This window comes from Phocoena sinus, chromosome 4, assembly GCF_008692025.1.
Source record: "Phocoena sinus isolate mPhoSin1 chromosome 4, mPhoSin1.pri, whole genome shotgun sequence".
Classification (NCBI taxonomy): Eukaryota; Metazoa; Chordata; class Mammalia; order Artiodactyla; family Phocoenidae; genus Phocoena; species Phocoena sinus.
The window spans coordinates 44,416,081-44,560,259 of record NC_045766.1 but is presented as its reverse complement, the minus strand read 5'-3'; the positions used below and the strand labels follow the sequence as shown (position 1 = coordinate 44,560,259).

Genomic DNA, 144,179 nt, shown 5'->3' with positions numbered 1-144,179 from the left:
TCACAAAAATCACAAGATTGTCTTTTACTGGTCTCTCCCTTATTAGGTTCCAGTTACATTGACCTACTCTCCTTTTTTTCCAACAAGTAAATCTCTATCTCACTTCAGGGCTTTTGCCCTTGCTGTTCTATTTCCCTGAAGTGCTCCCCACTTCCTTTGGCCAAGTTTTGTTCACCCTTCAAACATTAGCATGAATATTAACTCCCAAGAGCTATGCTTCCTGACATCCCAGTCTAAAGTAGAATGCTGGGGCTTCCCTGGTGGGGCAGTGGTTGGGAATTCGCCTGCCAGTGCAGAGGACATGTGTTCAAGCCCTGGTCTGGGAAGATCCCACATGCCGCGAGCAACTGGGCCAGTGTTCCACAGCTACTGAGCCTGCGTTCTAGAGCCCGCATGCCACAATTACTGAGACCGCAGGTCACACTTACTGAGCTCACACGCCCAGAGGCTCTGCTCTGCAGCAAGAGAAGCCACCACAATGAGACGCTCATGCACCACAAGGAAGACGCAACAAAGCCAAAAATAAATAAATAAAAGAAATAAATAAAGTAGAACGCTGTTTTCCGTTACTCTCACCCACTTTGCTTCTGGGATCTACATGCATACATACATACATACAGAATATAAGATTATATATTATATATATTATATGTATAAGTATATGCTTATTTTATGAATATATTGTTTACTAATGTTTATTCATTCAATTTTATGAACATGAAAGGTTAGAAATTAGGATTTACTGCTGTATTCTCAGAAATGAGCACAGCCCTTGGTATACAGAATATGTGTATTTATTAATTTGCTTTGCTGGTATTCTGTTCTTCCTTTAGTAACCACCTTCCACTGCATTCTTTAAAGGAGCTTAATCTGGTCAATCAGACCTTGACACAACTATCCCTTTTAAGATGATTCAGCATACTTCTGCTTTGATTTCATATATGTAGAGTCTACCACTTTACTATAGAAGATAATTTTGTACTCAACACCCAGATTTAGGAAAACAGCCATACCAGTCATTTGGAAAGTAGATAACTAATGCAGGCTGATTCTATCGTCCTAATTTTAAAGTGGCCTTTTTGAACGTGACTAAAATCTTGAATACATTTTCTTCACTCTAGCCTTTTCGGTGTACACTGGTGTAACTTGCAATGAATAATTACATCTACAATACAAATACTTTAAAATAGCCCAAAGCATGACTAAATCTTTATTGGTAAAATTGCCTAATTCACCACTGGAGTCACAGTGATTTTTTTCCTAATGTAACCCTGCTGATTAACCCAAGATTAAAAGAATCAGGCGGTTCTATATCATTCATTCTAAGGTTCTGTTTCTGAGTAAAGAGAAAATTATATTCAATTTCTTTTCATTGGTAACCATTTTATTCTTAATTCTTTGAAAATTGAGGATCACTTCAGATAATGACATTATTCAATGCACAAGAATATTATTTTCTTTATCTCTTACACTCGTCCCCACACTAGCCAATGATTGGGAATTCATTCAATTAGTGTTAACAATTATATCATCTTTGTGAGCCTAAAGTAAGTTATATAGGAAATATGAGGGAATAAGACAGATTCTCAAGTCTGACTTTTATATGCTATATCAATTGTTATACTTAGATGCTAATATTGACAGAAAAGGGAGGCATATGAGGACAGTTTATTGCAGTAAAAGGCAGAAAGTATTAAAGTGTTGACTGCGTAAATGTGAGCAAGAAAAGATAAATTATAGTTAAGTTGTATGGGAAAATTTAACAGTGATTATTTTATTTAACAATTCCTTAGTATGTCTCTCTTTTCTTGTATTCAGAAAGAACGTATATGATAAATGATACAGAAAACTGCTGATACAAATGAAATGAGTGCCTGCCTAAGGACCAGCACTAGAAAATTCTCTCACTTCAGTTTCTCTTAATAAAAGAAATAATCCCTGCCTTTTTCTCTGGAAACATTATGTTTAAATAGAATTTTTCTTTGTTGTTTCAGCATTCACTAAGCATATTTCTAAATTACACCAAACTATATTTCCATCTTTGTAGCTAAAAGTTAATAAAATTTATTTGTATATTATAATTTGTTATGTAAGTGTCTTAGGTTCACATTTTTGAACAACTGTTAAGGATCACACTCTGTGTTGTTTAGTAGAGTGGTTAAATGCAAAAATATTCTGTAGTTCGGAGTTAAAAATTAGTTTCCTTGGCAGCTCTTTTTTGGTAAAAGAAAGAAAATGTTATTTGACTAAAAGGTCTAGTTTTGGGGTTTAATAATTCAAAATATTAATGTTAACAGAAATGTAAGATATAATTTGATTCACAGTTTTCAATTTATATAAGAAGATATTATTTGTGTGTTATCAATTATTTCCATAGATAGAAGTATAATTTGAGATCACTAATATATAAGGTAATAGTTTTATTTGGGTTTGATAAATGAACTAATAAAGTTAAATTAATAATATTTGAAGGTATTTAGTTAATTTTGGTTATTTAGTGAGTCCATCTTTGTAAGTCTATGTCCTTTGTCTCTGATCTAGGTTTAGAGATTTGAATCATCCCCAGATTTCCTGACTTTGGCTTGGTAACCTGATTCCAGACACAGAGAAGTATGGCCAGGTGAATTGTCAGAAAGTTTATTACTTCAGCTTCCTCTCCCTTCCCATTCCACATACCCCCAACATCAACATTTGTACTTTATCATAAAATCTCCACTACAAGCTCCTTAATTTTAAAAAAGCCCTTTCAGGCTTTGTTTGAAAATGTTCAAGAAGGAGAGCTGACTTCACATCAAAATGCATGACCCACAGTCTTATGTTGGCAACATAATTTAACACAATGAACTTAGAACTCTGTGCTATAGCCTAATTCTAGCACTGCCCTGATGGGGCACACAGAATGATGTCCAACATTCCTGACTCCACCTCTTTCTCCCTTTACCCTAAATTACAATGCTCCCTTCCTCATTTGGTAACCTAAGGCTGAATCCTGATTGCTTTAGTTCTGAGATGTTTGCTCAGTAAAGTCTGTGGGTGCTGCCGGAGACAAGCTTATATTTTCCTCTTCTGTTTCTTCAGTGCCTTGTATGTAGTAGGTGATTAATAATTATGTTAAATAATCCTCACAAAGTATTGGAAAGAAGAAACTTGGAAAATCTTAGTGCAGTTATATCCACATGATAAAACACTTAAAATTTTTTTTTTCTTGTTGAGATAAATGTTTCTGACAACTATAACCTAGTTCTGTGATAAAGGCTTGTAGAAACCACAGGTCCTGGCTCTCCCATGGTTTATATCATGGGAAAACAGGAATACCTGTTTTCATAACCTCTCTTCTCAGGTCATTCATGAGAAGAGCAGACACAGAAAAGCACAATTTTTTACTCAGAGTCTACCACTGTCGAGTCTCTAGGCTACAAGTGTGGAAACAAAGATGAATACTATGACTCTACCTTCAAAGAGCTTATAGTTCTGTATGGTTGATAAAAGATGCTCACAGAGAGCTGCAATACAAGCAAAATTTCAAGAGGTGATAAATTGATTAAACATTACAAAGGAATTGATGGCTTCTGACACTCTATTGTGACAGTCTTGCACCCCTGTGGAGATGTAGAGCTATGATTATGGAGACGTGTAGAGTGCCTCCATTTGCAATAAATTTTCTTTTTTTTAATTCAAAACATGCTTGAAATTTGGTGACAAAAATAGTGGGTTTTATATCTTTTAGATCACTATTTTCTATATATTCAAAAAGAGGAAAAGAGTTACTACATCAATGATGTATTTATGAACATATAAAACTCAAGTTCCTAAGTAATGGCTCAGCCTTCCCTCACAATTATGATTTTTTAACATTTGGATCATTACTGATTTCATCTTAATTGATATGACAATTTCCTTTACACTCAGTAGTAACATTTGGCATTATGGTTTTATCCAGAATGAATAACTCAAATATCTGACATCTTAATTTGGGGGTATCTGTCAGTCTAAACTAGATCTGATCATTGATTTTTCAGCATCAAAATATTTAGAACTTACAGCGACAGAATATAAATAGTCTCTGAAATAATTGAACCATTTTCTGTAAATTCATATCAAAAAGAACAATTTATGTCAGCATGGATAATATATTATAAACTTCTTTTTCTTATAAATATTGACTAAACAATAAAATATATTAACCAGAATGTCTTGTTGAAAGAACATATGTTTCCCGTCATTGAATAGCAAGTAATTTTTTGATCCCCCTTTAATGAAACAAGATAAACTGAAAACTCCTTTTGGCTAGTTTCTGAAAGTTTTGTGGTTCAGTTACTATAACATGTGATGTTTGATCTACAAATGTTTTTATGAATATTGCCAATGATATATTCTGTGACTTTTTTTCACCAAGATTCAAAATAGCACATTACTGAAATTAGATGTAGAAGTGGTTGACAAAAATGACATCAAGGATTCTCAACTAAAATTAGGGGTTATACCTTCCAGACATAAAATAAATAAGTCATGGGGATGTAACATACAGTATAAAATATATAGTCAACAATATTATAATAGCTTTTATGTGACAGATGATTGCCAGACTCATTGTGGTGATTGTTTCTGAATGTATATAAATGTCAAACCATCGTGTTGTACACCTTAAGCCAATATTGTATGTCAACTATATTCAACAAAAAATAAAAACTAAAAGCTACAGGTTATATCAGAATGATCTAGGGAGATCATTGTAACTAACTACTTTCCCATCAACAGTGTTTTGTTTTTATTTTTCACACACACCCTATTCCTTCTCCCTTTTCAAACACTGCTTTAGTCACCACTCTTAGTAACAGGAGCGCATTTGATTACTTAGGTGTGTGGAGGGACAGCCAAATAGTTGAGAAACATTCAACTGTAAAAAGAATTTCCTATTCAGTAAAAGCAAATCATTCTTTTTTGATGCCATGATATTTAAGCAATTTTCATAGGTAATGAAAGTAGACAAAAATTGTTTCTACCTTATTCCAAGAAGTAATTTTATACACAAAACGGCTTTTTGTATTCATCCTTTGTCTTTGCAGATATGTTGGCTGTTAGGGGAGGACATGCACTGAAGCTGTGTTTTAAGAATTACTGTGAGCTTGGTCAATTTTAATTATTAGTGTTGGACATAAACATAGAAGGTTTTGTGTGAGGCCAAAGACCCTGAATTTTCCACTGACACTGACATAAACGGTTCATAGCTCATACTTGGAGAAACATTGCCATGGGAGTTGAGTTCAAGGTCTTCAGAGTCATACAGTTTAATTTTGACCCCTAGGTTTGCCACTTTGCAGTTAGGCCACCTCAGACATTAATGTAGGTGAGTCTCTGTTTACTTACCTGCAAATGAGCGATAATAACGATGTCTATTTCTTAAAGATGCAAGGAGGTGACACATGCAAAACATTTAGATCAGAGGCTGACACTGGGAGAGATCAATTAAGTTCTGCTGTCGCCTTCATCATCATCATCATCATAATCTCACAGACATAGTGTAGCACTCTGTATTAAAGAACTTAGGGGAAGCTTCCTTTATTGCTTACTATTTCTTTTGATAATATAATATTTAAAATGCCATTTTATTTACTTTCATTTTTTTTTGAGTTTTATTTTGGTTGATTGTTTCATTTTCCAAAGACATAAAATCTTTACAGCTATTTTACTAAAGCAATTTGCATTTTTGTAAATGTTTTTTACAATTTTTTTTTCCAAAAATAAAATTGCTAAGCCATTTTAGGTGGGCAAAAAATAAAATATCAAATTATACTTAGCTGGAAAAATCCAAATAATGTCTAGAAAGAGTGAGTAATTTGTTAATTTTCAAGAGTGAATTTATATTTCCTTACTTATGATAAAAGCAAACATTCCAAGACTATGCTAAGTGAAGTAAGTCAGACAAGAAAAAGACAAATACTATATGATCTCACTTTATATGTGGAATCTAAGAAAACAAACTCATAGAAACAGAGAGTAGAATGGTGGTTGAGGATGGGGAAAATGGGAAGATGTTGGTCAAAAGCTACAAACTTCTGATTCTAAAATGAATAAATTACAGGGATTTAAGTTACAGTGTGGCAACTATAGTTAACAATACTGTATTATATACTTAAAAGTTGCTAAGAATATAGATCTTAACTGTTCTCACCATACATATACAAAAATAATAATTATGTGAGATGACAGAATGTGTTAACTAATTTTGTGGTAATCATTTCACAATATATATTTGTATCAAATCATGGTGTACAGCTTAAACTTAATGTTGTATGCCAATTATATCTCACTAAAGCTGGGGGAAAAAAAACAAACATCCCAAGTGTTCTGAGAGTGGTGGAGGCTCTTCTACAGTGAGGACTCACATAGATAGCTCTTTACTCACTCATGATGCCACACATGAGAGGCAACTGATAATATGGAGAAATGTCCCGATCACTTGGCAAAACTGCATCTGTCCAGCAGTTTGGTCTACCAATAAGATTAAAGGTCCCGGGGAAGATTTCTGCCTTCAAGTCAGCAAATGGATGAAGCTGTGTTTAAGATTAATGCTTCAACAAGGGGATATTAATTGAGAAACACTGAAGTAAGTGCTATATTGTTTCTGGGGGCTTATTGCATTAAATGTTCTAGGCTTTTTACCCATATTTTCCACTCTGAGAACATTCACTTGCACAACATGCTCTCATAAGTAACACTCTAAAGGCAGAGGTAGGACACAGACTAACACCCCCTCCCCCGCCATGTGATTTGTGAGAAAGGATGCTTTTTGAACAGTGTTTAACCTTGGATATTCTGATGTTTTCTAAATTGGGTCTTTCCCCACTTCTGTCCCTCCCCCATTCTCTCGAGAATCCTATTCTGTGAAAGTGATCTGAAACTTCCTAAGGTGATGAAAGTGTTACCTATTTCAATTGAGGTATTTCCTTATGTGGGTGTATGCATTGGACAAAATTTACTTAATTATAGACTTAAAATCTATGCATAAGTTAACACAGAAACATAGATTATATGCCTACTTCTAGCTCAATCAAAAGGAACTAAGCCTTAAAGTCTAGAATGTGTGGCAACATTGTCACCTAGTAGCAGCATATTACCATTGCAAGAATGAGATTTACAAGGAAAACTGTAACACATAGTTGAAAACAGTGGAAAATCATGGCTTCTCAATGATACCCCTCTTTTTATTTACAATAGCTCCAAATTTGTTGAGTCTTGAGACAAATGTAGTATTTTAATCTATGAAGGGTATCTAGGATTTGAAGTATCTCTCACCACTCTCAAGATCCCTAAAAAATTGAGAAAAAGACAAGAAAGGCCAAAATGTCAGCCTTCCAAGACTACCTTGGTGGATAGAGCTTAAATAATAGTCAAATGGACTGACCCCCAGTCTGAGCCTGGGAAAGCCCAACCAGCAAACATTCATTTCTTTTCAGTCTTAACACTGGTTTGAAATGGAGATGAAAGAAGAAACAATATCTCCATTGTTGTTTATATCTTTTGGTAGATTAGCTAAGTCAAACAGAAAAATGCATAACAATGGCTTTTACCCAACAACCAGATAACTGGCTACACCTGTGAGAGTAAAAGGAAGGGGTGAAGGAAGAGGAAAGAATTGTTTAGGGAATATTAAAATCAGAAGTGTGAAGGAGGGTCATTTCCTGTTTAACAGAGTCTAAAGACATACGGAAAATATGAGAAATCAGAATATGAATTGTAGGCATTACTGGCCTCAGTCCAGGAACCTGATGTAATGCAGATCACTCTCATTAGATTGTGGTGATTCACAAATTTGTCAAAAGAATTCTTTGTAGACGTAGACAGATTTTTTAATGTTATTACAATACCAAAGCATCAACATGAAAAATAAATAAAATTATAAAGTACATCCATCAGGTAGTGCTTCGTTAAAAGGGTATTTGTCAATCCCTGTATATTATTTCCCAAATCATGTTAAAAGAATACAAGTGACTACTACTGCTGGAATTAGGGGCAAATGCAAGGTCAGGAGACTTCTATAAGTCCGATAGGATTGTTATTACTTAGAAGTAGAAAAGAGTAGAGATAAACATCAGCCACAGGGGAGGACACAGAAGCCTGCTTGTAGGTGCAATATCAAACTAAAGAAAGCTCTGGGCTTCCTGGTGCCTGTCTAAACTCGCCAATGGCTTCCCTATTCACTCAGGGTAAAACCCAGACCCTGTTAAAGGCTTACAAGGTTCTATGTGATAAGAACTCCCATAACCTTTCCATCCTCATCTACAACTACTTACTCCTTTGTTCAGTCCACTCCAGATGCACTTTCCTCTTTGCTATTCCTCAGGCACAACACACAGGACCCTATTTCAGACTCTATCTGTTTATACCTTTACTTCCTTCAAGAGTTTTTAAAATGTCACCTTGTCTCAGTAAAGACTATCTAATAATTAACTCTTCTGGACCCCTTGCCCTGTTTCTTGTTTTCCATGGGACTTATCACCTATCACTGTATAATATGCATGTTTACTATGTTAGAGTTTGATTCCCCTGACTGGAATATAAAGTCTATGAGAGAGTATATTTTTGTCTGTTTTATTCCCCGCTGTATCTGATGAATGAATGAGTAGCCTCACAGAGGATGACTAAAGCAAAGGGTGTTCAGGATTTCCTGATGCTGATATCCTCCTGACACAGGCATCCAACTAATTGAGTAGCAAGTACATCCTCAAGTACAGCCTAGTTGTTAGGTGTTTTCCCAGGACAACACTCCGAAGGCCTTCCTGCTTAGCTGTCTCTCTGATCCTGTCTCTACGGTCCCTGGCTTTATACCTCAAGTCTATACCTCAGTTTCTGGTCCTTTCATGTTGATGAGAGCTTTGGGCTTCGGCTGGACTTCTTACCCTTCCCTCCAAGTCTCTATATTACATCCTTGCTCACCATCCATCTAGGATCACCTCTGTCAACCTGCCCAAAGGAGAGGAAAGAGCTGCCTGCTTCACTTTTACATTATTAAAATATGCAACCTTCAGGGTAGTCATTTGCTACCTACAGTTTGTACATATAGCTATGCCTGCAATTTAAAGTATTCCAGATATAACATGCAGAATATAAGGGGGAGCATATTTTTTTTTCATTTTTCTTCATTTTAATCACATTATTTTCTCTGTTCTTCAGTTAATTTTCCTCTAGTCTTTATTGAGTAATTTTATTTTCTGCTTGCTTTGGGGTGTCTCTTTCTAGACTGCATCCTAGGGACCTATTTCTCATGCCTGGCCTCTTTGCATGTTAAATTTCAGAAGTGAGCGTGGGGTGCAGGCATCTGAAACACAACATCTGCCAACAAGGTACCATGGTGAATACTGAGTGGAGGCTAGGGATAAAGCTGGTATGGGGACAGGAGCCAGGGTTGAAGTGGCTGGTAATGCCGAGAAGTGGAATAAAAGTCCCAGAGCCAAAAAAAAAAAACAAAAAAAAAAAAACGCCAGATATAAACATTTCATAATATTGAGGTTTTAATTCTGGGAAAAAGAAAGATTTTTTTTTTTTAAGTCTTAGTGTCATAATTTGCTAGTGGTGACTTGAGAGAAGGTTTTACTTCTGCTGTTTTCATCTGTGGCTGATAAAACTTGTCTATATTGAATAGAGCTGACAGACTCTAAGGTCCCTCAGCTCTTGTGTCATGATCCCAGCAAACTGAGGTTCATGTTTTTGCGTAGGACTTTCCTGAGTGTGTGGACAGGACTGTGACTTGCTTCTAATCAATAGAATTTGGCAAAAGTAGGTGATGGATGTCACTCCTGTGGTTATGCTACATTAAATAAATCTCCATCTTGCTGGAAGACTTGCTCTAGAGACCCTTTGCAGGCTTTGTCACTATGAAGTACAGTGACATGTTGGGAAAGCTAACACGACTAGGAACTTTAACAGTCTCTAGGAACAACAGCAGCCTCTAGCAGCTGAGAATGACCCCCACCTTCTAGCCAGCCAGAATCTGGGGCACTCAATCTTCCAGCTGCAAAGAAATGAATTCTGCCAAAAGCCTGAGTGAACTTGAGAACAGATTATTTCCCAGTCAAGCCTCCAGATAAGAACACAGCCCCAGGTAACCTTTACTGTAGCTTTGTGGGACTGCTATATATATAAATATATGAGATATATATATATATATATATATATATATATATATATATATATATATAATTTTTTAAGTTCTATTGGAGTGTAGTTGATTTCCAATGTTGTGTTACTTTCTGCTGTACGGCACAGTGGATCAGTTACACATATATATATATATCCACTATTTTTTAGATTCTTTTCCCATACAGGTCATTGCAGAGTATTGAGTAGAGTTCCCTGTGCTATACAGTAGGTCCTTAATAGTTACCTACTTTATATATAGTAGTGTGCATATGTCAATCTCTATCTCCCAGTTTATCCCTCCTCCGCTTTCCCCACTGGTAACTATAAGATTGTTTTCTACATCCGTAACTCTATTTCTGTTTTGTAGATAAGTTCATTTGTACCATGTTTTTAGACTCCACATATAAGTGATATCATACAATATTTGTCCTTCTCTGTGTGACTTATTTCACTCAGTATGACAATCTCTAGATCCATCCAAGTTGCTGCAAATGGCATTATTTTGTTCTTTTTAAATATTCCACTGTATATATGTACCACATCATCTTTATCCAATCCTCTGTCAATGGACATTTAGGTTGCTTCCATGTCCTGGCTATTTAAGTAGTGCTGCAGGGCTTCCCTGGTGGCGCAGTGGTTGAGAGTCCGTCTGCCTATGCAGGGGACACGGGTTTGTGCCCCGGTCTGGGAAGATCCCACATGCCACGGAGCGGCTGGGCCCGTGAGCCATGATCGCTGAGCCTGCGCGTCCGGAGCCTGTGCTCTGCAATGGGAGAGGCCACAACAGTGAGAGGTCCGCGTACCGCCAAAAAAATAAAAAATAAATAAATAGTGCTGCAGTGAACCTTGGGGTGCATGTATCTTTTCAAATTATGGTTTTCTCCGGATATATGCCCAGGAGTGGGATTGCTGGATCATATGGTAGCTCTATTTTTAGAGTCTGCAATATTTAATTATTATACTATTATAAGCAAATACGGCAGCTAAACTGGGCCCAGACTCCTGACCTACAGAAACTTTGAGATAATAACTTTGTGTTATTTTAAGCCTCTAAGTTTGTGGTATTTTCCTATACAACAATAGATAAGTAATAAATACACTGAATTTACAACCCTTGGTAGTTTCCCCATGCAGAAACACAAAGGATGCTGTCAGGTCTACAGCCCCACCCATGATTTTTATCAAATGGAGGTATTTCCCCTACTTTCTCAGCCACATTTTCCTATGCCAGGATTGGGCAACTGCCAGTTCCTAAACTAAGAGATGTTGTGACCTTGGTGATCCTGCTTGAAAATTGAATTGAGCCAATTAGATTTCGTTCATACAGTTAACACTAAGTAGTGCCCTAAATGCCTCACAAATTTGGGGAAAATGATCAAGTTCGAGAGCATAAATGGATGTGTTTACTATAATATTCAACTCTATCAACATATACAGTATTAATATTTTATTAACGTTATAATTTCAAAATTAATGGTACCTAAATGTCAAATGTAGAAGTTTACAATCAATATGAACTTACTACATTTACTCCTACCAAGTTGTGTTGATATTTCGATTTTACGTATATTTTTTTAAAAAAATCTTTGGTGATGTATCCATTTATGTTATATAACACTCTCTAATGAAAGATATTTAAATCAGAACTCTTTCTAATGGGAAGAAATAAAGACAGCATAAAGTCTCTGAATTTGGTGGAATATAAAAATGTGTTAGTAAAAAATGGGTGTTTAAAAATGGTGTTAAGAGCATAGAAAAATAAATTTGCAATTTTATTATAATTATCCTTGGTAGAAATCCAAAATCAAGTTTCCTTAATACAAGTCACATAGTGTATATTATTTATTTAGTGTTTTTAAAATAACAAGTATTGGGTAATACCTGTGATAAGATATGACATGTACCCCTGATAAAAAGGTGAATAAGACACATTACCTTTCATCAAATATTTCATAACTAGAGGAATAAATATTATGTAGCCCAAATAAATTTTATTCATTCCTGATAAAAATTAATGTTGAAATCAGTAGCCACATGCTTCAACTATTAGTTAATGAGAAAACCTTAAAAGAAATTTTTATATTAAATCTTAAAATGTAACATTGGATAGACATTACTTTTTTATTGAAGAAAGAAAAGAAACGTTAACAAATATAATTGTCATAGTGAAATCTATACTTATTCTTATCAGAAAATGGAATTATATCTACTTCAGTTAATAAAATTTTCAAGGATCATCCTAAAATGTTGAAAGGTTTTCTTTCATATTTCCAGTTAGAATTCCAGTTAGAATATTTGTTGTAGAAAATAAATACTGATTCACTTAAACTTGCAAACTATGTCGCAGGAGATTGGCAAGATTGAAATACACACAAGTTGCTCTGGGAATGGGGGAAGGAGCCACCAGAAAATAAGAAGAGCAGGAGATGGTTAAGTTTTGTTTTAGAGAATAAGCATTAGTCGAAAAGCAGAAAAGAGATGGCAGAAATAAAGACTCCTGAATACAAAAGAATAGCATATTAAGGGCTGACATGTACCTTTAATTAAAATATTTTATTGTCAAGTCTATTCAAGAAGTGTCCTTTCAACCCTTGTGATTTGTTGTGCAAATGTTTTAGTAATACTCTTACTCTAATAAACTAAGTTTTTTTCTTTCAAAATAGATCTAGAGCTAAGATCACATATAAGTTTTATAGGCAGTGTAAAATTTCTAGACAAATGTATTATTTAGTATTTACATAACATTTTTAAACTGGCTGTTTAGCTTAAATAGGCATCTTAGTTCAGTTGATAGTGACATCATATACTTATTATATATTTTACAAACATATTTTGTAATGCAATTTCATACCAAATCCCATAAAGAGAGGGTGATGTGTAATGAATACTTGTGAGAGGAAATATGTAAAAACCCAAACAGTTCTCCAAACATTGTTAATAGAACATTGAAGGTGCAGCATCTACAATAGTGTGATGGTTAGTTGTTATGTGTCAACTTGGTTTGGCCATGGGGCCCAGATATTTGGCCAAATATTATTCTAGAGGTTTCTGTGAAAACATTTTTTGGATTAGATTAACATATAAATCATTGGAATTGAGAAAAGCAGATTATCCTTATAATGTGAGTAAGCCTCATTCAATCAGCCGAAGACCTTAGAGGAACAAAGACTGACCTCTAAGCAAGAAGGAATTCTGTCAGCAAACAGCTTTTGAAGTCTGGTTTCAATTCTTCCCTGGGTCTCCAGCTTGCCCGCCTCTCCTGTGGATTTTAGACTTGCATTTCCACAATCATACGAACCCAGTCCTTAAAATAAATTCTCTCTCTCTCTCTCTCCATATATGTGTATATCTCCTAATGGTTCTGTTTCTCTGGAAAACCTTGATAATAACAACACTCTGTAACAATGAATACTTAAACCACGCTGAATAGCAACTTTCCCAGCCACAAAATGAAGGAACTGGATAACATAACTTCAAAATCCTTTGTAGCCAGGATTTCTATGAGCTACAATTTAAGGTCATTTTCTCAGAGGTATAAGAGCTTGAATGAGCTGCATTCTACTTCCATTGTTGATCACTTACAATATAATCTTTAGTAAGTACTAAGAGGAAATAGTTGTAATTATATACAAATTAATAACTATATATACACACTCTGTTTCTAAAGAAATAAGTTTTAAGTCCGTATGATACCAGCACAAATGGTGGAGAGAAAAAATCTAAAAACACAGATTTTTTCCACCCAAATTACCACTTTGTCATTTTTTTCATGAACTGACCAGAACAACTAATACTTTATTATTATAGTTAAGAGATATTGTTTGATTGAAATTATATTTATTTTCAATGGTTAGTCCATCTTTGCAATGTTATTTTGCCTTTAAAAGCTAATGATCTATGTAGAATTCACATGAATATATCATCAAAAGCATTTACATGAAGACACAAAATAATTTATTTTCTTGATCATCCATCCACATTGGCAACTATGTTTTTTAAACAGATGGCACTATGATAAATTATCTAATATGTAGGAATCATGGCATGAATCTGGAAACTTTGCACAGATGCTTATTATAAGATGTTCATGATCACATATTACTTGCACATTCAGAGAATGAGAGAGACTTCTGCTGTAAAGACGTTTTCATGGTGAGGTTGCTTGTAGTAAAATTTAGTGATGCTGCTTTGCTTTAAGGGTGATGTATTTCCTATGAAATCAATTTATTTATTTATATTTACTAAAGGTAAAATATTTCTAAGAAAACTTTGGATGGGAAAGATTGATTTAGAGTTTATTCATTTTAATAAAAGGAGTTGAAAATACTCTGGGCTTAAAGGTATTTACGAATCTAGATTTCCAGATCTAAATATCATTTTAATTTTCAACCAAAGAGCTCTCCAGGCTGTCAGTAGAAAAACTTCATTTTGTTATACAGAGAAAATATTGTTTCAAGTGAAAAATTAAATGCTGATATAAAGATATATGAATTATGATGCTATATCAATTCTCCCTGAAATGCAGGTTATGGAATAGCAGGTAAAATGGACCATTCAGGAAAAAAATCTTTTATTCCAAAGGCACAAAGCTAATTAACTTGAGTTGTAAAGGACTTTAAGATGATATTAATAGGGAGCGAGTGACTTGAAATGTTGAGCGATGGTTCCCAAGGAAGGCAGGTAAATCACTTGACATAATATTAATACAAATAACTGGCAGAAACATGGGTCATAACAATCTCTTTCTTGGTTCTTTAATACTGAAATATGTAAGTCTCTAAGAGTCAGATGTCTGAGTCTCAGCTCCAAACACAAATTCTGAGTTTCACTGATTTATACATGGAGAAAAACACAAGGTCCTAGCATATTCGAGGCCCTAATTCATCTATTTTTACTTTCTGTCCCATGTCTTTCTGGTTTTGTGTGTGCCTCTCTTACACACACCACCATGACCATATAAACACACTTTCTAAAAATTCAAGGAATATGCACATATAGTACTAATTATTTTAACTTCATTTTGGATTGCTTTTTCTAAATTATCCAAAAGAAATTCTCATCTATCCACATATTTATTAGATTGACAGTCATTATTGAACTTTAAATCTATAAACCAATGATGACAAATTACAAGCCCGATTATGTGACACTTGTCTTTCACTTTTTGCCTAGGCACATTTGAGAGTTGCTTAAACAAGGTCTAAATTTGGTTGATGTACAATAAATTTTATGTTTCTATGATAAAAAATTTAAATATCATCAGGGACTTTCATTGAAACAAACTGATAGTATTAAAACTGGAACTTAGAAATTCCACAATATTTTGATTTTTCTTATGTGAACTATAGAAATTGTTATTTTCTGATTAAGAGCAATATAATAATCCCTTACTGAGTCAATAGAAAATGTGGAAGCTATTTTATTTTCTTCCTTGAGTTTATACATCAAGTTATATACACTTTGGTTAAGAAATAAATTTTAAATATAAATAAAAATTTATGAGGGGATGAATTAAGTAGGCATAAAGAGACAGATCCATTTTCCCCTGTATTTTAAAACATTTTTCTCTCTTTACTCTTTAATTTTTCTTATTTTTCTTATGTTGAGGTGTTGTGTTTAATGGCTACAACAAAACAAGGAAACTATCAAGAAATACTCAAGCCAACAGTTTTCAAACTATGGATTAGGGATCCCTTCATTTCTATGAGTCCCTTTAGAGAGATCTGTAAAGTTAAAACTATTTTCATAACACTGAGACCTCATTTGTATTTTTCACACTTGTTATCTCACAAGCGTACAGTGGAGTTTTCCAGAGCCTACATGATATGTGATATCACAACAGATTGAATGTAGAAGAAGATATGAGAATCCAATTGTCTGCTATTAAGAGAGACATTTAAAAGTTTTTTTTCTTGTTGTTAATGCTACTCTTCTGACTAAATTGTTTTGTGATTTCAAAAATCAAGTTATTTTGCTTAAAAATATATTTAAGTTAACGTAGTGGGTTTATTACTATTTAAAATAAATAAATAAATAAATATTTTTAAAATTATCTGTTTTAACTTCTAACACTGTAAATATTAATACATATAACTCATTAAAAAGCTATTTGGGGGGCTTCCCAGGTGGCGCAGTAGTTAAGAATCTACCTGCCAATGCAGGAGACATGGGTTTGAGCCCTTGTCCAGGAAGATCCCACATGCCGTGGAGCAAATAAGCCTGTGTGCCTCAACCACTGAGCCTGCATGCCTAGAGCCTGTGCTCTGCAGCAAGAGAAGCCACCGCAATGAGAAGCCCTTGCACCACAATGAAGAGTAGCCTGCACTCGCCACAAACTGAGAAAGCCTGCGCACAGCAACGAGGATCCAACACAGCCAATAAATAAATACATAAATACATACAATCTATTTAAAAGAAAGCTGTTTGGAATCTTCAGCAACTTTTAAGTGTGTAAAGAAACCAAAGTTTCAAAACTTTAAGATGATCTGAAATAAATTAACCCACAACACCTGAGATTATGGCCAGTTTCCATATAAATGTAAAAACCTAAAGTGACCAGAATGCCCTAGTATATACACCTCCCTCTTCTGTTAACCTATTCAGCTAAAATAAACTAAGATATTTCATATTCAAATCACTGTGCTAAGCATTGTGACTAGAATGATCAATGAGTCCCTGCATCTATCACAGAAGAAGGCAGTGTTCTGAACTAAGTTCTTACAACTGTGAGGGTGGTATCTGCTTGGGAGATTGTATCTGATATGGAGCACTGTTTACCAAATACTGCTTTTTGCATTTTTATACTAATTATTATGCCTTAGCTATTCTTTATCTGCAATTATAGCAATGAATCAAGGTGCCTGTATCCTATGCCTAAGGTCATGGTGCCTTTCTTACACAAGGTCCAAAGTACACCTGGGTTATGCACACTGCCACAAAACTTTTTAAGTTTATATGATGGGAATATAAAAAGAAAAAAAGAAAAATATCCTTACAATATAGGTTTTGAGAGTATTTTAAAGTTAAGTTTTTTGTTTTATTAAAGTTGAGGTTTGTTAAGAGAATAAAATATCCTTGAAGAGCAAAAGTTGAAGGCTCTTATAGCAGAATATAAGCTTATGTCACAACAAGAATTAGATAAATGATAGAGGAAAACATATGACTTGGCCCAAGGAAGATGCAGTTCATCTGGCATGGAATGCAGTTTAGAAGAAGATACTGAAAACTGTAATCAGAGGTGAAATTTATGGAGGTGGTGTATGGAGAAGCAAACACAGCATCACAAGCCTGGCTAGCATGGGTCATACCATCACAGAGCTAAGTGGAATCCAGGCCAATGTCTGAGTCACATTAGTCCCCACATGAGCATGTGCCTCACATTGCTGGTCTGAGTAGTCATGTAGGTTATGTTTCTCATCATTTCTGGTAAGGGCCTTCCTCAACAATTTCCTATGGGTTGCTCATGAATCATCATAAAGAAGGGATTCTCACCAATGTTGCAAGATTTTGCAGAGCTCCAGTCAAAATGACCAATGTGGGTGTTCCAATATTTACATCAAGTCCTCTTGCAAGCCTTTTGAATAACACCAGAGAATTTACAAAATTAGAATGATACATAAGACATAGACCTTAGCTACTAGACTATAGAGGTATAAACCAGACCTGTTACTCGTGGGGATTTATATCCATACCACAAAGTCATTACTAATCTTTAGAAAAATAAAGTAAAATAAAATAAAGAGAAGTCTAGTCATTTGAGCCAAAGGTCACGACCAACACTTTAGGGAAAAAATATCATACCAAGGAAGAAATAGGTTTTTCAAAAAAAAAAAAAAAAGAAATAAAGAAAGAAGGAAGGACATAGAAAATAACCTTTAAGCTTCTTTATTGGGTTTTAAACTTTCAAAATATGGAAACTATTTTCAGGTACAGAATACAAATTTCCATAACAAAATCCCTAAATGTTGTGGCTGAGAGAATATTTGAAGAGCTTGGACTTTGTAGAAAAAGACTGGTATCTATATCCAGACCAGAAGGAAAATGTACAGCTGGTAATGTGAACACTAAATCACTTAGGAGATGTCTTGAGCAGCCAGAAAAGGTGCCTACCATTATTTAGGGGGTGAGGACAACTGCATCTCTTTTGAATTAGATGCAATTGTGACTTAGCTGGAGAGTGGTGCATGACTGCTCAAAGAATGATTTGCCTATGCTGGTGGCAAAGCTACTAGTGGAGGACATGAACATTCTTGGCACCACAGACCTTCTGAATTGAAAACTCTAGGTGTAGCTCTTCAGCAAGCCCTTGTGGTGATTCTGATGCACAGTTATTTTGAGAACCACTGTTCTAGGGTAAGACATAGTGTCCTCTAGTACTCAGATGTTGGAGAGGTGGCAAGTGACAGAAAAATCAAGTTTGAGACTATTTGGCTTTCAAATTCTAGGAAGAAATTGCATCCTTGCCTAAGAATAAGTGTCTTTTTCAGGAATCAATGTTTTACTTAAGTAGGATGAAATTGAGATAATATTTTTGTGGATGAAAACAATGGACTTCTAGTTCTGATAATCTCAGCTATACCCTGGCTTCCATACCCATTGAAATAATGGTATGCATTGTAACAGAGGAAGTCAAATACAGCTTAAATAAAGTATTTATTGATCAATTTTGGGTTTCAAATCAGACAATCTTTTAGTCTAATGGAAGGTAATAGACTTTTAAACATTTTTTTCTACATTTTAGAATCTTTTTTTTTTTTAAATATCAAAAAAAAATTTAGCAGTCTGAGCAGTTTTTTGCCAAAGCCAAGTCTATATCGGGCATAGTATATAAATGATATGAGGACAGTTTATTGTGACTCAGAAAGGAAACAAACGTGTGTGCAGTGACATGAACATAAATATAGAGAATAAAAGACTTGTTAAGATATTGAGGGAGGGCAGACAACAGAAGCAAGAAGAACTAAAATCTTGCAGCCTGTGGAACGAAAACCGTATTCACAGAAAGATAGACAAAACGAAAAGGCAGAGGACTTTGTACCAGATGAAGGAACAAGATAACTCCACAGAGAAATGGTTAAATGAAGCAGAGATAAGCAAACTGTCTGAAAAAGAATTCAGAATGTTGATAGTGAAGATGACACAGGACCACGGAAAAAGAACGGAGGCAAAGCTTGAGAAGATGCAAGAAATGTTTAACAAAGACCTGAAAAATCAAAGAACAAACACCTAGAAGAATTAACGAACACATAAAAAGAGATGAACAGTACAATAACTGAAATGAAAAATACACTAGAAGGAAGCAATAGCGGAATAACTGAGGCAGAAGAACGGATAAGTGCCCTGTAGGACAGAATGGTGGAATTCACTGCTGTAGAACAGAATAAAGAAAAATGAATGAAAAGAAATGAAGACAGCCTAAGAGACCTCTAGGACACTAAACACAACAACATTCGCCATATATGGGTCTCAGAAGGAGAAAAGAGAGGGAAAGGACCTGAAAAAATATTTGAAGAGATTATAGTCGAAAACTTCCCTAACATGGGTAAGGAAATAGCCATCCAAGTCCAGGAAGCACAGAGAGTCTCAGGGAGGATAAACCCAAGGGGAAACAGGCCGAGACACAGAGTAATCAAACTGACAAAAATTAAAGGCAAAGAAAAATTATTAAAAGTAACAAAGGAAAAATTACAAAGAACATACAAAGGAACTCCCATAAGGTTAACAGCTGATTTCTCAGCAGAAATTTTACAAGCCAGAAGGGAGTGTAGGATATATTTAAAGTGATGAAGGGAAGAACCTACAACCAAGATGACTCTACCCGGCAAGGATCTCATGCAGATTCGACAGAGAAATCAAAAGCTTTACAGACAAACAAAAGCTAAGAGAATTCAGCACCACCAAACCAGCTCTACAGTAAATGCTAAAGGAACTTATCTAGGTGGGAAACACAGGAGAAGAAAAGGGACTTACAAAACAATTAAGAAAATGGTAATAGGAACATATATATTGAAAATTACCTTAAACGTGAATGGAATAAATGCTCCAACCAAAGATACAGGCTCACAGAATGATACAAAAACAAGACATATATATATGCTGTCTACAAGATACCCACTTCAGACCTAGGGACACATACAGACTGAAAGTGAGAGGATGGAAAAAGATATTCTATGCAAATAGAAATCAAAAGAAAGCTGGAGCGGCAATACTCATATCAGATAAAATGGACTTTAAAATAAAAAAATGTTACAAGAGATGAGGAAGGACACTACATAATGATCAAGGGATCAATCCAAGAAGAAGATATAACAATTATAAATATATATGCATCCAACATAGGAGCACCTCAATACATAAGGCAACTGCTAACAGCTATAAAAGAGGAAATTGACAGTAACACAATAATAGTGCGGGACTTCAACACCTCACTTACACCAATGGACAGATCATCCAAACAGAAAATTAATAAGGAAATACAAGCTTTAAATGACACAATAGACCATATAGATTTAATTGATATTTATATGAAATTCCATCCAAAAACAGCAGATTACACTTCTCAAATGCACATGGAACATTCTCCAGGATAGATCACATCTTGGATCACAGATCAAGCGTTAGTAAATTTAAGAAAACTGAAATCATATCAATCATCTTTTCTGACCACAAAGCTATGAGATTAGAAATAAATTACATGGAAAGAAATGTAAAAAAACACAAACACATGGAGGCCAAACAATACATTACTAAATAACCAAGAGATCACTGAAGAAATCAAAGAGGAAATAAAAAAATACCTAGAGGCAAATGACAATGAAAACACAACCATCCAAAACTTATGGGATGTAGCAAAAGCAGTTCTAAGAGGGAAGTTTATAGCAATACAATCCTACCTCAAGAAACAAGAAAAATGTCAAATAAACAATCTAACCCTATACCTAAAGGAACTAGAGAAAGAAGAACAAACAAAACCCAAAGTTAGTAGAAGGAAAGAAATCATAAAGATCAGAGCAGAAATAAATGAAATAGAAACAAAGAAAACAATAGCAAAGATTAATAAAACTAAAAGCTGGTTCTTTGAGAAGATAAACAAAATTGATAAACCTTTAGCCAGACTCATCAAGAAAAAGTGGGAGAGGACTCAAATCAATAAAATTAGAAATGAAACAGGAGATGTTACAATGGACATCGCAGAAATACAAAGCATCATAAGAGACTACTACAAGCAGATCTATGCCAATAAAATGGACAACCTGGAAGAAATGGACAAATTCTTAGAAAGGTATAACCTTCCAAGATTGAACCAGGAAGAAATAGAAAATATGAACAGACCAATCACAAGTAATGAAATTGAAACTGTGATTAAAAATGTTCCAACAAACAAAAGCCCAGGACCAGATGGCTTCACAGGTGAATTCTATCAAACATTTAGAGAAGAGCTAACACCCATCCTTCTCAAACTCTTCCAAAAAATTGCAGAGGAAGGAACACTCCCAAGCTCATTCTATGAGGCCACCATCACCTTGATAGCAAAATCAGACACAGATACTACAAAAAAAGAAAATTAAAGATATTGAGTAGGGATCTGATAAGGGACACCTTGGGTGGGGAAAAATAAATAATTGCAAGACAGGGGACAGAGCAACTTGAAAGAAAAGGCCTGGTCTCTGAGGCACTTTATAACTACAGAAGAAGAGAAGTAGCAACTGGACATTCACAGGCAGAAGGAGAGCTGAAGATGGTGCACAGGGACCTACCTGAGAGCTTGCCTGAAGCAGACATGAGCTACAGAAGCTCTTCATCACTCTTAGAGCATGTGGCCATGCTGAGGATCTGTGACCTGCAAAGGACCGAAAGTTAGAATAAAGGAGCAACAGAATCTGGGAACCTGAGGCAGTGGGAGCTGCCAGTCATCATGAGAGAGTACCATCCTGATGGTCTAAAACCAGGCCGAACCAGGTGCTCCTGAGCCTACAACAGTTCAGGAATGACTGTCAGGGAAAAGTTCAGTGAGGACAATGAACACTGAGATGTTTATGGACAATGGCTTCCACTGAGATTAGAAAACTTCACTTTGAACCAAGGCATCAAACTGGAAAGTCATGGTAAGAACTTTTGAAGCAGATGTAGCCCTGATAATATGCTCAAACTTTATACTGACAGAGTAATTAAGTGAAAGGAGCTATTTTCAATCAGAAGATATCAAACTTAATAAACAAATGTAGAGTCCACTGCCATGTTACTACCATCAGCAGGAATATATGCTCCAGAGACAATGAGATCAGCTATAGATAATCAAGTTATATTGTCAGAGTCAAAATATGTAACTAAACACAGAAGGAGTCAGAATCCATGGGATTCTCTTTTTCAAAATTCTTAGATCATCCAAGTAAAGCCCTCAGTACAGCAAGTGAGGCACTTTGGTAACATCTTAGATAAGTAGATCAATTTTGTGTCCAAAGAAATATTATATTGGCACTTAAGTAAATGCAGACTTTATCTGAAACAACAGTTACAGGCAATCCATGCATGTATAAAAGCAGCAATAAACTGCATTTGTTGAAGTAGGATTTTCACTATCATACTAGTATCACTTCAGATAAATTTGAGAGGAAGCTACTGCAGTCAAGAAATTTCCAGGAATATTTTTGAAAAATCAGTATGACTTATTTACCAAAAATAAGCTGAGTAAACTGGCATGTGTGTGTTTCAAATATTGGCATTCATTTCTAAGGCCAAAACAGCTTGTAGCCAAGGACTGAGTGCAAACGGTTCAAGATATGCTACATAAAATGATGCCAAATTAGATAATAAATGCCTTCTATAAAAACAAAATTACTAGGCATGAGTGGCAGCAGGTGTGAGGGTTGTACTGCTGAGATGCTGGAGCTCCTGGAAGAACCCCTGTCCTGAGGAAATGGAAGTTGGAGGCTGAGTTGGTCCCCACATTGTTACACTACTTGTGGGGGAGCAGGGCAGAGACGAGTGGCTGACAGGGTATTGGTGCTCCACCCAGGTGTTGAACCTGAGTCTCTGAGGTGGGAGAGCTGAGTCCAGGACATTGGACTGCCAGAGACCTCCCAACGCCATGTAATATCAAACAGTGAGAGCTCTCCCAGAGATCTCCACCTCAACACAAAGACCCACCTCCACTCAATGGCCAGCAAGCTCCAGTGCTGGATGGCCATGGCAAACAGCTAGCAAGACAGGAACACAAACCAACTCATTAGCAGAGAGGCTGCCTAAAGTCATACCAAATTCACAGACAGTCCAAAATACACCACCGGATGTGGCCCTGCCCACCAGAAAGACAAGATTCAGCCTCATCCACCAGAAAACAGGCACCAGTCCCCTCCACCAGGAAGCCTACACAAGCCACTGACCCAACCTCACCCACTGGGGGCAGACACCAAAAACAATGGAAACTATGAACATGCAGCCTTCAAAAAGAAGACCCCAAACACAATAACTTAAACAAAATGAGAAGATAGAGAAAAATGCATCAGATGAAGGAGCAATGTAGAAACCCACCAGACCAAACAAATGAAGAGGAAATAGGCAGTCTAAGTGAAAACAAATTCAGGGTAATGATAGTAAAGATGATCCAAAATCTGGAAATAGAATGGAGAAAATAGAAGAAAGGTTTAACAAGGACCTAAAAGAACTAAAGAGCAAAAAACAATGATGAACAACACAATAAATGAAATTAAAAATTCTTTTAAAGGAATCAATAACAGAATAACTGAGGCAGAAGAATGGATAAGTGACCTGGAAGATAAAATAGTGGAAAATAACTGCCACAGAGCAGAATAAAGATAAAAGAATGAAAAGAATTGAGGACAGTCTCAGAGACCTCTGGGACAACATTAAACGCACCAACATTGAATTATAGGGGTCCCAGAATAAAAGAGAAAAAGAAAGGGTCTCAGAAAATATTTGCAGACATTGTAGTTGAAAACTTCCTTACATGGGAAAAGATGTACTCAGTCAAGCCCAGGAAATGCAGAGAATCCCATACAGGATAAATCAAGGAGAAACAAAGACACATATTAATCAAATTATCAAAAATTAAATACAAATAAAAATATTAAAAGTGCAAGGGAAAAACAACAAATTATATACAAGGGAATCCCCATAAGGTTAACAGCTCATATTTCCACAGAAGATCTGCAAGCCAGAGGGAGTGGTAGGACATATTTAAAGTGATGAAAGGGAGAAATCTACAACCAAGTTTATTCTACCCAGCAAGTATGTCATTCAGATTACATGGAGAAATTAAAACCTTTACAGAAAAGCAAAAGTTAAGAGAATTCAGCACCACCAAACTACCCCTCTAACAAATGCTAAAGGAACTTCTCTAGGCAAGAAACACAAGAAAAGGAAAAAACCTACAAAAACAAGCCCAGAACTATTAAGAAAATGGTAATAAGAACATACATAATGATAATTACCTTAAATGTAAATGGATTAAATTCTTCAACCAAAGACAGAGACTGGCTGAATGGATATAAAAAAACAAGACCCATATATCTGCTGTCTACAGGAGACGCACTTCAGGACCTAGGGACACATACAGACTAATAGTGATGGAATGGAAAAAGATATTCCATGAAAACGGAAATCAAAAGAAAGCTGGAGTAGCAATTCTCATATCAGACAAAATAGACGTTAAAATAAAGACTGTTAAAGAGACAAAGAAGGCCACTACATAACGATCAAGGGATCAATCCAAGAAGAAGATATAACAATTGTAAATATTTATGCACCCAACATAGGAGAACCTCAATACATAAGGCAAATACTAACAGCCATAAAAGGGGAAATCGACAGTAACACAATAATAGTAGGGGACTTTTAACACCCCACTTTCACCAATGGACACATCATCCAAAATGAAAATAAATAAGGAAACACAAGCTTTAAATGACACATTAGGCAAGACGGACATAATTGATATTTATACGGCATTCCATCCAAAAACAACACAATACACTTTCTTCTCAAGTTCTCATGGAACATTCTCCAGGATAGATCGTATCTTGGGTCACAAATCAAGCCTTGTAAGTTTGAGAAAATTGAAATTGCATCAAGTATTTTTTCTGACCACCACTCTATGAGACCAATCATCAGTTACATGAAAAGAATGTAAAAATACAATGTAAAAATACATGGAGGCTAAGCAATACACTACTAAATTACCAAGAGATCACTGAAGAAATCAAGAGGAAATCAAAAAATACCTAGAAACACATGACAATGAAAACACGATGACCCAAAACCTATGAAATGCAGCAAAAGCAGTCTAAACAGGGAAGCTTATAGCAATACAATCTTACCTCAAGAAACAAGAAAAGTCTCAAATAACAACCTAACCTTACACTTAAAGCAATTAGAGAAAGAACAACAACAACAAAAAAAAAACCCAATGTTAGCAGAAGGAAAGAAATCATAAAGAACAGATCAGGTATAAATGAAAAAGAAATGAAGGAAATGATAGCAATGATCAATAAAATTAAAAGCTGGTTCTTTGAGAAAAAAAACAAAATTGATAAACCATTAGCCAGACTCATCAAGAAAATAGTGAGAAGACTCAGATCAATAGAATTAGAAATGAAAAAGGAGAAGTTACAACTGACACTGCAGAAATACAAAGGATCATGAGAGATTACTACAAGTAGCTCTATGCCAATAAAATGGACAACTGGGAGAAATGGACAACTTCTTAGAAAAGCACAACCTTCCAAGACTGAACCAGGAAGAAAAATAAAATATGAACAGACAAATCACAAGCACTGGAATTTAAACTGTGATTAAAAATCTTCCAAAAAACAAAAGCCCAGGACCAGATGGCTTCACAGGTGAATTCTGTCAAATATTTAGAGAAGAGCTAACACCTGTCCTCAAACTCTTCCAAAATATAGCAGAGGGAGGAACACTGTTAAACCCATTCTATGAGGTCACCATCACTCTGATACTAAAACCAAACAAAGATGTCACAAAAAAGGAAAACTACAGACCAATATCACTGATGAACATAGATGCAAAAATCCTCAACAAAATAATAGCACACAGAACCAAACAGCACATTAAAAGGATCATACACCATGATCAAGTAGGGTTTATCCCAGGAATGCAAGGATTCTTCAATATATGAAAATCAATCAATGTGATAGACCATATTGACAAACTGAAGGATGAAACCCACATGATAATCTCAATAGATGCAGAAAAAATTCAACTCCCACTTATGATAAAAACTCTCCAGAAAGTAGGCACAGAGGGAAACTACCTCAACATAATAAAGGCCATATATGACAAACCACAGCCAACATCATTCTCAATGGTGAAAAACTGAAACCATTTCCTCTAAGATCAGGAATAAGACAAGGTTGCCCACCCTCACCACTATTATTCAGCATAATTTTGGAAGTTTTAGCCATGGCAATCAGAGAAGAAAAAGAAATAAAAGGAATCCAATTGGAAAAGAAGTAAAACTGTCACTGTTTGCCAATGACATGATACCATACATAGAGAATCCTAAAGATGCTATGAGAAAACTACTAGAGCTAATCAATGAATTTGGTAAAGTAGCAGGATACAAAATTAATGCACAGAAATCTCTTGCATTTCTATACACTAATGACAAAAATTATTAAAGAGAAATTAAGGAAACACTCTCACTTACCATTGCAACAAGAAGAATAAAATACTTAGGAATAAATCTGCCTAAGGAGACAAAAGACCTGTATGCAGAAAACTATAAGACACTGATGAAGAAATTAAAGATGATACAAACAGATGGAGAGACTTACCATGTTCTGGACTGGAAGAATACATATTATGAAAATGATTATACTACCCAAAGCAATCTACAGATTCAATACAATCCCTATCAAACTACCATTGACATTTTTCACAGAGCTAGAACAAAAATTTCACAATTTGTATGGAAACACAAAAGACCCCGAATAGTCAAATCAATCTTGAGAAAGAACAACAGAGCTGGAGGAATGAGGCTCCCTGACCTCAGACTATACTACAAAGCTATAGTAATCAAGACACTATGGTACTGGCACAAAAACAGAAATATAGATCAATGGAACAGGATAGAAAGTCCAAGGATAAACCCACACACATATGGTAACACCTTAACTTTGATAAAGGAAGCAAGAATATACAATGGAGAAAAGACAGCCTCTTCAGTAAGTGATGCTGGGAGAACTGGACAGCTACATGTAAACAAATGAAATTAGAACAATTCCTAACACCATACACAAAAATCAACTCCAAATTGATTGAAGACCTAAATGTAAGGCCAGACACTTTAAAACTCTTAGAGGAAAATATAGGCAGAACACTCTATGAGATAAATCACAGCAAGATCCTTTTTTGACCCACCTCCTAGAGAAATGGAAATAAAAACAAAAATTAACATGTGGGACCTAACGAAACTTAAAAGCTTTTGCACAGCAAAGGAAACCATCAACAAGTAGAAAAGACAATCCTCAGAATGGGAGAAAATATTTGCAAACAAAGCAGCTGACAAAGGATTAATCTCAAAAATATACAAGCAGCTCATGCAGCTCAATATCAAATAAACAAACAACCTAATCCAAAAATGGGCAGAAGACCTAAATAGACATTTCTCCAAAGATTTACAGATTGCCAACAAACACATGAAAGGATGCTCAACATCACTAATCATTAGAGAAATGCAAATCAAGATCACAATAATGTATCACTTCCCACCAGTTAGAATGGCCATCATCAAAAAATCTACAAACAATAAATGCTGGAGAGGGTTTGGAGAAAGGGAATCCTCTTGCACTGTTGATGGGAGTGTAAATTAATACAGCCACTATAGAGAACAGTATGGACGTTCCTTTAAAAGTTAAAAATAGAAATATCATATGACCCAGCAATCCCACTACTGGGCATATACCCTGAGAAAACCATAATTCAAAAAGAGATATGTATCACAATGTTTATTGAAGCACTATTTTAATAGCCAGGACATGGAAGCAACCTAGATGTCCATTGACAGGTGAATGGGTAAAGAAGATGTGGCACATATATACAATGGACTATTACTCAGCCATAAAGAGAAAAGAAATTGAGTTATTTGTAGTGAGGTGGATGTACCTAGAGTCTCATACAAAGTGAAGCAAGTCAGAAAGAGAAAAATAAATACCATATGCTAACAAATATATGTGGAATCTAAAAATAAAAATTGTTCTGATGAACCTAGGGCAGGACACAAATAAAGACGCAGACGTAGAGAATGGACTTGAGAACGTGGGAAGGGGGAAGGGTAAGCTGGGATGAAGTGAGAGAGTGGCATGGACTTATATACACTACCAAATGTAAAATAGATAGTGGGAAGCAGCTGCATAGCACAGAGAGATCAGCTTGGTGCTCTGTGACCACCTAGAGGTGTGGGATAGGGATGGTGCAAAGGAGGCACAAGAGGGAGGGGATATGTGGTTATATGTATACATATAGCTGATTCACTTTGTTATACAGCAGAAACTAACATTGTAAAGCAATTATATTCCAGTAAAGATGTTAAAAAATAAAATTAAAAAAATAATTTATTTAAAAAAACAAACAAAAAAAAGTGCTCATAAAAGACATTCTTTGAGGCCAGAGAACTCATGGTGACAGATTGTGAATTCCAGAATTCCTCAGGCAATTCTTCTTTGGCCATTCTCTCTGGCCTGAGTTTAAAATGTTAACTGATTATCACAAAAAGGGGACTAAGGATGCATTAAAAAAAGAGAGTTTGGATTATTTTGGATTTTCAATGGCAGACAACAAAGAGCTTTTATATGTTATATTATCTTTCTAGACAAGTTAAAAGGATGAAGAACTAAAGAACAGACTCCAGCAAAACATGCATAATTATATAATTAAGATTGTAGCCTTATCCTACAAACAAAAGCTTCCAAACAGCACACATTTTTAAAATGCAGCCATAAATCTATTCAAAGGGCTTCTTCATTTAGGCCTGCAAACACAGCATTGTCTTTGTCAATTTGTCTGTAGTCTGTTCTGGTAGGTGACATTGTTCTTGAGCACTAATCAATTGAAGTCTGTGTGCCATCTGGCATTCTGTTGCTAAGCACAGCAGCAACACTGTAAGGTAAAGTGTGAGTGGCAAGAAGCAGGGTTTGTGTTCATCAAGATGTCACAGTCTAGACTATACAGTCAATAAATCCTACGTATGCCAGGCTTATCCTAATGGTGAAGAAATGCCTTGGCAATGCACCGAAGGAAACAAGATGAATAGTAATTATTCCAATAAAACTTCGAAGATCTTGCTTTGTTTATAGAGGGACCTCATAAGAAAGGATACCATTCTTTAGTTGGATGGAATATATATATCATTACCAGCTATGCCATTACATAAAACGATGTACTGAAAACTCTGAATTAATATTTGTCCTTTATTACTTAGATATATGTACAACGTTTCTCATGGACCCAATTTCGTCTGTCAGTAGGGGCCTCTATAATTTGTCTTTAAATTTCTGAGCATAATGGCAGCACTATTAATAATCATGCAGAGAAAACAAGCATATACCAGGAGTGTCCCAGACAAAGGAATTACAGGTCTGCAATTTGAGAAAGCTGAGTCCCATTAAATATTGTAAAATTCAAGTAAAAACTTAAGTTCCTATCAAAATGTTCTCAAAATACTGCTAATGGTTTGCTTTCAAAATATCCTAAATAATTGGCTGTTGTTAACCATGGGTATGGTGAAATTTTACACAAATCTTCCTTGATGCAAGAATAGTAAGGTGTGGATTTCAATTATAATCACTAATGCATATGAACTATAATCATGGTGTACCTATACATCCCAGGAAGTCACTGTATTTCATGACTACCACTAACAGCATAACCCACCTTAGGAATGTGTGTGACTAGTTCAAGAACATCTTCCTGAATTTGATATTTCAGACCTTCTGTTGTATTCCTTAGACGAAAGAGACATGTCTAACTTTCATATAAATTGCTTCATTGGGTGTATTCAGCTGGAATAGAACTGATTCAGAAAATACCATGGGGAAAGATACTGGCAAATCTCTGTAGTAGGTAACCAACTGTAATAGATGAATGGCTTCAAAAAATATCCCCAATGATAAGAAACATTTTTTCTTTTTAAAAAAAAGTGTAGGGACTTCCCTGGTGATGCAGTGGTTAAGAATCTGCCTACCAGTGCAGGGGGCACAGGTTCAATCCCTGGTCCGGGAAGATCCCACATGCCGCGGAGCAACTAAGCCCATGTGCCGCAGCTACTGAGCCTGCACCCTAGAGCTCGCAAACCACAACTACTGAGCCCATGCGCCGCAACTACTGAAGCCTGCACCGCCTAGAGCCTGTGCTCCGCAAGGAGAGAAGCCACAGAAATGAGAAGCCCATGCACTGCAATGAAGAGTAGCCCCCGCTCGCCGCAACTAGAGAAAGCCCGCACGCAGCAACAAAGACCCAACGCAGCCAAATATAAATACATAAAAAAAAAAAGTGTACTTCCTGTGTCTAACAATGAAACTCTTAGAGGAATAGGCACACTGTATTAATAAATAGTACTTGAGAAAAACAATCTAATGTTTTATACATTTTATTTATATATTCAAACAACTACCAAACTTTTATAATCTATTATGTGCCAAGCAATTTGCAAGGTGCTGTCAACACAAAGATATACAAATGATTGTCCATGTTATAAACAAATATAGGAGGGTGACACGAGAAAATTAGCACTTAAAGAACTACAGTAAGGTATTTACTTGAAAAGCACCCCCTCTCTTTTTTCTAGGTCCATTTCCCCTGGCTATTCAGTTGAATTTAACTGAAGTAATCAGAGTATAACATTCACTTAAAAATGACTATTTATTTGAGTGATGAGATCAAAACTAGGAGAAATAGAAATAGGACTAAACATCCATCCTTTTATTTTCACATTTTTGCTTCAAAAGTAATGTATTCTTGGGATATGGCCATCCTTCTTTAAGATTGTTGTGACTGCCCTTAAATGTACTTATGTTTGCTTTTATACTTTGACGTTGATGCTTTTGAAAATCCTCCACTGATAGGCTATGATAACAGACCTAGGGGCATTTCTTACTTCTCTAAGACCAAGTAAGAAAAGCTGGAGCCTGATCACTGTTGGTGATACAATTTTATTGTGCTTTGGGAAACAGAGAATGATTAGCAATAGAAATCAAAATATTTTCTGGTTATTTATATTTATAAACTATACAATAGAGCTATACAATAATATTATAATTTATTACATGCTTTTCCAGACATTATTTCATGTGATTTTCCCCCCAAATTTAACAAAATATGCAAGACAAAAATACATATTCTCTCTTGAAGGCTCCTAATGTCTTTTCTGTGTCCACTTATATGGCTTACATAAGCTTATGCATCCATAATTTTAAGAATTACTGGATAAAAATAATTTAGATTTGTATATCTATTTGTAGAAGAATACTTTGCAAGGTCTACAAATAGGTTGTGCTCTCAAGTCATGTTTCTTGGGATTTGTAGCACTTATCTACTTATGTCATGTTGATCTTTTAAACAGAGCCAGAAATCTGACATCAGAATGATTATACAGAGAACTAAAGTGCCATCTGATGGGTTTAAGGAGGAAATCAAAGGTAGACTCATTACTTGGAGGCAGAAAATTATTTTGATATAAGTTTTCTCCTGGCCAGCAAAACAAACCTCTCCATACTTAGGAATATACTCTGAATAAAATTCCTTTGTATGATAAAATCATTCTGTGAATATGATCACCAAATATGAACAGACTCAAAAACAATATTAAGATACAGATTATACTGACATAGCAAGATTAATTATTAGTTGCCTGATTATATTTAGTAACTGCAGTAATGCACTGGCAATCCAGTGCTTAGCTAATTAGTCAGAATATTTGGCATTACATTCGTAATCCAGTTGCAAAACAGGTGGAATGTCAGCAGTTCAGAGTTTCTGCCTTGTGCTTTTGACACTATTTCTCCCTACTCTCCCTAAAAACAAGATTTGAATTTTGTCATTTGCAACATCATCCTAGAGAAATAAAGTTTCAAAGGAAAAGCAGAAAGAGTTATCTGGAAATATTGCAAAGGGGATAAAGGAAAAGAAAGACATAGAACAGAAGATTGTCAGGAAAAAAAAAAAACTGAGATGAGATTACCTTGGGAATGAAGGCAAGACCATTCTGGGGAAGGTGCCACCTGTTGCTCTTTTTCAACTCTTGTCTCAGAGGTCGTGGATGACTCCAAAATGTGCTCTTAGAATGATCAAAATTGTTTAATAAAAAGCTTATTTTTAACTTAAATATGTTACATGCAAATTAGGAAGGTTTTCAAATTATAGAAATAGAGGAAGAAAGCAAAATGTTACAATTTCCCACCTAACAAATATCGTAGCATAACTATTTTTTTCATATTCTATATATATCTGTCTTTCTTCCTAAGTCCCAGCTAGCATAATGTCTAGTTCTACACACACACACACACACACACACACACACATTTGCTCCAGAACCATTAAAAAACAATGTTAGTCTCTACTACAAATTTGAGGATTCTCAGGAGGGATTTACACCTCACCACAAATATCTACCTCCCTAAAAGTCTTTCCTATGCATGTAACTCCTCCACATTTCTACTCTTTAGGGTGGCTCCCCAACTCACTCCCTTTCCTTTATCTTGTGTCTGCCTCTCATCTTCTTTACCTCATCTCAACCTAAATCTCTTTGCTCCAGCTTCTTCAAACTGCAACTTGTCTTTTTTAATTGTCCTTAAGTTGTTTTGCCATGAAGTGTATATCATTTCAATATTATCAAATGGGGGTTTTTGACACTTCCCAATACTCTGAAACAATTAACACAAGATAAAAATCTCATTAGATCACCTGGAAATGAAGTGCAGAGTGAAAATTTTGACTGTTATTTATTTAAATTTGACTTTCTATTTTGATATATATAAATTACGATGATAGGAACAGTACATTTGCATTACAGAAAACTGGAAAATAGAGATGAAACATTTAGAAATATTCTATACACTCACTATGCAGTAATAACCACCATTAATATTCTAATGCATACCCTTCCAAATCTTTCTCTGTGTGTGCGTGCACACACACACCACAATGGAATCGCGTTTTTCATAGTGTCCTGCTACGTACTCCTTTTAATCATGAGTTTTCACCACAGTTATTCTCATCTAATCTAATAGCCAGAAATTATTCAGATTTCCAAACTGACCCCCAAATATCCTTTCTGATATACAAACTCATTCCTAATCTGCACCATGCACTGAATCTGATGATGTCCCTTACCTCTTGTCCAGTCTTGTATAGAAACTTTCTTCACTGTTTTGTTGAAATGACCAGGCCAGAATGTCCCACTTTCAGGAGTTGTCTGATTACTTTTTTGTGATACAATTTATTTTGTTCATTTATTTTCTCTAGTTCACATAAAGTGTAAGTCAAATCTTAAAATTTGCTGATAAAAAATGTAATTCAATTTTAAAAATTTCAGATGGTATAGGTCCTGTTGTATGCCTAATATTCCATAGACCCCACCATACAAGATACAAATTTGACCCTCGGCTTAAGTTATGAAGTTCTGAATGTAATATGTGTGAATTCTGAGGAATATCAAATATCTAGTTCTCCATCGATCATACACTTAATGATTTTAATACCAGTTGTTCATTCTTGCCCAATCCAATTTCATCACGGTTTGTTAAATTTTCATTTCTAACATATTATTCCTTCTACATATATTTGTTTTCCTTCTTCTCTAAATTAGACTCAGTAACAGGACTGTTAAGTTTTGTAGTCTATTTATCAGACTGCTGACTAAATTCACTTATATCTACAGCAGGTGAATTTCCATAGATCTTAAAGGAGTGGTTAGGGATACAGGAGCATGATGCCTGCAAATAACACTGAAATAACTCAGAAAAAATAATGGTCACATATATGTACATACATATATTATCATATACATTTTCATGAAGAAAGAGAACATGATATTAAAAGCGGCTCAAAATATTAACATGTGGTGAATCTGGGTAAATGAGAGTTCTTTACAGTGTTTTGAAAGTTTTCCACAATTTGAACTTATATCTAAATTAAAATGTTATATTTCAGGAAACTGATAAACACATGAAACACATTGATCACAATAATAGAAAATGAATGAAACATAAAGTCATATTTTATCAAGCAAAATGGAAAAATAGGAAAATATATGATAGTCAACTGTCTTTTGAGCATAAAGGAGACACATTATATTGCCAGTGAGAATACAAATTGATAATATTTTGTGGAAGTAGTTGGTGGTATGTGTCTTAGCTATAAAAGTGTACATAACTTTTGAACAATTCTGATTTAATTATTCCATAAAAAAATCAGAAATGTGTAAAAATATCGACAATTGTTACACCCATTTTTGTATTACTATTTCATGATCAGTTTAAAAGCAATCTACCTTTACAACAAAAGAAGAGTTAGATAAATTATAGTACACCCATAAAAACGATTAATATACAGGCAATGAAATTAAGTTGAAGAAAAGTATTTGATAGCATTAGTTATATGAAAGTAGACTACAAAATATTATATTTGATGCATTTCCAAATTAGCTAAAGTAGAGGGCATAACTGCACATGAGTAAATAGGAGAAAAAAAGATAAACCATAAACATGATACGATAACAGTTTCCTGATGAGCCAGTCCCCAGGACTCTGCCTTTCAGTGTGGCCTGTTATCTTCCCAAATCAATCTCACATAGGAGGCTAGTTTAAATATCCCACTCCAGGATTTTTTAAGAGCACCAAGATTGATTTGGTGCATGCTAATGTAGAATTTTTTTCTGAGAGTAGAACTCCAAGATTAATCAAGTGCTTAAGAGTAAATTTAAGCTTATTCAATAAATTAGATTTTAAACAAAGAAGGGCTCTTCTTCTCTGTCTCTTTTTTCATGTTTAAAAAATGAGTTTCTCCTTCTTTCTTTTCTCAAGCCCTGAGTAGTTTAGTTTCAGAGTTTATTTCCTTACTTTGATTCTTTTGTCTTTGAAATTGGGCTTGGTACCATATTTCCTCAGAAGCTGTAGCTTGTTATTGATTTAATTATCTTCTTAGAATCTAGTGATCTAGACTGTAACCAAATTATTTGGGCTTATAAACCTCTTTCTAGAACTTTTTACACAAAATACCTATATCCTGGTCTAAATTATACAGGGCTACTTCAGACTCCCTGTCATTCACTCTCCCTTAACTCCAAGAGATCTTTGTTTTATCATTTACTGATGCTACTGCCTGCAGGCACCTCCAATATTAGGTGTTACCATACTCTTAAAGAATTCTTTTTGCTTGCAGGGCTGGGCACTTTTAAAATTTGTCAAGAAATCTACCTTTAAATACCTCACCTGCCACATCCAGGTATGAATGTCTAGTCTCTTGGCTCCAGAGACTTGTTCAGATTTATTGCTATTAAGAACATTTTCCCTTTTGCCAGAACTGTTGGAAACCTCTTCTTATTCCACAGTCTGTTGAGAACCTCATAAAATTGCAAAAACAACCAAACAAAAAAATCCACATTCTACTAGTTCAGTTCAGTTATTCCACTTCTGGGAAAATAAATTAAGAAAACAAGCAAAAGTTGCAAAAATGCCAATTGCAAGTGTTTACATTTAAAAAAATAGAAAATACTTTTATTACCTGTATGATTTTTGGTAAGTTACTAAAACACTTTGTGGATACATTTCCTCAACCATAAAAATAGGGATAATAATAATACTTACTTAAAAGATGGGTTTTGAGTTTTAAAAGAGTTAATGTATTCAAAGGCTTAGAACAGTGTTTACAAACAGTAGTGTATGCAAATTATTATTATCATCGTATAAGTAACAAACGATGCAACAAAATATTGTATAATTGCAGGATCTGAGAATAAGACCAACCATATGCCAGCACAGAGAACAGTGCAGTGGAGCTGTGTTGGAGAGAAGAATTTTGACATTTGGATTAAAAAAAATCACATATTAAACAAATGAACTCTCTTCTACATGGGCCACCAGAATGACTACATTTCAAACAGAAACACCATCATGTTACTATCCATTGCATGATTGTCAGTGTACCACCTTCGAAAAAATCTTTTTCTCCTTTTAGAGAGACCATATACTCTGTAACTTTTGTGTTGCTAGGTTGTCATTACATAAACTATATTCTAAATACAATATAAATCATTGTGATTGTGAAATTCGTTGTCTAATAAATACCTCCTAAGCAGAAAATTTTCCCAGAAAAGATAATTTTAAAAAGACCAAAGTGGTTATTATCTTGGAAACAGTTGACATGGAACTACATCAGACAAACCTAGGTTAAAATTCTGATTCCAACCCCTACTAGTGGTAGGATATATATAGCTAAGTTTCTGATCTTTAAAAGCCTTAGTGTCCTCATCTGAAAATGTGATTAATAATATTTATTCATACACTGGAATTCATATTAATTCATATATTTTGTTGGAGTAAAATAAAATAATTTATGTAAACTGTCAGTTATAATGACTGGCACAGAGTAGTGTTAATAACAAATGACAGTTCTTACATTTGCATGTTTGAAATTTTAAACACCATGTTTTAAAAATAAAAATTGGGCTTATCAACAATTACATGCCTACTGGTTAGTCCATAGTAAGGCCCCAAAATGAGAGATTTAAAAGTGAAAGTGATCATTTGAGGGAGATAAAGAATATAACTGCATTGAGAAGTCAGGCATTAAGCAGTTTATAAGTTTTTTTTGTATTTTGTCTTTTCATTTTCCCAAATACCTAAGTCAAAGTAGATAAGGTTGAAAGACAAATACATCCTTTCAGCTGACAATGTGTTTTTCTATAAAGTTTAGTGCTGATTGTTTATTGCATTTTATTTTCCTTGTCTCAACCAGAAAATCTGGGGCTTCTCATTACACTTGACTGCTTGCAGGGTCCCCGATTAGGAAATTACGAACGCTGAGATCTGCATGACTCAAATGAGTGTTGGGGGTGTGGGAGCTGGAAGGATGTACATATCAGAGACATTAATTCATTTATATAACTAGTCTTTTGATTTTCATAGCTTTATCTACAGAGTAATTAGTTTCCTATTTAATCTTTTACAGTACTTTATAGCTCCATGATTGCCACGGATTGAAGGTACAAAGATTTCAATAACAGCATTTCTTTAAAGCAACATGTATATCTTTAAATCAAAACAAGCATAAGAAAAATGTATATTCCTTAAAGGAGAAAAAGAATCTTAAAAGTTCTGGTAGTGTTTAAGAAAACAAACAAAAACAACCTGTGTATTTGCTGTTCAATTTCAGCGTCTGTTAATGAAGCTCTGTGTCTTTTTTTTCTTCATTGTTAGATGAGCGCCTGCAATCGTAAAGCATGACTCCGGTAATACCTCTGTAAATGAATCACTATTGCATTCATACAATTAGCCTCTGAACAGATGTCAGAAAGTAAAGATTGGCTGCCTCTAGATCAAGTTGCCGCTGCCAACTCTCGCGAGCTTTGTCAGTAACAGTTGATTGTAATGTCAGTGCAGTCCAACTTACAGGCTGGAGCAGAAGCTGCTTACCTGCATTTCCCTGAAGTATTATATGATTTCCATTCCTTGCAAACTTTATCATCTTCGTTGCAGTGAGTCGGGTAAGTTGCTCTGAATTTACATCTTCCTGTTAGAGATGCAAGTTACTGTGAAGCTTGTTCTGTGGGAGGAACGTGATCCCTTCACGTGTTTGCTGTGGCCCCTTTGGTGCTCTGTGGGAGACAGTCATTGCAAATGGGACAGATAAAGTAAGGGAGCAGCCACATGCATCAATCTTCCGATTGATTATTCAGAGAACGCAGACTGTGGCCATTTAACTGCTAAGGAAATAATGAATTTATTCAACTTTGTATAAAGGACCGTAGCACTTGTAGAATCACTGTAATATATGTTCCTAATGCACCCTCAAAGGGAAAACACTTTATGCTGTGTTTTACCCTTAAATGCACTGTTTGGTGAATTTTTCCTTAAAAGAGTAACAGAAGTGTTTTTTGACCAGTATTACTCTCTAGTTTTTTCTTTTTCTAAAGTGGTTTGAAATGAATAGTTATTGTCTGGTTCTACAGGGTACTTAACATTTTGCCATCTGAAACTTTAACAATATCAATTGGCAAAGGAAAAGTCTAAGTTTCTTTTTTCTAAAAGGAAAAAGCTATTTCCCAATTTGATTTACAAACTTTTGTCCCATTTGCCCTGTTTGTTCTCCTTCTTTTAATATGTGTGTTTATAGCAAAATATTTTACAATTGCTATTATTTTATTATTATGGAAATAATAAGCAAATATAGACTTTCTGCTCATCCTATGATTTTGTAACTCTACCTTTATTTTGATATCAGTTCTTGTTTAACCAGAGGATTAAGCATTGAGTATAAAATATATGAATGATTAAAAGTAAACTGAAATGTGAGCAAAATTATTTCATTATTTATGATTTCTATTTGTAATTAAAAATTAAAGTTATCTCTTCCAAACTTTTATGAAGATATTGCATGATAATAAACTCAATTAGGAGTTACTGTCACTAGGCTGTGTAATGCTTCCATAATATAAGCTATCTCATATCTATGATAAATATTACATTTCACTTATATAAATAGTTACTTTGTTTAAGGATAAGCATGAGCGAGCTTTTAAAGAGTGACTTTTACTTTAAATGACATGTTTAGAATTCTCTGTGTATTTGAAATAACGTGACCTTTTGGAAGCAAATTAAATTTCTAATTGGATTTGCAAAGTTCTGTTTTATTCTCCTAGACCTGTTGTTGTTGTTCGTTTTTAATGTCCTGCTTCTTTAATTGTAAGAAGATATTTGGGATCTACTCCACATTTCAGTTTTTAGAATATAAGCTAATAATATAATATAATAATAATAATATATAAGCTAATAATGTCTTAGCAAATGATATCTTAGTTATAAATTTAGTTTGTGCTTTGATTTATTTCTTGGTAACAATTAATAATATATACTTAAATTGTATGCTGTCTTCATTTTAATGCTTTCATGCCAAAATCTGCTCATTCTTATCAAAACTAAACTGTTTCAAACATTGGAAAAATTATAATTGGGTAGATGTTAACCTAAGAACAGATTGAACTTTCAAAGAAGACTCAAGATATCTCTCTAATATTAAATGTTCAAATTGTTCACACAATGAAAGTTTGTGGATGTTCTTCCTGATTGAGGACAGTTACAGATCTGTTTCTCATACCTAATATAGTGTCTTCTATGTATACACATCCTTGTAGTGCCTACTGGGTATCTGAAGGATCCCTGAAAGACAGTGGTATAGTCTATTTATAAACAGACTTCCTCAGTTCCCCACTTCACTTAGCCTACAACAAAACAAGCTCTTTAGGTTTGGTATAAAGGCTCAGTTGTTTTAATTGAACTAAATACATTTTGGTGGCACTTGTTCTAGATCATATTTTCTAGATGGCTCTTTCCACACCATTTTAACAGTCTATTTTTATATAGAAATATATATTCTAATGAAACTTTTTAAAAGACAGGAAAATTACATTCAGAGAAACTATTAACAATTTTTGCATGACCATCCTTTAAGAAGTCCTTGACTGGCCAATTATTTTGAAAATTTGGTTGATATCCAATTATGGCAAATATATGGCAAATAAATAGCTCTTTATATCAATAATTTGATTGCACCCATATTATATAGCATAACCTTATATATTTTAGAAATCAGTCAAGGAATTTTGATACTTCAAAATTGAATTAAGAATGCAAAAAGAAGGAAATTATTTTTTACCTTTTTTTAATTAATTTTTTTTTTTTAAGTTTAGAATATTTTCCCAAATTTGTCAGTAGATTTTGATATTCTGGAGCATTTGATAAACTTGGAACACTATAGTATCAATTGTCTTTCAGGTTTTTCTCTCTTCCCACTCCCATCCTTCTCTTTTGCAACTCCAAACAAAACCTCCTTCCTTAATCAAATATTAAAGATTATTACAATAAGTTAATTGATCTAAATTCAGATATTTAGTTGTCCTTGGTATAAAACTTTACCCCGTTCTTTATGATAAACATGTTATGTGTTCTCAGAGTTTAAATTATTTAATGTGCCAGTAGTCAATTTGCACCAGAAAGTATAGGAGGAAATAAATTGAAATTTTATTGAATATTTTAATTATTAGTAAAGACTTAGAGATATAGAGTAATAACATTTCTTAGTCTCCTTTATTTGTCTCTCTTTTGATTGTTTAATCATGTGATAGCATATATTAAAAACATAAACATCTCTTAATGGTAAAACCACAGTGCAACATGTGAGACTAGAGAATAACAGGTTATGAAAAGAACAAAATAATGCTTACTTAAATAAAGTACTGCAGCTAAATATAAAAAAAAAAACTAGCCTATGCTAACAATGAGTATGTGAACATAAGCATATTTTCCTATTAAAACCTATATTTAATAATATGGTTGTATAATACACTACAACAGGTACCATGAAAGTGAATTGGAATTATATTGCCATTCTTGCAATAAACAAAGGCTTACAATGATTTTGTGAATGTTACTAATTACATTATTTACAATTACAAGGTGTAAGTACTTGTATTACTAATATCAAAGTGATGACTCACAGATATCATTGTTGAAAAAACAAGATTATTATTCATATAAATCATATTATATAACATTAAGTTCTACTCAGCACAAAATATAAATAAAAACATGCAAGAAGTAGTAGTATAGGGCTTCCCTGGTGGCACAGTGGTTGAGAGTCCTCCTGCCGATGCAGGGGACACAGGTTCGTGCCCCGGTCCGGGAGGATCACACATGCCGCGGAGCGGCTGGGCCCGTGAGCCATGGCTGCTGAGCCTGCGCGTCTGGAGCCTGTTGCTCCGCAACGGGAGAGGCCACAACAGTGAGAGGCCCGTGTACCACACACACACACACACACAAAAGTAGTAGTATAAATCAAACTAAATGACATGGGGATGATAGTACAACCTTTTAGATGTTATAGCAGCCTTTCATAACACATGCAATGAAAATTATTATATTTATTAATTACATACAAAACCAAAATTTTGGTAGTAATTTTATATTTGCTATGCAATAAAATTAATAAACAATAGAATGAAAGTTTGAAAATTGTCAGAAAGCAAAAATTATTAGGATTTGTTTTATGGTTTAAAAGACAAAATAAGATTTATATAAAACCAAAAAAAAAAATGATTGTCTTTGTTAGACTAGAAGACATTGATTGAGCTAGGCCAAAGGCAGGAATGAGTCCACCAAAGATGCTGCAATTTATCTGTTGAAATGCAGCTTAGAATAAACCAGCTTTGTATCTTAATTCCTTTTCCTTTCTCAAGCAAGATTTTAAAAATGAAAAAAAAATAATCTATCACAGCACTTTGCTTTCTTCCAAATGCTCTCCTCCATTTATTTAGAAGAAATGTCTTAGGAATTATCAGAAGGAAGGAAAAAAAAAAAACACACACAACTGTGGTATGTGGTAGCAGTGTCTCTAAAACTCCTAATTCTCAGAAATATAAAATTTTATTAGTAAGTGTCAACTTTACAGGAAATTTTACATTATTATGACATTTTATTTACTTATTATTTTTAGAAGATAAATTGCATTTTGTTATGATTATAATAAAGCTAAATTTTATAATAGTATATACATAGTGTTAAAATATTGTATACTTCAATAATATATATTTATTGGTATTAGCACAAATTCAGTTGTATCAACATTGAAAGCATAAAAATTGATCTCATGGCTTGATTTCTTTAAACCTTATAACAATCATTATGTATAAAGATGTATGTATATATGTGCATAAACATATGGACATCAGTAGAATTAGATATAAATATATAGATATAGACACAGCCATAAACAGAAGAAGATAGAGGCAGAAATAGAGACAGAGATAGAGGTATAGATGGAGATATATCTATAAATACTAGACACTGAACAAAATAGTATACACAATGGACTAGTTTACTCAGATATTTTGGGGGATCAAAAAATACTTGTTGATCACTAGCTGTCCTATGAGCAGTGGTGAATGAGGCTGATTACAGTGAGGATCGTAGATCTGAGACACTTATTACCATAGATAGTGCCTTAATCTCTGCCTTCCAAGACAATGTAATTTAAAAAGTAGAATAAAAAGACTGTTACAAATTCTCAGTGCTCACAGGATTAGCTTCTTGGACATATAGGTTGGACTTATTACACTATCAAAACATAATAAAAATATTTTGTACATGTATGGACCTTTGCTATTGTTATGTGGATGAGAATCAGTGTTTGTATTTGACAGTTTCAATCAGATTTTCTTTTTTCTTTCAGTTATATAAAGATGTTAGTTCTTTCAAATGATATCTGCATTACATTTTTCTGTCCCTCTTTGCCACTTGGAGTTTCAGAATCTGATGTAATTTTTTTTTTATTTAAAAGAAACTCAAGTATGCATTATGAATTTTTAATGAAAATTTGATTTCCCCAAATGTTCTGTTCATATCATTAATAAGTATTATTTAATAAAATGCCAAATAGTTATGATTTTATAGGTCTCAAAGATTACTTTTTCTTCTCCCACTTTTCCCAGTAATTTCTCAGTTTAATCCTCTTATTTCACTCATCGTGTCCACTATCAAAATACAAGTAAATCTGACCATGCTAACACATTTAACCTCCCTAGTTGCACATGCTTTAATCAATTAACAAATTAACAGGCATGCATTTAATAATCCCTGAGTGTAAAATTTCTTCTAAGTCAGTTTCTTCTCCCACATCTAATGTTATCTCCATTGACAATATAATTCAGGTAGAAAAGCCCTTCATGGTTATTGTTTCAGAGGAATTGGTATATATCCAGTCTTCCCTTTCCAGTTTTTCCCGTAGGCCTTTATAGTGGTAGCAGATTTGTTAGTTTTCACAATTTGTAGGAAAAATGGCAACTACTGTACTTTTTTGTTACTTCACATTCTGTGAATTGCTTGTCCAAATTCTCTTCTGACCACAGGGTACAATTATATAGAGGAAGAAAACACTAGGCAAAAAGGACCACAGAAGGGACCATGCAAACAGAAAAAGGCAGTAATAGAAGTCTGAGGATCCTTAAAGGTTCTTAACCTACTGTCAAGAGCCAGCCAGCCATGATTAGAATTGTACATATTTCAGAGAATATATAAGCTTGTATTTCCTCTTCTAACTATGGTAGAAATTTAATCTATTATATCTATCATTAAGTAGACTACCACTTAATGCCACCTTTGGTGGTGCTGTGTATGGTAAAGAAGTATATATATATATATATATATATATATATATATATATACTAATGCCTTGGACAAATTTCCTCCTTAAAAAACTACATCTTTCTTACAGAGGTCTGAAAATGAATCTTTCCAAATTGAACTAATTTCTCCTTTTCCATTTCACTCATTTATTTCTAAATTGAAAACTGAAATATCTCCAACCATTTTCTATGTTTTTTATGTGTCTTTATAGCAGTAATAGATTTATTAGTTTTCATAATTTATAGGATTGATAAGAACTACTAAATTTTAGTTAATTATCATCAATAAAATATAATACTAGATGCATGAAGCTGTTAAAACTTCCCACTTATCTCTCTTGCAGAAACCAATATGCAGAGCAAGGGTACAATCATATCCATCAGATTTCTCTTGCGGTTTCTTCTGCTCTGGGTTCTCTTTGGGAAGTCACACACTGAAGGAGACGTCATAATTACCACCAAGAATGGAAAAGTCAGAGGGATGAACTTGCCAGTTCTTGGTGGCACAGTAACAGCCTTTCTTGGAATCCCCTATGCACAGCCACCTCTTGGTAGACTTCGATTCAAAAAGCCACAGTCCTTGACCAAGTGGCCCAGTATTTGGAATGCCACAAAATATGCAAATTCTTGCTATCAGAACACAGATCAAAGTTTCCCAGGCTTCCTTGGATCAGAGATGTGGAACCCAAACACTGACCTCAGTGAAGACTGTTTATATCTGAATGTGTGGATTCCAGCACCTAAACCAAAAAATGCTACTGTAATGATATGGATCTATGGTGGTGGTTTTCAGACTGGGACATCATCTTTGCATGTTTATGATGGCAAGTTTCTGGCACGGACTGAAAGAGTTATTGTGGTTTCAATGAACTATAGGGTGGGTGCCCTAGGATTCTTAGCTTTACCGGGAAATCCTGAGGCGCCAGGAAACACGGGCTTATTTGATCAACAGATGGCCCTTCAGTGGGTCCAAAAAAATATAGCAGCCTTTGGTGGAAATCCTAAGAGTGTAACTCTCTTTGGAGAAAGTGCAGGAGCAGCTTCAGTTAGCCTTCATTTACTTTCTCCTAGAAGCCACCCATTGTTTACCAGAGCCATTCTGCAAAGTGGATCCTCTAATTCCCCTTGGGTAGTGACATCTCTTTATGAAGCTAGGAACAGAACATTAACTTTAGCTAAATTTATTGGTTGTTCTAGAGAAAATGAGACTGAGATAATCAAATGTCTTCGAAATAAAGATCCCCAGGAAATTCTTCTGAATGAAGTATTTGTTGTCCCGTATGGTACACTCTTGTCAGTAAACTTTGGTCCAACTGTGGATGGTGATTTTCTCACTGACATGCCAGACACACTACTCCAACTTGGACAGTTCAAAAAAACCCAGATCTTGGTGGGTGTTAACAAAGATGAAGGGACAGCATTTTTAGTATATGGTGCTCCTGGTTTCAGCAAAGATAACAATAGTATTATAACTAGAAAAGAATTTCAAGAAGGTTTAAAAATATTTTTTCCGGGATTGAGTGAATTTGGAAGGGAATCGATCCTTTTCCACTACATGGACTGGTTAGATGATCAGAGAGCTGAAAACTACCGTGAGGCCTTGGATGACGTTGTTGGGGATTATAATATCATATGCCCTGCCTTGGAGTTCACCAAAAAGTTCTCAGATATGGGAAACAATGCCTTTTTCTACTATTTTGAACACCGATCCTCCAAACTCCCTTGGCCAGAATGGATGGGAGTGATGCATGGTTATGAGATTGAATTTGTCTTCGGTTTACCTCTGGAAAGAAGAGTTAATTACACAAAAGCTGAGGAAATTTTGAGTAGATCCATTATGAAACGCTGGGCAAATTTTGCAAAATATGGGTAAGTGCCAATTTTTGTAGTTGTTCTTGTTTGGCTTTGTTTTGTTTTGCTTAACTTTTCTTGGTCTCCAGTGTAGACTTCATTAAAGGTACAGAAACATTTTGATTATTTATTCTCTTCATGCCTTAAGCTGGTTTTGTTTTTTATTATGTACTGCATTTCAGTTCCTTGCATCAGAGTGCTTAAGAGAAATAATCAAAGAACTTTATGAAAAATATTTTCTGATTTCATTTCCAAAGTACTTCAAAGTACTTTAACAATGTTCACCAAAGTTTGTACGGAAATAGATGTTTACCTTGAGAACTAAAATTACTGTGACATGTTATTAAGCCTGAAAGTTTATAGTGTTCACAGGTTTAAGAAAGATTAGAAATATCTCTCTTTTTCTCATGCTCTTAAGCACTAGTACATTGTTACGTGATACACAAAGAAATACATCCCTGCTCAGGAAAATCAAAGGGCAAGATGGTGGTAGTGTTGGCCCTCAGATTATTCAAAATACAGAATTTGCCATTTTATCAACATTTTTTATTCCCTAATATGTTTGTTCAGAGCTTTTAGGTAACCTGTGTTGAGCGAGAGCTACAACAAGCTATACCTTGTTCAGCTAAGCTGTTTACACTTGAGTAGTCATATGGATGACATTACATAATCAGATATGTTACAAAAGAACATATTTTCCCTCGTATTTTATATTGTGATAGTATGTCTTCAAAAATCAGAGGAAAATAATCTCTTTTAATATATATTCTATTTTTTTAATATTTTGTGTGTGTAAAAAATAAATTTTTTTTAACTGTTTGTAACCCCAAATTGAATTTTATACATTGGAATAATTTGTATCAATGAGAATAATAAAAGAATAGAAATTTGGGCATCTCTTTTTTTGAAAAGTGCTTACAGAAACTCATAATCTGATTGATGCATTAATCCAATTTGTCATCCTGTGTTTTACAATTGAAAAGAATGTTGAGAATGATTTTGCTTTCTGGTTTTCTTCTCCATCCTCCATTTGGAATTCATTGTACTCCATGTTACTGTATGTATCTCTCTACAAAGTACTTGTATGATATAATTCATCTCAAAATTTTTGATACTTATTTACTGTGTATAAAACTAAAAACTCTTCCATGTGGCATTAAGAGGCTTCTATAATCTTGTTGCAACCCGTACACCCCAACACCTTGTTGCTTGGTAGATGAGTTATCTCATGAATACCAAAGATTTCAAGCTTAACTACACCTTAGAGCCTTGTTCTTGCTATGTGCCCTGCTTAGAACATTTACCTCTCTCCTTTTTAATGACACAAGTCCTACTATTTTGTTAAAGTTTTGACTGACTACATGTTTCATACAATGTATATTTAATTCCTAGAGTTGTAATTCCTTCAGACCTCTTTTTCACTCTTACAGAAGCCATTGACTGTCACATGTCTAAATCCTATCTTTCATTGTATTCTGAGCCTCCTAAACTAGACTAAGAACTAGCTTCTTGAAAGAGAACCCGTGGTTTTATTGGATACTCATTAAAGTACTGACATTAGTATATGTCACACTTTACAAATATTTGGTTAATGATTCAATGAAAGCAGGTAAAAGCTAGTATGGGTAAAAAAATTTTTTTTTTCAAGATATGTAGGCTATTATATTATCTGTTATTATATTATCTGTAGCTGTGCAATGTCTTACACCTTCTCAATATCAGTCTAAATTTCTGCTTAAGAAGGATCATCTTATTTCTAGAGCTGCATTAGAATTATGTATATTTCATTCTGTTCTCTCCCTCAAGGTTCTATCCATATTAAATCATCTGAATATACTTTTAATTCTTTCTGGCAATTCTAGAGATTATAAATAACTTAAGGGGAATATTAAGGGAATTTAAGGAAAATATCAATATTTCTTCAAATTATTGATGCCTGTAAATTTTTAAAGGACTTCATACTTTGCATGTTTAAATCATCAAGAAATTTATATTTTCTTATTTCACAATTGGGAACACTGAGAACCAGATGTGGTAAAGGTCATATTTATGGTACACAGATAGCAACAGTTCAAAGAAGAGAATATTTGACAATTAATAGAATAATAGATTGTTTAATCCTAATCTCCTTCTATGATTAGCATATTTTAATGGGAAATAAATAAAGGTTGACACATTTTAATTATAATGATAAATTCATATAAACAAGATTATAAACCATAAAAATTAAACTTTTTTAAGAAGTTCAGCCATAACAAGATGTCATTTCAGTCGGTGAGTTTCTTTAGAGCCCATGTTTGCACAGTTGAACAGATAATAGCATGTCATTTGTGTTGAGATTTGACTTGATGGCAAACATAATTTTAATCTCCTGGTGTGCACTATCTGTTTTCAAAGTATACCTATGAATAAATACAGAAATTTAGAATGATTAAATAAACTCCATGGAAACAAAGTTGGTTTAAGCATTAGGTTTGGAAATCCACCCATATTTATTTGACCACAAACATGATGTTTGATGTTCTCATCCCAGAGAGATTCTCCCCCTTAGTTGCCCTCTACTCCCCATACCGGGGACATTTAACAATGTCTGGAGCTGGGATGCTACTAGCAAGGTAGAGGCCAGGGGTGCTGCTAAACATCTTAAAATGCACACGACAGCCCCCCACAACAACAAATTATTCATTCCAAAGGTCAGTAATGCCAAGACTGGGAAACTGCAGGATTTTACTTCCATATAACCCCAAAATGACACATCAAGAAAGTAAAAAAGTAGAACTGAGCATTGTAATAATCATCCAGGAAAATGAGTTTTCCAGTTTGTGGTTCATAAAATGTTTTAATGAATTTTTCTCCTTAAATAGTAAGTTTAGTATATATTGTATTTCTCATTAGGATTAAGTTCAAAATAATTTTGAATTTTTCTTTGTGATATTTTATTTTGCCAATGGGTTGTTTAGTAGTCTATTGTTTAACTTCCAGCTATTTGGGTAATTTCTAGATATCTTGTTGTGGATTTCTAATTGAATTCAGTTCTAGTAAGAGACTATACTCTGTAAGATTTTTCCCTTTGAAATATATTGAGAATTATTTTATGACCCAGCATATGATCCTTATGGGTGATTATTTTATGTGCTCTTGAAAAGAATGTGTGTTCTTCAATTATTTGGTATGGTGTGTCTGTAAATTAATTAGTTCATGCTTGCTCAGGTCTTCTAATAGTCTTACTAATATTTCTTGCCTACTTGTTTTAAATACTGAGAGAAGGGTATTAACATCTTGGACTATAACTATGGTATTATTTATTTCTCCATTTAGTTCTGCTAATTTTCCTTATAATATTTTAAATCTATACTATTAATTCCATGTACTTTTAGGATTATGTATTCCTGATTAATTGACTGTTTTATCATTAGGAAATGTCTCTGTCCTGAAGTTGACTTTGCCTAATATTAAGATAGATACATCAAGTTTCCCATGCTTACATTTGCATAATATATTTTGTTCCATCCTTTTACTCCAACCCACCTATTTAAAAACAAAAAACAAACAAAAAAAAAAACCCTTCCTTACAGTTGGTGTGATTAACCTATTTGATATTTAATGTAATTGTCAATATGTTTTTGTTTAAATCTACCACCTTGCTATTATTTTTTTCTCTTTTTTTTGAATTTTATTTTATTTATTTTTTTATACAGCAGGTTATTATTAGTCATCAATTTTATACTCAGTCTATACATGTCAATCCCAATCGCTTAATTCATCACACCACCATTCCAAACCCCCTTCCGCTTTCCCCCCTTGGTGTCCATACATTTGTTCTCAACATCTGTGTCTCAACTTCTGCCCTGCAAACTGGTTCATCTGTACCAGTTTTCTAGGTTCCACATATATGCGTTAATACACGATATTGGTTTTTCTCTTTCTGACTTACTTCACTCTATATGAGTCTCTAGATCCATCCACGTCTCAACAAATGACCCAATTTTGTTCCTTTTTATGGCCAAGTAATATTCCATTGTATATATGCACCACATCTTCTTTATCCATTCATCTGTTCATGGGCATTTAGGTTGCTTCCATGACATGGCTATTGTAAATAGTGCTGCAATGAATGTTGGGGTGCATCTGTCTTTTTGAATTATGGTTTTCTCTGGGTATATGCCCAGTAGTGGGATTGCTGGATCATATGGTAATTCTATTAGATTTTTAAGGAACCTCCATACTGTTCTTCATAATGGCTGTATCAATTTACATTCCCACCAGCAGTGCAAGAGGGTTCCCTTTTCTCCACACCCTCTCCAGCATCTGTTGTTTGTAGATTTTCTGTTGATGTCCATTCTATCTGGTGTGAGGTGATACCTCATTGTAGTTGTGATTTGCATTTCTCTAATAATTAGTGATGCTGAGAAGCTTTTCATGTGCTTCTTGGCAATCTGTATGTCTTCTTTGGAGAAATGTCTGTTTAGGTCTTCTGCCCATTTTTGGATTGGGTTGTTTGTTTTTTTTTAATATTGAGCTGCATGAGCTGCTTCTGTATTTTGGAGATTAATCCTTTGTCCATGGCTTCATTTGCAAATATTTTGTCCCATTCTGAGGGTTGTCTTTTCATCTTGTTTATGGTTTCCTTTGCTGTGCAAAAGCTTTGAAGTTTCATTAGGTCCCATTTGTTTATTTTGGTTTTTATTTCCATTACTCTAGGAGGTGGATCAAAAAAGACCTTGCTGTGATTTATGTCAAAGAGTGTTCTTCCTATGTTTTCCTCTAAGAGTTTGATAATGTCTGGCCTTACATTTAGGTCTCGAATCCATTTGGAATTTATTTTTGTGTATGGTGTTAGGGAGTGTTCTAATTTCATTCTTTTATATGTAGCTGTCCAGTTTTCCCAGCACCACTTATTGAAAAGACTGTCTTTTTTCCATTGTATATCCTTGCCTCCTTTGTCATAGATTAGTTGACCATAGGTGTGTGGGTTTATCTCTGTGTTTTCTATCTTGTTGTATTCATCTATGTTTCTGTTTTTGTGCCAGTACCATATTGTCTTGATTACTATAGCTTTGTAGTATAGTCTGAAGTCAGGGAGTCTGATTCTTCCAGCTCCATTTTTCTTTCTCAAGACTGCTTTGGCTATTCGGGGTCTTTTGTGTCTCCACACAAATTTTAAGATTTTTTGTTCTAGTTCCATAAAAATTGCCATTGGTAATTTGATAGGGATTGCATTGAATCTGTAGATTGCTTTGGGTAGTATAGTCATTTTCACAATATTGATTCTTCCAATCCAAGAACATGGTATATCTCTCTATCTGTTGGTATCATCTTTAATTTCTTTCATCAGTGTCTTATAATTTTCTGCATACAGGTCTTTTATCTCCCTAGGTAAGCTTATTCCTAGGTATTTTATTCTTTTTGTTGCAATGGTAAATGAGAATGTTTCCTTAATTTCTCTTTCAGATTTTTCATCATTAGTATATAGGAATGCAAGAGATTTCTGTGCATTAATTTTGTATCCTGCAACTTTACCAAATTCATTGATTAGCTCTAGTAGTTTTCTGGTACCACCTTACTATTTTTAATCCATCCTTCTTATTGCTCCTTTTCAGCTTTTTTCTGCATTATTTTAATGTTTTATTTGAGTTTATTTTTAAACAGATGTTTTAGTTTGCCTTTAATTTTTTCCCCAGTATTTGTCTTAATGCTAACAATTGTTTCTGTAACTTATAACTATCTACTTAGAGTTAATACTGAACCACTTAACACTTTGCCATTGACATTTCCCACTTTCTAAACAATTCATGCTTCCTATTTTCCTTTTCGCTCTTACTACTTCACAAATGTAAGAAACTAACAGTATAGTTTCATTTATTGTCCTCCATGTTTTTTTATATTGTTGTCATATGTTTATACAATGTATAATATAAAATCCCTCATAAAATTTTATTTGCCTTAAATGATCAGTTATATTCATATAAATTCATAAAAGAAAAGAAAAAAATATTCTTTTATGTTTACTCATGTATATACCTTTCCAGTGTTCTTTACTCTTTCTTGTGGATTCTAGCTCTCATCTGACATCATTTCCCTTTGTGCTGAAGAACATCCTTTAGGATTTCTCATCGGCAGGTTGGCTACTTACAAATTTCCTCAGCTTTTTTTAATCTGAAAATATCTTTATTTTGCTTCAATTGAATGATACATTTTTTAAGAAGATAGAATTCTGATTTGATCATTTTTTCTTTTATCAGTTTAAAGATGTGTTTCATTTTCTTCTTATCTCTTCAGTTCTGATGTAAAGTGAGCCTTTATTCATATGATTGTCCCCCGTATACAATTAAAAAAAATGTTTCCTTTGGTTGATTTCAAAATTTTCTTTATCTTTGGTTTCAATAGTTTGTTCATGATGTTTCCAAGTGTGATTTTTTGGTTAAGAGTTTTATTTTGTTTTGGCCTGGTGTTTACTAAAATTCTTCATAATGATTTTCAATGTCACATTTGAGAAATTTTGTGTCAGTATTGCATCAAATATTCTTTCTGCCCCATTCTCACTCTTATCTCCTTCAAGAACTCCAAATATACATGCACTAGACTATTGAATTTTGTTCCACAGGTCTCTAAGGTTCTGTTCCCTTTTCTTCAGTTTTGCTTCTGTTTTTCAAATTAGATACATTATTTTTCTATTTTATTTATTTATTTATTTTTAATATATCTTTATTGGAGTATAATTGTTTCACAATACTGTGTTAGTTTCTGTTGTACAACAAAGTGAATCAGCCATATACATACATATATCCCCATATCCCCTCTTTCTTGAGCCTTCCTCCCCTCCTCCCTATCCCATCTCTTTAGGTCATCAAAAAACATCCAACTGATCTCCCTGTGCTATGCAGTAGCTTCCCACTAGCCATCCATTTTGCATTTGGTAGTGTATATATGTCAATGCTACTCTCTCACTTCGTCCCAGCTTCCCCTTCCCCCTACATGTCCTCAAGTCCATTCTCTATGTCTGAGTCTTTATTCCTGCCCTGCCACTAGGTTCATCAGTACCGTCTTTTTATATTCTGTATATATGCGTTAGCATACGGTATTTGCTTTTCTCTTTCTGACTTACTTCACTCTGTATGACCTCACTACAGATAACTCAGTTTCATTTCTTTTCTTCCCTTTTCTTCAGTTTTGCTTCTGTTTTTCAAATTAGGCACATTTTTAAGTTGGTTTCTCTGCAAGCTCAATGACTCTTCTATCTTCTTCAATCTGTGGTTGAACTTACCCAATGATTTTTTTATTTCACTCATTAGTATTCAGATCTATTTTTTCCCAGTAGTTTCATTATTTTTCTGAGTTCCTCCCTGTTTTCTATTTAAAGATATTATTCTTTAAGTTCTTGAACATACTTACAATAGCTGCCTTAAGGTTTTGTTTGCTCATCCAATATCTGTTTCATGGATTCATTTTCTGTTTTCCTATTTCTTTGCATGTCTAGAAATTTTCAAATTTGTACTAGACTTTGTGGATGATATGAGTAGAAATTCTATATTATTTTAGCCTCCTCTGAAGAATGTATGCTTCCATGGAATAATGTTTGTTTTTAATTTTACTAGTTCAATTAAGGGATGTGTATAGACATGAATTTTTCTCAAATGTATATAGGCTTGGTTTTATATTTTGTTAGAGTGAATCCATGAAAGGCCCAAGATATTTTATAGACCCTCACACTTGGCAGGACTTAAACTCCAATGTCTGTTGTCACTGAGAGTATTACAGTTACTTGGTTTAAGTGTCTATTAGGATGGGGATAGACTGAGTCTCTTTACTCCCAAGTTATAACTTTCCACTCAGCTAAACTGAGTATTAATGAGGTATTAATGAGATGAAAACAAAAGTGTTGACAACATTATAATAGTTATTCACTCTCCAGTTTTCCCATCTCTTTTCTGCTCTCAGCCCTGCAGCATCTTCTCTCTGTTTAGCCTCTCATACTCTCATCTTGTACATATTTAGCCCAAGACTCAGCCAAAGATCTGCAGGGAGACCAGTCCCACAGATTCTAGTTTCTTCTGTATCCTAGAACTCTTATTTCTGTCTATTAACCTCAGTGAACCTACTGTACTCTGCTTAGTCTCAAGCTCCCTGCATCTTGGACAATAATTTATCCTTATGTGAGTAACCACAGTAAATGTGGACTTACTTTGAACTTCCCCTTCTCTCAAACATCATAGACTTATGCTGCCTGTTATCCAGTTCCTGAAACTCATTGTCTTTTTGTTTTGGTTTGTTTGTTTTTGGTCTAGTATATAATTGTTTTTGGTAGCAGAGTTAATCCAGTTTCAATCACTCCATCATGGATGAAGATGAAAGCCCAACTTCTCTCCCATTTGTATTTTAAGAGAATCTTAACCTTACATTTCTCATTCAGTTCCATGAAATTCATTTTTTTCAGTAACTTTAAAAGATCTTGTCAATTTCCAAAATATATTAGAAAAAAAACTTTTTAATTTGACTTCTTGCAAAAATAAAGAAAACATTATTCTGTGAAAGCACTAAATGGTATTCAAATTTAGTGTCTTTAGTTGCAGTCTTTGAGAGTCCTCATAAAGTAGAAGCCACAATGCATTTATGCCTTTGCTAGTTGGAATTTCCACCCATATGTACTTTGCTTGTTTCTGCTTTTCCCTCCATCCCATCTCTAAAAATGAATGAAACCCATATCCAAATAGCAGACAGGTCCATATGTACATTATATCCAATATCCTATAATAGAAGTTGTTGAAATATCAATATAACATATATATCCATCAATTATTCATCCAGTCAATAGCTTGATGACCAATAGATTAAATTAACCTTCACTTAATGATGTATTTTCAGCACTACCTCAGTGATACAGGAAATTGGTGAAATAAAACTTGATTTGTCAGATAGAACAGAACAGCTAAAGAAGGAAAATAAGCCAAAATACAATTAGTAGCATAACGACAGATAGAGGATCATTATTCCAGGACAACTCCAGTTGCCTCCTGCTGTTGCAGAGCATCTTTTGTTTGCTATGTCCTCTCTGGGTGCTATTTTCAGAGCTCCTCCAGGGCACAACCTCAAGGAGAGCTATTCACAGTGCAGTTACACAGTCTTCCCCATCATAAGTGATAGCCCTAAAGTGTCCAGTGTTAATCTTTCTGCAGATCCTTTGTATATAATATAACCTTAGACAAGTTACTTAAAATTCCTTACTGTTTTTCCTTATCTGAAAAATGGGACTATAAATATACAACCCTATTGACATATTGAAATAAACCTTATCCTTGACAGGAAACTGCATTCCTCCTTTCCATTAAACAAATTCAGTTTTGCCCCTACCAGGCATAAACTACTTCAATTTATTCTTATCTAAGATTAAACTTGGCTTCCTCCCAAGAATGTACAATTGTTTAACTTCCTGACTCAACATTAATCAAGGTTTCAAACAAATAAACGTAAACTGCAAAATTGAGGCAATTAACTTGCTTCTGTCTTTTTGGTGAGAATTCATTTATTCAGAACTGCTCTGAATTTGTTACTGTTTCCTAATACTTTTTTGCCAGAAATAAATGATATATCACAAGGCACTTTTATTTTGTCCTATTTTGATGTCATGAAACCAAAAAGTTACTTAACAAAGTATTTTTAGTAACTTCACATCAGTATATCTGCTGCTATCCTTGTGTGTTTTATTTATTATTTATTTATTCCCTTACAGTGTGAGGAACAACTTATTAAATAGGAACAAAAATGTATTACTAAACTTTCAGTTCCCTGGTTCACTGATCTGTAAAAAATAAATATGAACATTTCTTGACATTTGTACTGGAAAGTAAGTGACATTAAATGAAATGCTAAGTCATTATTCCTTACTGCACAAGATTACTTTGAATAATTGGGAGAATTTAAAATAGGCCTGCTTCTGTGTAATTAATTATAATTGCAATAATTTGAAATTACAGATTTGCCAGATTTCTAAAATAATGAACTTTATTGCTATATTCTAGATATATATAGGATGGGTGTTTCATATGCATTGCTATAACTTCATTTTACTAGTAGGAGTGAACTTAATAATAATGTATTTTCTAATATTTATAATGTGAAGTTTATTTAGTATTTAGTGTTTAATAGCTATATTTCTATTGTGTTTACTTATATATGACAGAAGAAATAAAGTGATTGAAATAACATTTCAACCCCACTTAATTTTCAAACAAGTATATTTTCCTTGTGTGTTCTTTTCTTTTCATCTCCTGGAATCATTTTATGTTTTTAAAAGGTAATAGAAAAACTGAAGAAAAGTTAAAGAAAATATTAGTGGAGAGCAGGTACCCCTTTATTCTAAATCTCTGTATAGGAACTTAGCATGCATCTGTTCTCTTTTTATAGAGTTTGTATCCCTTCACCAAGAAATTAATTTTCAAATTACACTTGAATTTATTTTTATTATATTTTTCAACTAAAAATAAATATTCTAGGACTTAATTACAACACACCTTTTAATAAGAGATGTCTCAAATATACCAAAAGGGTAGCAGTTAAAGATAGTTTTAAAGTGAACAGTACCATTATACTGACAAGGTATGAAGTATATGGATGCTATTATTAGAATGAAAATTTGCTGAAATGATGACACTATTTAACGTTTTCTGATGAGAAGAGTGTGGTCCATAGAAGAAAAGTGAATTGGAGCTAATAGGGGAAGAACAAAGATTAGCTATGACTCAAGGCGATTAACTTTCATTTCCTTCTATTATCCATTCTCCAGGCTGTCTTCACCATGAATTATTATGAAAGCAGTCATTAAATATGCTTAGGAAATGCATTTGGTTGCAAACTTATAATTTTAACATGTTAACATGCTGATACCTGCCTGGTTAATGTTACAGAGGTAAGGGCAGAGCATAGACTAAAATTAGACATCGTGACATACAGAGACAAATTTAAGTTTGTGAAAGACTGTCATCTGGCCATCTAGTCCAATTATTATCAGGCTTATAATTAGATTTTTTGACAGATAATAGTTCAAGTGGTTTCCAGAGAGAGGAAAAAAGTCCTTACTCTCCGATTCTATAATTATTTGTGGTACATTATCATAATTAACCTAACTGGAACATTTTGATGACTTCACAAAAGGGTTAGGGTTCAAATCCCCTGGGATTTATTTTATTGTTATCATGACCACACTAATGCATCAATGTTCTATCGCTTCAATTTCTTTTTTCCCCCTTAGGAATTAGGTGAGGATTTAGTAAGGAATAAAACAATAAAAGTTGGCTGCAGTGTTCCTGTAAAATACCTTAGTTTAACAAATAGAATATAAATGTAAGTGAAAAAATATACATGTGCATTAGTGTAACTTATATGAAAAAAAGAATTATGTTACAGGACAATTTAAAATGTACATAAGATTATTTGCAAAACTATATTAGAGTGCAGCAATATTTTACCATCAGTGACAGTGGAATGAGGAGAAACCAGATTCCCCAAAAGGCTACTACCTCTATAAAGATAGCTATACTAAAATATATTTGACTAAGTGTTTTGAAATACTCTTCACAGTGAAGTAGGGGAAAACTAATGTTTTGGGGATATAAGAGAGCTCATTCAAACATAGAAAATCATATTTATAGGATCAGTTTACTTGGAAATAGCTTAATGTGATTTGTTCTCTATGTTTGCCCAAAGTTTTTTCTGTATTTGGAAAAATTATAACATCCAGTCTACCTGTAAATCTTAAGTTCAATCTGAAATTAGAATTATCAATTATATTTTAAAAGTCAGCGTCAAATTTTCAGGAATGTACACATAAACGCAATACTTCAAAAGACTTGTCAGATACAAAATAATAACCTCAAAATAACAAAATGCAGTAACCAAAATGTGACTTTAAATATTTTTCTGTTTAAAATACTATATTTTTCTGACTGTTCCATAATCAGACATGATTAAAATGTGGTTGGTTATATTAAGTTCTAATAAATTGTTTTTGCTCCAACCTTCCTTCCCAGTCAATAACACTCAAGATCAGAGCTAAAAAGCATAATTCCACTCTTTTAACTTTTTCTGTATGTTAATATCTCTCCTGGACATCTTCACATTAGCATGATAGGTACTATTAACCTGATGGGATAATCTATTGATTTATTATACATGAAATGTTAATATTCACTTGTCCACAGACCTCTGTTATGTAAAAGCAAGTGAATCTTTATCTTACAAATTAAATTGAATTACTTTTGGTGTATCATTCTCTAAGGATTGATATATAAATAATATTTGTTTTATGACTAGAATTATTAATTACAAAATATATTTTATCTGATAAACCATTATAAACCAAATAATAACCCAATGATATCCCAAGTGTTAGAATTTATGTTTTTCTTAAAAGTCACAATGCCAATCAGGCTCATGCTGGTTTGATAATGTTTCTGGAAATAGGAAAAATTACACATTTTATGAAGCTCATTGTAATTAAAATTCACATCTTTTATAAAGCACTTGCTAATCACAAATTAATAATGTTTCTTTAGATGGGTCATGGAATATGATGATTTGTTTATTCATTCTTCCATTTAGTCACTCAACAAATATATTTGAAAGCCTGTATGCACCAAGTATTACTTAGGTGATGTGAATACAGTAGTAATCAAAATATACCAAGGGAAAGAAAGAAAAAAAAATGAAAAGGAAAATGTTGGAGGGGAAAAAAAAAATCCCAGAGAAAGTTTCTACCTTCAGGGGCCTTACAATTTATAGACGGAAAAAGACAATAAACAAATGTATAATATGTCTTATAGTGATCAGAACTCTGAAAAAATATTAAGCATATTTAGGGACATAGAGCCTGAAGTGAGTGGAATGTGACACTATTTGTAGGGTTGCCATGAAAAGCCTATCACAGAGTTATATTAGAGCAAAATGACAGAGTTAATCATGTGGATATTCAGAGAAAAATATTGTGTCGATATCTTGGGAAAAAGTTTTCTCAGGAGAGAAAGCAGCAAGGACGTGCCCTAAGATTGAAATATTTAGGATTTTGCAGGAACAGCAAAACAGCGAGTGTATGTGAGGGGTAAGTGGTAAAAGGCAAAGTCAGAGAAGCACAGAGGGTCAAGCTATATAAGATTTGGAGCTTAGATACATTTTCTGGAGTCTACTCTGAGTGAAAGAGTAAGCCGTGGAACATTTGGGGCAATCGAGTGGCATAATTTGACTCAAACTTTATAAGCATCTCATCTCTCTGACTGGTAGGTAAATAAGAGTGAATCTGACAAAGGAGCTAGGAGGCTACTATAGCAATCCAGGTGGTGTCTTGAATTAGGTGTAACTGGAAAGGCATGGTCAGGATATACTTTGAAAGAAGATCTGACAGGATTTGCTGATAGATTGGATGTGGGATATGAGAGAGCAAGTGGAGAAGAGGATGCACCAAGCTTTTAGACCTGAGCCACCAGAAGAACAGAGGTGCCAATTTCTGAGATAGGGATGACTATGGTAGGATAATGGTTGAGATTGTGTAATCAAAAGTGCTGATTTAAACATTTTAAATTTAACCTGCCTATTCTGTAGACACTTGGAGCAATAAGATAGCTATTCTAATACTGAAGTCTGAAATTCAAGGGAGAAGTAGAAGCTGGAGATATAAATTTGGTATCTAACAACATGAAAATGGTATTTAAAGTCCTGAGAAAGGACTATATCATTTACTGAGGCAGATGTCTGAGTTCTTCAAGGCTAGAGATTTGGAGAAGGAAGAGTAACCAGCAGAGAGAATAGAATGTTTAGCCAATGAGTTAGAAGGCCAACTAGGAGAACAAAATATCTCCCAAGACCAAATGAAGAAAACATTTCAAGGAGGGAGTGAATATCTGTTTCAATTATAGGATAAGTATAAGGAAAACTATATGAAACTGTATATAAAGGTTCGTGGGTTTGGAACTGTGCAGGTTATTGGTGGCAAAGATACCTGATATTTTGATGGAGTGATAGGGACTAAAACCTTAATGGCAATTCAAAGGAGAATGAGAGGAAAATAATTAGAAATTGCAATTTGAATCATCTTTTTCAAAGAGCTTTACTTTTAAGTGGAACGGGAATTGAAACGGGATATGGGAACAAGAGAGCAGGAGGTTTTTTTGATTGTTTTTGCTTTTTCATGGGAGATGTTGCAACAGGTTTGTGTGCTGATGGGAATGGTATAGTGATTAATGTGACTAATAATAGTTTTGTGTCAGCATCGTAATCATCTACCTAACTTTATTCATTTATTTATTTTCTTTTTAGAAAACAATGAATCTAAATACAATGCAAACCCTTTGGTTAGAAATCAGGCTGTCAGTAACTTGGATTTTGAAGAGCACAAACTAAGGGAATCAAGAGATGGGAAGCAAAGGGAAAATAAAACCACCACCCAAATATTCTGAACATCAAAAAAGGTTGTCATGAAATATTTCTTTGATATTCATTCCACAGAAAAGGTTGTATTTCATCCTTTGGAACCTATGGACTTATAATGTGTCCTAAATTCTGAAAGAATTATTTCTCTATTTTTTAAAATGAGACACAATCAGAAGCAGCAGATTTCTGAGAGCTAGGGCAGGAAGCAAGCAACTTTACAACAAAACTGAGAGGTCACACACTAACAGCCAGACAAGCAGCTGTGGGTGGGGGAGGGACAGTAACCTCTGATGCACAACCTCCTGTTAAGTAGTGACAAAATATTGACCCTGAGTCCACAAAACATGTTATGTAGTGCCTTCCATGTATCCTTTAAAATTCAAGGAAGTATTATGCAATATCTGTTAGGAAAATTAATTTGTTATAATAAAATAAATGCGGTTACAATAAAAATAACTGAGCCCTTAAGGAATATGCCTCACACATGACCTATATATAATAATTTAGGCTTTTGTTGTGGTCTGAATATTCTTAAGAAAGTACCAAGTACCAAGAAAGACCAAGTAGCATTTGGATTAACAATTTTAAGCCTATAGTATTGTTCATATTAATAATAACATCAGTTAGAATGTATTAACTGCTAACATGTGCTCGTTCTCTGCTTAGGACTTCACTTTCATTAGGACAGACAACTTTCTAAGGAAGTATAATCATCATCAACATGTGGTGACAAGGTTACTGAGGGTATTTAAAGAACTTAAGCTGCTCAAAATTCCACATGTATTAGTAAAAACCAGAGCTCCACCTTGAGCCCTGTGTTCTGATGGAAGAACCCAGGTACTTCTTTCCCGTACTTTGTCCCCTCTATATTAGAATTTTTGTATACCAATGGGAAAGGGAAAGAGCAAATAATTGAATCTTTTCTGCCCTTAGTTTCCTTATCTTTAATATGGGAATGCTAATACCTATCTCCTGGCTGTCATGAAAATTTGAGAAACCACATGTAAAATATCTGACATATTTCCAGATACATACTGCAAGTAGAGTTGATGGATAAAGAACAGGATACCTAGTTGATTAGTTACATACTGTTTAGGTCAGCTAAACAGATATATTTTAGTGTATGTCTCATAAGTCTGCATGGGGCATGCTTAAACTAAAAAAATAAATCGATAAATTACTTGTTTAGCTAAAATTCACTATTAATGTGGGGTTCTGTTTTGTTTTGTTTTGTTTGTGCTAAATATGGTAACCCTAACTGGAAGTCAGATGGCCTACAGCAAATGTGAAGTAGCCTCAAAAAACAAAGGTTGGCAAAAGCTGAAAAAGTGTTGGAGGGAAGTTCAGTGAAGGGCCTGAAGCCGAATCCAGCCTCTGTACCCCGACAACAAATTAAATCTTGGAGACAGAGTTTGGATGAAGTAGAAAAGAATAGCTTTATTGCTTTGCCAGGGAAAGGGGGCCACAGTGGGCTAATGCCCTCAAAACCATGTGTCCCAACTTGGAGAGGCAGTAAGAAGTTTTATAGCAGTGGTTCAAAAAGGGCGTGATCAGCTCATGGACATTCTTCTGAATGGTTGGTGGTAAAGTAAGTGGGAGTACGCATCATCAACCTCTTGGTTCCAACTGGTCTGGGGTCTACGTGCTTGTGGGCAACATAGGGCTATCTTCTCCCACCTGGTAGGAGATTCAGTATCTGCAAAACAGCTCAAAGTATATGTATGTTATGTGTATCCCTTGAAGGAGAACCAGGACTTTGCCCCAAGGCTGTACCATTGTTTCTTTTGACTGTTCCTCCATTGTCTCCACATCCCCTCCCTTCCCTAATTAGCAACTGTTTGAACCTGCTCGTTGGAACTCAGGGAAGGTCATAGAGTCTGAATGAAGCCTATTTCCTGTAACCAAGAAATGGGGGACACAGAAAGGCTTTTGTGCCCAAGAGACCCACAGGGTCCTGCTCGGTATCAGGCCCACAGGTTAGTAGGAAGAAGAACAGAATAAAAAACCGGACACTGAAGTGAGAACTCATTCTCACAACTGGATCAGGCCAGCAGAGATTGGAGAATGAGGCTATCAAGGTGAAACCATGCAACAGATTGGGACTTGAATCCATGTGCCAGGACTCGAACCCAGCCAAAACCCAGACTGGGACTTGAACCCACAGTCTTTTAATTACATTCACTCACCTGGTGTCTGGACTTACTGAGGCTCAGGTTCTTTGTGTCTCAGCACAGAAGGTATTCAACGAGAGGCAAAGTGATAGGCAAGAAGTGGATTATTTAGAGAGAAACACACTCCACAGACAGAGTATGGAACATCTCAAAAGGCAAGAGAGGAACCAGGGTATGGGGGTTGTCAGTTTTTATAGGGGTGGTTAATTTCATAGGCTAATGAGTAGGAGGAGTATTCCAGCTATTTTGGGGAAGGGATGGGGATTTCCAGGAGTTAGGCCACTGCCCACTTTTTGACCTTTTGTGGTCAGCCTTGGAGCTGTCATGGTGCCTGTGGGTGTGTCATTTAGCATGCTCAAGGTCTAGTGGAAGTCAGTTGTCTGTCATCTTGGAACTAGTTGGTTCTAACCAGTTTATGTCGTGCCCTTGGGGCTATGTCATTCTTTTAAATGTTGTGCCCTGCCCCATTCCCTCCAGTTTCAAAGGGACTCACTGCATTTCTACTGTCCTCACTGCATTTCTCAAAGTTGGCTCTGGGTTTAGGCAGTACTCAGTCTGCATATTTAGGGTTTCCATTAAGTGTTAAGTGAGCTGAGGAAAGTAAAGATCAACATCATAAGGGCAAAACTTGGTCTAAATATTAGCATTATAATAGAAATAAGGTTTCCTTCTCCCTCAGCCTAAATCTCTAAAGCTCTGAATATGCATTTGAGTTTATTTTATTGTTTATTTTTGGATTTTTGTTTTGTTTTCTTTTCTGCTTAAGAAAAGATAACCTCGGGGAAATGAATGTTTCATAGAATGTGTTCATAAAGACTTTTGAATCATATTAGTGAACCCTGAAATAAAGAATGAGGGAAAAATAACATAAACCAGAAAATATGTTGTTTGTAGATTCTTCAAACTAATTCTATTTATAACACTAGACTGCAATCTCAGATTTCATTTTTAAGTTATTACCCCCAAAATTATTTATAATGTTCTATCTACTTATCAATTTGAGTTATTAGAAAATAAATTACTCAGACCTTGTAATAGAAGGGGGTTTATTACAAAGTAACCATTGTGGAAATTAAAGAAACATAACAACTATAAAAATAATTAAAATTCAAGGATGTACAAGTCCTAATCTTGTCTCCTCCATCAACTTGGGGTTCAGATATTCTATTAGTTACTCGGGCTTCTAATGAACTAAGTGTAAATTAAGATAGGTTTTTTGATCTCTACCTAAATTATAATATAGAGCCACATTGGATGGTTTATATCTTTAATTAATTACATTCTTTTTCTACCATGAGTACAATGGAGATCATTTATATGTAATGAATAAGTAATTTTTAAAGTGAGAAAAATTATTAACTTCTAAATATGAAATTGAACCTCATCTTTACAATTGCCCTTTCTTATGTGGAAACTTTTACAGAAAATTTGCTTAAAACATAAATTTATATTCATTGCTGTCAAACGACAAAAATAAAACAACTTAGTATCGGGTTTGGTGTTCTATTCAAGGGAAAACAGTCTATGGACTGGGGGAATACAGTGTTTCACAAGCAGTGTAGTGCTCTTCCTGAGGGATGTTTGGACAGGAGCGAGTTTCATAGACTTTAGAAACAGTAGGAAGGAGACAGGACAGGACTGGCTGGTGTTGCATGTGTGACCTTATTAAAGATCAAGGATAAGGAAATAAGTATAGAGCCCAGAGTTGACTTGATGTTTGGGGGTTGGCTGACTGGATGTACAGTTGACCCTTGAACAATTCTGGGATTAGGGGCACCCACCCTCCTGTGAAGTTGAAAATCCAGTATAATTTATAGTTGGCCTCCGTATATGTATTCCACGGCCTCAGATTCAAACAACGGAGGATCGTGTAGTACTGTAGTATTTATTATTGAGAAAAATATGCATATAAGTGGACCTGAGCAGTTCAAACCCATGTTGTTCAAGGGTCAACTGTACTACTTTTCTGGTAAAACAGAGCATTTACAGGAGTACAAATGTTTTCAAAGTTTGGGTTTGCTGATATAGCACCTCAGGCAGGAGCAGTTCCATCATAGGCCTAGAAATTATTTCAACATTGTCTTTTAACATTTTTGTCTCCAGTTTTTGGACTAGGGAAAGATTTTGGTGTCAATAAGTGAATTTAAATGGTGGATCAATTAAGGTTTTAACAGAATATGCTCAACCAACTTTTCAACATAGTTAAGGATCAATAACCTTTATCTTGTAAAGTAGTTTTGCTTTATAAAATATTGGTGCATCATATGTAAATTCTCCCATTGTAAACCTGCTCTAGATATAAACATAATCAGATATCCACAAGTGGAAGATAATAAGGTGATGAAAAATCAAAATTGATCTTCAATCTTTAGTGATTTAAGAACTGAAAATTATTCAGTAAAGAAGAAAAACGAGACTAAAAGATGATTATAAGAAAATGAACAAAAATATTTGATAATTTAATATTGAAAATAATATAAAAATTAGTTCAACATCAAAAAGATTCCAGCTACATATTGAAGTATTTTTATTTAATTTTTTGAAGTATTTAAAAAAATTATTGGTAAATAGTCAAAGTGAACTTATTTCTTGTTTAACAACATGACACAGAACATTGATTTATTATAATTCTGCAGTTTGTGTGGTTTAATCCATGGTAGCTTCTCTTTATACCATTTTTTCCCTGGTTAAAAAGTTTGGAACCATAATCCTGACCAAAAAAAAAAAAAAAAAAATGTATGCAGAAGACCGTCATGGAACGAAAGTAAAGATGGTTGAGCAATTAGAGAATTGTGGAAACCCCATGATATTATGAAGGGCATACTAAACATTTTTACTAGCTTGAAATGATAAACAACAGAGAAAGGAGTTAGAAAAAATTGGGAAGAACTAATGCCAATGTACAATGCTTTGGAGCATATCCCTTAATAACTAGAATATACATACTTCCATATTAAAGAAGGTATATTTAGTAAGTTTCCCCCTTCACACCCATACACTATCAGGGTGTATGCCTAGCCACAGTATTACATCTCTTTCTATAGAATATTATTTAAACATTTTTCACCATGGGAAGATACCACATTAAAGATGGCTCAAATAAATATTAATGACATCATTAGTAACTAGCAAAAAATATGAAAAATGTACGTAAAATATTTCATTTTCATTTAACTTCTCTGGCACTCTACAACAGTTAAGTTATAGCTAGAATGCAAGAGTTGAATTTAAAAATTCACAAAATTAGAAATGCCAATTTTAAGCACAGTTTAAAAATCGAACTTTCCATTTATTTGAAACCATAATACTGTAGTTTTATAGTTTTCTTATGTCTAGCATGTGAAACAAATGGTTAGGTTATCATGTCACCAAGAGCATATTTAATGCCTTAAACCTAAACATAGAGTATAAACAGTGATAAATATAATACTTTTGTCTTTTAAGTCTTGTGGTAGATCCACAAAAATATAAAAGACTTATGAGGTACAATTTTTATCCAGTTATGGATTTATATCTAAGAAAACTTTGAACAAGGATACTACAGTATATTTTTATCTCATCAAACTGTTTAACTATTGATAAAATTATGTATTTCAGAGTTAGTACCAAAGTGTTAAGAATGGATAAAGACTAAAAGTATTTACTTATATAATTTTCTGTTTGTTCCTGATAGAATGAGGTGGTCCCTTATCTGTTCTTGAAAGTCTGTACTCACAGAATCTTCAGGATCCAGCCTGCAGATATTTTGAACTCTTGAACTGATCTACAATAGAAAGAATCTCTAGAGAATGATGGATGAGAAGGAGAAAAAAGAAAGGAAAAAAATAGAAAAGAAATTTATCAAGTTTCTAGCTTTGGACTAAGGGTGTTTACATATATTAATGCATTTAATTTAATTTTGACAACAAATTTGCTTAGAAGGTATTATCTCTCCTAGTTAGATGAAGAGATAAGGTGAATAAAATTGGGGAAAATCAAAGGTTAGACATGGTTTGTAATGGGCTTCTGACCCAAGTCTTTCTGACGCCAAAGCCCATTTTTTTCCCACTAGATCACGTAGCCACCTTGCCACTCTAGATTTTACTGTTTACTATTATTTTTTAATCCCTACTATATCCAATACTTACTCACAGAAAATTCTCTGCTTAAGCTGAAACTCTATGCACTAGGAAGGTAACAATGGTTATCCACGTGCCCTACTGTCTTGTTGAGGAAACAAGAAGTCTAAATTATCAGACTAAATTGTCTTTATTTCAAATTTAGAAAATTTTAATGCTTAAAATAGAAATCCAAAAATAGAATTTTTGAAGAGCAAATCAAATTAATTTCTACTGTCAGTTGAGTTTTGTGGTTTTTTGGTAGATGCAGATAATTCATTTATTCCCAGAACATTACCATTGTCTATTCATACAAAACCCCTCTCGTTTAAAATAATTTTATTACTTTTCAATTTATCCTTCATTCTTGAATTTCTCTCCACATTTATATCCCTCTGTCAAGCACATTTGCACACAGGTGGAGCTCCTGTTCATGAATACATAGGTAGGTGTGTGTTCACTTTTATTTGACTCTTGTCCTTTGGCATTAAATGGAAATTTAATTAGAAGAAGAACTAGACCTCCACCTGCATGTGCAGAATCATTCCTAATTTCACCTCTTCTGTGAGGTTTGTAACTGCCTCTTAAATGGAGATCTAAATCCCTCCACTTTAGATTCTTTTGCAGTTTGAGGCTTCCACTTTTGAGCCAGGTTGTTTCATTTCTCAGGTTGTCATATTCTACTAGTTAAAATTTAGCATTGCTGCTGTTTTCATGGCTGATTTAAAAAATTAAAGATTTATTGTGTCTACTTCAGCTATCAATTGTGTACTGCAGCTTCATTTTTATCATCGCTGTGAAATAAACTTGGGTCAATTTAATTTATAGCTCAAGTGAAATGTAAAAAAAAAAAAGGATAATTCATTCAACTGCATGTTTTAATCAGAGTTTTAATGTATTAATCCTGAATCAGATGTTTCTGTTTGTGCAGAAGTTTCCCCTCAGTCTTATGTTCTGATATTGCTACAGTTTGTTCTTTGAGTTGAAAACACCACACCAATTCTTTATTTAATGTTATACTGAAGAACAAAAATATTTAAAAGAGATAACAGCTTACCTCAAGGACTACTAAGGAAACCAATGTCAAAGAACTTGCTATTAATTTCAAATGGAGGAACTTGATTCTCCAGATGGTCATCAAAGCAGAGCTGATGCACATCCTTATTCCTTAATAAGCATCCTTATTCCCAGTGGCATTGTGACTAGTGGTGTTTGTCCCAATATCACAGCCTAGCCTCTGAGTGGAAAGCTGGTAACAAAATAAAACACCCAAGGACAAAATAAGAACAAATGTTATAAAGTGATAAAGCTATGTAAAGTATTCAGTGAATCCCTTAAAATACATTAGTACACAAATGAAGGGAGTGTATGTCCCAGAATCTGCACTCTTCCAGGACACTATGTATAGTGTATATCAAGATATTTTGTGTGGACATAATCTTCCTAGTAGAGACAATATGGAAAACTGTTATAAACATCTTGCCTATGAATTTGAACCTGCTGCTAGAAAAATCACAAATTAAACAGAAAAATATTATCCCTAGCTCATACTGAGTATAACTATAGATAAGAAACCTAATTACTTTTCCCAGTTTTATTGAGAAATAATTGACATCCATCACTGTGTAAGTTTAAGGTATACAGCATTATGGTTTGATTTATATATATTGTGAAATTATTACCACAATAGGTTTAGTTAACATCCATTATCTCATATAGATATAATAAAAAGAAAAGGAAAATTTCTCCTTGTAATTAGAACTCTTAGTACCTATTCTCTTAACAACTTTCCTACATATCATACAGCGGCCATCATGTTGTACATTACATCCTTTGTACTAATATAGTTTGCTCCTTTTGACCACCTTCCTCCAATTCCCCCTCCCCACCCTCCACCTCTGGTAACCACAAATCTGTTCTCTTTTTCTATGAGTTTGGTATGTTTTTGTTTTTGGATTCCACGTATAAGTGAGATTATATACAGTATTTTTCTTTCTCTAACTTATTTCACTGAGCATAATGCCTTAAGGGTCTGTCCATATCATTGCAAATGGTAGTATTTTCTCTTATTTTATGGTTGAATAATATCCCATTGTATATATATACCACAACTTCTTTATCCATCCATCCATTAATGAATATATATTTTTAAAAATTCAGTTAGTGGGCTTCCCTGGTGGCACAATGGTTGAGAGTCCGCCTGCCAATGCAGGGGACACGGGTTCGTGCCCTGGTCCGGGAACATTCCACATGCTGTGGAGCGGCTGGGCCCGTGAGCCATGGCCGCTGCACCTGCGTGTCCGGAGCCTGTGCTCTGCAGCGGGAGAGGCCACAACAGTGAGAGGCCCGCGTACCAAAAAAAAAAAAAAAAAATTCAGTTAGCAAGAATACAGCCTACCTAAAACTTGTTACTTTTGTCGCCAAAATAAATCTCAAATTCTATAATTAGTGTGAAAATAGAGAATGAATTTAAATTACCTAATACAATGTTTATCACATAGTAGGCATGATTAAGAATGGCAATTTTTAATATTATTACTAATAATAAACATTAAAAATCCCCCTAAGAATGAGTAAAACTCTACTGACCTCTATAAAATACTGAAGAAATAGGGGCGTTTTCCAATAAATTATGATAATAACATAATTCTTATCTAGACAGCACCATGTTTCTGAAATTTTGGCAGTGAAGGAAATTTAATTAAGGGCCATGCTTTACTAAACATGCTAAAGTCAACTTTTACTAAATATTACAAGTTAATCATAAAAACCATGTCACTTCTCTTAGGTAACTTGTGTACATTATTATATTATGTACTCTACTTTGGAAGGTACTGTAAATATGAAAATATGCTATCCTCAGATTATAAAAATGCATAGCAATGAGTGAGATTAGTTAGAGGGAAATATACCCAACGCATACTTGTTTTAAGGTATCACTAATAAACTTATGCTAAATATGAGCAATGGATCTAAACAGTTATGCATGTACAATTATATAGACACATATATAATGGCAAGTAACATATTTTAATACATCTTGAATGTCAAAAATTCTTTAAATCTACTCATTCATTCTAAATTGTTATTATATAACAATAAAATAAAAGTACCCTGTATTTAAGCTGTTATGTCACACAGGAAACCTACAAACATTCAAATTTGGCAAAAGTTTGATGTCTTATCATAAAAGTTGAAAAACTCTCATAAAATTTTTAAATAGAAACCACATGTAAATTGGGTTTAGCTTTTTTGTACCTGAACTTCAATATTTTAATTTATATTCACTTAATATTATCCATCCAACCTTCAAAATATTCCACAGAAAATAAAGGATAAACATTTTTACGGAAAATATAGAAAAATGAAAGCTCATAAGAGTTTTGTCTTCTATAAGCTAAGTACTATGTAATATTATGGACACCCATTTATCATAAAAGGAAATAATTTCATAATATCTTGAGAAATACTTATGGATTGTCTATTCTTTAAGTATAAAAGGTAAAAATAGTCTTTGACTTTCTTAGTGATGAAATAATATATATAAAGGAATAAATAACTGTAATATGCCACTCCTTAATTGATGATTTTTTTCCCCTACATTTCACTTTCTTAACTTACCCACGGATAAGAATATATTCAGCATTTTTCTGTAGTATATACCTCTGTTTTGTAGATATAAGTAGCATTTTGGAAGAATATTCATAACAGGCTAAATGCTTTCAAAACCGGCCTTCTTAAGTTGTAGCAGAAATAAAGTAACCACAATATAGTCATAGCCTTTAAAATTAAATATTTATTTATTATGTTTATAGAAGACAAAATTGGCATTTAATTCAAAGATATTTGCTAAAGACAATCTTATCACAGTGGATTAATTATGCAGCATTTTTTCATAAAATATCACTGGAGTATTAGAAATTAAACATACCAAAAATTACTTTAAAAAATAGCAAACTTTGTTCATTGTTTCCTTATAATGTATGTAACTAGTATACAAAGATTAGATATGTATTTGACAAGTTCAAAAAAATTCCTAAAAATCTATTTTTCCTCAGTGTTTATGAATTCATAAATGGTATCTGACATATCTATCATTCCTTTCCCAATAGCTGGTGTCAGAATACTTAATATTTAAAATAAGCAAGACTATACTACTCGGTGGTCAGTTTTTCTTAATGAAATCCAACTCAACAAAACCTTAATCATAAAAATTTCAGTGTGAGGAAAACACTTTTTATTTTTAAGATTCTAATCAAATTTCTCTATTTTGACCTCAATCATTTTTAAAATGAGTATCTCAGTGTCCACTACAGTGTTAACTTGTTATTAAAAACAACTGTACTATTTTAAGTGTATTAAAATAATATTGTGCTCCATGTAGGGAGAATTTCAACTCTATTTTCTTTCCAATAAGGAAAGTTATTGGACAAATAAGCTTCTAAAAAATATTACTTTACTTTGGGGCTTCCCTGGTGGCGCAGTGGTTGAGCGTCCTCCTGCCTATGCAGGGGAAACGGGTTCGTGTCCCGGTCCGGGAAGATCCCACATGCCGCGGAGCGGCTAGGCCTGTGAGCCATGGCCGCTGAGCCTGCGCGTCCGGAGCCTGTGCTCCGCAACGGGAGAGGCCACAACAGTGAGAGGCCCGTGTTCCGCAAAAAAAAAAAAAAAAAAAGTTACTTTACTTTAAAAATGGATTTTATCATGAGAAATTGGAACAAAATTCTTAAAAAAAAAGAATCTTGTATGATGTCAGAAAGGTAGACAAACATTGTAATTCAACTATAATTTACCTTAATCTGTAGGATTTTTGTTCTAAACTTATTTTTTCAAAGAAACAGATGCTGGAAAATTTTAATAAATTAATGTGAGGAACCTAATATAACTTTTGTTTGTTTTTCAGTAATATTTACCTCAAAAAAATATGAAGAAATGAAAATTATGTACTAGTTGACTTACTATCTCCACTCCACCAACCAAAAAAAAAAAAAGTAATAACTTCTTTAGAAAAATATGATAGATCATAGTTTGTCTAAAGTTTTGATAATATCTATACTGAAAAAAAATACTAATCACATTACTACATTTTTCAAACCTCCAAACACCATCAACTGTTCCTTCTGAGATTCAAATCTGACCACAACAGTTTCAATTTCTGAATATTTCCTTAACTCTGACTTTAAGTGATGTATGGCTGATCCTAAAGATTCTATTTCACCTTCAGTCCATTAAACTGATGGCTGTTTTTATTTCACTATTCTTGTACCATAGATTTGTATATATATATATATATATATATATATATATATATATATTTATTTATTTATTTGAGTAGTGGTTACCATTTTGAAAACATTGTTCCTCCCTTCTCCCTCAGAATATTTCAGTTCACGTGAAGCAGATTGTGTCAGACTACATCAGACTATGCTATCCACTCTCCATTTTTGCTATAGTCATCTGCTTAAATCCTGGTGAATCCTATTCATTCAATGAAATGAATTTTATTGAAATTTCATAGAAATTTTTAGCATCTAGCTTACTTTTCTTCTCTTTACCATAAATCATATAAGCACTTTTAATTATTTTAGTGTTCATACTAATAATCTATCCAATGCTTTGACTTCTTTCTCTCAATCTTTATCTCTCTCTCTCCCTCACACACACACACAAACACACACACACACACACACACACACACACACACACACCTTACTAATGAATTCAAGACCTTATCCTCAAGGTCTTTAATGTTGCCCAGTGTTGTGTCCCTCACCAATTCATTTCCCCAACTTTTCTAAATAACATTTATATCTTCTCTCTCTTCAAAGCTTAAAAATTCCTCCTCCAGACACACTTTCTGTTATAAACTTTCATATTACATTGAAAAAAAAAAATCCCAGACTCAATCAGCTCACCAATCAACCTATCAAAATCCACACTTAACTACTTTATCTCCCTCCTTTTACAGTGTATATTTTGTCTCTCATCTCTAACCATGGGTGGGATTATGCAGAGCCCATGCATGACTATGCAAGAACTCAGCTTTTAAATTTATTTTTCTTTTCTCTTTCATCATCATCTTTTCCTCTCTACTGAATCATTCCCATTAGTTTACTAATATATAGTAGTACCTCTAATCTTTAAAAAAGACCATGCATTGTTCAATAGCTACTTCCTCGTGTTCCTATTCTCTTGGACAACAAAACCCTCTAAATGAGTTATGCTACCAATTACTTACTTCTATCCTCTCATTCTATATTTACACTATTTCACTATCCCAGTCACCTCATGTTGATCACTCTCATAACGGTTGGCAGTTACTTCCACATTGCTAAGTCATATAATCATTTCTCAATCTTCTTATTTAACCTGTCATCAATGTTCAACATATTTTTGCATCTTCTCTTCCTTGAAACATCTTCAGTTAGGTCTTGGGAACCGAGAAATCACCAGGTTTTGTCTAACTTTTCCAAAACTGCTATTTTAGCCTCCTTTGGTATTTCCTCTTCTCATCTCTAAATGTTTCAGTGTTCCAAAACTCAGTTCTTGGACATGTTCTATTTTCTCTACATATTTATTCCATAGGGGATCCAACCTAGCTCCACACTTTTAACTACCATCAACATGCTGATGACTTCCAAAGTTATATCTGCAGCCCAGATCTCTCCCTGAAACCCTGGACTTAATGTACACATCCACTTAGATATCAACTATCACAAACATTTATAGCCATAATTGGTATTTAATAATTTCCTCACAGGCTTTCTTTCCCATTTCAGTTAAAAACAACTCCATTCTTCCACTTGCTTATGCTCTAAACTTCAACATCAGTGTTGCTGTCTCCCTTTTTATCATTCCTCACATCCAGTTCATCAGTAAATTCTGTCAACTTGACCTTCAAAAAAGTAACAAATCAGAATTCTCTTCAAGGAGATTGGTTCAAGATGGCAGAGTAGAAGGATGTGCTCTCACTCCCTTTTGCAAGAACACCAGAATCAAAACTAACTGCTGAAAAATCATCGACAGGGAGACACTGGAACACACCAAAAAAGATACCCCACATCCAAAGACAAAGGAGAAGCCATAATGAGATGATAGGAGGGGTGCAATCACAATAAAATCAAATCACATAACTGCTGGTGGGTGACTCACAAACTGGAGAACACTTATACCACAGAAGTCCACCCACTGGGGTGAAGGTTCTGAGCCCCACATCAGGCTTCCCAACCTGGGGTCTGGCAACAGGAGGAGGAATTCCTAGAGAATCAGACTTTGAAGCTGTGGGATGTGATTGCAGGACTGAGGGAAACAAAGACTCCACTCTTGGAGGGCACACACAAAGTAGTGTGCACATCAAGACCCAGGGGAAGGAGAAGTGACCCCATAGGAGACTGAACCAGACCTACCTGCTAGTGTTGGAGGGTCTCCTGCAGAGATGGGAGGTGGCTGTATCTCACCGTGAGGACAAGGACACTGACAGCAGAAATTTTGGAAAGTACTCTTTGGCATGAGCCCTCCCAGAGTCTGCTTTTAGCCCCACTAAAGAGCCTGGGTAGGGCCCAGTGTTGGGTCACCTCAGGCCAAGAAACTAACAGGGAGGGGAACCAGCCGCACCCATCAGCAGACAAGTGCAAAAAAGTTTTACTGAGCTCTGCTCACCAGAGCAACAGCTGGCTCTACCCACCACCAGTCCCTCCCATCAGGAAACTTGCTCAAGCCTCTTAGATAGCCTCATCCACCAGAGACCAGAGGACGGACAGCAAAAGCAAGAATAACTACAATCCTGCAGCATACAAAACAAAAACCATATTCACAGAGAGACAGACAAGACGAAAAGGCAGAAGGCTATATACAAGATGAAGGAACAAGATAAAACCCCAGAAAAACAACCAGAAAAAGTGGAGATAGGCAACCTTCCAGAAAAAGAATTCAGAATAATGATAGTGAAGATGATCCAGGACCTTGGAAAAAGAATGGAGGCATGATCGAGAAGAGGCAAGAAATGTTCAACAAAGACCAAGAAGAATTAAAGAAGAAATAAACAAAATGAACAATACAATAACTGAAAAGAAAAATACATTAGAAGGAATCAATAGCAGAATAACTGAGGCAGAAGAACAGATAGGTGACCTGGAAGACAGAATGGTGGAATTCACTGCTGTGGAACAAAATAAAGAAAAAATAATGAAAAGAAATGAAGACAGCCTAAGAGACCTCTGGGACAACATTAAACGTAACAATATTCGCATTTTAGGGGTCTCAGAAGGAGAAGAGAGAGAGAAAGGACCCAAGAAAATATTTGAAGAGATTATAGTTGAAAACTTCCTTAACATGGGAAAGGAATAGCCACCCAAGTCCAGAAAGTGCAGAGAGTCCCAAGGAGGATAAACCCAAGGAGAAACACACTGAGACACATAGTAATCAGATTGGCAAAAATTAAAGACAAAGAAAAATTACTGAAAGCAGCCAGGGAAAAACGACAAATAACATACAAGGGAACTCCCATAAGGTTAACAGCTGATTTCTCAGCAGAAACTCTACAAGCCAGAAGGGAGTGGCATGACATATTTAAAGTGATGAAAGGGAAGAACCTACAACCAATATTACTCTACCCAGCAAGAATCTCATTCAGATTCGATGGAGAAATCAAAAGCTTTACAGACAAGCAAAAGCTAAGAGAATTCAGCACCACCAAACCAGCTCTACAACAAATACTAAAAGAACTTCTCTAAGTGGTAAACAAAAGAGAAGAAAAGGACCTACAAAAACAAACCCAAAACAATTAAGAAAATGGTAATAGGAACATACATGGCGATAAGTACCTTAAACGTGAATGCATTAAATGCTCCAACCAAAAGAAACAGGCTCGTTGAATGGATGCAAAAACAAGACCCATATATATGCTGTCTACAAGAGACCCACTTCAGACCTAGGGACACATACAGACTGAATGTGAGGGGATGGAAAAAGATATTCCATGCAAATGGAAATCAAAAGAAAGCTGGAGTAGCAATACTCATGTCAGATTAAATAGACTTTAAGATGAAGGATGTTACAAGAGAGGAAGGACACTATATAATGATCAAGGGATCAATCCAAGAAGAAGATATAACAATTATAAATATATATGCACCCAACATAGGAGCACCTCAATAAATAAGGCAACTGCTAACAGCTATAAAAGAGGAAATCAAGAGTAACACAATACTAGTGAGGGACTTTAACACCTCACTTACACCAATGGACAGATCATCCAAACAGAAAATTATTAAGGAAACACAAGCTTTAAATGACACAATAGACCAGGTAGGTTTAATTGATATTTATAGGACATTCCATGCAAAACCAGTAGATTAAACTTTCTTCTCAAGTGCACTCAGAACACTCTCCAGGATAGATCACATCTTGGGTCACAAAACAAGCGTCAGTAAATTTAGGAAAATTGAAATCATATCAAGCATCTTTTCTAACCACAATGCTATGAGATTAGAAATAAATTAAAGGGAAAAAAATGTAAAAAACACAAACACATGGAGGCTAACCAAAACATTACTAAATAACCAAGATATCACTGAAGAAATCAAAGATGAAATAAAAAAATATCTAGAGACAAATGACAATGAAAACACAATGATCCAAAACCTATGTGATGCAGCAAAAGCAGTTCTAAGAGGAAAGCTTATAACAATACAAGCCTACCTCAAGAAACATGAAAACCCTCAAATAAACAATTTAACCTTACACCTAAAGGAACTAGAGAAAGAAGAACAAACAAAACCCAAAGTTAGTAGAAGGGAAGAAATCATAAAGATCAGAACAGAAATAAATGAAATAGAAATCAAGAAAACAATAGCAAAGATCAGTAAATCTAAAAGCTGTTTCTTTGAGATGATAAAATTGATAAACCTTTAGCCAGACTCATCAAGAAAAAGAGGGAGAGGACTCAAAACAATAAAACTACAAATGAAAAAGGGGAAGTTACAACAGACACCGCAGAAATACCAAGCATCCTAAGAGACTACTACAAGCAACTCTATACCTATAAAATGGACAACCTGGAAGAAATGGACAAATTCTTAGAAAGGTATAAACTTCCAAGACTGAACCAGGAAGAAATAGAAAATATGAACAGACCAATCACAAGTAATGAAATTGAAACTGTGATTAAAAATCTTCCAACAAACAAAAGTCCAGGACCAGATGGCTTCACAGGTGATTTCTATCAAACATTTAGAAAAGAGCTAGCACCCATCCTGCTCAAACTCTTCCAATAAATTGCAGAGGAAGGAACACTCCCCAACTCATTCTATGAGACCACCAGCACCCTGATACCAAATCCAGACAAAGATACTATGAAAAAAGAAAATTACAGACCAATATCACTGATGAATATAGATGCAAAAATCTTCAACCAAATACTAGCAAACAGAATCCAACAACACATTAAAAGGATCATACACCATGATCAAGTGGGACTTATCACAGGCATGCAAGGATTCTTCAATATATGCAAATCAATCAATGTGATAGAGCATATTAACAAATTGTAGAAGAAAAACCTTATGATCATCTCAATAGATGTAGAAAAATCTTTTGAAAAAATCCAACACCCTTTTATGATAAAAACTCTCCAGAAAGTGAGCATAGAGGGAACCTACCTCAACATAATAAAGGCCATATATGACAAACTCACAGCAAAAATCATTCTTAATGTTGAAAAACTGAAAGCATTTCCTCTAAGATCAGGAATAAGACAAGGTTGGCCACTCTCACCACTATTATGCAACATAGTTTTGGAAGTCCTAGCCACGGCAATCAGAGAAGTAAAAGTAATAAAAGGAATACAAATTGTAAAAGAATAAGCAAAACTGTCACTGTTTGCAGATGACATGATGCCTATACATAGAGAATCCTAAAGATGTCACCAGAAAACTACTAGAGCTGATCAATGAATTTAGTAAAGTTGCAGGATACAAAATAAATGCACAGAAATCTCTGGCATTCCTATACACTAATGATGAAAAATCTGAAAGAGAAATTAAGGAAACACTCCCATTTATCACTGCAACAAAAAGAATAAAATACTTAAGAATAAATCTACCTAGGGAGACAAAAGACCTGTATGCAAAAACTATAAGACACTGACAAAAGAAATTAAAGATGATACAAACCGATGGAGAGATATACCATGTTCTTGGATTGGAAGAATCAACATTGTGAAAATGACTATATTACCCAAAGCAATCTACATATTCAGTGCAATCCCTATCAAATTACCAATGGCACTTTTTACAGAACTACAACAAAAAATCTTAAAATTTGTATGGAGACACAAAAGACCCCAAATAGCCAAAGCAGACTTGGAAAAAAACGGAGTTGGAGGAATCAGACTCCCTGACTTCATACTATATTACAAAGCTACAGTAATCAAGGCAATATGGTACTGACACAAAAACAGAGATATAGATCAATAGAACAGGATAGAAAGCTCAGAGGTAACCCCATGCACCTTTGGTCAACTAATCTATGACAAAGAAAGCAAGGATATACAATGGAGAAAAGACAGCCTCTTCAATAAGTTGTGCTGGGAAAACTGGACAGCTACATGTAAAAGAATGAAATTAGAACACTCCCTAGCACCATACACAAAAATAAGCTCAAAATGGATTAGAGATCTTAAATGTAAGACAGGACACCATAAAACTCTTAGAGGAAAACATAGGCAGAACACTCTATGACATAAATCACTGCAAGATCCTTTTTGATCCACCTCCTAGAGTAATGGAAATAAAAGCTAAAATAAACAAATGGGACCTAATGAAACTTAAAAGCTTTTGCAAAGGAAAGGAATCTACAAGCAAGACCAAAAGACAACTCTCAGAATGGGAGAAAATATTTGCAAATGAATCAACGGACAAAGGATTAATCTCTAAAATATACAAGCAGCTCATGCAGCTCAATATCAAAAACAAACAACCCAATCTAAAATGGGTAGAAGACCTGAATAGCCATTTCTCCAAAGAAGACATACAAATGGCCAAAAAGCACATGCAAAGCTGCTCAACATCACTAATTATTAGAGAAATGCAAATCAAAACTACCATGAGGTATCACCTCACACCAGTTAGAATGGGCATCATCAGAAAATCTACAAACAACAAATGCTGGAGAGGGTGTGGAGAAAAGGGAACCCTCTTGCACTGTTCATGGGAATGTAAATTGATTTAGCCACTATGGAGAACAGTATGGAGGTTCCTTAAAAAACTAAAAATAGAATTGCCATATGACCCAGCAATTCCACTACTTGGCATATACCCAGAGAAAACCATAATTCAAAAAGACGTATGCACCCCAATGTTCATTGTGGCACTATTTACAATATCCAGGTGATGGAAGCAACCTAAATGCCCATCGACTGATGAATAGATAAAGAAGATGTGGTACATATATACAATAGAATATTACTCAGCCATAAAAAGGAAGGAAATTGGGTTATTTGTAGAGATGTGGATGGATCCAGAGACTGTCATACAGAGTGAAGTAAGTCAGAAAGAGAAAAACCAATATCATATATTAATGCATATATGTGGAATCTAGAAAAATGGTACAGATGAACTGGTTTGTAGGAGAGAAATTGAGACACAGATGTAGAGAACAAATGTATGGACACTGAGGAAGAAAACGGCATGGGGGGTGGTGGTGTGATGAATTGGGAGATTGGGATTGACATGTATACACTGATATGTATAAAATGGATAACTAATAAGAACCTGCTGTATAAAAAAATTAAATTAAAAAAAAGAAATCTCTTCAAGAGTACACTTTGCTTACAATTGTTAATATTCATTATGTGTCTTTTAATCTAAAATAATCATAAATATAGTCTGGGCATTAGGTGATATTAAGAAATCATTGTTTGATTTGTTAAGGATGATGTTATTTTGGATAATTAGGAATATGCCTTATTTGAAGGGAGGAAGATGCATACTGAATTCCTTAGGTGAAGAATGTGATGCCTACACTATAGCATAAAACAAACAAATAAATAAAATAAGTTGGAAAATACCCAGAATTTAACCAGTTTTGGCCACTTCCACTGCGACTTCTTAGGTTCCAAACAACATCATCTCCCACATGTATTTTTGCACTAGCCTCCTGTCTGGTGTCTATTTTCTGTGTTTGTTCAACTTCCATCTGTTCTCAACACAGCAGCCAAAAGGAGCTATTAAGTTTGTCAGGTCATGTCATTTCTTTGTTAAAAAGCCTTCATTTGCTTTCATCTCACTTGGAGTAAAATGAAATCTTTTACAATGATTTATAGGCCCCTTAAACAATCTCTTCTCTGACTTCATCTCCTCTGCCTTAACCGCCTCCATTCCACACCAGCCACACTGGTTTCCCTGCTGTTTCTTGAACTTACTGGCACACTCCTACACTAAGTATAGTCAGAACTTTTGCACTGAGTCTCTTTCACTGGTTTCTTTGCCTCCTTCTCTAGATTAGTACATGAATATATCTTTCATTTTCTTCAGGTCGATCCAAAATCACTTTCTTGGTAAAGACTTTCCTGGTCACCTTATTACATTTTCAGCTTTCTACATGCTAAACATTTTCCTTCTCTGCTTCTTTTGTCCCCTAAGCATGTATTATTTAACTGGTTGATATTATACATCGTCTCTCTCTCGCTCTCACCAAAATATAAGCTCCAGAAGAAAAAGGGGTTTTGTTTATTTTGTTCAGAACTTTATTATCCAGTACCTACAACATTGTTAGGCACATAATAGTCAATGAATAATTACTCAGTAAAGTGAATAGATAAATAATTAAGTGAATTATTCTTATCTTCCCTACATCTAAAGCTTTCCAGAGCTTAGGTTTTAGATCTCTTCCCTTCTGTTTTCCTATATGCTTCCCTAAGTAATCTCATCTTATTTCTATAATGTTAAACACCATATATATATACTCATGAATTTTTTATACCTCTGTAAATGTCCCTTATATTTACAAGTTTCTCAAAACCCAAATCTTTGCTATCTTTGAATCCTTACTCCCTCCATATAATATCAGCAAATTCTAGTAGCTCAAACTTCAAAATATTTGAAAAAATAACAGCTCTTACTATCCTCAGTTACAAACCTAATCTATACCAGGAATGTATCTTCTAGTTACTACAATAGCCAGTCTCCCTGGTTCCACGATTGTCTCTCTGTAGTTTATTCTCTGCACTATGGTTGCAATTAATTTTTCAAGATGTAAGCCAGATCTTATCACTGCCGAGATAATAACTCTCCAGTGATTTCTTAGTTTATCTAGAATAAAATCCAAATTTTATCATTATCTAAAAGAACTTATATGGCATGTTCTTTGCCTACCTCTGTTAAAATTCTCTCCCTGCTCATTATACTCCAGTCACTTTGGTCTCCTTGATACAATCGAGTAAAAATGTATGGATAAATAGTCCCTGAGAAGTTGAATAACTTCATGCAAGTTTACCCTATTTTTAGTATTAGAGTCTGAGCACAAGCCCTGTGATTATAAATCAAATATCATGCATCCCTTCAGGATGTAATGTGATACTGGGAGCAGGTTGAGGGTATCCACTGAATGGGAGAACACAGAAGTGTGCACTTTTGTGGAGGTTAAATATAGTGTGGTCTCACTGAGTTGAACAGGGAAGCAGAATGCTAAACATAGGTATATATACAAGTGGCTGGGATTTTACCTCTAGGGTCCAGCAAAGTGCTGTGGATAAGAATGTGGAGAGAGGCAGGCAAGTTCACCATAGACAAGAATAATTAAAACGAGAGTGGATAAGTTCATTAAAGGAGTGGAGAGAGTCACAAAGAAAATTTGAGCCTGGGAATGAACCTTACAAAAAGTTACACCCGGGGAACCCAGAATCTGAATGGCAATTTGTTTTCTGTTTTTACTAATTACAAACCTTTGAATAACAAGGTCTTACTTACCTTTGGAATATTGAGTCACAATGACAGTGATTTTAAAGGTAGAGAATAAGACATCCATCTTCATCAAAGTTTCCAGGTAGGTATGTGCAATTTTAAAAAGTCCTGCAAATAAGTCTGGTAGACCCCTAAATGGATGTGTTTCCTAATCATCACCATTTTCTTTTACTCTTATTTCCCCTCCTATTGAGAATCACTGATTTACAGCATAGGAAGCAGAAACACCTAAAATACTTCTTTTCAAACTATACCAACAAAAAACGTTAAAAATGTAAGAGGAAATGATGGTAGTAGCAAAAGAGACACAGCATAAAATAAATATACATGTAAATTAAAAGCTATCTCATGGGCTTCCCTGGTGGCGCAGTGGTTGAGAGTCCACCTGCTGATGCAGGGGACACGGGTTCGTGCCCCGGTCCGGGAGGATCCCACATGCCGCGGAGCGGCTAGGCCCGTGAACCATGGCCGCTGAGCCTGCGCGTCCAGAGCCTGTGCTCCGCAACAGGAGAGGCCACAACAGTGAGAGGCCTGTGTACCGCAAAAAGATAAAAAAGCTATCTCATGTATAACACTGTCACCATTGTATGGATAATATAAATTACTGGTACATGAATGTCCAAAAGAATGTACTTTCCAAAAAAGAGTTGGGATGATAATGTTTAGAAGTATGAACACATTTAAAAGACGCAATACTTCTATTTTAATTACTTTTTAATCCTGAAAATATTGAAATAAATGATGTTAAAAGTTAAAAATCTAAACACACACTTTAGTATGGATTTCTTGGTTTTTCTTTCACCTCCACACACACACACACAAAGCCTTGCTTTTTTATTAAACTTCTAACAAACAATGATGCATCAGAAATAGCATGGCCTTTAGACAAACACATACTTGATTTTTGAAGCCCATGTTTACCACAGAGTTACCAAGATAATTAATTCTTCTGTGTCTCTATTTCCCAAATAAAATCTATCTCACATCTTTATTGGCAAACTTTGTCCAGTGAGTAATGTGGATCCTACTGTGGGAAGTCAGCAAACAGCTGCTAGAATAGCTCCAGTGATTACAGGACAGTGTTGTCACCACTATCCTCCTCTTCATCATCATAGCTTCCATTTGTTAAATATTTTATTCATATCCAGGTATGGCTCTAAATATTCTGTATAGATATTTCATATTTAGTTTACAACCACTCTATGTAAAATGCATTAATATCCCTATATTACAAATCAACTAATGATTGGAGAATTTAGGCACATTGCCCAAGATCACACAACCAATAACATTTATAACAAACTTCTTCTGCTTCATTTTATGATATTAAAACTATTTTTAAATTATGATACCTGCAATAACACTTTAGAACCCCTCATATCAAAAAAAACAAAAATAAAACAAACTTTGAAACATAAGAGGAATATGTTGTTGACAGAAATACTCCTTATCTTCTTTAAAAATCTACCATTCTCTATGTAGAAAATAAACGTTTATCCCACCTCTCAGATTAAGGACATTTTAATATTTCTAATTCCAAAAATCATATTTATATTATATTTCATAATTTATATTTCATTTCATAATTCTATAGTCATAAAATGTTGAAAATGTATCTGAGCATAACAAGATAAATATATTTATAACCCTAATCATAAGACAGAATACAATTTAATAGAAAAGATATTAATTTTTCATTACCTCAATATTTTTGCATAAAATTCAATAGTGTCCAAGGAACACTTCTTTTAAATTCACAAGTTATTAAATCACACTTCCCAGTGTAAAATAACTATCTTTTTAGTTTTTATTATGGTCCATCTGCCTTGGACATAAGAAGTAGAGTCCTGTGACTGACTTAGCTGCAATTCGCAGGTCATTTAGAAGCCACATTCATCATTGTCACTAAATAAGAGTCCAGAAGGAATTGTCTGGGCTGTATTTAGCATCTATGAGAACTGCAAAGTCCACTCCTTCTCGCATTTCTCTTTCTAGATAAAAGCCAGAAGGCTGTAACCAAGAACCAGTGCAGGAAGTAAGGTTCACTTTCATTATCCTTCCTTAGTTCCTCTCACAATTCCTTTCTATGACTCAATAGCCAGCTCTGAATTATCACATGTTCTTGAAAGATATTTGGTTATACTGCTTGTCTTGTCTTCATAGATAAAAAACTACCTGAATTTTTAACGATATTACTTTATTTGTTGCCTATCTCCACTCATTAAATTGATGGAAATCTGTGATCAGGACCCTTATCAGCTCTGTCACTGCTATGTCCATTGCCCAGGGAGTTCCTGGCACACACTAGGCAATAGAATTCAATAAGTGAGTAACAAACAACTTCCTGAAAAAAACATAAGTTTGATATTTTATTGTGGATTAAAAAAAATTCAACAGAATCCTTTCTATCATATGATACATCTCCAAATAAAAATAACCTCATTTTCTCATGAACCAAGAGGTTATCTTTAGTCTGGTAGACAAAAAGAGGTGCTTGAGTGAGGCGGTGAGGTATCTGGCTTCAAGTAAAACAAAAATTTTGTCATAAAGAGAGTTTTAATATATTTTATGTGGGCACAAAGCAGAGAACATTTAGGTAAAATTCATGGAGAGATCATTTTAGCTTAGTATAAAAAAAACTCAAAACTATTTCTCTTTGAGAAAAAATAAACAATAGCTCTAGTGCCTGGAATTCTAGTAGAGTCTTAATACAGATCTGTTTGATAAACTAGAGTGAATGATGAATAAGGTTGTCAGGAATTAGAATGACTTTGTCCAGAATGTGGCACATATCCCATTATGGAAAGTGAACAAACAAGCTAGAAGAGCTTGAAGCAGATATTCTAGAGACAATGAGAGACTGAATAGGACATTAAGCAACATTATCTCAACTTCAACTTTATTTAAAGGTCATAATATTTATCTCTGAATAAAAAAACAAAAATTATTTAATAGAAAAGCTAGGAAAAGTATCCAGAAAAAAGTTAACTGAAACAATTTAAGAATAGAAAATCTTTGACTATAAAATATATCCAACTACCTGTTAATAAAATACAATGCTTTCATGAGAAATAATTGAAGGCTTATATGGCACATCATAAAAGTTTTAAATAATGTAAAATATTATTTTTAATTTACTAGGTTTTGGTCAAATAATTAATATGATAGAAGAATTATTGAAAAAGGCATGGTATCTTATATGGCAGATAAAAAACACGTATTTGTTGTTATCTCTCCAATGTTAATATAGATTTAATATCACTGAGGCCAAAGAATTTCACTGATTAGTTAAATTACACAAAGTTGATCTTAAATGAAATAAGATTATTTTATGTGTATAACCATTTTAATGATAAAAATTCAATATGCTTGGGTGCTCACTTTGGAAAATTCATTAAGCATGATTTGGCGCTCTATTCTGTACATATGTGTATTGCAATAAAACTTACTTAAAGTATTTGTTTCTCCAAAAATAATGTCACTGCTGTCTCTGCACCTTAATATGATATATTTGTTTCCTTCACCTTACCTTCCCTAGAATCAATGTCCTGTAAAATAAAATCAAATATACGTGAATAATTTTAGTTTGCAATATATTCATCATATTACCTAAATCTTTTCTTTGCACATTGGAGATATATATACATTTTTCATAAAATTACAATCAGTTTCAGTACCATCAGTCTAATCATTTACTTACTTAAGCAAGCCCTCTGATAGGAAAAACCTTTAGCAAGCAGATGTTATTGCGCACGGACTGTGCTAGGCTACAGGAATGAAACAAACAGGCGTGTTATCTACTCTCATGGAGCTTTCCAGCCTAATGGAGTTGATTATTCAAATAAAGCAACCCCCAGTGAACAGTGATATAAAGAACAATAAGTTTGAATTCAGGAAGAATTATTTGATATACTCAAACTCTCCAGTAAAGAAAAAAACTGCAATAATTAAGGTTTTTTGTAATTTTCTCAGAGCATTTGCTGTCCCAAGTCCCTTCTAATGTTCAAGTGTTCTCTTAAAATCAAGCTATTTTAAGACTTGCATATGCTACTACAAAACTAAGTTTCCAGGACTTTTTCTTGGCATTTCCTAGGCTTATTCTTGAAACTGTGGGCTTACCGTCATCAACTTTATGGCACAGACTAGAGCAAACCGACATGAAGAAGAACAAAACTGGTAGAATTTGGAAGACTCAAAAGACAAGCCAATTTGTTCCAAATTTGGGATTATTTTCTTATCCGTAATTAATACTAAGTCTGCACACTTATTAAAATAAGTGCTCTGGTGCCATTATGTAAAAGTGCATTTGAACTTTCTACAGACTGTTGGGCTGTAGCTCTTCTGGGATTGTTATGTTTGCATCCAAATGATAGCAACTGCTCTGGTGTCACTAGAAGACAGAAACAGGTACAAATATAATGCATTTTCACATTTAGAAATTAGGCAGGATATCTGGATGCACTTTCCAAGCTAATAAGGTAAAGTAAGAAGGAAGAAGGAAGGAAGGAAGAGAGGAAACATTTCTGCTTCTCTTTAAATCAATCAAGTATTCAGCCCAGTTCATTTTTCTAGAGAACTGGAGGAGGCTAAACATTGCCTGGTATTCCTCTTTAATGCTCCAGCTAATTAAGCCAAACCTTCTGTCCAAACAATGCACAGGAAAGAAGAAAGAATAATCTTCCAAACTATGAAAGCTTTGTTCATCCATCATACCAACCACCTAGTGCAGATCTTAGAGATCTTTTGTCTGGCAACCTTTTGCCCTTTCAGCTGATGAACAACTGAAGATGTGCAGTGCAACCTAATTGCTAAATGCAAACTGTGCCCTGGGAATCAATTTATTTGCATGATTCTATCCAACCACTTTAGTGAAGTATTTAGGAGACTGAGTTAAGTACAAAATCCTCTTTTAAATACTAATTATAATTTAAATGTTCCTACAAAATAATAGAAAATGTGCTTTAAAGTGGGTACCTGATTTTTAGTTATATATTTAGAGAAGAAAAGAAACTACATCTTAGCAAAGGTGGTAATGTGTTGGAACATTTAGATTTTGATTAAAAGGAGAAGCATCTTTGTGTGTGTTTAAGACATTTTTAACTCCTTTTTCTTTTCCCTTAAATATTATCAAGTTCAACAACACTGAAAATCTGTGCCAGTTTCTTCGCTAAGTGTTAGTAAAAAATAAAAAAGATTAGACAAGGTACTGACACCAGGGAACACTCAGGAAGTCTCACCTTATATGAAATGTTCAGCTTTACTTTTATTAATCATCCTTTAGGCTGGATGTTTTTTCTTATTTCCCAGGAAACCATTTTCACAGCACATATCTATCTGTACTATATCATAATTGGCCTTTGCTTATTGCTAGCACTGAAACCTCATCCCATATTCTACATGCCTCCAGTTACTACAGTTGCTAATTATTTTTAAAGTTAGAGGATGATGTGCAGCTAAATATATCTCATCTTCCTAATGGTATTTATATAACGGAAATGTAATTTGTTCCTTTTTATTTGTGCTGAGTGAAAATAAATCTTCCTCCCTTTTTTTCCTTCCCCCCAGAAAGTTTGATCCTTGATGTGTTTTGCCTTTTGACCAAATTTGGTAACAGGATTATACAATTTATGTATTTCTTTGGGAGTCTTTTCTTTAATTCTCTCCCTTTCCTTGCCTTCTCTTTTCTCTTCTTTCTCTCATAAAAGTCTGTATTCCTATTTCTCTGTGAAGTTGAGAATGTATCCCAATCCACTAGTTAGGAATGATGAGATAATAAAAATTTAATAACCAACTTGACCATAGATCCTACTTATACAGTATATTTAGATGGAAGAAATCATTGCTAAAGAATTTCTGAATTATTGCAAACTTCTACAATGTACTAGTAAAATCCTGCCCCCCTGGGTACCTAGATTCCTGCCTAGAAAAACAAACCTGTTCCACATCTTCTTTATCCATTCATCTGATGATGGACACTTAGGTTGTTTCCATCTCTGGGCTATTGTGGCACACATATACAATGGAATATTACTCAGCCATAAAAAGAAATGAAATGGAGCTATTTGTAATGAGGTGGATAGACCTAGAGTCTGTCATACAGAGTGAAGTAAGTCAGAAAGAGAAAGACAAATACCGTATGCTAACATATATATATATATATATATATATATATATATATATATATGGAATTTAAGAAAAAGAAAACATGTCATGAAGAACCTAGGGGCAAGACAGGAAAAAAGATACAGACCTACTAGAGAATGGACTTGAGGATATGGGGAGGGGGAAGGGTAGGCTGTGACAAAGTGAGAGAGAGGCATGGACATATATACACTACCAAACGTAAGGTAGATAGCTAGTGGGAAGCAGCCGCATAGCACAGGGAGATCAGCTCTGTGCTTTGTGACCACCTAGAGGGGTGGGATAGGGAGGGTGGGATAGGGAGGGTGGGATAGGGAGGGTGGGAGGGAGGGAGACACAAGAGGGAAGAGATATGGGAACATATGTATATGTATAACTGATTCACTTTGTTATAAAGCAGAAACTAACACACCAGTGTAAAGCAATTATACTCCAATAAAGATGTAAAAAAAACAAAACAAAACCTGTTGAAGTAAGGAGGAAACTTAAGCTCACGAAGCTAGGGAATTGTTCTTCAGTAATTACTTCTGTCATTTCCACAGTTTGCAATGGAAATGTCAGGAGATGGGAGGAAACAAATAACAAAAGTGACCTAGGGCTTCCCTGGTGGCGCAGTGGTTTAGAGTCCGCCTGCCAATGCAGGGGACACGGGTTCGTGCCCTGGTCTGGGAAGATCCCACATGCTGCGGAGCGGCTGGGCCCGTGAGCCACCGTCGCTGAGCCTGCGCGTCCGGAGCCTGTGCTCCGCAACGGGAGAGGCCACAATGGTGAGAGGCCCGTGTACCGCAAAAAAAAAAAAAAAAAAAAGTGACCTAGATTTAGACGTTTGCATTACATATAAGCTAAATTGCAAATAATCCACCTATAAAAAGTTTTCTATGCACAACTACATTATTATTGCTTTAGTAACTAATGTTTTTGCCCTTATTACATCCAGCGGGAAAATAGTACAGTCATAAAAACCTTCCTAAAAATATACAGTGCATCTAGATGGAGGACACAAGACTTGGAAAAGAGTTGAGATTCAATTTGTGAACACATTTAAGAGAAACTCATGCACATTGTGACCCTCCATCAGCTCATGTAGGACTTTGAAGTCAAATATATTATTGCTTTAGGCACTTGAAGAATCAATGTGCGTTTTCAAGTTTTTAATCTTAGAAGAGTAATATTTACCAGACTTTTTCTTTTTTTTAACATCTTTATTGGGGTATAATTGCTTTACAATGGTGTGTTAGTTTCTGCTTTATAACAAAGTGAATCAGTTATACATATACATATGTTCCCATATCTCTTCCCTCTGGCATCTCCCTCCCTCCCACCCTCCCTATCCCACTGCTCCAGGCGGTCACAAAGCACCGAGCTGATCTCCCTGTGCTATGCGGCTGCTTCCCACTAGCTATCTACCTTACGTTTATTAGTGTGTATATGTCCATGACTCTCTCTCGCCCTGTCACAGCTCACCCTTCCCCCTTCCCATATCCTCAAGTCCATTCTCCAGTAGATCTGTGTCTTTATTCCTGTCTTACCCCTAGGTTCTTCATGACATGTTTTTTCTTAAATTCCATATATATGTGTTAGCATATGGTATTTGTCTTTTTCTTTCTGACTTACTTCACTCTGTATGACAGACTCTAGGTCTATCCACCTCATTACAAATAGATCAATTTCGTTTCTTTTTATGGCTGAGTAATATTCCATTGTATATATGTGCCACATCTTCTTTATCCATTCACCCGATGATGGGCACTTAGGTTGTTTCCATCTCTGGGCTATTGTAAATAGAGCTGCGATGAACATTTTGGTACATGACTCTTTTTGAATTTTGGTTTTCTCAGGGTATATGCCCAGTAGTGGGATTGCTGGGGCATATGGTAGTTCTATTTGTAGTTTTTAAAGGAACCTACATACTGTTCTCCATAGTGGCTGAACCAATTCACATTCCCACCAGCAGTGCAAGAGTGTTCCCTTTTCTCCACACCTTCTCCAGCATTTATTGTTTCTAGATTTTTCGTTGATGACCATTCTGACTGGTGTGAGATGATATCTCATTGTAGTTTTGATTTGCATTTCTCTAATGATTAATGATGTTGAGGATTCTTTCATGTGTTTGTTGGCAGTCTGTATATCTTCTTTGGAGAAATGTCTACTTAGGTCTTCTGCTCATTTTTGGATTGGGTTGTTTGTTTTTTTGTTATTGAGCTACATGAGCTGCTTGTAAATTTTGGAGATTAATCCTTTGTCAGTTGCTTCATTTGCAAATATTTTCTCCCATTCTGAGGGTTGTCTTTTGGTCTTATGGTTTCCTTTGCTGCGCAAAAGCTTTTAAGTTTCATTAGGTCCCATTTGTTTATTTTTGTTTTGATTTCTGTTACTCTAGGAGGTGGGTCAGAAAAGGATCTTGCTGTGATTTATGTCATAGAGTGTTCTGCCTATGTTTTCCTCTAAGAGTTTGATAGTTTCTGGCCTTACATTTAGGTCTTTAATCCATTTTGAGTTTATTTTTGTGTATGGTGTTAGGGAGTGAACTAATCTCATACTTTTACAAGTATCTGTCCAGTTTTCCCAGCACCACTTATTGAAGAGGCTGTCCTTTCTCAACTGTACATTCCTGCCACCTTTATCAAAGGTAAGGTGTCCATATGTGCGTGGGTTTATCTCTGGGCTTTCTATCCTGTTCCATTGATCTTTCTGTTTTTGTGCCAGTACCATACTGTCTTGATTACTGTAGCTTTGTAGTATAGTCTGAAGTCAGGGAACCTGATTCCTCCAGCTCCTTTCTTTGTTCTCAAGATTGCTTTGGCTATTCGGGGTCTTTTGTGTTTCCATACAAATTGCGAAATTTTTTGTTCTAGTTCTGTGAAAAATGCCAGTGGTAGTTTGATAGGGATTGCATTGAATCTATAGATTGCTTTGGTACTAGAGTCATTTTCACAATGTTGATTCTTCCAGTCCAAGAACATGGTATATCTCTCCATCTATTTGTAATCATCTTTAATTTCTTTCATCTGTGTCTTATAATTTTCTGCATACAGGTCTTTTGTCTCCTTAGATATGTTTTATTCCTAGGTATTTTATTCTTTTTGTTGCAATGGTAAATGGGAGTGTTTCCTTGATTTCACTTTCAGATTTTTCATCATTAGTATATAGGAATGCCAGAGATTTCTGTGCATTAATTTTGTATCCTGCCTACTTTACCAAATTCATTGATTAGCTCTAGTAGTTTTCTGGTAGCATCTTTAGGATTCTCTATGTATAGTATCATGTCATCTGCAAACAGTGACAGCTTTACTTCTTCTTTTCCGATTTGTATTCCTTTTATTTCCTTTTCTTCTCTGATTGCTGTGGTTAAAACTTACAAAACTATGTTGAATAAGAGTGGTGAGAGTGAGCAACCTTGTCTCGTTCCTGATCTTAGTGGAAATGCTTTCAGTTTTTCACCATTGAGGATGATGTTGGCTGTGAGCTTGTTGTATATGGCCTTTATTATGTTGAGGAAAGTTCCCTCTACGCCTACTTTCTGCAGTGTTTTTATCACAAATGGATAAAATGCATCTATTGAGATGATCATATGGTTTTTTCTCCTTCAATTTGTTAATATGGTTTATCACATTGATAGATTTGGCGTATATTGAAGAATCCTTGCATTCCTGGAATAAACCTCACTTGATCATAGTGTATGATCCTTTTAATGTGCTGTTGGATTCTGTTTGCTAGTATTTTCTTGAGGATTTTTTGCATCTATGTTCATTGGTGATATTGGCCTGTAGTTTTTCTTTCTTTGTGATATCCTTGTCTGGTTTTGGTTATCAAGGGGATGGTGGCCTCATAGAAGGAATTTGGGAGTTTTCCTCCCTCTGCTATATTTTGGAAGAGTTTGAGAAGGATAGGTGTTAGCTCTTCTCTAAATGTTTGATAGAATTCACCTGTGAAGCCATCTGGTCCTGGGCTTTTGTTTGTTGGAAGATTTTTAATCACAGTTTCAATTTCAGTGCTTGTGATTGGTCTGTTCATATTTTCTATTTCTTCCTGATTCAGTCTTGGCAGGTTGTGCATTTCTAAGAATTTGTCCATTTCTTCCAGATTGTCCATTTTATTGGCATAGAGTTGCTTGTAGTAATCTCTCATGATCTTTTTTATTTCTGCAGTGTCAGTTGTTACTTCTCCTTTTTCATTTCTAATTCTATTGATTTGAGTCTTCTCCCTTTTTTTCTTGATGAGTCTGGCTAGTGGTTTATTTTGTTTATCTTCTCAAAGAACCAGCTTTTAGTTTTATTGATCTTTGCTATCGTTTTCTTCATTTCTTTTTCATTTATTTCTGATCTGATTTTTATGATTTCTTTCCTTCTGTTAGCTTTGGGGATTTTTTGTTCTTCTTTCTCTAATTGCTTGAGGTGCAAAGTTACGTTGTTTATTCGAGATGTTTCCTGCTTCTTAAGGTGGGCTTGTATTGCTATAAACTTCCCCCTTAGAACTGCTTTTGCTGCATCCCATAGGTTTTGGGTCGTTGTGTCTCCATTGTCATTTGTTTCTAGGTATTTTTTTATTTCCTCTTTGATTTCTTCAGTGATCACTTCATTATTAAGTAGTGTATTGTTTAGCCTCCATGTGTTTGTATTTTTTACAGATCTCTTCCTGTAATTGATATCTAGTCTCATGGCGTTGAGGTAAGAAAAGATACTTGATACAATTTCAATTTTCTTAAATTTACCAAGGCTTGATTTGTGACCCAAGATATGATCTATCCTGGAGAATATTCCATGAGCACTTGAGAAAAATGTGTATTCTGTTGTTTTTGGATGGAGTGTCCTATAAATATCAATTAAGTCCATCTTGTTTAATGTATCATTTAAAGCTCGTGTTTCCTTATTTATTTTCATTTTGGGTGATCTGTCCATGGGTGAAAGTGGGGTGTTAAAGTCCCCTACTATGAATGTGTTACTGTTGATTTCTCCTTTTATGGCTGTTAGTATTTGCCTTATGTATTGAGGTGCTCCTATGTTGGGTGCATAAATATTTCCAATTGTTATATCTTCTTCTTGGATTGATCCCTTGATCATTATGTAGTGTCCTTCTTTGTCTCTTCTAATAGTCCTTATTTTAAAGTCTATTTTGTCTGATGTGAGAATTGCTACTCCAGCTTTCTTTTGGTTTCCATTTGCATGGAATATCTTTTTCCCATCCCCTTACTTTCAGTCTGTATGTGTCTCTAGGTCTGAAGTGGGTCTCTTGTAGACAGCATATATAAGGGTCTTGTTTTTGTATCCATTCAGCCAATCTGTGTCTTTTGATGGGAGCATTTAGTCCATTTACATTTAAGGTAATTATCGATATGTATGTTCCTATTCCCATTTTCTAAATTGTTTTGGGTTTGTTGTTATAGGTCTTTTCCTTCTCTTGTGTTTTTTGTCTAGAGAAGTTCCTTTAGCATTTGTTGTAAAGCTGGTTTGGTGGTGCTGAACTCTCTCAGCTTTTGCTTGTCTGTAAAGGTTTTAATTTCTCCATCAAATCTGAATGAGATCCTTGCTGGGTAGAGTAGTCTTGGTTGCAGGTTTTTCTCCTTCATCACTTTCAGTATGCCTTGCCACTCCCTTCTGGCTTGTAGGGTTTCTGCTGAGAGATCAGCTGTTAACCTTATGGGGATTCCCTTGTGTGTTATTTGTTGTTTTTCCCTTGCTGCTTTTAATGTTTTCTTTGTATATAATTTTTGACAGTTTGATTAATATGTGTCTTGGTGTATTTCTCCTTGGATTTATCCTGTATGGGACTTTCTGTGCTTCCTGGACTTGATTAACTATTTCCTTTCCCATATTAGGGAAATTTTCAACTATAATCTTTTCAAATATTTTCTCAGTCCCTTTCTTTTTCTCTTCTTCTTCTGGAACCCCTATAATTCGAATGTTGGTGCGTTTAATGTTGTCCCAGAGGTCTCTGAGACTGTATTCAGTTCTTTTCATTCTTTTTTCTTTATTCTGCTCTGCATTAGTTATTTCCACTATTTTATCTTCCAGGTCACTTATCCATTCTTCTGCCTCAGTTATTCTGCTATTGATCCCATCTAGAGTACTTTTAATTTCATTTATTGTGTTGTTCATCATTGCTTGTTTCATCTTTATTTCTTCTAGGTCCTTGTTAACTGTTTCTTGCATTTTGTCCATTCTATTTCCAAGATATTGGATCATCCTTACTATCATTATTCTGAATTCTTTTTCAAGTAGACTGCCTATTTCCTCTTCATTTGTTTGGTCTGGTGCATTTTTATCTTGCTCCTTTATCTGCTGTGTGTTTTTCTGTCTTCTCATTTTGCTTATCTTACTGTGTTTGGGGTATCCTTTTTGAAGGCTGCAGGTTCGTAGTTCCCGCTGTTTTTGATGTCTGCCTCCAGTGGTTAAGGTTGGTTCAGTGGGTTGTGTAGGCTTCCTGGTGGAGGGGACTAGTGCCTGTGTTGTGGTGGATGAGGCTGGATCGTGGCTCTCTAGTGGGCAGGTTCATGTCTGGTGGTGTGTTTTGTGGTGTCTGTGGCCTTATTATGATTTTCGGCAGCCTCTCTGCTAATGGGTGGGATTGTGTTCCTGTTTTGCTAGTTGTTTGGCATAGGTTGTCCAGCACTGTAGGTTGCTGGTCGTTGAGTGAAGCTGGATGCTGGTGTTAAGATGGAGGTCTCTGGGAGATTTTCACCGTTTGATATTATGTGGAGCTGGGAGGTCCTCTTGTTGACCAGTATCCTGAAGTTGGCTCTCCCCACCTCAGAGGCAGAGCCCTGACTCCTGTCTGGCCACCAAGAGCCTTTGATTCCACACGGCTCAGAATAAAAGGGGAGAAAAAAGTAGAGAGAATTAGTAGAAGTATGAAGGAAGAAGAAAGAAAGGAGGGAAGGAAGGAAGGAAGGAAGAAAGAAGCAAAAGAAGGAAAGAAGGCAAGAAGGGAAGAAAGGAGGGAGGGAGGAGGGAGGAAGGAAGGAAGGAGGGAAGGAAGGAAAAAAGACAGAAAGAAAGAAGATACAGTAAAATAAAATAAAGTATAATAAAGTTATGAATTAAAAAACTAATTATTTATAAGAAAAAAAAAGGGACGGATAGAACCTTAGGACAAGTGTTGGAAGCAAAGCTATACAGACAAAATCTTACACAGAAGCATACACATACACACTCACAAAAACAGGTAAAGGGGAAAAAATCATAAATCTTGCTCTCAGAGATCACCTCCTCAATTTGGATGATTCGTTGTCTAAAGGAGGGAAGGAAGGAAGGAAGGAAGAAAGAAAGAAAGAAAGAAAGAAAGAACGAATAAAGTTATTAAAATTAATTATTAAGAAAAAAATTAAAAAAAAAAAAAACATGGACGATAGAACCCTAGGACAAATGGTGGAAGCAAAACTATACAGACAAGATCTCACACAGAAGCATACACATACACATTCACAAAAAGAGGAAAAGGGGAAAAAAATCATAGATCTTGCTCTCGAAGCCCACCTCCTTCAATTTGGGATGAATCGTTGTCTATTCATGTATTCACAGATGCAGGGTACATCAAGTTGATTATGGAGCTTTAATACGCTGTTTCTGAGGCTGCTGGGAGAGATTTCCCTTTCTCTTCTTTGTTCTCACAGCTCACAGGGGCTCAGCTTTGGATTTGGCCCTGCCTCCTGCGTGTAGGTCACTGGAGGGCGTCTGTTTTTTGCTCAGACAGGACGGGGTTAAAGGAGCCGCTGATTCGGGGGCTCTGGCGCACTCAGGCTGGGGGGGAGGGAGGGGCACTGCGTGCGGGGCGGGCCTGCGGTGGCAGAGGGCCGGCGTGACGTTGCACCAGCCTGAGGCCCACCGTGCGTTCTCCCGGGGGAGTTGTCCTGGATCCCGGGAACCTGGCAGTGGCGGGCTGCACAGGCTCCGCGGAAGAGGGGTGTGGATGAGTGACCTGTGCTCGCACACAGGCCCCTTGGTGGCCGCAGCAGCAGCCTTAGCGTCTCCCGCCCGTCCCTGGGGTCCGTGCTTGGCTCGCGCCCGTCTCTGGGGTCTGCGCTTTTAGCCGCGGCTCGCGCCCGTCTCTGGGGTTCCTTTAAGCAGCGCTCTTAAACCCCTCTCCTCGTGCACAAGGAAACAAAGAGGGAAGAAAAAGTCTCTTGCCTCTTCGGCAGGTGCAGACTTTTCCCCGGACTCCCTCCCGGCTATGTTCAAGCCACCATCCCGTCAGCCCTCTCCCTGCGCTCCGACCGAAATCCGAGCCTCAGCTCGCAGCCTCGCCCGCCCCGGCGGGTGAGCAGTCAGGCCTCTTGGGCTGGTGAGTGCCGGTCGGCACCGATCCTCTGTGCGGGAATCTCCCCGCTTTGCCCTCCGCACCCCTGTTGCTGTGCACTCCTCCGCGGCTTCGAAGCTCGCCCCTCCTACCAGACATTTTAATTCACCTTAACACATGAGAATAAAGGGAATTACTCTTTTCTTATACTACTGTGAAAAATATTTTATAACTGATACTGAATTAATTCAAAATATATCCAAAGTTCTGAAGGCTATTCACTTAGTTCTCATTTCAACAAGCATTTACTGAGCATGTACTTTCTGCTCAGGCTTATGACAGGTACTGAACATGCAAAAATAAATAAGGTCTTGGTTCCAAATCTTCAAAACATCATTGTTATTTATATAATTTGGCACTGTTACAGTGTATTGCAATAGTATGATATTATGATATAGATTAAATGTTTATGTAAATGATATTTGCTTAATTGTTTTTGGTATCCCTAATATTTAAGTTGTGTAATACACACGCACACGCACACACACACACACATATGTATATAGATAATATACAGGAGTCAGGAGCCAGGTAAACAGGAATGTATGCGTTTGTGTGTATATATTTGTGAAGAAAAATTGTTTAATCATTCCATTCATTGTTGAAGATTCATCTTGGAAGCTTGTAGAAAACCATGAGATTCAGTATAAGAAGTTTTATGAAACTAATCAGCCTAGGATATAGCCTTATAGATGAAAATGGAACCAGTATCATTGAATTACTGGTATGAATTTATGAATTAATACTCAGTTATTTTAATAGAATTCAGTGGGTATTAAACTCATTTTATTTGGCTATATAATTAAGAATAAATTTTATAATTTACTTATTTAATTTAAAAAAAGCTATCTTTGAGTTAGTTTCAAAGACTGTTCAGATTTTAGAACACAAACACAATTAGTAATGGAACTTGATCAATTTTATAAATATATTAACTAACACAACATTGTAAATCACTATACTCCAATAAATTTTTTAATTAAAAAATATACAAATATATTACAGTCTTCTAGAAGGAATCCAAAACTACTTCAAGATATATTTAATGCCATATTTATCCTAAGAAGTTTCCTGTATGCAAGACAAAGCAGAGAGTATGATCTTGGAGAAACAAGATTGTATTTATCCTTTGCTGTTTATTGTCCTTTGCTGTTTCACCTGTGTCTCCATATTTTTCTAAAACAGATTCTGTTAGGAATTCATGTTCATCTTTATATGCTTAAATGTGAAGAGTAAATTTGTTCACTCTATGAAATTGCTTTGTCTGTTCTTCATGTAAATATGTCAAAGTAATAGAAGCAACGTGTGAAATGTTTCATTTGCTGCCTCCCACTAGTAACTGTGATATTAACTAAATGTCTCCTTTGTGTTTTCTTTTTCTCAGTTTTTGCTCAGTTGGTTTCTGACTTTTTCTAAGGGTACTAAATCTGCACATCTCATTTCTAAAATGTGAATGCTTTAGGAACAGGCTATATGCTATGTTATCAATTATTTTTATTTAAATGTTGAACTATCATGGTAAAAAATAGTTCACATGTAAGGCACATGTTAAAACTGCCCCACGGTGTCTTATAGTCACAGTAAAAATTTATTTGATGCAGAGTTTCACATTATTTAGCTCAGAGTGTTAATTTTTCTGAAATCAGAGTAATTACCATCTGTGAAATATAATTTTCTATGTAGTGGTAATTTTTAAATGTGAAAATTTTCTATAGTTGAAGGAAGGCCTATCTGAGGAGATGGTAGAACAAACATGGGACAAGGATCTGGGAGAGGGCAGGTGCTGTATCTCCTATGAATTAATTTATTGTAATATATATACTTTAAAATATCATTTATGTATTGAAATTTGTAAATTTAGTCACATTTTTAGTGCTCCTGGGGGAACACTACATTAAAGAGTTTGTGAATCCATTTGAAATGCAGAGTTACCCTCAGTAAAATAAAGACTAACAACTAAATTCCAACTGCTTACTTACCATTTCCCTTTGGATCTCAAATTTAACTTGTGAAATGATAAGAAATATATATATATGTTGGTCGCTGTGCCTGTTTCCTGGCACAGACATCCTAACACCTTATAAATTCCTAGGTGGTAAGAACATTAGGAGAATCTCTGGTTCTATTATTTTGTCTTTAGCCCTGTCCCTAACACAAGGCTCCTAAAACCCTTGTAAGTTCTTAAGTGGTAAGAGCACCAGGAGCATCTTTTTTTCTGATGAGGTGACTCTGGATGGGCTTCTGGATGTGGACTGGTCACCAGAAAGAACAAGCCATGAGTAGAAGCTTAGAATTTTCAGCTCTACCCCTCATCCTCCAGAGAGGGGAGAGGGGCTAGAAAGAAAGTTAATAATTGATCATAAATACCTGAGGAAGCCTTCATAAAATCCCAGAATTGTGGGGTTGGAGAGCTTCTCAGCTGGAGAACACATCCGCACTGGAAGGGTGACACACCCCAACTCCATGGGGACAGAAGCTCCTGTGTTCTGGACCCTCCCAGAGCTCACTCCATGTATGTCTTCATCAGGTTGTTCATCTGTATCCTTTATCATATCCTTTAATAAACTGGTAATTGTAAATAAGCGTTTCTCTGAGTTCTGTGAACTGTTCTTGCAAATTAATCAAACCCGAGAAAGGGGTCCTTGGAACCTCCAGTCTATAGTTGGTTGGTCAGAAGCACAGGTGATAACCTGAACTTGCTACTGGCACCTAAAGTGTGTCAAGAGGGTGGGGCAGTCTTGTGGGACTGAGTCCTTTCCTGTGAGATCTGATGCTCTGTCGAGGTAGATAGTGTCAGAATTTAGTTAAATTGTAGGACACCAAGCTGATGTCAAAGACTTGCTTATTGTTGTGAGAAAAGCCTTCACACAGTTGATGACCAGAAGTATTGGAAGTGAAGTGTTCTATGTGATAGGAAAGGAGACACACAGGGAAGGAATACACAGTAGGGAAGAAATGAGGTTTTCCCTGAATAGGAAGGAAAAAGGCTGACGTTTTTCCTAAAGACATTGGAAGAGCTGACTCGTGATATTTTCCTCCAAATATGCTCTTCTTGCAGCATTTCCTATCTGAATAATGGCAACTCCATTAATCCTCCCAATTCCTCAGGCCGGAATCCTTGGAGTCATCTGTGACTGCTCTCCTTCTCTCCACATCTAGTCCATTGGCCAATTGCAAGAGCTCTACCTTCTAAATATTTGCAAGCTCTGAGTACTTCTCTCATTTTCTGCTACTACTTCCCTGAATCAAGCAATCATCATCTCTCACCTAAATTATTCCTGTGGTCTCCTTACTAATCACCCTGCTTCTGCTCTTGGATTCTCTGCAGTCAATTCTCAGAGATAATCTTTTAAAAAATACAAGTGAGATCTTATCGTTTCTTTGTGCAAACCCTCCAATTGCTTCTTTTCTCATTCAAAGTAGATGTAAAAAATCATAAGGTCTTACAGGCCACTAAATAATGTCAACTCTCAATCCTCCCTCCCTGGCTGGCTTCACTCGAGCCACACTCTCCTACTTGTTATTCTTGGAAAACTCCAGGCACACACCTGCCTCACCAGCCTTTGCTTCCTCCTTTTTCTTTTTGTTCTTTTAACATCTTTATTGGAGTATAATTGCTTTACAATGTTGTGTTAGTTTCTGCTGTATAATAAAGTGAACAAGCTATATGTATACATATACCCCATATCCCCTCCCTCTTGCATAAACTCCCACCCTCCTTATCCCACACCTCTAGGTGGTTACAAAGCAAACAGCTGATCTGCCTGTGCTATGTAGCTGCTTCCAACTATCTATTTTACATTTGATAGTGCATATATGTCAATGTTACTGTCTCATTTCATCCCATCTTACCCTTCCCCATCCATGTGTCCTCAAATCCATTCTCTACGTCTGTGTCTTTATTCCTGTCCTGACCTTAGATTCGACAGAACCACTCTTTTTAGATTCCATATATATATATTAGCATACAGTATTTGTTTTTGTCTTTTTGACTTACCTCACTCTGTATGACAGACTCAAGGTCCAGCCACCTGCCTACAAATAACTCAGTTTCATTTCTTTTTATGGCCGAGTAATATTCCATTGTATATATGTGTCACATCTTTATCCATTCATCTGTCGATGGACACTTAGGTTGCTTCTATGTCGTGGCTATTGTAAATAGTGATGCAATGAATATTGTGGTACATGTCTCTCTTTTTTTTAAATAAATAAATTTATTTATTTATTTATTTGGCTGTGTTGGTTCTTCATTGCTGTGCGCAGGCTTTCTCTAGTTGCGGCGAGCAGGGGCTATTTGTTGTGGTGTGCGGGCTTCTCATTGTGGTGGCTTCTCTTTGTTGCAGAGCACAGGCTCTAGGCACGCAGGCTGCAGCAGTTGTGACATGCGGGTTCAGTAGTTGTGGCAAGCGGTCTCAGTAGTTGTGGCACATGGGCTTAGTTGCTCCATGGCATGTGGGATCTTCCTGGACCAGGGCTCGAACCCATGTCCCCTCCATTGACTGGCGGATTCTTAACCACTGGCCACCAGGGAAGTTCCACATGTCTCTTTTTGAATTATGGTTTTCTCAGGGTATATGCCCATTAGTGAGATTGCTGGGTCATACGGTAGTTTTATTTTTAGTATTATAAGGAACCTCCATACTGTTCTCCATAGTTGCTGTATCAATTTACATTCTAACCAACAGTGTAAGACTGTTCCCTTTTCTCCACACCCTCTCCAGCATTTATTGCTTGTAGAGTTTTTGATGATGGCCATTCTAACCAGTGTGAGGTGATAGCTCATTGTCATTTTGATTTGCATTTCTCTAATGATTAGTGATGTTGAGCATCCTTCCATGTGTTTATTGGCAATCTGTATATCTTCTTTGGAGAAATGTCTATTTAGGTCTTCCATGCATTTATGGACTGGGTTGTTTGTTTATTTTTTATATTGAGCTGCATGAGCTGCTTGTATATTTCAGATATTAATCCTTTGTCAGTTGCTTCATTTGCAAATATTTTCTCCCATTCTGAAGATTGTCTTTTCATCTTGTTTATGGTTTCCTTTACGGTACAGTAGCTTTTAAAAAGCTTTTAAGATTCATTAGGTCCCATTTATGTTTGTTTTTATTAACATTACTCTAGGAGGTGGGTCACAAAGGATCTTGCTGTGATTTGTGGCAAAGAGTGTTCTGGCTAATATTTCCTCTAAGAGTCTTCTAGTGTCTAGCCTTACATTTAGGTCTTTAATCCATTTTGAGTCTATTTTTGTGAATGGTGTTAGGAAGTGTTCTAATTTCATTCTTTTACATGTGGCTGTCCAGTTTCCCCAGCACCACTTATTGAAGAGGCTGTCTTTTCTCCATTGTATACGCTTGGTCCTTTATCAAAGATAAGGTGACCAGAGTGTGTGGGCTTATCTCTGGGCTTTCTATCCTGTTCCATTGATCTATAGTTCTGAAGAGTTTGTTAATATGGTGTATCACATTGATTGATTTGCAAATATTGAAGAATCCTTGCATTCCTAGGATAAACCTCACTTGATCGTGGTGTATAATCCTTTAAATGTGCTATTAGTTCTGTTTGCTAGTATTTTGTTGAGGATTTTTGCATCTATGTTCATTGGTGATATTGCCCTGTAGTTTTCTTTTTTTGTGACATCTTTGTCTGGTTTTGGTATCAGGGTGATGGTGGCCTTGTAGAATGAGTATAGGAGTTTTCTTCCATCTGCTATATTTGGAAGAGTTTGAGAAGGATAAGTGTTAGCTCTTCTCTAAATGTTTGATTGAATTCACCTGTGAAGCCATCTGGTCCTTGACTTTTGTTTGTCGGAAAAATTTTTATCACAGTTTCAACTTCAGTGCTTGTGGTTTGTCTGTTCATATTTTCTGTTTCTTCCTGGTTCTGTCTTGGAAGGTTGTACTTGTCTAAGAATTTGTCCATTTCTTCCAGATTGTCCATTTTATTGGCATATCGTTTCTTGTAATAGTCTCTCATGATCCTTTGTATTTCTGCAGTGTCAGTTGTTACTTCTCCTTTTTCATTTCTAATTCTATTGATATGAGTCTTCTCCCTTTTTTTCTTGATGAGTCTGCCTAATGGTTTATCAAATTTGTTTATCTTCTCAAAGAACCAGCTTTTAATTTTATTGATCATTGCTATTGTTTCCTTCTTTTTCATTTTTTTCTGATCTGATCTTTATGATTTCTTTCCTTCTGCTAACTTTGGGGGGGGGGTTGTTTTTCTTTCTCTAATTGCTTTAGATGTAATGTTAGGTTGTTTATTTGAGATGTTTCTTGTTTCTTGAGGTAAGATTGTATTGCTATAAACTTTTCTCTTAGGGCTGCTTTTGCTGCATTTCATAGGTTTTGGGTCATCATGTTTTCATTTGTTTCTAGGTATTTTTTGATTTCCTTTTTGATTTTTTCAGTGATCTCTTGGTTATTTAGTAGCGTACTGTTTAGCCACCATGTGTTTGTATTTTTCAGTTTTTTTCCTGTAATTGATATCTTGTCTCATAGCATTGTGGTTGGAAAAGATACTTGATATGATGTCAATTTTCTTAAATGTAACAAGGCTTAATTTGTGATCCAAGATATGATCTATTCTTGAGAATGTTCCATGAGCACTTGAGAAGAAAGTGTATGCTGTTGTTTTTGGATGGAATGCCCTATAAATATCAATTAAGTCTATCTGTTCTAATGTATCATTTAAAGCTTGTGTTTCCTTATTTATTTTCACTTTGGATGATCTGTCTGTTTTTGAAAGTGGAGTGCTAACATTCCCTACTATTATTGTGTTACTGTCGATTTCCCGTGTTATAGCTGTTAGCATTTTGCTTATGTTTTGATGTGCTCCTACGTTGGGTGCCTAAATATTTGCGATTGTTATATCTTCTTCTTGGAACGATCATTTGATCATTATGTAGTGTCCTTCTTTGTCTCTTGTAATAGTCTTTATTTTAAAGTCCAGTTTGTCTTATATGAGAATTGCTACTCCAGTTTTCTTTTGATTTCCATTTGCATGGAATACCTTTTTTTATCCCCTCACTTTCAGTCTGTATGTGTTCCTAGGTCTGAAGTGGGTCTCTTGAAGACACCATATATAAGGGTCTTGTCTTTGTATCCATTCAGCCAGTCTATGTCTTTTGGTTGAAGCATTTAATCCATTTATATTTAAGGTAATTATCGATATGTATTTTCCTATTACCATTTTTGTAATTGTTTTGGGTTTGTTATTGTACGTCTTTTCCTCCTCTTATGTTTCCTGCCTAGAGAAGTTCCTTTAGCATTTGTTGTAAAGCTGGTTTGGTGGTGCTGAAATCTCTTAACTTTTACTCATCTGTAAAACTCTTGATTTCTCTGATGAATCTGAATGAGATCCTTCCTGGGTAGAGTAATCTTGGTTGTAGTTTCTTCCCTTTCATCACTTTAAATATGTCTTGCCACTGCTTTCTGCAGAGTTCAGCTGTTAACCTTATGGGATTTCCCTTGGATGTTATTTGTTGATTTTCCCTTACTGCTTTTAATATTTTTTCTTTGAATTTAATTTTTGATAGTTTGATTAATATGTGTCTGGGTGTGTCTCCTTGCATTTCTCCTGTATGGGACTCCCTGCACTTCCTAGACTTGATTGACTATTTCCTTTCCCATGTTAGGGAAGTTTTCAACTATAATCTCTTCAAATATTTTCTCAGACCCTTTCTTTTTCTCTTCTTCTGGGATCCTGATAATTCAAATACTGGTGCATTTAATGTTGTCCCAGAGGTCTCTGAGACTGTCCTCAATTCTTTTCAATCATTTTTCTTTATTCTGCTCTGTGGAATAGAGCAAAATCTATGACTGACAAGGTTCCAAACAGAAACTTTTGATGTCTTCAGAGATACATTACCTTCATGGTATCAGTTGTGGCAGTGTGCAACAAGCCTCTTAGATAGCCACATCCAACAGAGGGCAGACAGCAGAAGCAAGAAGAATTACAATGCCACAGCCTGTGGAAGGAAAACCACATTCACAGATGGATAGACAAAATAAAAAGGCAGAGTACTTTGTACCAGATGAAGGAACAAGATAAAACCCAAGAAAAACAACTAAATGAAGTGGAAATAGACAACATTCCAGAAAAAGAACTCAGAAAAATGATAGTGAAGATGATCCAGGACTTGGAAAAAGAATGGAGGCAAAGATTGAGAAGATGCAAGAAATGATTAACAAAGACCTAGAACAATTAAAGAACAAACAAAAAACAATGAACAATACAATAACTGAAATAAAAACTACACTAGAAGGAGTCAACAGCAGAATAACTGAGGCAGAAAAACGGATAAATGACCTGGAAGACAAAATGGTGGAATTCACTGCTGTGGAACAGAATAAAGAAAAAAGAATGAAAAGAAATGAAGACAGCCTAAGAGATCTCTGGGACAACATTAAACACAACAACATTAGTCTTATAAGGGTCCCAGAAGGAGAAGAGAGAGAGAAAGGACCCAAGAAAATGTTTGAAGAAATTATAGTTGAAAACTTCCCTAACATGGGAAAGGAAATAGCCACCCAAGTCAGGGAAGGGCAGAGTCTCAGGCAGGAGAAACACACTGAGACACATAGTAATCAAATTGACAAAAGTTAAAGACAAAGAAAAAATTTGAAAGCAACAAGGGAAAAATGACATAACATACAAGAGAACTCCCATAAGGTTAACAGTTGATTTCTCAGCAGAAACACTACAAGCCAGAAGAGAGTGGCATGATATACTTAAAGTGATAAAAGGGAAGAACCTACAAACAAGATTACTCTACCCAGCAAGAATCTCATTTATATTTGATGGAGAAATCAAAAGCTTTACAGACAAGCAAAAGCTAAGAGAATTCAGCACCACCAAACCAGCTCTACAACAAATGCTAAAGGAACTTTTCTAAGTGGGAAACAAAAGAAAAGAAAAGGACCTACAAAAACAAACCCATAACAATCAAGAAAATGGTAATAGGAACATACGTATCAATAATTACCTTGAACGTGAATGGATTAAATGCTCCAACCAAAAGACACAGGCTTAGTGAATGTATACAAAAACAAGACCAATATATATGCTATCTACAAGAGACCCACTTCAGACTTAGGGACACATACAGACTGAAAGTGAGGGGATGAAAAAAGGTATTCCATGTAAATGGAAATCAAAAGAAAGCTGGAGTAGTGATACTCATATCAGATGAAATAGACTTTAAAATGAATAATGTTACAAGAGACAAGGAAGACACTACATAATGATCAAGGGATCAATCCAAGAAGAAGATATAACAATTATAAATATATATACACCCAACCTAGGAGCACCTCAAAACATAAGGCAACTGCTAACAACTATAAAATAGGAATTTGACAGTAACCCAATAACAGTGGGGGATTTTAACACCTCACTTACACCAATGGACAGATCATCCAGACAGAAAATTAATAAGGAAATGAAAGCTTTAAATGACACAATAGACTAGATAGATTTAATTGATATTTATAGGGCATTCCATCCAAAAACAGCAGATTGCACTTTCTTCTCAAGTGCACACAGAACATTTTCCAGGATAGATCACATCTTGGATCACAAATCAAGCCTTGGTAAATTTAGGAATATTGAAATCATATCAAACATCATTTCTGACCACAATACTATGAGATGAGAAATCTTTTACAGGGAAAAAAGCTGAAAAAACACAAACACATGGAGGGTAAACAATACGTTACTACATAACCAAGAGATCACTGAAGAAATCAAAGTGGAAATCAAAAAATATCTAGAGACAAATGACAAGGAAAACACAACAATCCAAAACCTATGTGATGAATCAAAAGCAGTTCTAAGAGGGAAGTTTATAGCAATACAATCCTACCTCAAGAGACAATAAAAATCTCAAATAAACTATCTAACTTTACACCTAAGGGAACTAGAAAAAGAAGAACAAACAAAACCCAAAGTTAGTAGAAGGAAAGAAATCATAAAGATCATGGCAGAAATAAACAAAATAGAAAAAGCTATAGCAAAGAGCAATACAACTAAAAGCTGGTATTTTGAGAAGATAAACAAAATTGATAAAATGGAAAAGGACTTACAAAAACAAAGCCATAACAATTAAGAAAACGGTAATAGGAACAAACATATGGATAATTACCTTAAACATGAATGGATTAAATTTACCAGCCAGATTCATCAAGAAAAAAAGGGAAAAGACACAAATCAATCGAATTAGAAATGGAAAAAGGAGAAGTTACAACAGACACTGCAGAAATACAGAGCATCATAAGAGACTACTGTAGTAAATCTATGCCAATAAAATGGACAACCTGGAAGAAATGGAGAAATTGTTAGAATGGTTTAACTTTCCAAGACTGAACCAGGAAGAAATATAAAATATGAACAGATGATCACAAGCACTGAAATTGAACCTGTGATTAAAAATCTTCCAACAAACCAAAGTCCAGGACCAGATGGCTTCACAGTTGAATTCTATCAAATATTTAGAGAAGAGCTAACACCCATCCTTTTCAAACTTTTCCAAAATTTGCAGAGGAAAGAACACTGCCAAACTCATTCTATGAGGCCACCATCACCCTGATACCAAAACCAGACAAAAATACTACAAAAAAAAGAAAATTTCAGACCAATGTCACTGATGAATATAGATGCAAAAATCCTCAACCAAATACTAGCAAACAGAATCCAACAACACATTAAAAGAATCATACACCAAGATCAAGTGGGAATTTTCACAGGGATGCAAGGATTCTTTAATATATGCAAATCAATCAATATGCTACACCATATTAACAAACTGAAGAATAAAAAGCATATGATCATCTCAATTAATGCAGAAAAGGCTTTGGACAAAATTCAACACCAATTTATGATAAAAACTCTCCAGAAAGTGGGCATAGAGGGAACCTACCTCCACATAATAAAGGCCATGTATGATAAACCCACAGCAAACATCATTCTCAATGGTGAAAAACTGAAAGCATTTCCTCTAAGTTCAGGAACAAGACAAGGATGTCCACTCTCACCACTATTATTTAACATAGTTTTGGAAGTCCTTGCCATTGCAGAGAATAAAAAGATATAAAAGGAATACAAATTGGAAAAGAAGAAGTGAAGCTGTCACTGTTTGCAGATGACATGATACTATACATAGAGAATCCTAAAGATGCCACCAGAAAACTACTAGAGCTAATCAATGAATTTGGTAAAGTTGCAGGGTACATAATTAATGCACAGAAATCTCTTTCATTCCTATACACTAAAAATGAAATATCAGAAAGAGAAATTATGGAAAATATCCCATTCACCATTGCAACAAAAATGATAAAAACCTAGGAATAAACCCACATAATGAGGTAAAGAACTCAGAAAACTATAAGACACTGATGAAAGAAATGAAAGGTGACACAGATGGAAAGATATACCATGTTCTTGGATCGGAAGAATCAATATTGTGAAAATGACTATGCTACCCAAAGCAATCTACAGATTCAATGCAATCTCTATCAAAATACCTGTGTCTATTTTTACAGAACTAGAACAAAAAATCTTAAAATTTATATGGAGACAGAAAAGACCCTGAATAGGCAAAGCAGTCTTGAGGTAAAAAAAAACAGAGCTTGGAACCAAATTCCCTGACTTCAGACTATACTACAAAGCTACAGTAGTGTAGACAATATGGCACTGGCACAAAAACAGAAATATAGATCAATGGAACAGGATAGGAAGCTGAGAGATAAACCCACGCACCTTTGGTCAACTAATCTATGACAACGGAGGCAAGGATATACAGTGGAGAAAAGACAACCTCTTCAACAAGTGGTGCTGGGAGAAATGGACAGCTACATGTAAAGGAATGAAATTAGAACACTCCCTAACACCATACACAAAAATAAACTCAAAATGGATTAAAGACCTAAATGTAAGACTGGACACTATAAAACTCTTAGAGGAAAACATAGGAAGAACACTCTTTAACATAAATCACAGCAAGATCTTTTTTGATCCACCTCCTAGAATAATGGAAATTAAAACAAAAATAAATGAATAGGACCTAGTGAAACTGAAAACCTTTTGCAAATCAAAATAAACTACAAACAAGATGAAAAGGCAACCCTCAGAATGTGAGAAAATGTTTGTAAACGAATCAATGGACCAAGGATTAATCTCCAAAATATATAAACAGCACATGCAGCTCAATATTAAAAAAAAACAAAGAGCCCAATCAAAAAATGGGCAGAAGACCTAAATAGACATTTCTCCAAAGAAGACATACAGATGGCCAAGAAGCACATGAAAAGCTGCTCAATATCACTAATTATTAGAGAAATGCAAATCAAAACTACAATGAGGTATCACCTCACAGCAGTTAGAATGGGTATCATCAGAAAATCTACAAACAATAAATGCTGGAGAGGGTGTGGAGAAAAGGGAACCCTTTTGCACTGTTCATGGGAATGTAAATTGATTTAGCCACTATGGAGAACAGTTTGGAGGTTCCTTAAAAGACTAAAAATAGAATTGCCATATGACCCAGCAGTCCCACTACTTGGCATATACCCAGAGCAAACCATGATTCAACAAGACACATGCACCCCAATGTTCATTTCATCACTATTTACAATAGCCAGGTCATGGGAGCAACCTAAATGCCCATCGACAGATGAATGGATAAAGAAGATGTGGTACATATATACAATTGAATATTACTCAGCCATAAAAAGGAAGGAAATTGGGTCATTTGTAGAGACGTGTATGGATCTAGAGAATGTCATACAGAGTGAAGTAAGTCAGAAAGAGATAAACAAATAGCGTATATTAACGCATATATGTGGAAACTAGAAAAGTGGTACAGATGAACTGGTTTGCAGGGCAGAAATTGAGACACAGATGTAGAGAACAAACGTATGGACACCAAGGGGGGAAAGTGGCGGGGTGTGTGTGTGTGTGTGATGAATTGGGCAATTGGGATTGACATGTATACACTGATGTGTATAAAATTGTTGACTAATAAGAACCTGCTGTATAAAAAATAAAATAAAATTCAAAAATTCACACAATAAAATGTAGATCTTATCCTTTCACTTAATGCTCTTAAACATTTTGAAATATTCTGATGGCATGTAGAATAAAATCCAGTTTATCATAAAAAAAAAAATTTGTGGCAATATGCACATGGAGAATTGCCAACCCAGGAAACTCACCTGAACTTGAGGTTCACAGTTTTACTGATGTTTCATCATAAAGGCGTGTTTGATCGTATTATTGGCCAAGTGGTGAAACTCAATCTTCAGGCTCCTCTCCTTCCTGGAGATCAGGATGATATCACTTGGTTCAAAGTCCCAACCCTTTAATCGCATGGTTAGCCTTTCTGGTGAGGATACTTCTTTCCCTAAAATTATCAGTGTGAGCAGCCTCACCCTGAGTCATGGCATTAGCAAAAGCCATCATGTGCACAACATGAGTCACCTTATTAGCATAAAGTATCAGGTACACTGAAAAATTCCAAAGACTTAGGGGTTATCTCACAAGGAAATGTGGACAAAGGCCAATCAAATTCATTATTATACAGTCCCTCACCACTGCCCCTTCACACACACACACACACACACACACACACACACACACACACACACAAAATAATATATACTCCTCATTTCCTATCATCCCCACTCTCCACTTTATTATTATTTCTAGCAGCTATTACTGTTTAACATACTATATATTTTCCTTTATTTTCATCTTTATCATCTATCTTTCTCATAGAATGAAAACTGTAAGAGGCAGGAATTTCTGTCTTTTTTGTTTTTGTTGAATCTTCAGTGATTCAAACAAGCCTGACATAATGAAACAGGAAAGAAGGGGGCAGTGCACAACTTTAAAAGAATGACATAGCCTGAGGATACAACATAAACCGATTAGAACCAAATAGGTCCTAGATGGCGGACAAGTCGACTTCCACTAGACCTTGAGCCTCGGTATACTCATTGTAACACATCAGCATGCTAAATGACACACCCATAGGTGCCATGACAGTTCCAAGGGTGACCATAAAGGTCAAATAGTGGGTGGTGGCCCTATTCCTGGAAATTCCTACACCTTCCCCAAAATAGCTGGAATACTCCTCCCACTCATTAGCCTATGAAATTACCCAGCCCTATAAAAACTGACAACCCCATACCCTGGTGCCTCTCACCTTCTGAGACTGCCCACACTCCATCTGTGGAGTGTATTTCTCTCTAAATAAATCCACTTCTTACCTATCACTTTGTCTCTCACTGAATACTTTCTGTGATGAGACATCAAGAACCTGAGCTTCATTAAGTCCTGCGACCAGGTGTGTGATCTCAGTTAAAAGAACGTGGGTTCAATTCCCAATCTGAGTTGCACAGTTTCAATACTATACTCTCAGTTAATATTTGTTTAATGAAAGAATGGATTTAATCTCTAAATTCAGATTCTCTTATAACCCCTCTATTCTTTAAAGTACTGTTTGAGGATACATAGTTTTTGAAGGCAAAAGCCCACCGTGTCTGCCTTTGCCTGGCAAAGTAATAAAACTATCCTTTTCTACCTCACCACCCCCCCAAAAAAAATACAGGTTTATTTAAGCATGACATGACATAGAATATAAATCCACGAATATTTGTATATTTAAGAAATTAATATATACTGTATCTCTTTAGCAGTCTTATGATTGTGGTGTATTTCAGGTGGCCTTTCAATTTACAACTACTAATCATGGTTTCATTTTACTAGATTGTAAAGCACTCTAAAATATATCCACTTTAAAATCACTGTATATCTTAGTTAGAAATAACTGTCTCTGGCTCCCTGCTGGTTGTTTGGCCTGGGGTAACCTGGCACTGGAGTCTACGCAGGCCCTTTGGTGGGGCTGATGGCAGACTCTGGGGGGGCTTACACCAGGGAGTGCTTCCCAAAGCTTCTGCTGCCAGTGTTCTTGTCCTCACGGTGGGACACAGCCAGCCCCCGCCTCTGCAGGAGACCCTCCAACACTAGCAGGACTCTGCTAAGGCAGATACGTGGACACTGAGGTGTCTGGCAGAGGCCCCCAGGCTGTGTGGAAAGGGGCATGGGCCTGATGCTCCCCTCTGAAACCTGTTCCAGTGGCCAGGATCACAGAACAGAGGCTCTGAAGGGGACCCCTAATGGCTACTGCAATCACAAGGCACCTCCCTGTCACCCCTGAGCCCCCCCAGCACACAGGGTCGTCCTGTGCGTGGGTTTCCACTTAAGGTCTACGTTTCCGACAGATGATGACACTGAAGCAGAAGAGATTTGCTTTGGTTAAATGTGACTCCAGTTGCAAGGAAAAACCCACGATCCATAAACTCAGTGAATCACTGGGCCACCCTGCCCTGAAGCTGGCGATCAAGAATCTTACTAAAGTTAGATGTAGTCACACATCCTAAAAACTAGTTGCAGGGCTTCCCTGGTGGTGCACTGGTTGAGAGTCCACCTGCCAATACAGGGGACACGGGTTCATGCCCCAGCCTGGGAAGCTCCCACATGTCACGGAGCAGCTGGGCCCGTGAGCCATGGCCACTGAACCTGCACATCCGGAGCCTGTGCTCCGCAACAGGAGAGGCCACAACAGTGAGAGTCTCGCGTACCGCAAAAATCAAAAAACAAACAAAAAAACTAGTTGCAGATATTGATAACTTAACCAATACAGAAAGGAATACAGTAAGGACACCCAGAATTCCTGAAGCCACCTGAGGACCCTGGACACACTGAGAACGACCAAGTGGGAAGAGGGGAAGGCCTGGATCCTGGGTAACAAATGCTTCTAAGTCACTGACCCGACCAAACTGGGAATTGTCCTCCTTTTTTCTTTTTAGTGTCAGGAAAAAAAAATCTTGATTTTTAAGCTACTCTTTGTTGAGGTTTTTGTTTGCAGAAGCCCAAGCAACCAAATGCTACAGTTCTCATGGCCCTGCTCCTTACCAGACAGCCCAGGATGCCTGTTTAAAGGAAATCAGGGAAGAAAAGAGGATTAAGTGGAATTTACTGACAGCTCTGGACTAAAGGAGCCTCCAAAATAACAGGACAAGTGAATACATAGTCAAAATAGCTGAAAATGCCCACCTAGAAGAGGTGGTTCACCTGCTCCCATGGAACACACACAGCGCCAGGCCCCATCTCAGGGTCCAGATGAGGAAAACAAGGCACACGAAATGAAGTTCCTTATCTGACGTCACAACAGAGCTTGCCTGCACTGCCTAAGTGTCAGGCTATGTTACCAGGATACACCAACATAAGGACACAGTGTTTGCTTCCCCAGGACTTCCTAGAAATTACAGCAGGACAGGAGATGTCACCTCATGGGATGGGAAACGAGAGCCGGGCAGGCTTCCCAGAGGCGGCATGAGATTTGGAGCTGGGAGACAGACACAGGTGTCTAACAGAGGAGATCAAAACCACTTTAATCATTCATAAAGCCGACTGGACACCTGGGCCTTAGACCTGTGGTGCGGCAATTGGCCCCAGGGAAACCCCTAGCTCTGGAGGACACATCTCAAAGTAGAAGAAGGTAGACCCAAAGGCAACTGTTTGGAAACACAAAATATAGTTAGAAGCTTCACCTTCTAAAAATGTCAGTGCTGGGCTTCCCTGGGGGCCCTGTGGTTAAGAATCTGCCTACCAATGCAGGGGACATGGGTTCAAGCCCTGGTCCGGGAAGATCCCACATGCCGCAGAGCAACTAAGCCCATGCGCCAAAACTACTGAGCCTGTGCTCTAGAGCCCACGAGCCACAACTACTGAGCCCATGTGCCACAACTACTGAAGCCTGCCAGCCTAGAGCCCATGCTCTGCAACAAAAGAAGCTGCCGCAATGAGAAGCCCACGCACCGCAACAAAGAGTAATTCCCAGTCGCCGTAGCTAGAGAAAGCCCGCGTGCAGCAACAAAGACCCAATGCAGCCAAAAATAAATAAATAAATAAAATTATCAGTGCCTACGCTTGACCACATTAGAGGGACTGAATAGATGACAGGTAAATTGAGCTGCCTGTGCTGGAAAGAAAGAACAAATGATGTCTGTGGTCCTGGGAAATTTTTAAAAAGCTAAAGAAGCAAATGGAACACACCTTTAACAATTCTGATAGTTGCTTAAATCCCATAAAAATAAAGACAAGTTCTTCAAATGAGAAAAAAAAAAAAAAAAGAGAGAAATAACTGTCCCTGAATTCTTAAAGGGAATCTTAAGTCCTGTGTTAGGATTGGGTAGGCAATATTGGAATTTGTAATTCAAAGAAAACTTGATGCATGAAGTTGAGTGCATCCTACTTCTTCATACCTGGCATCCTGAGTAAATTAATGTCTTTTTAAAGAATTTCTTCATAAAATGAATTATCAAATCTGTGCTCAAATACCAATGACAAGCAGGTCCTGTAATACAGTTTGAAAGGTACTCTGCTTTTTTAGTTAAATAAGCCATGTCTTAAAATTTTTCTATCCTACATCAGAGGAAAAGTGAAATGGATGACCGTTAGACCACTTTTGTATACCACAAATTGGGAAAAGGACCTGGTAACAAAAAGAGAAGAGATTTCTTTATCTCATGGAAAGTGTTAAGTATTATCACTTTGAGGTCTTTATTTTATAACCAGAATAGAAAATATTTTTGAAAAATAATAAACTCAAGATGTTTAAATTTATCTTATAATTTTGGAATTAAAATTATATAGTGTTCCAGAATTCTGTATCTGGGAATTATACTGTATTTCACAAAGTGTTTAATTGATGTAAATAGGAAGAGAATTATGTCTCTGGTTAAGTTTTAGAGTCTTTGGAGGTTTCTGCAATTATAGAGTAAAATGCTTCATCACTTCAAGAGCTATTTCAATCACTTTTTGAAAACTATATCTGCAGCCATAGGCAAAGGAATTTTATTATCTCTGAATTACAATTTGGAATGTCATGAGTTATTTCATAGGACAAAGTTTGTTAAATGAACACTGGCAGTGCCATTAGTGTTTCGCTCTTGAACTCAAGTACAAGTCAGCTCTATTTAAGTCACCATTTGCAGAAGCCAGAAATAAATGTGCAGTTAAAATGGTGCCATAAGTTAATTAGAATGGAATTAGAAGGAAAGTGGGCAATTTAGGAACATAAGAATTGCTGTACCGAATCAGACCAATGGTTCTCCTGGTATAATATCCAGCCTCCAGCAGCTGTACTTGTTCATTTCTAAAGCTTTAACAGAAAAGAAAAAGACTACATAATTCACCTAGACAAGTGTGCCATCTGTGATCTGGAGAAATTTTCTTCCTGACCTCTTTCAAATAATACCCTAAAGCAAGAGGTTTCAATCCTGTTATGATATTGGCTTAGCTTGAATAGCTCTGGTTATTAATAACTCTTATTAAATCATCCAACTCCTACATAAAATCAACTAGTTCATCAAGAAGCTGTTTATCTCTACAGCCCCTGAATCATGGTTGAATATTTGTGCATCTGTGATAAATTAGGAATTTATGGTACTTATTCAACACAAGTTCTTGTTGGCAAAATCTGCCTCTAGTTAACCAAGCTGGATGAATGCCTGCTTCGCTTTCCAAATTCTAGGGGTTCGCAGGCTTTCGGCCAAAAAGAAAAAAAAAAGTGTATCTGCTATCACTACTCCCAACTTCCTATCCATTAATAATGTACAGAAGGTATTTGAATGATGAAGAATTCTGTGTGCTAAACTTTTAGAAAAGTTCAACTGGAGTTTTTCTTATATGACTTTGCTTAAGTTAGATGAATCTAAGAGAAAGGAATGAATTACTTATCCCTATCACTTTAGTCTTCCTTTTATGATACAAGTATCTGTGACTAGTTTCTAGGTTTCTTGATTATTCTAGATACCACCTCCGGGTCAATATTTCTAAAATGTTATGTACACAATAAACCATCTAGCAAAGAATCCCTCAAGAATTGTAAATGCCCACAAGCTAAAGTCTAAACCATTTTCCTAGGCTGTCAGATCTTACTGCTATAACACTTATATCCTAAAGCTATAATTCTAAAAGGATCTCCTCTATCTTAGAATCCAAGAAAACTAGTTTTTTCATTGCTATTTGAACTAAGAGAACACTTACTATTTATACTATGTTAATTCTGTTCCCTTTCTCTAGCACTCCAAACTTCTCTTTCTGGTTCAGTTCTTTATTTTTTCTCCTTACTTCAGCTAAAATCGCATTCCTTTAGGTAATTCCCTCTTCTGACAATTTTTGTCCCTTTGTTTATGCTTGATTTAGTCTACCATATATTGTTGGTTCTTTGTTTTCATGAATGTCCTTGATTGTAAATTCCCTGAGGGAAACTATGTTTTCCATATTTATTTGTGTTTCTAGAGCCCAGGCAGGGTCTGACTCATAATAATAGCATACAAATATATTAAAGAAAAATCTTTAGAATCACCAGTGACTATCTAGACAGAGTCACTTCCAGAATGTTTACTCTTTGAGTTTCTGTTTGTGTGACCTAGGCAATAATATATTATTGAGTCCTACAAGGTACAAAAGAACCAAAAATCACAAACTTCTGAAAAATAGAGCCAAGTGTTACTGATTTAAAAATCACAAAGATATGGGAAACATCAGCACAAAAAAGAGAATCTGAAGGTTTTAGACCCCTGATGTTAGAAAATGAAGGAATTCCAAGCACAAGTAATAGCTAGGCAAAGACAGGAGGTAAAATAGAGGAGGAAATCACTAAGGAACTGTCCCTAATTCCTGTTGGTTGGCCCATGAAGAGAATATCTGAAAGTAATTTTGGAAATGTGGGTGGCAGCATGTTCACTAACCTTTCTTGAACTAACTCACTGGGGAATTATTGAAAGATTTTTAATCAGTGAACAGATCTGTAAGAATGTAAGATCAACTTAAAAATGAGACTGAGGGCAGTTCCCTAGGGTAACGAGGTTATTACATACTAAGGAAATGTGTAATCAGTCCCAAATTTAAACACATGCTTAAGTGTGAAGAAAATATAAGCATTCTAGAATAGAATATATTTTTCTCCCTGTATGTAAACAGAAATGTGTGTAATAAGTTCTTCTTTAAATTTTAATTCCTACAATTTTAACTAACATAGTGCTTCAAGGTGCTGAAAATATTCAACCCAGTTCATTTATGCTTGACATCATCAAACAAATCCACAATTTTTCTTTTTCCCCAATTTTCCTGACTTTTTAAAAACTCTTATTATTTTTTGAGAACTATATATCTCTCTCTATATATATTAATCTATCATTGATTTCAGTAGAACTATAATGCCTCTCTTTAATTTTTTAGAAATCCAAATGGGACCCAAAACAATAGTACAAGATGGCCTGTCTTCAAAAGCAATGAACAAAAATATTTAACCTTGAATACAGAGTCACCAAGAGTATACACTAAACTACGTGCTCAACAGTGCCGATTCTGGACACTATTTTTTCCCAAAGTCTTGGAAATGACAGGTGTGTGTTGTTTTTTGTTTTGTTTTGTTTTAGTATTTGGTTAAATAATTGGTTATGGATTATGTAAAAGGGGGAAAAGGTAGACTATTCATGGCACAGTGATAATGTTCATCTGTGACTTTACAATTAATTGATTCCAATGTGTACATTATTTTAACAACCTTCTTCCATCAAGTTTAGATATGTTTTGAGGGCTTACTATATAAGCAGCACCTTAGCAGTTAAATAAAGAAAGCAAAACTAGGAATTTTTCCCTAGAGGAACAGGAAACCTAGCAGTGGAACTAAAAGAGGGCACTCTCGCTATTCAGCCAATTTTTGTGGAATTAACTAATGGATAAATGAAAAAATAAATATATAAAATAAACAATGTATAACTGTTTATTTTATATATTTATACTCAAAAAGAGGCAAAACAAATTTAGTGATACAGATGTAGAGAACAAACGTTTGGGGGAAAGTGACGGGGGTGGTGGTGGTGGTGGGATGAATTGGGAGACTGGGATTGACATATATACACTAATATGTATGGAATAGATAACTCATAAGAAAAAAAAATAGTGATAAATAGTAGAACCCTTGATTTCTAAGGGGGAAAAAATATCTAAAATTTACATATCTAAAAATGCAATCCAAATATTTCTAAATATTCTAAGCTTGGAGATATTTAAGACCACCTACATACATTACATAATACAATAAAAAAGTAGTAATTTAGTTAACTACTCTTCAGGAAGTCATTACTTAGATTTGTATAAGGAAATACTAGGAAAATTGTTCAGATTATCCTACTATTTCAGAATTCATTGGTAAGAAGATATTTGGCTAAACTTTAATGACCAAAATGAATGATCACATTTTCTGTGAGAAAAATGACATACATATACAATTCACTGCCTGTTTTTTTTTTTTTTTTTTAATGTCAGCTATTTATAACTGATGTGGCTCCTCAGGTCTATTTTTCATATTTTTCAAATAAAAGTAATTGACTTTCAATCACCAGACACATCACTAACTAGTTCCTTTATACTTTACCATTCTGTTCATCAGAACATTCTGCAATTTTCAGGCTACATACTAGATATCACAATACAGTAGATGTTTTTAGTTTCTTCTTTCGAGCAGTTAGGAGTTACTTTCAGGCAAATATGGACATCTCAGAGCTGTATTTGATTGTTTAATATGCCTTTTGATTCTCAGATTTTACTCACCAAAATTATAATTATGGACTCATCTGTTTGGGAAACATTATTGATAGACCAGTTCTCTGTGCATCACTAAATGCTGGGTGGCACAATATATATCAGGGATGGGCTCCTGCATCCCTTGGCAGAACTACAGTGCTGCCCTTGTGTCCTCTGGGTGTGAATAGCAATGAGGTAACACATTTAATCTGCCAAGAGACCAGAAGAGGTACCATTTAACAAATCACAGACTACATATTCTCAATTGTTACTTAAAATATTTTTAAATGAGAGGGTCATAATTTGAAGGGAAATAAGGTAGGGTAGGGGCAAATTTTAAATGACTAATTTATTATAAACAAAACTGAGTCATTCTGGTTCAAGCAAATGTGGTCTACTGTGATGTATTTGTTGGTAAAATAAAATTTCAATCTCAGTAATTTTTGAAAATGTACTTCAAAATCTCTATCTCTAAATACTCAACTACTATAAAGCAGGTTGAATAAACAAACTCCTAAATTTTTAGCTAGATGCTGCTCCATTCTACACAAGGCTGAACAACTTTCTAGTGTAAGCAACACTGAGCTGTGTGGAAATATCATACCTTGCTCTGGGATATTTCCAGTGTGTCTTGAAAACATAACTTTATATTTTAGCAGTATTTTTTTCAGATAATTCCCCCAAAGGAGTTATATGAAATATATTTAATAAAATTTAAAGTAAACGTATGATATAATCGTTATAACATCAACAATGTATTCATTAATAATAAAAATGTTTACATTTAAACAAACAGAACCAGTTTGAAATGCCATGTTTTTAGGTTTTATAAACATAAAGGGACTAAAAGATTAAGAAATATAAAGGGACTAAAAGATTAAGAAAATATGTTCTTACCATACCTTATAGTTTTCAAGTCACAAAACTTCAAACATTTTAATTTTCAATGTTCTGAAAATTGGAGTTATTCAGATGACCTGGGCTGAAGTTTCTATGGAAATATTACTTTTTTAAAAAAAGATAACTTTACAAGTAAAGGAAAATTTCAAAATATAACTAGTGACTAGATTTCTTAAAAGGAGAAATGTTTACCTCACTCACGATGGAAGCCCAATAGACTTTATAAGTACCATTTGAGCAGTTGTTTACATCTGAGCAATAAATATTCTCAAATAAAATGATCCTTAAGACTTGTTTAAACACACAAATTCTAGCACTTAACTTTCAGACTATACTTCAGCACACAGCTAGGCTGTCATTGCATACACCTGCAAGAAATAAAATACAATATTTGTTTCAACTGTTATCAAATTCAGATTTTTCACTAAGAATATAACTCCACAATATCTCATAATCATTTGAAAAAAGAAAAGGAAGTAGAGAAATGAGGCATTCAATGTCAATGAAATATCAATATTTTTCATTAAAATTGAGAAAGTAAATTTATTTAAAGGAAAAAATATTTAAACTTCACATCTTCCCAGTAAAAAAAAGTATCAGATCCAGTGGTTCCTCCTTTGACCTTTGAATACAACATGAATCAAAGCGTTGAATAAATCATGAACCAAAGTGTTCTTTAGTTGTTGCTTGCTACAACTAAAGAAGACCACATATAAATTTAAGAGCTGAGATACCACTTGGATTGGTCACTTTGGAACCTCATATACTGCTATTTGCTAATCATTTAGCAAGAATGGCAAACAAAAATGAGATAGTGCAAAGGTGGTTTGAAGAAAAAAAATCAAGCTAGTTTTGCTGATTTCATATTTGAGTTTTCCATTCTTTGTTAAAAGCAAAACAAAATGAACAAATAAACAAAGGCTTTTGGTAACTTGATAATCAATTTAAATGATCTATTTGTTTCACTGTAAAAGTACATGAAGTCTTCAGAAAGCCCGGCCTGAGTTTATCGTAGTTCATTCTACTGTCTCACTATACACCAAAAATTATAAAAGGACAACTAGTAAGTTTGTGATCTACTCCATAAAGAATTATGAAATCCTTTGCAATTTTAATAACTAGTTGACAAACAGGAAAATAAGCAAGTAAAGAGGACAGAAGATATTTTTAATGAACTCTCAAAGTACAGGAAATATGTTACTTTTTAATCAAAATGTTCAGCACCATTAAATATCAATGTAATGTCATCTAACTTCATCTCCAATAACTATTTGGGGTTGACTCACTTCTCTTATGTTCTGTCCTAGCTCCTCAGACTTGGCTAAATAGACTCAGCTCTGGTGAAATATTGCTCACCCTTTTTTAATTGACAAGACAAAAAAACAGTTTCATTACTATCCCTCTTTCTATAGGGAAGAGAGCCTGATTTTCCCCCAAATGAGACACAATGTGGGCAAAATGAAGGTCACCAAAGTCCTGAAAAAGTTGTGTCAATATGTTTATGAACTACTGGTATTGATCTAGCTATACACTGATTCAATAAAGAGCAAAGTTAGGAATAAATTTTTATAACAAGGGCAGTAAATTCATTTCCAGAGTTCCCCGTAGATGCATATAACTTGATTTCACAATGTAAGCACCATCTCATTTATCCCTCATGGCAACATTGCAAAATAGGGATTACCAACTCCATTTACATTTGGAAAACTAATTTGAAAAGTTAAGAATTTTTTTTATGTCACTAATACCATAATTGATCAAGCTGGAATTTCAACCCATGTCACTCCAAAGCCTATACTGATATTCTTTTCTTTATTTCACACTGCAGCACCCTGTTAACTAGAAAACAAATAGATCTACATCTCACCAATGATGATAAATCTATAGCCACTTAAGTAGTGTTCCAGTTTTGGAGGAAGAAAAGAAGGAGGGGGAGGAGAAAATCTTCTAATTTTGGTTTTGACTTATGACAAAGGACTCAGGTTTTTTATTGTCTTTTTATTATGGTATATTCAGTTCCTTTGGATACTGTTAGAAAATAATTAAACGTTTTGAACTTTATTGTCTCAATCAGTGTCCAGTACTTCTAAAGTAAAAATGTACTCAGGTTTACACAGCATTTGTGAACTAAAAAGTAAACTATTTTAATAACTAAATTGTATAGATATTTGATTATGACACATAAGGAAATAAATTTATATTTATATGAATCAGTGGATTTGGTATCATTCCATGAAGAGGAAATGAAAATCAGATATAAGACCTTTTCTCTAAATATTAAAATTCATGGTCTCAATGCTAAATTACCAGTCATTTATTTGTTATATTAAAAATTTTGTTTTTTCAGAATTTTAGAGTCCTTATTTTGTGTAAATAACATTTAAAACAGCATTTAATTATCATAAAAAGAACATAAAAGTGGATCATTTGGTATGATATTTAACATCTTTCTTCCACATTTAATGGTTTTGACTCTTCAGAAAAATTCTTTTATTCACAAAAAATTATAGCCATTGACTTTTAAAAGGCATTTTACATAAAAATAGGGCATTTTTGTATAAATTCTTAAATATTTATCCAATGTCCAAGCATTGTGAACATTTGAGGCCTAAATACATCTTAAATTACAGGGGATCTCTTAATGGCTGTACGAATGTTTTAAATATTTTGATTTTCATATAAACTAAAAACAAATCACTGAATGTGCTCCATTGTGATAACATGAGTGAAGGCACTTTTTCATATACATTGTAATGTAGTATGAGATCACATGAACTTTCTTCTCCAAATTAACATCCTACAAAGTTATAATTTTAGAAAATTCCTAACTGAAAAGTATACATTAAAAAATTGTCAGTTCCCGGGCTTCCCTGGTGGCGCAGTGGTTGAGAATCTGCCTGCTAATGCAGGGGACACAGGTTCGAGCCCTGGTCTGGGAGGATTCCACATGCCACGGAGCAACAAGGCCCATGAGCCACAACTACTAAGCCTGCGCATCTGGAGCCTGTGCTCCACAACAAGAGAGGCCGCAATAGTGAGAGACCCGCGCACCACGATGAAGAGTGGCCCCTGCTTGCCACAACTAGACAAAGCCCTCACACAGAAACGAAGACCCAACACAGCAAAAATAAATAAATGAATTAATAAACTCCTACCCCCAACATCTTCTTTAAAAAAAAAAAAAATTGTCAGTTCTTATTTTCACAATAGTTGAAATCACTTAAAATTTTGTTTTTAATTCAATGACTATAGCTCAGCATCCTAAAAGTTTAAAAAGTAAAAGAACTACAAATGTATAAAATACCTATAGATTTAAATAAACTATCTTCTAGCTTTATTATATCTACTTATATTAGGAACATAAATATACGGTTTTAAAAGTTTGTAATTTAAGAGTTTCTGTTGTTCACAGACTTTATCCTTTAATATAATACACTTTCAAATAAATCAAGATTTCAAGGTTTTTGTAGTACATAAACCCTTTTTGATTCATTGTCTCACATTATTTCTGGTATAAACACTCCTCTCCCCTGACACATACATATACTTTTCAAATTGCTGGAGATTTTCTTAATCATCCTTCTAATTTGCAAAGCAATTAATAAACTTCTATCATATAGTACAATAGTTTCAATAAGTTGCTTTCAATGACCAGGCATTGTTTGGAATTAAAATATATTGATACATGATGAGTGTAGAATCTATACAGAATGCCAATTACAAAGTTCTCCTTATGCATTAATAAATATTCATATATAAACATTTAAATCAGAAATAATACTCCACTATATAATTATATATGTAAATGAGATGCATTAAATGAGGTTTTTGCTATGCCTAGGAGAGTCAAGAGAAGAATAATATTTATGCATCGTCTCAGAAACTAAAGCAAATATATGTAACGTAACATAATTTGACATAATACATGAACGGATTTTTTTGCATTTATGTTATATATATTTTGTACATATATATTATTTGCATTTTCATATAATATATAAAAATTCAATTAAAATCTTTTCAGGTAGTGAGAGAAGTTGATAATAAATAATGAATAAAACATCGCTGTAGGGCTTCCCTGGTGGCGCAGTGGTTGAGAGTCCACCTGCCGATGCAGGGGAGGCGGGTTCGTGCCCCGGTCCGGGAAGATCCCACATGCCGCGGAGCGGCTAGGCCTGTGAGCCATGGCCGCTGAGCCTGCGCATCTGGAGCCTGTGCTCCGCAACGGGAGAGGCCACAACAGTGAGAGGCCCGCAGACCGCAAAGAAACAAAAAAAAACAAAAAATAAACATCGCTGTACTTGGAGAAAACGGCATCTGCAATCAAAATTATTTTTCAATGAACGTAAACAGAGATTAAAATTTAGATTAATACAACTCATTCCATGTTTTACAGGAAATATTGATGAAGCAGAACGAGAATGGAAAGCAGGATTCCATCGGTGGAACAATTACATGATGGACTGGAAAAATCAATTTAATGACTACACTAGCAAAAGAGAAAGCTGTGCAGGTCTCTAATTAATAGATTTACCCTTTATAGAACATTCTTCTTCCTGTAGATCAAGGCAAAAATATCTGTGGCTCTCTTACACACCTGGTAAGAAAGCTACTATATAGCTGAAACAAAAATGCCAGAAGGATAATATCGATTTCTCACATCTTTCACTTATTATTGTACCTAACATTTCAAAACCTAAATGGCTAGAACAAGTTTAACTAAATTTCACATTATAAAGTTTCACAATTAATTATATGCATATTAAAACAATTTGCAGCTTCAAACTCTCTTTCCTGAATAACTTTAAGATATTTTTTTTTCCCTAAGAAGTATCTGTGTTCTTTTTCCAGTCTCAACTTTATTTTTATTACCACTCATAAAAGGTATCTTAAAAATGGATAAGGTCTTGAAACATTAGATACTATAATTTACAATATTTCTTCCTTTAATTAATTTATGCATTTAATGTTAATATGATATATTAAAACAAACAGAAAATAATTGGCTGCTTTGATTTTTTTATATAAAGGCAAGAGAATTTATATATTTAAGAGAATCTTAAAATAACAGACTTGGCCACTTGGAAACACCTTATGATAGAAACAAAATGTTACTACCAAGAGACAAAATGTAAAAGAATATAATTATTTATATTTTGTATTTTTAAAAATATGTATGCTTGGAGTCCTCAAATTATATTCCTCATTCTTTCAACTCTTTTTTTCCTCACCTCCCCACTCCCCATCTCTCCTCAAACATGCCCACATGTAAATTACTCTTCCGGTAACTCAAAAATTTAAAAATGTGGATGAGCAGAAGTCTAAATGAACAATTTCAGAAGTCATGTACCATCTGGAATAAGGGAACCCTTGGCTGGACCCAGAAATGTCAGGATTTTAGTAGAGAAATTGTTCAATTCCAAAAAAGAAATGATTACACTTTCTGCAGACCAACTATATTGTTTTAATAATTTAAAAAATTACAAAGTTGCATTTACTAACTTGAATGGCAAGAAAACACATCCCATGAATAAATTCACTGTCTTTCACTAAAGGGGAGAAGTCAGGGGATTTTAAACCCCAGGAAAGTGCAATACTGTTGATTATGCTAATTAAGCATTGAAAATTAGCACTCAGGATAGGATAAAGTGAATCTATTCGTCTGTAGACTGTTGGTTAACGCAGTTTCATTACTCATTGGTCATAAATATGTCTATAGTTAGATCCAACATAGGTCTGCCATCCTCATCAAATTGTCACTCAAAGATCATGGCATTTTATCAAATTCAGCTGATTAAAGAGAGTTGTTATACAAGCCAAGTTAGTTCATTTCAGTGCTGCTGTAAACGGACATTTCGCTTTATATTTCTTCCTTCATCCTGAGATGAAGAAAAAAAACACACAGGATAGACAAATTATTTGGCTTTCCATTCTACACCACCGTCTTCATTTCAGGTACCATTCTCGTAGGATCTATTATGTTTTCTGAATCACTTGAGCCTCCTTTTTATGTAGAACCCTCTTACATATGAAATAACTGGATGATGCCTGTTCAACAGCATTAAAGACCCTTTAAAAGTTCTCTTAATGAGAGCAATAATGAGGAAAACATAACTAATGTTTGTAGAATACCTGTAACCTCCCTCATATGACAAATCCAGTCATATGAAAAGATCCCATGGACCACTTTGTCCTACCTTGGACAACCAATTGCTTCATTCTTGAATTTTAACTAGAACACCTCTTGACTTACTCTGAAGCTTTTATCCATGAGTTTATTTTGCTTTACTCTGTCTTTATCCCTGGTCTGAAATCTCATCATTAGAGCTATCAATTGATGAGACGCTAATAAAGCAGTAGGAGTGACAGTGATTTTAGAAGTGAATGCTAACACAAATAACCATGCACACACAACACAAAAACTCATTCATCTCACCAAAAAAAAAAAAAAAAAAGGCTGTTTTCTTCTCCAGACATTGCCCATTTTCTTGGCCTGGTTTAATCCTTTATAGTTACTCTGAAAAGTGAAAAAACCCAAATTTCCAAGGCAATTAATTGTCAGTGCCTTGATATTGTGAGATTCATCTCTAGATTCGCAGCTGGGAACTACTTGCAAAGTGCCATCGCACTGTGTAGGTGCTTGTTGAGTGAATGGTTGGGAGGATGAGATACAACCGAGTTCAGTTCCCTTGTGTAGCAGGAATATTGCACTGTGAATCCTCAGAGAGCCAGGAAGAAGCATCAAAAAAGTATAAGAAGGGCTTCCCTTGTGGCGCAGTGGTTGAGAGTCCGCCTGCCGATGCAGGGGACACAGGTTCGTGCCCTGGTCTGGGAAGATCCCACATGCCGCGGAGCAGCTGGGCCCGTGAGCCATGGCCACTGAGCCTGCACGTCCGGAGCCTGTGCTCCGCAACAGGAGAGGCCGTAACAGTGGGAGGCCCGCGTACCGCAAAAACAAACAAACAAAGAAAAACAAACAAAAAAAACCTTGCAGTTTGGCAGGAGAAAGAAATGTACTTGATATTGATATTTGAGGACCTAATTGTTTTTCTCTGAACAAGGAACTGTAACAGATATTACTGAATGTGTAAAATAAATTTGGCATGCACACTTGTTTTCTATGACCTCCACACCAGAAAGTTATCTTTTCAGGATATCATTTTTACCATAAATATATGCTTTGAGAGGTATGTTTGAAAAATTAGAAAGAGTACATAAAATACATACAATATTTTACAGTGTTTTATGTAACTGCAGTTATTACAGAATATCATCATTTGGTTTGAGCGAAACTAGAATTTTTTCACTTGACAATAATTAATAATAGTAATTCAGATTCAAGATAGGAATCAGAACTTTAATTCCCATTTTCCATTGCCCTTTTCATGTAAAGAGTATCGACTGTCTTGTGCACTCTTAAAAATATGGATAAATAATCATTCTTGTCAGGCTCTAAAAGAGATGTTGTTAGGGATTAATTACTTAATGATTATTAAACTAGGTAGGTGAGTACTAAGAGCTTATTTTTTTCTCCTCAGAAGAATTTGCAGAAGTCTTTTGCTTGAGGTAATTACTGTATTACCTTGTTTTTTTGAAATGAGACCTGCCATTCTGTTTTAATTGTTTTTGATTTCTTTCAATGGTTCAGGGAGAAAAGGGGAGGAAACTTATCAAAGAAGTCTCTGGATAATAAACTATAAAAACGTATGTAACAGTGTTAAGCATTCTATAATCCTTGAAATGAATATATGAAGAGAATGATCTATCATCTATCTATCTATCATCTATCGATCTATCTATCTATCTATCATCTATCATCTGTCTATCTATCATCTATCTAGGATAGCCACTCCCAATTTTAACCAAAGGGAGGGTTACTAGTATATTTAATACAACCTGTAATATAAATTCAAAGCCATTGCCTTGACCAAGATAGCCTTACTGTTCCCCTCAGCTTGACTAACTTTTAGACAGATTTCTTCCCAGCTGTGGGCCTCTGACTTCCAGTTTCTTAGAGAATTTGCTTCAGAAATATTGCAATTGTAAATTCTTTCTCTGTCCCTTTGAAATGTATATAAATCTACCAGCCTCTTGACCTCTTGCCAGTTTTACTACCCAGGAAATGTCTTTCTCAAGGATCTGGGAACTATTACTTTGCAATTAAACATTATAAGAGATAGTGACTCCATCTCTCAGTCTCGATGGGAAGGTAGGAGCCTAACTACTTTGGGAGCCAGTTACCAGCCACAGATGGCTTAATCCCAGAAGAAAACATTTCAAACTGTAGGATAACTCTACAAGCTTGACACATCCCACTGGTCAACCCTCCCCCAAAGTCCTCCAGTACTTTTTCACTAGCTCACCTCAAAACTTAGAAACATTCACATCTTTTATTTCAGGGGAGTTGAGTTCAGTCTCTCTCCCTTATTGCAGTAGTTTTATATAAAGTCTTTCTTGACTGTTGAACTTTGTTCAGTGCAATATTTGCTTTCATAGCCTAAACCAAAATTCAACACTTCTTAAAGTGCCTAGAGCACATTCACATTTATATTGATATTCTACTATCAATATCATATCAGGAAAATACAAATGTTTTCTTGCAGCAGATATCCCTCTGAAAGAGTGATTCCCTGGTGAAAAGGGCAGTAAAACTTGAATTTATGAGGTGTTGACTATCTATTTTTTAGTATTATTTTACACTTTTAAACTTTAAGCAGATGGTAATTTTCATTCTCGTGTTAATCTCAAGATTTTGGAATTTTTCATTTTTAGCATTTCTTAATGTTCCATAGTATTTTTTTTTCTTCCCTTCCACATCAAATTTAAATTTTCATGAGCATACTCTTTTCCTGATAGAATGGCTGTAAACAAATGGATTCCCCCATTTTATGTGTAGGACGTTTTTTCTTTTTTTCTCTTCTTTCCTCTCCTCTTTCCTTTTCTTTTTCATGAATGCAAAAAAAAGAAAAAGAAAAAATAAATTAGATACAGATTCTTGTACAGTGGTCTAGGAGTTACTGGTGATATAAAAGATTGCATACATCTATAATGCAAATTTCATTATGCTGTTAGGCCTTTGGGAAAAAAAAATAGCATTTTCTCAGAAAATAATTTATCATGAAGAATAGCTTAAACTTCAGGAATCCTACTTGCAAGGACCCCTTTGAAGGCACTCTAGGTAATTTTACATTATTTCTCTTAAAGACAGTTTCCACAGGAGGAACAAAACTTGATTTAGTTGTTATTTTTCACCACATCAGTGGAAATGAGTCTTTAGTCTATAGCCCCAGGCACAAAACAACATTTTTAGTCTAAGAGGACTCTTCCTCCCCCCACAGCCTTTAAAGATATTCTACTGGTTTTCTTTAGTTGAAATGTGCTATCATTGTATTACAACATTGTAATATGCTAATTTTGAAGTTACTATCTTTGTGCAAGGTAATAAGTGAGTGAAAAACTCAAATGCTAACATCTGCTGTGGCATTTCAATTTTAAACCAAATATGTGTATAATATTCTCTTTGGTAAGTGAATTAACATTTTCACATAACCATGAAAGATAAAATTTTAATAATCTCCTTTAGAGTTGTCTCTTTGAAGTCATGTGCAAAATATTAAGTGAGAATTCTAACAGAACACTAGTCCTTCTTTTAAGATTTTTGAAGTTTTCAAAGACAGAGAATGAATACCATGTCCTTCCTCTCAGGTCATCTGGTGTTACAGCCAGTTAGAGAAGCAGCAATTTTCTTATCTTAGAGTAGATTGAAGGCTACAAAGGAATGCCTCGAATTCCAGAGCACCTAAGGTTCTTGATCATTCGTTGGCACTGCTATATGGAATTCTACTTTTTCATGTATATTTTTCAATGCCTGAAAAACATTCTTTTTCTAGGGTGTCTTTCAATCATCTTTTCAACCTCTTTTTGACTCACTATCCCTTGGAAGAACCAAAATTCCACCTATCCTATGCTAATGTCTTAATGAAAAGTATTTGATTTATCACATTACATTATCCCTCCAAGGATGTCAGTTTTAGTAAATTGAGTCTGGCTTGGATCCTACCTAAAGAAATTGAGTGAGTAGTGGAATGTTTGGAGACACTGTCCCACTTAAGTTCAGGCAGAGGGAACAAATGAGAAGGCCCTGGGGAGATCATCTCACTTACTGTGTTTAGGGAACAGGCAAGAGATCTAAACTACTGGAGGAAATAGAGGAAGGTGGTAGGAAATGGGGCAGGAAGTGAGGAGAAGGGCAGATAGGAAGCCATCACAGGGCTTTGAGCAGATGAGTAACATAATCATGATCATCCTTTATTTTAGCAGGAACACTCTAGTTCCTTGGAGGCTAGACTATACAAAGGCAAGAATGGGCATAAAGAAAGCTGTTTAATTATTCCAGGCAAGAGAAAAGAATGGCTGGAGCCTAGTTAATACCTGTCGAGAAGTAAGAGGTATTATATTTATTATATTTCTAAGCCATAGCCAACAAGATTTGCCAAAAGATAGAGAGGAGTAAACAATGATTTTTACAAGATTTTCTGCTTAAATAACTGGTTGAAAGGATTTATCATGCTCTGAGACAGGGAAAGCTGTAGGTCTAAATAGAGAAACAGATCTAAACAGAGAAACAAGAGTTTGGTTCAGGGCATGCTAGGTTTCAGATGCCTATGTGGTCTCTAAGAAAGAAACCAAGAAAACACTTTGTTAAATGAGAGTAGAGTAGTAGGGAGATGTCTAAATTAGAGATATGAATTAAGTTGTTTCCAGCATAAAGATGGTATATAAAGTCATAGGACTGAAAATTACCTAGAGATTGTGTGTAAATCTGAACTGAGCCAAGCCAGCACTCCAGCCCTGAGACTTAATTTGACATTTAAGTCTGTCAATTTTATAAAGGTCTGTGCTTATTGCCAGACCTTTATAAAATGACTTCCCTATCCTTAAGTTTCTAACCTTGATTCATCTCCCATTCATCTGTAATTCAACACAATTTTTTCCTCAGGAGAAGTAAACCAAGCCTTTTTATAGTTGAGAAAATCTTTTGGTGTCCTCACAAGTAAATGATTATTTCATTGAATTTATAATATCACCATTTAAATATATTTTTCTTAACTCCATAGAATTCTCTACAGAATGAAAGTCTAAGAGCAACTAGAGGTTTGTTTTTATGCATATAATCTGTATCTTTTGTTTGGGTGTTTGCTAGATTTACACGTACATGCGAGCATACTTATAACTCACAGACTAAATAATGGAAGCCCAAAAGACAGCCATTTTCTAATCCTTGGAACTTGTAACAGTTGCCTTATATTGCATAAAATAATTTTGTATAAGTGATTAAGTTGAAGATCTTAAGAGAAGTAGATAATATTGGATCATCTAGGTGAGCAGTAAATGCAATAATATGTATCCTTATGAGAGAGAGGCAGAGGGAGATTTGACACACAGAAGAGAAGGCAATGTAACCACAGAGGCAGAGTTTAAAGTGATGCAGCCACAAGCCAAGGAATGCCAGCGGCCACCAAAAGTTGAAGAGACAAAGAACAAATTCTTCCCTGGAGCCTATGGAGGGAAGGTGGCCCTGCTGACACCTTGGTTTTGACACAATGAAACCGATTTCAAATTTCTAATCTCCAGAACTGTGAAAGAATAAATTTCCATTGTTTAAACCTTAAGTTTGTGTTACTGTATTACAGCAGCCATAAGAAACTAATATATAAAATAAAATTTCACCAAGATATATCTAAGTATTATTTATCTAACATAATTTTTCCTAGGATTTCAAAGCTACTTTCAATCTGCCAGCTAATATACACCTTAATCTGGTGAAAGTTTTCATGTGTATATCTTTCTGTTATTTCTGCTCTGTCTGTTCTGTTCTTGCCTCCCATAGTCCTATTATACATGAGTCAAATTACCTTAATCTGTCCCCCTTAACCCTCGCTTTAATTTTTCTTTATTCCTTTCCTTAGAAATACACTGATTTGGGAAAATTTCCTTCTGGTGTTTGCTCTTGCTCCCAGATTTGTCTTCTGTAACTAATACATTATTTTTATTACCACAATTATTTTTATTAAATTTTATAATTTTTTGCATCTCATATAGCTTTTCTTATTTCAACTTATTCTCTCTTTATAATTCATTGTTACAATTTCATAAGTATAAAAATTCCTTTGATCTTTCAAAAATAAATTTTTATATGTTTATAAATACTCTAAAATTTTTCTTTTATTTCTGCACTAGCAGAATTTCAAAAGCAGGCTAGCTTTACCTATGGAAAGATAATTCATCCTTTCAGATGAATTATCTTTCCATAGTTCTAACACAGTGTTATGTGATATAAATGTTGAAATAAATTTTGGCAGAAATAGGTGGGGATTGCTGGTCTAGTTCTCCAGATACAGGCAAAGGAAGAGGAGAAAGATTATATTTAATATAATTTTAATTTATCAGTGGGGAAATCCAATATCTGGTAGGTTCTAAGAGGTAATTCTAGGGGAGGACCCTTCCACAGAAGGGATATTTATCTGGATTCCACTCTAATATATGTGTGATAGACAGAAAACTGCCTTAGCAATGCCCTATTTCAGTTTATTATTCATTTTTCCTGTTGGCTTTATTTTACATTTTTTCAGCCTTGCTTGGTAATGGGATACACCAGTATTTACCTTCAGAGGTCCGTTTGGTCTTTGTCTGGCTCAGTCTTCAGTACTAGAAATATGATTATTTAAAATGTTAGAGTCTAAATGCTGCTGACCTGAATTTTTGTTTGTTTGTTTGTGTGTTTTTTATTGTGGTATGCGAGCCTCTCACTATTGTGGCCTCTCGCGTTGCGGAGCACAGACTTGGGACATGCAGGCTCAGTGGCCATGGCTCAAGGGCCCAGCCGCTCCACGGCATGTGGGATCTTCCCGGATCGGGGCACGAACCCATGTCCCCTGCATCGGCAGGTGGACTCTCAACCACTGTGCCACCAGGGAAGCCCTGACCTGAATTAAAAAATTTTTTTTTTTAATTCTAAAAAAGTAAAGGGGTATAGGTTGGAATTATGTGTGACATCTGTGCAGAAATTTCTATGCTGGAAAAAGAAAAAAAAAAAAAAACGACAACCTCAAAACCTGTAAATCATTGTGTCAGAAATCTTACATCAGAAACTCAAAGAGATATATCACTCAAGAAGAAATAACTCAGCTATGGTGATATCAACTGATGATCACACTATTGGTATTCATTGTCCTGTAGAAAAAACTACTGAAAATGTTTCAAATAATAGTCACAAGAACTGTAAAATTATTTTTACTGGATCACAGCACTAGTTTTCATTTTGAGTAGCACTTCCACCAGTAATTTTATTTTTGTTGTAATAGAAGCTCAATAACTGTCAGATATACCTTATATAGAATGCTTATATGTTCAGCAGCATTTAAAGACTCCTTCATTTTTCACTGAGATTTTTTTTCGATTAAGTCAAGAGGCATGGTGTCGGTAACTCTGAGATGGAATAAATCAACTCGTGGCTCGGGCATAATAAATTCACCAAATGCTGCTTCTTTTTATGGTTTTAAAATAGCACTCAAGGGCTTCCCTGGTGGCGCAGTGGTTAAGAATCCACCTGCCAATGCAGGGGACATGGGTTCAAGCCCTGGTCTGGGAAGATCCCACATACCGTGGAGCAACTAAGTCCGTGCACCACAGCTACTGAGCCTGCACTCTAGAGCCTGTGAGCCACAACTACTGAGCCTGCGTGCCACAACTAGTGAAGCCTGTGTGCCTCTTGTGCTCCGCAACAAGAGAAGCCACAGCAATGAGAGGCCCGCGCACCACAATGAAGAGTAGCCCCTGCTCGCAGCAACTAGAGAAAGCCCGCACGCAGCAACGAAGACCCAACACAGCCAAAAATAAATTAATTAATTAAAAAAATAGCACTCAAGATGAACAAGTGGGAACCACCAGGCTAAGAGATTGTAGATGCCATAATTAAATATCAAAATGTATTTTAAATATGATAACATTTTTCAGTAATAAACTAAGGAAATAATGACCTAATTCAGTAAGTTCTAAGAAAAATTCTTGCCTCATGCAAAATTTCTGCAACTTCTTGGTCCCAAAACTGAACTCACTGAAATTACGAAACTGAGGCAGGAGATAGATGGTCCCTAGGCTGAGCAGCTGGAGTTTGTTCCCTGTGGACAGATACTCCAAAATAGCAGGAGGGAGGAGAAGCTGAGCCCTGCCCAGATCAGAAACCACGTATATCTCATTCTTGAAGTCAAGGAGACCTTCTCGACTGTACATTCACAGAAAGGCTTGTTGGAGGTCAAAAGAGAGTGATGTCAACCTACTCATAGGCCTCTTCACTATAATCCGTCTTGGCTAAGAGATGCACATGCACACAGGGAAGGACCCTGAGGTATACCAAATATGGACTCAGAACCAGGCAAAGCAAGATGATTGGCCAAAGGAAACCCAGAAGAAATGCCCCATATAAGTGATTCAAACTACCATGAGGGCGAGACCTCTCTCTGAGCTCACCCCTGTGTGCTTATTGACATGTACTCTTTTTCCTCTTAATAAACACTTTACTTGTTTCACTAATTTCCGTCTTTGTGGGAATTCATTTCTACAAAGATGCAGGGCCAGGGCCTTGTCACTAGCCAGCAGTCTAGTGCCATGGCCTGACTTCAATCTCTGGCTGGGAACCAACATCCTGCTTCAAGCCAATACAGGCCAAGGCCACCCTAGATCAAAACCAGCACAGGATTTACAGGAAAATGCTAGAATCAAAAGAAAAAAAAATCAGGAAAATAAAGGATGGACAAAAAACACCCACTATGAAAAAAAAATTCTTGGAGAAGATAAAAATTGTGACCAAATATAGTGTCATTAAACTAAAAAGTCTTAATAAGTAATTATATAACAAATAGTTCAAAGCAGAGATAAAAGAATTCAGGAAAGACATCATAAGTAACAGAGATACAACACGAGTCAGCAAAGCACAAGACGGAAGGAGGAAAAAATAAAATCTCAGGTATGAAGCCCACATTAAGAATATCATAAAAGAGAACGATCCTGGCTGAAAACACACTGACAATATGACAGGATTGAAAAATAAACAAAATAAGATAAAAGGAAAGCAGGAGTAAAAAAAGACAAAGATGAATAGGAATGATTGAAGAAGGAGATACAACACAATCAGCTTGCTAACTGTGAAAACTGAAACAGGAGGACAAAAAAGAATTGATGATGTAATTCAGGGATAAAAGTATGTTAAATACAAACTTTTTGCCTATAAATTGAGTAAGGGCACTATTTCTCAGGGAGAAAAAAATGTTAGAGTAGTACAGTATCCTAGGACTTCTCCAAGACTTTAAAAAACTTCTTTGTGAGAAAGATTAGAAAACAACATAAATGTCCACTAATAGGAAGGTGTTAAAGCTAATTTGGTTTATTCAGAAAATGGAATACCATGCAGCAGTTGGAATAGGTAATTGACTCCTTATATGTTGATACGGAAAAATCTCGAAGATTCTTTTAATTGAAAGATGTCAATGTGAATAATAGTAAAGATGTGTTATTGAAACAGAGCAGGACCCTATGGCCCTTGCCCACCCCCATGTCCTCAGCCTGCCTTTTGTCTGTGGAAAAACTTTATCCAAAGAATAAGTTTAATCAGACAAGTGAGAAAATGCAGAAACAAAGGAAAACAGTCAGAGACCAAATAATAGTTTAGTCATTGAGCATAGTCAAGGACCTTTAGTTCCTCCTCATGGGCTACAGATAATATTCTGAGCCATATCCTGTGAGCCATCTTATAGATACTAAAACCCCCAGCAGGTGGAAGAAGTCAACTATGTGATGACCAGGCTGTAGCCATGACATAAGCTGCCACAATTCTAAGAACTGGCCTCAAAGAAATGGGAACAAACCAACCCTGGAACTGAAGATTAATTGTACTTAAAACAATCAAATTGACACTGTTCAGACCACTGATGACCAATTTCAAGATGACTGTCAGAGCTGACTGTATTGTTTCTGCCTGTAGCCCCCTCCTTTGGTCTATAAAAGCTCTTGCCCACTGATTGATTGTCGGGGGAGGAGGGGAGATGGCCTCTGGACAGGTGTCCACTCTCCCCCTGGTTGCTGGCAGCCAAAATAAAGAAAACTTTCCTTTCCACCAACCTGGCCTCTTTATTAGGTTTTGAGCGGCGAGCAGCCAAACCCCACTTTCGGTTACATTATTATTTCTATTTGAAAGCAATATGTTTGGTATCTATGCTTAGATATACATAGATTCTCTCTGGGAACACATTTTAAAAGTACTATAGCAGTGAGTACCTCTGGGGAAGGAACTAGATGACTGTGATAGAAATGTCAGACTGAGAATTATTTGTCATGTTCTGTCTTTGAGTGCCTGTTATATTTTGTAGCATGGGCATATATTACCTATTCAAAACAAATAATAACATGTAATTGTAAAAAGGCAGCCAAACCTGTTAAATTATTTGCAGGGAAAAAAATATATAACAACAACTGAATACCCATACTGTTGCTTTTGACAGGCATTTTTCTGCAATATCAAACATGTTAATACCTTTGTTACCAAAAGCTCGACCTCTCTGTACGCTGGTGCCAAATCAAATCTTGGAGACAGAGTTTTAGGTGAAGTAGGAAAGGATAGCTTTATTACTTTGCCAGGCAAAGGGAGACACACCAGGGGTTTCTGCCTCAAAAAACTATGTGTCCCAACCCCAAAGGATTTGATGAGGGGTTTTATAACAATAATTCAAAGGTGAAGTCTCTGACAAGATTAAGGTGTGTGTAGGGCCTGCACTCCTTTAATCTCGTTAGTCTCCTAATCTTGATGAGCTTCTCTGGTCCCTTCATTCTTGCCTCAGGTGGTTTCTTGGCCGCTCCGCCCTTTGATTAGTAACTGCTTGAATCCACCTTTTGGAACTCAGGGAAGTTCATGAAGGCTGGAGTATAGCCTATAAGAAATGGGGGACAAAAGGGCCTCCGTGCCTGGAAGCTCCACAGGGCTTCACTCGGTTTCACCTTCAACTACTTAGAGCAGTATTTTGCTGCTAACTCATTCTGGAGGATCCATGAAGGCAATGTTATTCAAAATTATACGTTTGGCAAAGAAATTTACTAAAGTCCTTCAATGTCTATGGATAACTGGTAACACCTGCCCTTAACATTTCCAGGCCAAAATGGCTCTTCCACGCTCCACAGTGCAGAACTCTGGGATCTCAACCAAGGCATTGAATCTTTTACAGGAAAAAAATATATATAGCCAATACTCCTTAAATGAAAATACAATTTATAGTCTTTAATTTCCAAAATGAGCACTTACAGTTTGCTTCAATCAGTATCAGAATGTACCTATATCCTGGGTTTTTGGAACATGTGAAATGGATGTGAAGACTTGCCCAAAACCCAGGCCATTTCACCCCCTTAAAAGATAAAGGAAAAGAAGCACCAAAATTTGAATAACAAACATACCCAGAGAGAATTTCTTTGACCTTCTGTTACCCCTATACATTCCCTTCCTCCCTTTTTCTGTTGATAAGATAGAAGAGGAGGTTAACAGAAAGCAAAAAAGTCATAATACCATGCCCAGGCAGATTCTTTGTCAGATAATCAGGTCTGTTTTCTGATCAAGATAAAGCCACTTTTTCTTAGAATGTTCACCATACTCGCTTCTGCAATTTCTGAATAAAGCAAGTATGACTCTTATACATAAGATACTGTTTTTTGCTACACAGAAAAACTTTCTCCCTCAAGAAGCAGTGCATTGATTTCCATTCTGTTGCAAGTTCCTTATCTATGTTTCCAACTACTCAGAAGGTCTTATTTAGAGGAGCACTGTGATACCATATGCCTGGAGGATGACTTAGGCTGAATGGTCACAAATGGCCCCCCAAGTCAGTGATCTAAATCTGAGATGAAAATAACAAGAATGAGATCATCACACAGATGTCTGAGGAAGAGCATTCTAGGTTAGTGCAAAGACCCCAAGGCCATAATAAGCTTATTGTGTTTGAGGAAAAGATTAGAATTTAGAAAGAATAGCATGAGCCACAGGAGATGAAGTTGAATCATGTAAGGTCGTATAAGAGCATTAGGACTTTGCATTTTATTATAAATTCAATGGAGAGCTATTAGAACAGTAATAAGTGGAGGAATGACATGATCTGATTTAGATTTTGAAAGATCATTCTGACTTCTGTGTGGCAAAGATTCTTGGGAAAGGTGCCCCAAACAGAAGCAGGGAGACCAATAAGGAGGCTATTAAAATACTGCAGACAAGAAAAGATTATGGCTTGAAAGTTTGGATGAGAAGGTGGAATACGCTTTGAAGGTGAACACATCAGAGGTTTTTAATGGATTGAATATGGGGTATGAAGAAAAAGGAAGACTTAAGAGTGGCTCTAAGATTTTTGTTTTGATTAACTCAGTGTATTATGGTGAGGTGAGATGGGGCAACTGAGATCAGGAAACTCAAGAAGTGGAGCCAGTTCATTAGTTGAGGGTGTAAATCAAGTGTTCTTTCTGACATAACATTCACACTGCCTATGTTTAAATAAACCTCATAATCCTTAGGAAAAATTATTATTTCTTCATTTCTGATCCAAGAGGATCTCTGGAACCACATCTCTACTTAACCCTAATAAACATATGTAAATCCCATTTTCCAAAACAAACCTACTCTTCCATTTCCCTTTGTCCAAACTATCTACATCTGCACACTTTCCTAAAGAAGTATTACACATCCTATAAGTCCCAAATATATCAGTTTCTTTCTGTTGCTTTCCTTGGCCCTTATCAGGCACAACTGCCACTCCCCCACAAGTATCACTTCATTTTATTCCTTCTTTTTAGGAGAAGGTATCACACTAACATTTTCATCAACTCTACCATGTGTTCCTCAAGGGTGAGTCTGTCTCTAATTTATACTAAGATTCCTGGAAACTTGCCCAGTGCATAAATTCTCACCACAGACAAATTTTCTTACATTCTCATGCTGAAAAACAGCTCACAAGTAGTATTTTAGACCCACCCACATATATAAATAGCTATCATTCTCTCTAGGTACATCTTCGAGTACATAGGACCAAGGAATGTTTGGAAAATCAAATGTTTAATTTAAAAACTAATAACAAATATATGATTTTTTTATTAAAGAAAACCTCACTTTAAATGTATTTTTATTTCTGCTGTAGAAACATTCAATTTTTTATTAGGAAGAAAAAATACTATCTTCAAGTTTCTCAGTTCCCACTCATTTGTTGGTAGTAAGTATTGCATGAAGGAACACATTATTTCTATATTAAATTTGCACATTTGTAATTAAACAAAAATGGTTTCCTTGCAAGTCTCAGATTTAGGTCAAGAATCTGACAGTGATTCAGGGGCTAAGAGGTAATGAAAGCAGTGAGTCTGGCTCAACTGTGGGCCTCAGTGCAGAAAAGGATGAGTGCCAGCTGAATGAGTATGTGCTCTTCCTCTGCTTCTTTTTACAACTGTGTGGGGACTGCCAAGATCTGTATATTGCTGGCAAGCAAGCAGAGCCAATCCAAGCACCTGTGTTGCAAAATTCAGCAACTGTGCAATTGCTATTACCCATCCATCTGTGAGGAGGGTATTTGCCACATGTCAGTTGACTCACATAAGGGGAATTGGAAGGGAAATTCCATCAGATAAGGAGGACAGCAAAATTAATCGATAATTTTTTCTTCTTTTTGATTGAAAAAATATAGCAAACATGGATGGAAAGTGAGAATTATACAAACGATCTGAACAGATTAGTAACAGCTGTTTCGTGACAAATGGAAAAACTTTAATTCAAAGAGAAAACATAAATAATATTGTATCATTTGAGGAACAAAGATTTTACTGTTTTTAGTGATGCCATTACACACGAATGAAGTACCAGAGTCACTAGTCCAGTATAGAGATAAAAGAATGATGTCATCCCAAAGACTCTAAAACATTAAGTGAGGTTCATTATCTTAGATTCTTAAATAACAAAATCTCAATTACTGAAAATCAAAAAATTCTGACTTTGTTGTGTCATAACTTGTCTAAGCTGAAGTTGGGCTGCATTATCAATGAAAATGGGCTTAATAAAAATATCAATAATGTAAAAAATACTTATGGGAAAGTATTGAAACCTCTTTTAAGTACAGACATTTTTAGCATATTTTAGTCTGTGATTATGCTAATAATATGCAAATTTAAATAATATGCAAATTATACGAATAGCAATTCCCACTTAGATTTACTGAGCATGTGACGTGCAGTGGAGGAAGTGCTACAAGTGTCTTAGTTTACTTCCTTTGAAGCTGTTAAGGTTCTAGAACTGGGGCTCAAGGTAATTACCTGTCTTAACTATTCAACAAAATGACCTGTTTAATATTTTAAAAAATAAGTTTTACTCCCTTTATATATAAATATACATATATATATATTTTTTTTTTTTTTGCGGTACGCAGGCCTCTCACTGCTGTGGCCTCTCTCATTGCGGAGCACAGGCTCAGCGGCCATGGCTCACAGGCCTAGCTGCTCCGCGGCATGTGGGATCTTCCCAGACAGGGGCACGAACCCGTGTCCCCTACATCAGCAGGCGGACTCTCAACCACTGCGCCAACAGGGAAGCCCCCTTTTATATTATTTCGTGGCATAATTCTATTTTTTAAAATAAGTTTTACTCCCTTTATATTATTTTTGTGGCATAATTCATAGTGGTGCCTATTAGGCAGTACTTAATAAACATCTCAGTACTTAAGCTATTGAGATAGTACAATCCAATAATATTGTATTATGAACTACATGTAGAATACAGTACTAGCTGAGAAAATCAATAGAACATAAAATACCCATGGACTAGGTCAATGAGAAAGGACTGAAGGATTAAAAACAAATATTTGTCATGACAAGTTTCAGGTGGGAAATGATAAATTCGGATTTTATAAAGCAGGGTTTCTGGCCAGATCTATTAAATGGCAAACTTCTCATATATTTGCTTTAGTCTCTCCAACTTTTAAAAGGACATTTACTAAAACAAATTCTAGAAGAACATACACCAAATATCTCTGGATAGTGAGTATACAGATAATTTATATTTTCAGATTTTTGCTCTTTTGTATTTAAAAATACATAACTCATCATTGTGGAATTAAAAACTTGAAAGGAATGTTTAAGATGACCCACTGAAATCAGTGAGAAAGGTACACGTTGAACTTAGAACCTCCAAAGGCAAATGAGTTTAAACCAATGTAAAATACTATCTAAAGCAGTAGGCATAGAGATTGTTCTAGATTCTCAAGTGTATAGAAATACTAATTGAGAATGCATTATGTGAGGAAGTGCTGATTCATTTAGGTTTTTTTCCCCAATATTTCATTGGGATAATTTTAAAACATACAAAAAAGTTGAAAGAACTTTTCTGTAAAAATTCATATATATACTATGTCAGTGCTGCAATTAACATTTCACTATATTTGCTTTATCACAGACCTATTTGTCTATATTCATCTACACATCCCTCTAGCCATTGATTCATGTATATTATTTTTTGATGCATTTCAAACAAAGTTACAGACATCAGTATGGTCCCACAAATATCTCAACAGGCATATTATTAACCAGAGTTCAATATTTATTTCTAGTGCTTTTTTGTTATTGCTGTTGAGGTAAAATTTATATACCTTAAATGCATAAACCCTTAGTATCCTTTCAATGAATTCTGACAAATGCATCTAGATACTAATTTTAAAAGAGCATAGACTCATATTAAGCTCATCTTCTTATCGTTATTTTCTCAATAGCTTCCCAGGTTGGTGGGTTGAGGGCAATAAATGAAAATCAAACATTGTTTTTATGGATGAGGGAATTTTTTAGACAAATGATATCTTGTCAATCTGGCCCGATTACTATATTTTCTGGCTTGACTAGTGATAACTTGTCAGATTGGAACAGTGAGACCTCTTTCTCTGGACACAGTAGCAGGACCCATTGTGGTTAGACTAGGAGAGGTACTGACACCAACTAGGCCAAATAGTTCCTTAGTAAGGCATCCAGACATTTAACCTTTATCATGGCATCCCTCCACAATAGGGATTCTAAACTTGAAAGCTAACAGTAGCCATTTTCAGGTATGAGAGGAGGTTGTTCAGCAGCAAGACTGATAAAGGAAACAGCCCAAAGTGACCATTAATGAGAAAACTCTAATGGCAATCATATTGGTGGCTCCAGTTCTTTTCCTGAGGTCTGTCCACATGAGGCCCTTGTGACCTGTGAATTACCCTTATATTCTACTCTGCTAATAAATTTTCCTTTTTGATGAAGCAAGTCCAAATAGGTTTGTTATTTGCCAGTAAGAGTAATAATTATTCTATTAACTATAGGTAGATGATCCTGATCAGAAACCTCTTTATACCCACATTACAGAGTTATATGACAATTTATTAAACGTGGACCTCAACTATTTTCTAACTATAATCTTTCATGTAATTAATACTGAATTTATTCCCTCCTTAATACATAACGCTATAGAATGATGTGCTGCTTCTTTTTTTTTTTTTTTGCGGTCCGCGGGCCTCTCACTGTTGTGGCCTCTCCCGTTGCGGAGCACAGGCTCCGGGCCGCAGGCCCAGCGGCCATGGCTCACAAGCCCAGCCGCTCCGCGGCACGTGGGATCTTCCCCGACCGGGGCACGAACCCGTGTCCCCTGCATCGGCAGGCAGGCTCTCAACTGCTGGGCCACAAGGGAAGCCTGATGTGCTTCTTTTTAAAACAAAGAATGCCTTCTTGTACTCTTAGAAGTAGCTGAGAGACCAAAAGGATTAAGAAGTACTGAAGAACCATCTCATCTTCATTTAAATTACTATCCATTTTATCTTCTCCACCCTGTTTCTGTAAAACATCAATAAAGCTGTAAGTCTTATGTCAATGTAAATGTGTGTAGCTTTTGGACTCTCCAAGAGATTGACTCCAAATATGGTATTTTCTTGCTACAAGTAATGTGTATATGAGAGGCAATAGCTCATCTCTGCAAGCTCTAATTCCATAATAATTTATTCCAAGGCCTTGGCAGCTAATGCTTCACTCACTATTAATAGAAAACTGTACAAGTGGCGTAGGTGGTACTTTCAGTTTAGTGATGCTGCAGTTAATTTCTTTAATTTATAAAGTATTTATAAATCTCATTTTTGCAAAGCTGCTGAAACTGTGTAGGCAGAAACCAGTTATCTCCTTATCTCACAGCCTTCCAAATTGTATCCTCTCCTATAGCCTACATAATCACTTGCACTCCTCTCACTAAATCTGTGTGACCCCATCTGTTACTTTATATCTTGTGAAATAGCTGATTATTTATATGGCTCATGACTAAGGATTATTTTGTTATTCTAGTTACTCTAGAGCAGGTTTTGTTACAGAGGGCTTGGTACAATTCAGATTCCTGGGCTCTATGTCAGCCCAGTAAAAATCTCTATTTCACCTTTTACCTTTGTGAATTCTCCTCAGTTATATTTGGTAATACCCTGTGCCCCCAAAGCCTCCTTTATCTGATACTAGTAAAACCATATCAGCTTTTCATCACACTCAGTGTTTGCCTGGTATGTTTTTTCTCATCTTTTTACTTTCCTATGTTACAATAAAACTCCATTTATGTTTTGTGAAGTTTGAATTTCATATCATTTTTCATTTATCACATAATATTTTCTTCTTCTGATGTTTTTTTAAAATTTTATTTATTTATTTATTTATTTTTGGCTGTGCTGGGTCTTCGTTTCTGTGCATGGGCTTTCTCTAGTTGTGGTGAGCGGGGGCCACTCTTCATCGCGATGCACAGGCCTCTCACTGTCGCGGCCTCTCTTATTGTGGAGCACAAGCTCCAGACATGCAGGGTCAGTAGTTGTGGCTCATGGGCCTAGTTGCTCCATGGCATGTGGGATCCTCCCAGACCAGGGCTCAAACCCCTGTCCCCTGCATTGGCAGGCAGATTCTCAACCACTGCGCCACCAGGGAAGCCCTGATTTTTTTTTTTTTTTTTTTTTTCATTTACAGTGTAAACACCATTCCTAGGTTGAGGGCCATGCATAAACAAGCAATGCACCAAATTTAGCCTATGGGGCAGCATTCGCTAATCCCTGCTCTACAATATAAAATAAACAATCCAATTTAAAATGCTGGATTCAATATTTATAGTTCATTTTTATTTGCTCAATAGGTATTTATTGATTATCCAAATTGGGAAAAGTGCTGCAAAATTGCAAAGGTAAATAAACAACTCAGGCAGGACTTTGTAATTCCAATAGGAGAAATAACACATTTAAATGTGTAGAAAATCCAATATTAAATGTAAGTGACAAAAGGGCATTATGGAAAATATTGGGCATTGATTTGAGGTTTTGTTGAGAAAGAATTTACCAACAATAAAAAGCACAGGTGTATGGCCTGAAGAGTTTGACAAATGTGTACTGCTGTGAAACCACCATCTCGATCAAGAAAGAAAGTATCTTCAACACCCTGAGAAAATATAATTTGTCTTTTACAATCAAACCCTCACCAAGATCAACCATTAATGAGATTTGCCTCAGATTAGATTAGTATTTTGTGTTCTAGAAATGTATGTAAATAAAATCCTACAGTATGCTCAACAATAATGATGGACTTCTCTAGTTCTCTCTTTAGTTCTGACAGTTATTATTTATGTTTTGTTGAGCTCTGTTATTAGGTACATACAATTTAATATTTTTAGATCCTCTTGGTAAATTGACTCTCTTACCATTATGAATATTCATTACACCTGGAAACACCCCATGTCCTGAAGTCTACTTTATCTAAGTATAGTCATGTCAGTTTTAGTTTGCTGTGTTTACATAGTATAACTTTTCCAATGTTTTTACTTTCAACTTCCCTGTGTTTAAAATTCATCTCTTGTATACTGCATATAGACAGAATTTTGTTTATTTACCCAGTTTAACAATCTCTGACTCTTAATAGGAACATTATGTCCACTTATATTTAGTATAATTATTGATATTTGGGGGTTTAATTGTACCTTCTTGCTATTTGTCCTTTTTTTTTTTTTTTGGTGGTACGTGGGCCTCTCACTGCTGTGGCCTCTCCCATTGTGGAGCACAGGCTCCAGATGTGCAGGCCCAGAGGCCATGGCAACCGGCCTAGCCGCTCCGCGGCATGTGGGATCTTCCCGGACCGGGGCACAAACCCGTGTCCCCTGTATCGGCAGGGGGACTCTCAACCACTGCGCCACCAGGGAAGCCCTGTCCTATTTTTTATCATCTGTTCTTTGTCCTTTGTTTAGCCTTCACTGCCTTTTTATTTTGTTTTGCCTTGTTTTTTAGGAAACAACAAAATCACTTTAATTTGCTACTTTTCACTTTGAAAGGTCATTGCAGTATCATTTGCAAAATTCTACAAGGAAAGGTACCACTGTACGGTCATGCCTGGGAATCACTGAGAAACGACAGTCCTGTGTGTAGTAAACAGAGTGGTTGAGCCAGGCAGACTTCATAGGCCAGCATTTCTTCTTTTGTTCTCCCAACGCAATCCTGAGCTAAAAGAAGACTGAGCAGCCAGCAGGTTTGGAGGGAACAAGGTTTATCTGATGCAAGCAACTGTTTGGGAGCTGGGAGGCAGGGGATGCAGAGCACAGGGCTCCCCTTGGCCCAGGATTCAGGTAGGTGACCCCCAGCAGAGGTCATGCTGTAGACTGAAGCTGGTCCCAACTATCTGTGCAGGGTTTGGGGGTCTCAACATTGCCAAATACTGAAAAGTGACATGTGAACGATTACCTTGGGAGCTCTCTTCAGCTGTGTTCTGAACTAGGGCCTTGAGCTGCCTCCAGTTTCACAAAGAACTTGCAGAATGTGGAAGGGAGGAGAGAGGGTCCCAACCACAGCTGCTCTCACCCCTTAAGTCAAAGTCTAGGTGAGGGCCTGAGTGGACAACTTTTATTAAAAAGTCTGCAGAGAGATAAAGTGCAGCTCCTATTCCTATGAATAATCTAAGCTCTTACCTGAGAAACTAGAGGCAAATAATGCCTTTGGGAAGCCAGCCAGGTCCAATAAGAAGATAATTCTAGTAAAATTTAACA

At 35.4% G+C, this 144,179-nt stretch overlaps 1 protein-coding gene across 1 annotated transcript; it reads left to right on the top strand.

The window, feature by feature from the left end:
• The first annotated feature begins 37,740 nt into the window (after positions 1 to 37,740).
• BCHE (butyrylcholinesterase) lies at positions 37,741 to 123,063 on the top strand. The gene is made up of 4 exons (XM_032629341.1): positions 37,741 to 37,876; positions 43,912 to 45,436; positions 115,808 to 115,974; positions 122,454 to 123,063. Exons 1-4 carry the CDS (start codon positions 37,828 to 37,830, stop codon positions 122,576 to 122,578), a joined length of 1,866 nt encoding a protein of 621 aa, XP_032485232.1. The 5' UTR covers positions 37,741 to 37,827; the 3' UTR covers positions 122,579 to 123,063.
• The last annotated feature ends 21,116 nt before the right edge of the window (positions 123,064 to 144,179 follow it).

Bases quoted from the DNA above. Each gene is read 5' to 3' on its own strand.
- BCHE (XM_032629341.1), top strand. From the start codon at position 37,828: ATGATTTCCATTCCTTGCAAACTTTATCATCTTCGTTGCAGTGAGTCG. The intron at 37,877-43,911 runs GTAAGTTGCTCT...TCTCTCTTGCAG, and splicing joins TCTTCGTTGCAGTGAGTCGG to AAACCAATATGCAGAGCAAG. The intron at 45,437-115,807 runs GTAAGTGCCAAT...TTAATTTTTTAG, and splicing joins GCAAATTTTGCAAAATATGG to AAATCCAAATGGGACCCAAA.